The sequence below is a fragment of the Pelobates fuscus genome, chromosome 7 (assembly GCF_036172605.1).
Source record: "Pelobates fuscus isolate aPelFus1 chromosome 7, aPelFus1.pri, whole genome shotgun sequence".
Lineage (NCBI taxonomy): Eukaryota > Metazoa > Chordata > Amphibia > Anura > Pelobatidae > Pelobates > Pelobates fuscus.
The window spans coordinates 79,028,740-79,158,672 of record NC_086323.1 but is presented as its reverse complement, the minus strand read 5'-3'; the positions used below and the strand labels follow the sequence as shown (position 1 = coordinate 79,158,672).

The 129,933-nt window shown below is 41.8% G+C and overlaps 1 protein-coding gene across 3 annotated transcripts; it reads right to left on the bottom strand.

Moving 5' to 3' along the window:
* Positions 1-35,641: 35,641 nt before the first annotated feature.
* On the bottom strand, positions 35,642-126,063 carry CAMSAP2 (calmodulin regulated spectrin associated protein family member 2). Of its 3 annotated transcripts, XM_063426112.1 has the most exons (18): positions 125,735-126,063; positions 106,640-106,899; positions 73,577-73,738; positions 73,070-73,153; positions 71,294-71,326; positions 62,033-62,174; positions 59,652-59,791; positions 57,973-58,063; positions 57,477-57,543; positions 54,902-54,933; positions 54,231-54,300; positions 51,039-53,145; positions 48,571-48,707; positions 47,118-47,341; positions 46,258-46,330; positions 43,555-43,679; positions 37,578-37,696; positions 35,642-36,727 (listed from the first exon to the last, which is right to left on the bottom strand). In XM_063426112.1, the coding sequence occupies exons 1-18, from the start codon at positions 125,874-125,876 to the stop codon at positions 36,422-36,424; spliced, it is 4,314 nt and encodes a 1,437-aa protein (XP_063282182.1). In that variant the 5' UTR covers positions 125,877-126,063; the 3' UTR covers positions 35,642-36,421. The 3 variants fall into 3 exon arrangements, with proteins under 3 accessions (XP_063282182.1, XP_063282183.1, XP_063282184.1); XM_063426113.1 differs by lacking the exon at positions 71,294-71,326 and having other exon boundaries at positions 47,109-47,341; XM_063426114.1 differs by lacking the exon at positions 71,294-71,326.
* Positions 126,064-129,933: the final 3,870 nt, after the last annotated feature.

Here is a 129,933-nt window from a genome sequence, read left to right as displayed (position 1 = left end):
AAACACACACACACAAACAGCACCCTCAGAAATACATGACACTCACACACATCACACAAACAGCACCCTCACACACACAGCACCATCACACACACATCACACAAACAGCACCCTCACACAGCACACTAACAGGACCCTAACACACACACACAAACACCCTCACACACAAACAGCACCCTCACACACACACACACAAACACCCTCACCCACATAGCACACTACCAGCACCCTCACACATACACACACAGCAGCACCCTTACACACACCACCCTCACACAGCACACTAACAGCACACACACACACACACACACACAGCAGTGTATGTATATATGTGTGTGTGTGTATATATATATATATATATATATATATACATATACATGCGGTGTGTGTTTGTGCTTTAGGGTGCACACCCTAATGCAATAGGCTGCGCACGCCTATGCTCTTGGATAACCGTGTGTGATCCAAGGTCTGGGTACTTTCCTTCTGTACCCTGTGGGGGGAAACAACCCAACCCGCAGAAAAAAAAAAGAAAAAAAAAAAACAGATAGAGACTACAATGCCTCTCTCTTTGTTTAACTGCTTACTCTATGTCTAGCAAGGAGTAGGGAAAAGGAAATTGTTAGTTGTTATTATTTTCTCAGCTATTAATAAAATTCCGACTATTTAAGTTCACAATATTTTAGCCAGTTATTTATTGGAAACATGAAGAGACTTTATTTATTTATTACTTCTATCAATAATCTATGTTTGTATATCTTTTTATTGGATCTTTTTGTCATTTATTTCCCTAGCTTAGGAGTTTGAAGATATCTACATCTTCTCTTCATTGTTGGAACAAACCTTTGCCAAAACATTATGACTTGTTATTAGAATCGTTTACAAATATTGTTTAACATTTATAATATGGAATTACAAATTTAGCTTATAGGCCTTTTATCTGTCTTTTTCAATGGTCTTTGCTTACTGTCTATTTGTGATGACTCCTTATACAATTTATAGCTTAATTTCGTTCGCACTCTCTTAACCTTTTACCCTTCTCTCAAAGAGAAAAAAAAAAAAAAAAAATTACCATACCCATATCTTATATTATCAATTTATCAAGTGTAAATCCGTGCATTCTCATTGTTAGCTATAACTTTATCTAAATTACTCTTGCCAATTGAATAATCCAATTGGCTTTCACAGCAACCTTTTCAATTTATTTAACAGTGACCATTATTTCTTATATGTTTGGTAGTGAAGCTATTTTTAACCAATTGTTAATTTTAACTTGTCTTAAATTTCTTTTATACAATTTGTGCTTATATAGTTTCATCCAAACTAACCCTACACACGTGCTTAGTTGCACCTCTATTTGTACCAAGTGTACTTTATACAAAAAATAAATAAATAAATAAATATATACCTTTAACTAATTAATGCATACATTTGACAAATACCATGACCAGTTCCCACAACCAATTCAACCCGCTTGTCTGTTTAGAATCCCATTCTACCCAATTAATTACTATAATTTTCCTAAATTGTTGTGCAGATTCAGTACATACTTTTAACATTCGCAATTACCAATATTATTTAAGTTGTGAGCCTATGTTATCTGTGTATTAAGCTAAACTTATCTAAATATCTTGTGTACATCCTGTGCATATTCACTTTCACAATTCTTGTGTTAATTCAATGCCTACTGTTATCTCTCATTATAACCAGTACTACAATTCCTATTTGGTTATAGACCTCTATATCCCCTTTTTCCTATCTTTTTTTTCTTTCTTCCTTTTTTTACCCCATTATTGATTTAAACTTAACATATTTTCGTGCATATATTTGATTTTCATCATAACTAACACAATTCGCTTGCATTATTATATATATACATTATTTGCACGCCTATTTGTACCAAATGTGCTCTCATATCTCAAAAAGAAGAAAAAAAAAAAAAGAATCCTTTATAACTCCACATATTCCCTTTTTCTCCTTTTTTCTTCTCTCCTTTTCCTTTCTCTCTCCCTCTCTCCTTCTTCCTTTCCCCTTCTTTCTCTCTCTCCCTTTCTTCCTCCTTTAATCCAGGTCGTTAGAGCCAAGCCATTCCAGTGCCGGTTCCAATGAGTTAAATCCTCTCCATTCTTCTTTGTATGAAATTAAGAGTTTAGGGGGCGGGGCCTGACCGCCGGTCGGATCAGACACGCTTTGTCTGAGCTCCGGCCTCTGAGCTGGAATACCGGAGCCAACTGCGGATCTTAAACACGAAACCGACCTGAAACTGTGCTCACTGCACCACCAAGACAACTGTGACCCAGGGGATACCCAACAGGAACATCCACGGCGCCAAAGTGACCCGGCCGAGGCCTGAGGCCTACGAGCTTGAGCCGAGAGAGACGGCCGCTCTCCCGGTTCTCCAGCCGGCGGTCTGCTGCTCCCCCCCCCTCTGGACCGGGGGGGTCATCCCGGTATCCATGGGCAGCAGCCACCGCAAACCGTACCGCCTTCACTTCGGCCACACCGAGCAATGAGATCCGTACATGTACTCCCAAGATGGCCGACCAATACCCATCCTGTGCACAAAAAGCCCCACGCCAGCACGCCTAACAACGCCTGCTACACGAAGGAGGGGAATGTGGAGACAGAGGGAGAGCAAGACCTCCCTGGGTCCTTTACCGAAATCGATACCGCTACAGGGTAAGCCAACCAGCGCACCCAACATGCCTGCCATCCAGCGGCCCCAGCAACCCTCGACTGACAAAGAGCATCCCCACATGTGAAAACCACAAAGCACACAGCGATGCCGCAAGGTTGTTGGCAGGCGGGTGGAATTGACAGGAACCCAATCCACGACCCACCGGAGACTGAACCCCGATGAAGCACCTACCCTGCCACGCAAGACAAGCCACCAAAATTGGTATCGGATGACGCAATCCCGACCGGTGCACCCAGAGGCCCGCAGTTTAGGACCCTCACAGAGACTTTAGATAAGCAACTAACTGGCAGCCTCAGATCTGAGAGGTCCAGCGGTACGCTGCTGCCGTTTTTCTTTTTCTAGGCATGTTCCCCATGTCAGACCTCACACAGAGCTTGGTAGCAGAGCGGGACCCGACTCGACACCAGCGGTCACTTGCATACCGGCTTACTTAATTGACCATCCTAGATAACACTCCTCATGTCTGTAGTATACTGCCTGTAAACTTACTCTGTTTTGCTTGCAGACACGCATAACTCACAATGTTGGGGACCCAGTGCTGAGATGTACATAAATGCAATGCTTTCCCTCTGTGTCTCTCCTGTGTCTCTCCTCTGTCTTTTCTTGCCTGACGGGCTCACCTTGATTCTTAACTAAACGAGAATTTAAACTGTTGTAACTATGGCATAAATATGCATGTTTACCCTCCTCAGAAAAGCAATGCCATGTATTTAACATAATCTTAAACTTAACTAAATCAATCATACGCCTGTCTAGCTTAGCATGTTTAAAACAATCTACGATGTTACAAAGCCAGATATTCTCAAGTTTAAAAAAAAAAAAAAAAATGTGCTGATTAATCTGCCACACTTTAAAATGCAATGGAAAATGCCTGCAGCTACTGTCGTGGTCCTGCACGCTTGTTGTTACTTCATGCACAAGTAAAATAAAGAATTAAAAAAAAAAAGAAATTAAGAGTTTAGATTGAGGGTTCCATTTGAATTTTAAATGATGTTTTTTCAAAATAGTAAAGATCGGTGCGAAGACTGCTCTTCTGGACCTTGTAGTGGCTGACAGATCATAGTTTTTGAATTTGTCGTCTGTGGTTGACGCTTTTCTTGCTGTGTAAAATATCTGTAATTTGAGGTCTTGTGAATATAAAGCTACTATCACATCTCTAGGATACTTGTGATCTTCTTTTCTTTGCAGTATTCTGTGTATCCTTATAACTTGTAGCTCTATTTGTTTCCTCTGTATTCCTATATGTTCCATGAAAGCTTCGAAAAATTATTTTAAGTTGTTATCTGTTACTTCCTCTGGTATATTTCTAATCCTTAGGTTGCATCGTCTTGATCTGTCTTCCAATATACAGACCTTGTCTTCCATTTCTTTTAAATTCATTATTGATTTTTTGTGTAATTCTTTTAGTTCTTTCATCTGAAAGTCTCTTGTTTCTTCTCTACTCTCTATATTTTGAATTCTTTCATTTAATGTTGCAATATCTGTTTTTATTTCTGAGAATTTCTCATTCAGTTCCCTTTTCTTTTTTTTTTTTTTTTTTTTTTAATTCTTTATTTTTATTGTGCAGGTGGTTACAGGTTATCACATTCGCCACAACAGCGTGTTGCATAGGTTCACAAGAGTTAGGTAGTGGCATGAGCGTTTGCACATTTTGTATTTATAACAAATTTAGTAAACATTGGTGATCCATAGTTAAGCATGGTGAGTAATAGTTAAGCAAGGTGATTAACAATGAAGCATGCTATGTTGAATTTGTAAATAACAGCACTAGTTGCGCTGTAGCTTAGACATATAGTGCGTTACATTAATTGGTAAGACAGCTTTTGTAAAACATGTTTTTAAACAGGCTTTTAAATCAGGCTTATATGTCAGGCTTATAAATCAGGCTTATAAATCAGGCTTATATATCAGGCTTATATATCAGGCTTATATATCAGGCTTATGAAACTGGCTTATATATCAGGCTTATGAAACAGGCCTATGGGACAGGCTCATGAAACAGGCTTAGGTACTGTTATAGTGTGAGCACGTTTAGTGCAGTTATGTAGCATCAGCAAAGGTACAATATACATGCAATCCAGCGCGTGTAATCTAAGCATAAAATGATCAGCAATGCTAGCGAATGCTAAATTAGCTGGATTATACCTTCCCTGCGTGTCCCATGTATTTTGTACTCCAGGTTAGCAGGACAAAGTGTGGTGATGGGACCTGCATGGCTGCCTGGAGGCACGTTATGAGGCACGGGCGACAGTGGGGCAAGGGGATCAAGCGACTCGCCAGTCAGGCAGGCTTGTCAGTATGGAGTTGGTCTGTGGCATTAGAGTTCAGCGTGGGTCGTCGGTCACGGCTTAGGAGGCTGTAAATGGGTCTAGGGTAAGTCCGTTTGGGTTGCGGCTCTGAACAGTGCCCACCGTGATGTCGCATGGAGTGAGTACCCCCTCAGCCAATGCCCAGCGTTGGGAAGAGCGTTGTGAAGGTAAGAAAGTCCTGGTGTTGGCCCTGGTGCCTCGCCGAGAAGGGTCCCGCATGCTTGGTTTGGAGGGTAGGCAAAATTGTGGAGATTAGCATGCATCTCCTATCTGACCTCGGGATCCAATGTGAGATATGCATCTGGTTCTTCGTTGTGGTCAGATCTGGTTGTGGTAAGCTTCTTGTTGTGTCTTTCTTTGCCTTTCTCTTGTCGGGATGTCTGGCAGGGTACCAGTGGGCGGCTTGCTGTCGTGGTAAACCGGGTCTTTTGATCCGCCATTTTCGGGCCCCTTGCGTCTTTAGCGCCATGTGTTTGCCTCGTGGTCGTGGAGACTGCTTGTGAGGTAAGTTTTCTCTTACTTCTGGCGACCGGACCTGTTGCTGCCTGAGTTCCAGCTTTCTCCAGAAGGCGTTGAACAGGCTATCCAGTCTAGCTTTGAGGTCCCAGTTTGCATGTGGGCACTTGGCGTCCGCCATTTTCTGTTTTTCCGTGGCTGTTTGCAGCTCGATCGGTGACTGCTTATACGGCTTGAGGAGCAGGGTTGCCTCCCTGGAGTGGACCGGGATCACCCCCGCCGGTCCCTGGGGGGGGGGATAGAACCTCGAGGAATCCGCACCGCCACTGGCAGGCCGAGGAGAGCGGCCGCCTCTCCCCCTTTCTGCCAACCGCAGGCCACGGTTGTACATCTCGGGCTCCCGTTCTCAGAATCTCTCGGGTAATATGTCTAGGGGTACACCAGAGCTCCCCTAGCTTGGGTTGAGCTATGTGGTGCCTATTCTAACGCTGTAGCATCGATTTTTCGCCCAAAATCCCCCGAAATAACGGGAGCCCTGTGAACATGCGGCTGTTCGGCTTGCCGGCCAGACTCCGCCCCCATTCAGTTCCCTTTTAATGTCCGTTACCGCTTCTTCCAAGCAGACTTTTAATTCTTGCAGTGAGACAGACTCTTTTTCTTTAGTTGTTTTTGGGGAGGGGGGTAAGGATGAATGAGAGAGTTCCATTGTTGAAATCTCTGATGTTTCTTGACTTGACTGTGGAGAAAAAAATGTTTTTTCCATTTTTTGCACTTTCTCAGATTTAGCTGACATTTTTTGATCGTGTGTCTTTTTTTTTGCTGCCATTTTAAACTTTTCCAACTTTTTTTGGATTCTCTCTTCCTTTCCCTCTTATATTGTTGAATTTTCTCTCTTTTCTCTTTTTATATTTTTTTTTCTTTTTTTTTTCTTGTCCTCTAGGCTCCCGGCTTTAGACTCTTAGTCGTATCCTTATTTGATAGTGCTACTATAAAGCAGCAGATTAAATACCGACCGGCATACCACTGTAGACTTTAGTCATTTCTTAGGGCAGTGGCGTACATACCAGGGTCGCAGGGGTCGCGGCTGCGACCGGGCCCGGCCCACCAGGGGGCCTGGCCGCCCCTGCGACCCTGTATGTACCCACAGGGCCAGCCTCTTCTCCTGGGGGCCCCAGGAGCCGGCCACCTCAGGGCCCCCCGAGGCTGGCCCTGCTGTCACCCCACGGCCGGTCAGTCTGGCGCGCGAGGGAGCACTCTCCCCTGAGTGCTTCCTCTTCAGCTCCCTCGCGCACCGCACTGATACCGGAGCCGGAAGATGACGTCATCTTCCGGTGCCGGCATCCCTACGCGGCGCGAGAGGGAGCTGAAGAGGAAGCACTCAGGGAGAGTGCTCCCTCGCGCGCCGGCCAGCCTGCCTGCCCGCCGGGTGACCGGCCGCCCAGGAGCCCAGCAGCACCACTGGACCCCAGGGAATCCCCTCAGCACTCCAAAAGGTAAGGAGGCTGGGGGGATTAATAAAAAAAAACCAAAAAAAAACAAAACGATTGTGTGTGTAAGTGTGTGTAAGTGTGTGTTAGTGTGTGCTAGTGTGTGTGAGTGTTAGTGTGTGTGTGAGTGAGTGTTAGTGGGTGTGTGAGTGAGTGTTAGTGTGTGTGTGTGTGTGAGTGTTAGAGTGTGTGAGTGAGTGTTAGAGTGTGTGTGTGTTAGAGTGTGTGTGTGTGTGTGTGTGTGTGTGAGTGAGTGTTAGAGTGTGTGAGTGTTAGTGTGTGTGTGAGTGTTAGTGTAAGTGTGTGTGTGTGAGTGAGTGTAAGTGTGTGTGTGTGAGTGAGTGTAAGTGTGTGTGTGAGTGAATGTTAGTGTGTGTGTCTGAGTGTTAGTGTGTGTGTGTCTGCTAGTGAGTGTCAGTGAGTGTGTTACTGTGTGTGTCTGTTACTGAGTGTGTTTGTGTGTGTCTGTTACTGAGTGTGTTTGTGTGTGTGTGTTAGTAAGTCTGTTTGATGTCTGTTAGTGAATGTGTGTTTGTCAGTGAGAGTGTATGTTTTGTAAGTGAGTGTGTATGTATGTCTGCCGCTGAATGTGTCTCTGTCAGTAAATGTGTGTGTCTGTTAGCTAGTGCGTATGCGTTTGTTCGTGAGAGTGTGTGTGTCTTCAGCACTTACCTTTCTCCAGCACCGGACTCCCATGACGCTGGGGATCCCTCCGCCTCTCAGCTCTGAATGTGCATGCGCGGCAAGAGCCGCGCACGCATTCAAACCGCCCATAGGAAAGCATTACTCAATGCTTTCCTATGGACGTTCAGTGTCTTAGAATCGCAGAAGCGCCTCTAGCGGCTGTCAGTGGGACAGCCACTAGAGGCTGGATTAACCCTCAGTGAAACTATGCTTTCAGCTGCAGGGTTAAAACTAGACACCCAGACCACTTCATTGAGCTGATGTGATCTGGGTGTCTGTAGTGGTCCTTGCGTACATACCGCGGTCGCAGGGGTCGCAGCCCTGCAACCCCTGCGACCAGGTGCCCGCCGCCATGTGTTGCTGCCCCGGCCCGCGGGGGGGGGGGCCCACAGATACATTTTCGCACCGGGGCCCCATGGGTCATGTGTACGCCACTGTCTTAGGGCAACAGGTTAATTGCCAACCGACATGCCGTATTAATTGCAAAATATCAATTGCGGCTTATATTGGGCTTATTATAAGTTATTAAACCGGAAGAAAGTAGATAAGTAGGAACAATATATGCTTGATAGCCAGATGAGATATTTAAAACAGCGAGATATCAGGTCTATGAACTAGCTTTTAATACTTTCGCGCTTGTACCTGATTTCTGTTTTCTTTTTTTCAGTCACGTTTCCCAGGGCGGTGTATTCGGTGTGTTCAGTTGTTATATGTGTCTCAACGGCTGCCTGCGCGTTTTTTAAAGTCTGTCCTCACCCAGCCAATATGCCTTGAGGCTCTCGCTCACCGTCTGTCCTCACCCAGCCGATATACCTTGCGGCTCTCGCTCGCTGCTTCCCTCTCCCGCCAAACACTCCGCCAAATCTTCCCCGCGGGCATTGTCTCCTCCCCTCACAGCGTGCGTGTGCACGTCCTCATCACGTGTCCTCCGTCATCACGCCCCTCCCATTGGGAGCTTGTTACATCTGATTTTAATGGGATTTTTAACCACCACAAACTGGTTCCTAAAACACTTACCATATTTTTCCATGTATAATATTTTTTTCTCAATGTTTTTAGTCTAAAATTGGAGGTCGTCTTATACACAGAATGTCACTGCAGGGGTTAAAGGAAAAAAAACACTTGTGCGCGGGGCCTACGCCAAAATGGCGCCTGTCGCATGTCAGTGTGCCACGGCCCACACATAACTGGCCTCCCTCCCTTCGATCCACTTCGGAATGCTGTGGCAAGGAGGAAGAGGTCCCTATAGGCGTGGGAGCTTCAGCAGACATCAGCACTTATCACCAACGGAGCTCCAGAGACATGCCACACCATAAAAGGAGCAGCCATATTAAGGTTTGCTCCACCTCAGGTAGGTCTTGCTTTCTGATTTCTATTTATGGGGGTGGAAATGGGGATCAGGGACCAAAAGGAATACTACTGTGATTTGCCAGCATGCCCTCACACCACCTGCTGTATTGTGGGAGCTGTAGTCTCCCAGCATGCACTATGGCGCCATTAACTTTACAGAGTACATATCACAGGGGAGGCATGAGAATCGGAAGTGTATTCTCCTTGAAAGTTACCTCTAAAATATCAAAGTTGTTCTATTTTAGGTTTAAAATAATGATTTCTGGGGGCGGGGCCTGACAATAATGGAGGGAAGACGTGCTCTGCAGGAGCTCCTCTCCAATATCGGGTAAAATCGCAATTATTACCCCCATTGAGGGTACGGTGGATCACTACAAGCGACTTACCAGACTCCTGATCCCACTGTGACCCGAGGAAAGGCGAGACTGGAGCTCGTTAACTTCAAGATTTAAAACATGTGGCCTGAGACGCACTGGACGGGGGAGGCGGCCGATCCCCCGGACCGGAGACGCGTGTCGGCACCCACAGCTGCACAAGAGCCCAGTAATCTCCTCCCCCCCCTCCCCCTGGACCGGTGGGGGTTATCCCGGTCCAAACCCAGGTGGCTACCCTGACCTACAGGCTGAGTGGGGAGATACCACGAAGGCTGCTGCATAATACAGCGACCAACCTAAGATGGCGGACGCCACGTGGATCCCCGTAACAGGGATACGCGGCTAGGCTGGAGAAGATCTTCCAAGACTTCTGGCGCAAACTGGAGGAAAGGATACACCACCCTGCCGCGACCCAACCAGCTGCCGAACTGTCACACAAGCGGCTGCCTGACTTGTGGAACACAAACACGGCTCCTGCAACAAAACGAGCCCCAACATGGCTACCGCACAAGACAGAGAACAGAGCAGCAAGAAGGAGGGCACCACTGCGACCCAGCACAGGGACTGTTACACACCCTCAAGTCATGACACATGGCTTCGTTTGCAGGTTTCCAGCAAGGCTTAGAGGTCTGTCTTTGTGCTATTGTGCATCCATGCACTCTGACCTGCCAGCTGCTGGCATCGGGTGACTGTGGACTTATCCCCCATGACTCTGGCTGCTTTTTCTGGCTGACACCCAACCCCTACTAGGCACTTACCGACTTACACCTCCACACTTACTCCCTAAATAGCCAAGTGACCTGCTTGAAGCCTCCTGGGGGCATCATGCCATTAACTCTCATGTTGTAACAAGCCTGCTACCAATTCAAAGTATGCTACCATTAAGGTTTCAATTCATCCTTAGCAGCAGACACGTTAGTTTGCATACCCTGTTTTAATCACTACTCCCAATACACGTCTACTCAATAGTTCTTTCACGCCCTAATTTTAAAATGTGCAGTACCTACAATTGCCATAACACTGTCTCAACAATGTGTTTGTTAATGCTGTTGTGGCAATGATAACTTGCCTGTAATCTTTTGCACGCAAAAAATAAAGAATTAAAAATAAATAAATAAATAATGATTTCTTAATTTTGGGCTAAAAAAAAATAAGGGTCGTTTTATACATGGTGGCGTCCTATACAAAGAAAAATATGATACGACAATGACCAACCACATGCTGAGGAGACACAAGCAAGACATACCAGCCACACACAACACAGATACCTGAGAATACACCGAGGGGCTACAGCGGCCAATAATAGACAGAACAAGACGAAACAACGCAACACACATAACCCACATTACCGCCTAGAACACAGGAGGCACGGGCCACATAACCGAACCCACCAGAAAGTTGGGATGCACACGAGATAACAAACCAGACGCCCGAAACACGCCAAGCAAATATACCACACATCTGAACAACACTGAACCACACACAGCCCTAAGAACATGTTAAGCACGCGCGGCGCCGACAGACTCTACTATAGATACCAGGAATACACACCTCACTCACCGACCAACACCCACACACAACTCAAACCAAACACAGCACACAAACTAAGATCACTATTAAGGATGCAATAGACATACCCAAACAACCTCTGCGCAGGCACCAAAAGTCATCACGGCAGCTAGGTGAAAGGAACCTCGGCGCAGGCAAAAAAAACGCTATGATAGATATATTGAGAAACACACATCTGCGCAGGCAACTAAACGCGATGTTAGCTGCAGGGTATGAAACGCCCCCGCGCAGACGATTGACTGCTTCGAGTAATACAACGAAGAACACACTTTCACACAGGCGACCGACTGCAATGTGCACATGCAGCCGTAAACCACATCCTCGACATGACACGGATGATAATACGTGCAACACAATTACATGAGTCACAAATAACCATCCACGGGATAGCCATGCGAAATGTTAAAAGCATAGCACTTTCACTATCCACCTAGGTAACGCACCTACATGGCACAAGCCTTTACATACTCCTTAAGGTACCACTACATCTTCACAAGGGCCAATTTAGAACCACCCTATACAGTTGTATGCAATACACAACTAATGTTTTTCTTCTAGACAAGTACCGTATATACTCGAGTATAAGCCGACCCGAATATAAGCCGAGGCCCCTAATTTTACCCAAAAAAACTGGGAAAACGTATTGACTCGAGTATAAGACTATGGTGGGAAATGCAGCAGCTACTGGTAAATTTCTAAATAAAATTAGATCCTTAAAAAATTATATTAATTGAATATTTATTTACAGTGTGTGTATATAATGAATGCAGTGTGTGTATGAGAATGCAGTGTGTGTGTATGAGAATGCAGTGTGTGTGTATGAGAATGCAGAGTGTGTGTATGAGAATGCAGTGTGTGTATGAGTGCAGTGTGTATATGAGTGCAGTGTGTATATGAATACAGTGTGTGTATGAGAATTCTGTGTGTATGAGTGCAGTGTGTGTGTATGAGAATGCTGTGTATGAGTGCAGTGTATGTGTATGAGTTCAGTGTGTGTGTGTATGAATGCAGTGTGTGTGTATGAATGCTGTGTGTATGAGTGCAGTGTGTGTGTGTATGAGAATGCTGTGTGTATTAGTGCAGTGTGTGTGTATGAATGCAGTGTGTGTGTATGAATGCAGTGTGTGTGTGTGTATGAGTGCAGTGTGTGTGTATGAATGCAGTGTGTGTGTATGAATGCTGTGTGTGTGTATGAATGTTGTGTGTATGAGTGCAGTGTGTGTGTATGAGAATGCTGTGTGTATGAGAATGCTGTGTATGAATGCAGTGTGTGTGCATGAATGCAGTGTGTGTGCATGAATGCAGTGTGTGTGCATTGAATGATGTGTGTATGAGTGCAGTGTGTGTGTATGAGAATGCTGTGTGTATGAGTGCAGTGTGTGTGTGTATGAATGCAGTGTGTGTGTGTGAGTGCAGTGTGTGTGTATGAATGCTGTGTGTGTGTATGAATGCTGTGTATGAGTGCAGTGTGTGTGTATGAGAATGCTGTGTGTATGAGTGCTGTGTGTGTGTATGAATGCAGTGTGTGTGCATGAATGCAGTGTGTGTGTGTATGAGTGCAGTGTGTGTGTGTGAATGCAGTGTGTGTATGTGTGTGTGTAATGCAGAGTGTGATGCAGAGCCTTGGTGGGGGGTGGGCATTTTTATTTTTTAATTATTATTTTAATATTTTTTTTGTTTCATTACATTTTTTTTATTATTATTATTTTTTTATTTTATTATTATTATTTATTTAATTATTATTTTTATTTTTTTATTATTATTAATATAAATATGCATTTTTTCGTCCCCCCTCCCTGCTTTCTAGCTGGCCAGGGAGGGGGGCTCTCCTTCCCTGGTGGTCCAGTGGATGGGCACTGTGTAGGAGGGGGCTGTGGGGGCTGCAGAGAGATGTTACTTACCTTTCCTGCAGCTCCTGTCAGCTCTCTCCTCCTCCGCCGGTCCGTTCAGCACCTCGGTCAGCTCCCAGTGTAAATCTCGCGAGAGCCGCGGCTCTCGCGAGATTTACACTGTGAGCTGACAGAAGAGCTGAACGGACCGGCGGAGGAGGAGAGAGCTGACAGGAGCTGCAGGAAAGGTAAGTAACATCTCTCTGCAGCCCCCACAGCCCCTGTCTGTATTATGGCAATGCAAATTGCCATAATACAGACTCTGACTCGAGTATAAGCCGAGTTGGGGTTTTTCAGCACAAAAAATGTGCTGAAAAACTCGGCTTATACTCGAGTATATACGGTATGTTGAAATGTTAATTCAGAATACTGTGGTTAAATGTTAGATTAAAGCCTAGACATAGTTTATGTACGATAAAAATGACCTGATTGATTCGCCTCTGCGCAGGCGATAATTTACAACTGTAATTTTATACTGATGCTTAAGCCTCTGCGCAGGCGACTGTTCGCTTTCATGAAACTCTGTTTGAAGTAAGAAAACTTGACATGATACCAATAAATATATTTAAAACAAAGAAAAATATGGCAATTTTAGCATGGAAGGTCTTGATCATTAAGGTTTAGCGGCTATACTATACTTAGAGTAGGTCATTCCATTTTGAAACCTGATCTTTACAGAATAATGTTATCACAACATAGACTGCCATTGGTATTAAGGGGTTAAAGGAGTTTTTGGAAATCTAGTTTACAGATATGCAAACTACTTCTGTATGTAATGCAGGAATTACAATAATGTTAAAACTAGATGCAGCTAAGATTTAAAATACTGTGTAGGTGATTTATCAACCCCCGACACGCAGGGTGATTCAACATTAAAATATCTGACTCATCAGACATGAAGGTAGAAACACTGTGTGCGTCTGCAGTATTCGTCTGCTCAGTTTTCAACGGATTTTCTAAATAGAAAGGATACAATGCAACCATTGGTGTCGCTAAAATAAATGCTTTTTCTACCGTAAAAAGATTTTTCTAATTTTGTATATTATCAACTGTTTCACCAATTTGTCACATTTAAAGCTATTGTCATGCAAAATATAGCTGAGCCTTGTTTTTAACGTCTCTTAAAGACTCATTGGGAATTTTAATAGACTTCTAGTGCATAAGCACCCCCATGTGTCCAGTCCAAATAAGTAAGTTGAACTTTGGCTGACTTAATGCATCAATGAGTTTATAAACCAAGAGAAACCAGTTAATGTTATAATATCATAACTAAAAAAAAAAAGAAGCCCATGAGGCTTTATATTTATACAATGACTGGAATAATATACACACTCCAAAGATTTAAACAAACAAAGATGCCATCCATACATTGGCGTTTCTACTGTCATGAATGTGTAGAGGTCTTCCTTCCCACTTAAAAAAAATATCCAACCATACGGGATAATTTCATAAACCTAATATAGAGGTAGGAATTCTGATGGGGAATAAGACCACTAATTAAGAATGGACTTAATTGAGAATAGCTTTACGCTTTTCATTCAAGATACCAAGTTGCACTCCATGAAGCTCGTTTTCAGAGTGATTGTTCATCTCGACAGGTAGTTTGCCAAAGACCATAAATGTTCCTTTCCCAGATTGTGACGATAGTGACATTCCTCAAGATGAGACAGTCTGAAAAATAGTATTGGTATATAGAAACAAACTTACCCTCTGTGTTAGTTGTTGAATAAATGAACTTATCTTTTACAATTTAATAATGTACAGCTGGCCCCAGGGGGTATCCCAGCAAATGTCACAGTGAGTGCATTTCAACCTTAACTTTATTACACTATGCTATCTTAATTTCTTTTTTAGATCAATCAGCTGTATTCCCATTGTATATTTTGAAAAATAGTATTGTTTATATTGCTGATGCTTGATAAGGACAGGGTCCAGATGACATAGGTGCCAAATTTGACAGTTTCAAAAGAGAACATGGAGATGGTGGAAGCATAAATGGTTCGATATATTAGACACAGTTTTTGGCCCCATATTTCCCATATTGTATATCTACCCAGTTAGTGCCCTGATTCTTTCGCTGTGTACTGGACTGAAAATAACATTTACTGTGGTCTGCATCTGCCAGAGGTGCAGTCTACATGTTTCTTTCACTGGACCAATAGCATCAATTGTTAACTTCCATTGGACCACCAGGGATCATAGTCCCTACCTGAAGAAATGTAAAATGTGTGTGGTTAGGCTGAAGTCACAACACACTCTGCCACCACATACACATATATATATCCCGGACCACCCTCACATGATCTGCCTGAAAAGCCGCACCCAAGTGACACGAACATGAAGCCCAGAGAACACAAGTGAGGCCTACAAAATAGCAAAAGGCACACACGTCGCAGCCATAAGCAATGCCTGGAGGGACACGGCGCTCCGACTAAATTGCATATTCAGCTCCTTCTGGGAGAAGCTGGAGACTTTCACGCAACATCTGGAACCGGAATCCCCACCCGAAGGCATACCACGGAGTCCGACACGGGAAGTCAGATTTCTGCACCAAGACTTTTACCTCCTGCACTCCCAGTCCACAGGGAACCAAGCAAGACCCTGCAGGGCATAGGCTGAAGCACTAGACCATGGGGCAGCTGCACAGACATTGGGACCAAAGCCTCCAACAAAGATGCACACAACACACAATTTTAAAGGTCCATCACACATACCTCCACAGACCCATAGCTGTGTATAGGCATACCCCACTCACCTACATATACTGGGCCTTAACAACCATTCGAATACACCTATCACTCTGGGGATCAGGGGGGACAATGCTCCTAGGTTTAATGAAGAAACACTAACACATGATAACACCTACCTATATGCTTACCTCTAGTGCCAGTTAGTGCAACCGGAGCTCACTCATGTTACAGATACTGACCCGATGACACTTAGACCAATGTTTGTATATCTTAACACCTATTATAACATACAATTGTGCAAGTCATTCCTAATACCTCAATTGTCAAGCATTATGTTCTGCCTGAGGATTGCCATAGGGGTACCTCACGCATGTATGTAATAATCATATGTACTACAAAAATATAAAATGAAAAAAATACAAAATTTGATAAAACAAATCTAAAGGAGTTAAAAAATAAATAAAACCAGAAATTAAACTATATTGAAAACTGAATTGCAAGCTATGACAAGCTGGGTTGGAGATTTGCTCCAAATCAGCACTTTTTGCTTATAATTTTGCAATTCGTTTTTACATCACTATAATTTAGTGTAATGTGAATAAAGCCCCATGGCTATTATTTTAAACACAATGTTGTTCAAGGCAATATCAAAGTAAGTTTCTGTTTTTAAGGAAACCGTAAATTAGCAAATGACGCTAACCTTGTAACCAGTTCCAGAGCATTCTTCTATACTAACTAGAATTCACGTGCAGACCAGACATGGATCCAAACACATTTTAGGGCACATCACATGGAAAATCAAATATTAAGCTCACCAGAACTGCAGAGAGTGAGAAACGAGAGGTGTCTTGTATTGGCATAAAAATGATAAACAAAGAATCCAAGAAAGGAAAGCTTTCAAGCGACTTTCAGGGGTCTCTGCATATTTGCGAAGACCCTAGGAATATGACTGCTCTGCTTGCATTTTGGTGGCCTGTGGGGTTCAGTAGATGTACTTACCTGAACCTTTTCCTCACGGGTTCCGCCATCTTCTCCTGCAAGGCCCTCTCCTGTTTTGAGAGTACAACAGTGATGTCTATAGAGATTCCCGTGGGATCCTTCATAGAAAGAGTCTTTTCTTTTCAGCCGTCACTAGTGGTAGGTAGATCGGCCTTTTGTCAAGCTTTTGTAAAGCGTAGGAAAAAATACATAAGACAGAAGAGTCCCTCCTATATGATATATATACAGTTGCAAGAAAAAGTATGTGAACCCTTTGGAATGATATGGATTTCTGCACAAATTGGTCATAAAATGTGATCTGATCATCCTCTAAGTCACAACAATAGACAATCACAGTCTGCTTAAACTAATAACACACAGGGGGCGTGGCCGACCAAGAAACCAACAGGACGCATCTCACTGGAGCTCCACAAAGGCCACATCATAATAGGCAACAACGAGCCGAAAAAATTAAACTAAAAGCCTTTACTCACGAACCCCCACACAGAGAAAATCATGGGAAGAAAAAATAAGAAAAATCAGAAGCCGGAGGCGTCTAAGCAGCCCGATATCAGGCTATCTTTTGAGAGACCTGCGCCGCCGTTGCAACCTAAGTTGGCGCCCGAGCCTCGATACAGCCCAGAGATCTCGGAGGACTCCGAGGCAGAGAGGGATTCCTCTGCCTCGCTGGATCCGGGCGGAGCAACGTCAACCTCAGAATCAGAAGATGACTCTTCTCCCTCAACAAAAGGAGATATAAAACGACATACAGCAGACCCAGACCAAAATTGGCAACATCCGCAGGAGAGTACAGGAGGTAGAGGAGAGGGAGGTCTCCCGAGACCTGCAACACAGCCACACCAAAACTAGAAACCAGCTAGAAGGACTCACAAATCAGATGCAACAGCTGCAGAAAATGGTGCTCAGCCTGGAATCCAGACACCGTTGGCGAAACATCCGTCTTAGAGGAGTGCCAGAGGATGTAGGAGACGAGGCTCTTCTCCCAACAGTGAAGAGGCTGATAGCCTCCATGGGCATTACAGACAACCCAGAAACCCCCCACATAAAAGCAACCTTCCGAATACGGAAATCAGCGACTGCCCCAGAAACAGCACCTAGGGATGTCATTGCAGTGACCAGAGACATAACCACACGCAGCGTGATAATGAAACGCTCCAGAGATATGGGCACAGTGCGGCTTGAGGGGCACTCAGTGGACATCTACAGCGACCTAACCTTCCAAGTCCTTGTGGAAAAGAAAAAACTGACACAGGTAGCCAAACGGCTACGAGATAATGCTATCAAATACCGCTGGGATGCGGGGGGCTCATTGGTGGTACCCCGGGGGAAAGACACCCTAACCCTTTCCTCCACTGAAGACCCGCAGACACTTCTCCAAACCCTTGGGCTGCTAGCTACACACCAGGAAGCAACAGAACCCATGGAGTCACAGCTGACAGCACGTGAGAACCCAGAGGAGCACCCACAACCTGACAAGGAATGGGTCGTGAAAAAGATCCGCAGGATATCTAACAGACCGAGTACCCACAAGAGACTGTGACCCTTCGACCACTGCCCTCTGGGACATACTACACTCTAAACCATTTTCTTCCCTAATGTTTACTATGTTATATCTATAAGCCATATAATGTCAAATGTGTTATTGCATGGCACAATGTTTACTTACCTCATGCATACTCTGACAAAGATGTTTAAAGAAAACAATATTTCAATAAAATTTAAATTGAAAAAAAAAACCAAAAAACTAATAACACACAAAGAATGAAATGTTACCATGTTTTTATTGAACACACCATGTAAACATTCACAGTGCAGGTGGAAAACGTATGTGAACCCTTGGATTTAATAACTGGTTGAACCTCCTTTGGCAGCAATAACTTCAACCAAACGTTTCCTGTAGTTGCAAATCAGACGTGCACAACGGTCAGGAGTAATTCTTGACCATTCCTCTTTACAGAACTGTTTCAGTTCAGTAATATTCTTGGGATGTCTGGTGTGAATCGCTTTCTTGAGGTCATGCCAGAGCATCTCAATCGGTTTGAGGTCAGGACTCTGACTGGGCCACTTCAGAAGGCGTATTTTCTTCTGTTTAAGCCATTCTGTTGTTGATTTACTTCTATGCTTTGGGTCATTGTCCTGTTGCAACACCCATCTTCTGTTGAGCTTCAGCTGGTAGACAGATGGCCTTAAGTTCTCCTGCAAAATGTCTTGATAAACTGGGGAATTAATTTTTCCTTCGATGATAGCAATCCGTCCAGGCCCTGACGCAGCAAAGCAGCCCCAAACCATGTTGCCCCCACCACCATACTTCACAGTTGGGTTGAGGTTTTGATGTTGGTGTGCTGTGCCTCTTTTTCGCCACACATAGTGTTGTGTGTTTCTTCCAAACAACTCAACTTTGGTTTCATCTGTCCACAGAATATTTTGCCAGTACTGCTGTGGAACATCCAGGTGCTCTTGTGCAAACTGTAAACGTGCAGCAATGTTTTGTTTGGACAGCAGTGGCTTCCTCTGTGGTATCCTCCCATGAAATCCATTCTTGTTTAGTGTTTTACGTATTGTAGATTCGCTGACAGGGATGTTAGCATTTGCCAGTGACTTTTGTAAGTCTTTACCTGACACTATAGTCTTCACCTCATTGAGCAGTCTGCGCTGTGCTCTTGCAGTCATCTTTACAGGACGGCCACTCCTAAGGAGAGTAGCAGCAGTGCTGATGCTGAACTTTCTCCATTTATAGACAATTTGTCTTACCGTGGACTGATGAACAGCAAGGCTTTTGGAGATACTTTATAACCCTTTCCAGCTTTATGCAAGTCAACAATTCTTAATCGTAGGTCTTCTGAGAGCTTTTTTGTGCAAGGCATCATTCACATCAGGCAATGCTTCTTGTGAAAAGCAAACCCAGAACTGGTGTGTGTTTTTTATAAGGCAGCTGTAACCAACACCTCCAATCTCATCTCATTGATTGGACTCCAGTTGGCTGACATCTCACTCCAATTAGCTCTTGGAGATGTCATTAGTCTAGGGGTTCACATACTTTTTCCACCTGCACTGTGAATGTTTACATGGTGTGTTTAATAAAAACATGGCAACATTTCATTCTTTGTGTGTTATTAGTTTAAGCAGGCTGTGATTGTCTATTGTTGTCACTTAGATGATGATCAGATCACATTTTATGACCAATTTGTGCAGAAATCCATATTCCAAAGGGTTCCCATACTTTTTCTTGCAACTGTATATTGGAAGGCGTAGCCTGAAGTTGTGGGAGGGGTTACCCTACTATTTAAACTCAGGCCCCCTACACCACAGGGTTGATGCTGCCTGGTTCATTTCTACTTCCAGTTCAAAGGTCATCAACACAGACTGCCTAAAACTCCAAACAAGCTGGTCTGGGCCTACTGTGGCTCCCACGCCGATCAGACCAAGTTTTTCCCTGCTCCAACAACTCCCATCCTGCTGTTCCAGCCACATGCGGTCAGAGACTCCCACGCTGATTGGTGCAAGTTCTCCGTGCTCCAACAACTCCCATCATGCTGTTCCAGCCACATGCGGTCAGAGACTCCCACGATGATCGGACCAAGTTCTTCCTGCTCCAACAACTCCCATCATGCTGTTCAAGCCACATGCGGTCGGAGACTCCCACGCCGATCGGACCAAGTTCTCCCTGCTCCAACAACTCCCATCACGTTGTTCCAGCCACATGCAGTCAGAGACTCCCACGCCGATCGGACCAATTCTCCCTGCTCCAACAACTCCCATGACGCTGTTCCAGCCACATGCAGTCAGAGACTACTCACCTCCTCTCCAGAACTGGCCGGTGCTATGAGACCCCTTACCGGCTTCCCAGGCCTTTTCCTGGACCAAACCTCCGTGTCCAGCAAGTCTGGGTACTTTCCAGCCGCATAGCTGACCTCTCACCTCACCGCAAGCTTCCGGGTCAAGTCGTTTGTTTCCTGTACCAGTCAAATCCACTAACCGTGAGTCTGCCTGTACGGGCCAAATCCATGAACACACAATTGTTCACACGTTTACGTTCTTACATACCGTCCATTCTGGACTTTTTCCCATTCAGGACCAGGGCCGGTGCAAAGAATTTTGGATACATAGGCGAAGATGCATTTTTTCGCCCCCCAAAAACATCTGCACCTGTGTGCCTCTTAACCTCCCTTTTGTGTTTCTTATCCCGTCTTTAAATATCTGACTCCATTTAGTGTATTTTATCTCCTATTTTTGCCTTTGTATGTCTCCTCTTTGTATGACTCTTACATCCTCCCACATTTTGTGTGTCTTACTCCTCCCAGACCCTTTGTGTGACTCCTTTTCTCCCAGCCCTTTTGTGTCTTTTACTCTTCCCAGCTCCTTTGTGTGTGTCTTTTTCCTTCTCAAGCCCCGCTGTGTGTTTCTTTCACATCCAGCCCCTCTCCCTGTCCCTTAATGGTCCCCTCCCTTCTCTGACCCTTACTGTTCCTCTTCCCTCTCTCCTCCTTTCCCTGTCCCTTAGTGTTCCTCTCCCCTCCCCCCTCTGTTCCCTGTCGCTTAGTGTTCCTTTCCCCCCCCTCCCTCCTTTTCCTGTACCTCAGGGTATTTCTCCCCTCCTCACCCACCCGCATAGTGGTCCCCTCCCCTTCCTGGTGTGCCTCCTACCTTTCTTGTAGCGTGGCTGAGCGGAGCGAATCCCGGTACAGTGAGCTTTTCCTGTCAGTCCTGCCAGGTACAGGAAACAGAAGTTCCTGTACCACGGTACACTCCGCTTGGCCACGCTACAGTCAGGGGTGTATAAACACTGACAGTCACACACACTCAATGACAAACACACAGACGTCTCTGACAGCCAGACTCACTTATCTGACACACTCCTTCATTGACAGACACTCACACGAACACTGACAGACACACACACACACACACAAACTCACAGACACACACACTCACATGCACACACACAAAAACTCACACACACTGACAGACACACATACTCACATGCGCGCGCACACACACACTGACATACACACTCACACACACTGACAGACACACAAACTCACATGCGCACACACACACTGACACACACACACACTGACAGACACACACACACACACACACACTGACAGACACACAGAAACTCACAGACACACATACACACTGAACTACACACTCACACACACACACACACACTCACATGCACACACACAGTAATTAAAAATCTAAATTAAATTTAAATTTCCCACCCAGCCTCCCTACCTGGAGTGCTGGCGTGGGTCTCTCATTGGTGGTCCAGTGAGGCTGCTGGGAAGCGTGCGGCTGAAGTGGATTAGCAGGCTGTGAGGGAGCTCTGATCTCTCTGACCGGCTCCCTCGCAGGCTGTTTTCTGATGCCGCGGGAGCCGGAATATAAGGCGCGCGAGGGAGCCGGTCAGAGAGATCAGAGCTCACTCGCTGCCTCCTAATCCACTTCAGCCGCACGCCGCGCCGGGGATCCAGGAGGTGACCAGGCAGGAGGGAACACTTCCCTCCTGCCGGTCACTTGAATTTTGCACCCCCAGAGCCGGTGCGCCCTAAGGCGGCCGCCTGTGCCGCCTTATGGACGCGCCGGCCCTGTTCAGGACTTAAGTCAGTTCACCTACTCCTGCCTGCTCTTTGTTCCATTCCTATTCGCTAGTTTCTTTTCGTCAAATTTCTACCAAACTAGTCTCCAGTCTATCTCAGTTACATGCTTCCATCTAGCGGCCACCACAATCATAGTACCAATTCGTTAGTTTTACACTGTTCCCTGATACATGAAATGTCCAGGTTCTTTTTTGAAAGTATTTAGCCTGCTACTAGTTATCCTTACATGCCCCCTGTAGTTCGGTTATGTTTGCTATATTTCTTGTTATTATTTACGATTGTGCACGGTTATGGTCAGTTTCCCATTACTAATTCAGCTCTGGTAAGCGTTTAATATTCACTACGTATATTGCATTACCATCATGTATTGCATATGTCTTATTTTATCACTCATGGACTTGGTACTATTCTGAGGCAGTCATCAAGATCACATTTGTTACCATGTGTTATGGCCAATCTGTATACTTGCTCCCATGATAGGTATATTACTTATTTGGCGGACGACCACCTATTCGCTAAACCTTTTTTGTAACACGCCACACTCCTATGTTCAGTATATGTATAATCATGTTCCCTGGGACAAACCCTAGTGTACCAGGCTTTACCATACCATCATATGTTCCCCCTGACTCTACGTCAAAATAATCACGTATTATGCAAAAGGTTATTTACTCATCGCTGCTATATTCTACTCAAGCAAGTTCATCATCCTAACCGACCCTTGCTATTCAGGCGCAGTATCACCAAACCTACAGCAAATCCACTCCTAACTGTTCTATATTACATCAGCCAACGCTGGCACGCAATTCCTCCGCCAGGCCGTACACAGGCCCACGCCCGGGGAACCTTAATTCCCCACACATACACCCCCATTCCCATGCTGGCACGACCATAATTAAATATTCTAAGTCCTACCGGGATAGCTCAAAACTGCCCTCATAGCTTGGTATTCCATATCCCCCTATATGTATTTTAGCTACAGAAGTCACAGTACCAATTAGCGGTCACTCATGACTCTGCCTATCCCCCATTATTGTCGCAGTATTTGTTAAACACTCCCCATGGTCTCTGGTAATGGCCTAGGATCCTCACCCTACTCACTTATAGGGATATTTGATTTATGTCCTATGAATCTTGTACCCACCATCGTAGGGTAAGGATTCTAACAACTATGTCCTCAGGTTACCTATTCATATACCTATCCTCAGGTTACCTACTCATATACCAGCCTCAAGAACAACCACCCTGATTACGTGTATTTCGTTCACAGTAAGTCAAGCCCAATTCCAGTTCCAACTTGCCTCCCACCATCATTTCCATTTAGGCTCTCCAATATCTCATTCCTCTGGCAAGGAAACCACATTCTACCCCAAGCAAGGTATGTTTACCCACCTCGCTACTACCCATCACCTGTCCCATTCTCAGATCTGGTATGTCAACTGGCTGCCTGGTACACAGCTATGCCAGTAACTAGCCTCATCATTATCAATTCCGTGAGGCCAACACCCATCTTCAACACATAGCTAACGCCTCACATCAACCTCTCCAGGTTACGAGTTAGGGCCTCACCCAGCATGGCCTCTTATATTTACTCTTTTTACAGTCCCCGAGAGGCCAACGTTCTTGCCACACCTTTCAGTGGCCCCTGCCCACTAGGCCAAATCACATGAAGTCAAACAATTGATATCCACTCTACTTGCCTCCATACATAACATCAACGATGGACTACAGAGACTGGAATCTCCACAGGAGCTGACGCACATCCCAGCCACAGGACTCCAAAATCCCTCTCATGGTTATGTTATCCTTTCAAATCCCGCCCCTAGCACATCGGTACTTTGTGTCCCTGACCATACGCAAAGACATCTGGAAAGGTTAATTTAGTCTCCTTACTGATTGCCTCCCACGATGTCTTAGAGTACAAGTCTTACTACTACGATGATCTGTACGTCGTTCTATACACCAGAATCCCAGACTCAATCAGAAACTCACTATCCCAGAATTCATCCTAGCCTTCAGACTTTCGTGATGTAAGTGGCTCTACTTCTCCTCACCATAGAGAAGGTTTGCATCGACAACCTGGAGTTTTACCTCTAAGCACACCCTTTCCGTCACTCAGTCGACTTCTACATCAAGGTTTCCACACACCAGTTCCACACAGGTCTGGTCACACTCCTATCCGGTATTTACGAGTGTTAGTGATGTCGCGAACATAAAATTTTCAGTTTGCGAACGGCGAACTTCCGCAAACGTTCGCGAACCGGGCGAACCGCCATAGACTTCAATGGGCAGGCGAGTTTTAAAACCCACGGGGACTCTTTCTGGCCACAATAGTGATGGAAAAGTTGTTTCAAGGGGACTAACACCTGGACTGTGGCATGCCGGAGGGGGATCCATGGCAAAACTCCCATGGGAAATTACACAGTTGATGCAGAGTTTGGTTTTAATCCATAAAGGGCATAAATCACCTAACATTCCTAAATCACAATGGATATGGATTGACATCTGACATATGACATATTGACACCTTCACATATGGATTGACACCTGTCCTCAGAGACCCTGATACACACTGGGGGGGGGGGGGCACTGGGGGGGGGGACCTACTGATTCCAAGCCCACCAATCAGAGTGCTCTTTGTAATTTTACACAGCGTGGGAAAATTCCAAAGAACTTTCCCATGCTGTGTAAAATGACACAGAGCACTCTGATTGGTTAGATTCCAAGCCCACCAATCAGAGTGCTCTGTGTCATTTTACATAGCGTGGGAAAGTTCTTTAGAATTTTCCCACGCTGTGTAAAATGACAAAGACCACTCTGATTGGCTTAAACCAGCCAATCAGAGTGTTCTTAGCCTAATTGCAGGGTGTGGCAAGGCTTTATAAGCCTTCCCCCGCCCTGCAGAGCTCAGTCTGCGCGGAGCCCTCCATGGGTGAAGATGGATTATTTTTTTTTGCGTTTTTTTTTTTTTTAAATTGCTTTGGTTCTTATGGCTTTTTATTTGGCCTTTTTTGCGGCTGAAAAAAGAAGATTTTAGAAAAAAGAAGACGTCAAATGGTAAGTTGAATTTTTCTTTACAGGTTAGTTATTTTATTCCCCCCTCACTATTTTTTAGGGTGAGGGGGTAGGTAGGGGGTAACTTCTTTTGGGGTGGGTGGTGGGTGACTAGGACCCCTAGTCACCTTTGATTGGGGGCGGGGGATTTTTATTTAGGGACCCCACCCACCACTCAGGGGTGGGGGCTGGGGGGGGACAGTAGGTCCCCCCTTATTGTTTTTTTAGGGCCCCAACCCACCGCTCAGGGGTGGGGGCCAGGGGGGGAGGACAGTAGGTCCCCCCTCATTATTTTTATGGCTCCCACCCACCGCGCAGGGGTGGGGGCCGGGGGGAGGACAGTAGGTCCCCCCCTTATTGTTTTTTAGGGCCCCCACCCACCGCTCAGGGGTGGGGGCCAGGGGGGGAGGACAGTAGGTCCCCCCCTCATTATTTTTATGGCTCCCACCCACCGCGCAGGGGTGGGGGCCGGGGGAGGACAGTAGGTCCCCCCCTCATTATTTTCATGGCCCCCACCCACCGCGCAGGAGTCGGGGTCAGGGGGGAGGACAGTAGGTCCCCCCCTCATTATTTTTATGGCCCCCACCCACCGCGCAGGGGTGGGGGCCAGGGGGGAGGACAGTTCATCCCCCCTCATAATTTTTATGGCCCCCACCCACCGCGCATGGGTGGGGGGGAGGACAGTAGGTCCCCCCCTCATTATTTTTATGGCCCCCACCCACCGCGCAGGGGTGGGGGGCGGGGGGGAGGACAGTAGGTTTTCCCCTCATTTTTATGGCCCCCACCCACCGCGCAGGGGTGGGGGCTGGGGGGAGGACAGTAGTTCCCCCCCTCTCATTTTTATGGCCCCCACCCACCGCGCAGGGGTGGGGGCGGGGGGAGGACAGTAGGTCCCCTCCATTATTTTTATGGCCCCCACCCACCGCGCAGGGGTGGGGGTGGAGGACAGTAGGTCCCCTTCCCAAGGGTGTATTAGGGTTCCTGAGGACAGGTGTCAATCCATATCTGCCAAGTGACCCTATGTAGGGGGAACAGTCCCTATTCTGCACTGTGTCAGTGTGTATCAGGGATCCTTAGAAACATAGAAACATAGAAACATAGAATGTGACGGCAGATAAGAACCATTCGGCCCATCTAGTCTGCCCAGTTTTCTAAATACTTTCATTAGTCCCTGGCCTTATCTTATAGTTAGGATAGCCTTATGCCTATCCCACGCATGCTTAAACTCCTTTACTGTGTTAACCTCTACCACTTCAGCTGGAAGGCTATTCCATGCATCCACTACCCTCTCAGTAAAGTAATACTTCCTGATATTATTTTTAAACCTTTGTCCCTCTAATTTAAGACTATGTCCTCTAGTTGTGGTAGTTTTTCTTCTTTTAAATATAGTCTCCTCCTTTACTGTGTTGATTCCCTTTATGTATTTAAATGTTTCTATCATATCCCCCCTGTCTCGTCTTTCCTCCATGCTATACATGTTAAGATCCTTTAACCTTTCCTGGTAAGTTTTATCCTGCAATCCATGAACCAGTTTAGTAGCCCTTCTTTGAACTCTCTCTAAGGTATCAATATCCTTCTGAAGATAGGGTCTCCAGTACTGTGTACAGTACTCCAAGTGAGGTCTCACCAGTGTTCTGTACAATGGCATGAGCACTTCCCTCTTTCTACTGCTAATACCTCTCCCTATACAACCAAGCATTCTGCTAGCATTTCCTGCTGCTCTATTACATTGTCTGCCTACCTTTAAGTCATCAGAAATAATCACCCCTAAATCCCTTTCCTCAGATGTTGAGGTTAGGACTCTATCAAATATTCTGTACTCTGCCCTTGGGTTTTTACGATAGGTGTCAATCCATATCTGCCAAGTGACCCTATGTAGGGGGAACAGTCCCTATTCTGCTCTGTGTCAGTGTGTATCAGGGATCCTTAGGATAGGTGTCAATCCATATCTGCCAAGTGACCCTATGTAGGAGGGTCCCTATTCTGCTCTGTGTCAGTGTCTGGGGGGAGTATCTGCAGTAATACAGAGTCTCTGGAGGGAGTATCTGCAGTAACACAGGGTGTCTGGAGGGAGTATCTGCAGTAAGGCAGGGTGTCTGGAGGGAGTATCTGCAGTAAGGCAGGGTGTCTGGAGGGAGTATCTGCAGTAACACAGAGTGTCTGGGGGGAGTATCTGCAGTAACACAGAGTGGCTGGAGGGAGTATCTGCAGTAACACAGTGTCTGGGGGGAGTATCTGCAGTAACACAGAGTGTCTGGGGGGAGTATCTGCAGTAACACAGAGTGTCTGGGGGGAGTATCTGCAGTAACACAGAGTGTCTGGGGGGAGTATCTGCAGTAACACAGAGTGGCTGGAGGGAGTATCTGCAGTAACACAGTGTCTGGGGGGAGTATCTGCAGTAACACAGAGTGTCTGGGGGGAGTATCTGCAGTAACACAGAGTGTCTGGGGGGAGTATCTGCAGTAACACAGAGTGTCTGGGGGGAGTATCTGCAGTAACACAGAGTGGCTGGAGGGAGTATCTGCAGTAACACAGTGTCTGGGGGGAGTATCTGCAGTAACACAGAGTGTCTGGGGGGAGTATCTGCAGTAACACAGAGTGTCTGGGGGGAGTATCTGCAGTAACACAGAGTGTCTGGGGGGAGTATCTGCTTGTAACATTTATATGCACTGAAAAAAAAATAATTAAAAAAAATAATAAATTGAAAAAATAAAATAAAAAATGAATGCAGCTTCTGAATGAATCTTAAATGGATGCTGTCCAGGAGGTGGGAGGGTCTGGAAGGGAGGGTCTGCTGCTGATTGGCTGGAATGTGTCTGCTGAATGTGAGGTACAGGGTCAAAGTTTACTAAATGATGAAGAATAGGGGGCGGACCGAACATCGCATATGTTCACCCGCCACGAACGCGAACACGCTATGTTCGCCAGGAACTATTCGCCAGCGAACCGTCCGGGACATCACTAACGAGTGTAAGAACCTTCTGTCTGCATTAATAGACACCGCAACACAATCACGTTGCTTAAGAAGGTATTCAACCATATTAATTACCCACCCCTAGCCTCAACTCATTGATTTCCTCTAAGGAATTCTCCCAGCACTATGCAAAAGGGGTTGACCAGAGCTTGGGTGGGCAAGACAGACATTTCCTATGCCTCCAAGCTTCTACCTATTCAGCCATCCCAAGGGCATATTCATGGCATTTTATGGAGGGATTGTCATGAATTTCCCACACGTGTAACTTTTAGAGCAAAGAGTAACCCCAAGCTGTTTGTCTTATTTGCTAACACACTATGTTGACTAACACTCAATATTAGCGAATGTCCTGCAGTCACCCGTTATTTTAGATAACTTCCTCGCGATAGAACGCCCTCACTCCGCTCTGGTTAGTATTCACAAGACGATGGCACTTTTCCTCACTATGGGTTCCACTTTCACAAACTGACCTTCTTAGGCATTCATCTTGACACTAATAAGCTACAGAACATGTCCACCTACAGAGAAGGTACAGCGCATCGGAGTCCTGGGAACCTTTCCTTCTGGAGAACAAGTGTGGGGGGGGGGGGGGGGGGGTGGAGAATGGATCTACAGTCCCTACTGGGCACATTGAAGTTTGCCATGAGAATTATTCTGCACATTTATTTCCCAACCGCTGAGTCTTCTTCCCACCGACAGTTGCATTCTGGCACAAGTTGTAAGCAGACCTACATATATGGCTCAGGTTCATACCACATTGGAATAGGAGGCCAGGTTATTCCCGCCATTTCTCATCATTTCCCAGTTACATGGACCAATGTGTCCGCACACACTGATTTCACAGCCAATTTGGTGACTTTTGGTTTTGAGATGCCTGGCCAGTTGAGACTCTCTGACAATAAAGCAGCTGGCTATACCCAGATTCCATGGCACTAACTCGCCTTATGGCATTTGGCAGATTTCTGGATTGAGCTGCCCTCTCTGATTATACATCATGAGCATACAATAGAGATTTCACCTTTACAACAAGTTTACCACCGATTACCATAATACCGATATTCGTTCACTAGTTGCCATTGCGACACTCCTCCTTTTTGCCCACACAATTTATAAAATCTCTCTTAACACTACAAAACTTACCTGGCTGGAATACACCATATCTTAAGTGCCTATCCTAGTACCAGTTCACATCCTCTTACCATATGTAATACGTAGGGACATAAGGACTATCCTACGGACAATAAGGTGCCGGTCAAAATGTCATACCTTTACAGGTTATCACTCACTGGACCAAATCTCAATATGCCCCTATTTAACTGCAGGGCAAACCACTCACTACAGCTAAATTCATAATGTACATCAGAACCCTCTTAACTAGGTGGGGACTCAACCCCAATGCCTTTTCGGGACATTCCTCCAGAATCAGGGCAGCATCAGCTGCTTCCAGACAGATGTCCCTGCTCACACCATAAACATTAGGACGCTGGAAATCCATAGTATATTACTAGATACATACCACAACCAGAGCTAGAGTAAAGATGTGTAATAAGGTATTTTATTTAACGTTTTGGCCTCTTTTATTACAGGCCTACCCGATACGTCGGTTTCGGCACACCACAACCGACTTGCTTATATATCTAACTTATCATGTATACAGCTTTTGTCCCCGACTACAAATTGGAAGGCGTAGCCTGAAGTTGAGGGAGGGGTTACCCGGCTATTTAAACTCAGGCCCCCTACACCACAGGGCTGATGCTGCCTGGTTCATCCCGTCCACCTCTCCCCTTATACATATTACTATTACAGGTGGGCCCTCTTTTATTACAGGCCTACCCGATACGTTGATTTCGGCACACCACAACCGACTTGCTCATATATCTAACTTATCATGTATACATACGGCTTTTGTCCCCGACTACAAATATATATATATGTCTCTCTCTCTATATAAGTTGTTTTTTGGGAGGGGGGGAGGGTGGAATGACAGACACTTTAAAGTGATTTTTTTTAACTGTAAAATGTCTTATTTTGGAAAAGTTTAGTAAACAGTTTGACTATTTACAGCACTATAAACACTACAGAATGCTGTAGTGGTTATGGTGTTTGAAGTGTTCTTTAAGGTACACAAGCATACACTGCTGATGGTGGTACAGCTTTCACATGCAATTTAATATATTTTAACAAAAGTCTCATATTGCTACCAAAACAAAAAACATGTAAACATTAGATTTCACAAAACAAATTTCTATACTGTATTAGAAAGAAGGAATATCAACGACAATTCGTTTCTTGTGACATGCTTTTATTCAATAAAATACCTACACTTTACCAAGAAATTAGCAATGACCATATCTTACAGCTTAGCATCTTAAAAAAACCCAGAACGAAACCATAATAAAAAGGTTGCATTGCTAAAACTCAAGTTGAAATTCAAGCATACAAGGTTTCATCGGACAATCAATTTTAATCCATCTGGCTGCAGTGAAATAGCTCCATTTAGCTTTAAACAGCCAAACAAAAAATAACTTTAACAGTCATGTTAAAAACACCATAAGTTAAATAAGAATAGTGTCATTGAAATGTCATTATATTATAGATTTTATTTTAAATTATACATTTTGGCAATTAAAAACACGAAAGTGTTACAAACATCTTTAGTGCTAATTTAGCATGAAGCGTATTTAATATTCCACAACTATCCTCTAATGAAAAGAATAAAAATTATATTAAAAGTATGAAAAGTGAAAATGATTTGATTTGAGTTTTTCGGAACAATCCAAAGTGGATTTTTTTTCCCTCCAGATTTCCATCCTGTGCCAGCTGTAAAAGGCACAGCTTTGGCACAATGTAAATGACCTACAACCCACGGTGCCATGGCGTACACTATGGAAGGAATGACCAGTGCATGTGCTCTTAATGCACTAAAGTAATAATGCACACGTATTCAGTCATGAGACAATAGTAGTGGCTCCACTAAGAAGTGTTGCAATAGTTTTGTGTTTTATAATTTTACTAATCACCCCAGTAGAAACATAGAATGTGACGGCAGATAAGAACCATTCGGCCCATCTAGTCTGCCCAATATTTAAAAAAAAACAAACAAAAAAACTAATTAAAATACTTTTAATTAGTCCCTGGCCTTATCTTAAGTAAATGCACCAATAGTAGGTATTGGGGTAAGGAAATGGTCACTCTAAAAAGTGTGTCAGTATCCCCTTAAACAGAAAGGGTACCTATCCTGGGTCTCAATGTAATAGCCCAACCCTAAAATTTTTAATGAGAAAGATGAAAAGCACAGTTGACCTTGCCAGGAACCAAAATGCTGGATCTGTGATAAAGCAGATGGAGTACTAACCACGGAGTTACTACACCAGCTAAAAAAAATTATAGAATTTATCAGGATTATTTAGGAGTAGACTTTCCTTTTATTTGCAATGGAACAGTAAACGTGTGTTTTTATTCTATTTCTCTTGCAATATTATACAGTTTAAGTGCAATAACTCACAAGTTACGCTGTACTTATGACTTTTTTTTTCTTTTAAGAAAAGCACAAATCATATGCCTTACATTCAAGTTTTTTTTAGATATATTTCTGCTGCTTAGAAATCATGAATAACGGAGCTGCGAGAAAGGATATACCAGTTGTTTTTTTTCTTACACAATTTAAAAACCGTTAAAAAAGGGTCAGGAATGGATTACTGTGTGAATTATTTTGCGCATATACAATACCAGCAAAATATTGATGGTCTTTCCAGAATCAATTATATCATATCATGACAAACTCCCCAAGCAGCAAGGTTTGATTGGTTTAGGATATATGACACTTAATATGCTCTAAGTATGACTCTGTGTACATCCTTCGTGAAGTTACTTACTAAATAAATAACATGATTTGATGGTCAGCTACACAGAAATTATCTCCATTAAAAAAAAAATGATCACAATGCAAGAATCAAGTGCAATGCAGACATTTTTTTCAGCACAACCGACAAACTGACAACAGAAAACTCCTACTTTGAATTGGTAGGCTTCATTCACCTTTGTGTATTGCACACACGCATACAAACTGTATAGACATCCATCATCTATATACACACTAGATATACAATGCACTTTCAGATCTGATTTACATGCAAACAATGACACATTGTATAAATAGGAAACTATCCTGTGCAGACATTCAACAGACCTTTTGCTTGCAAATTAATTTATATTGTATAAAACACATTGAAATGTAACATTTTATTCTGATTAAAAAACAAAGCACTAAACTTAATATAAACCTTTCACCATACTCTACAAGTCAAAAAATACAATTTCAAGCAGATTTGTATGCACTACCCCAGGTCATGTCAGGTAGGACAAGGGATTGTTTAAGAAATCTTTTAAGCACCAAAATGACATCATCTTAATGTAGTGATTTTGGGGCACAGATGGTTCATCAGCGGCCTTGGAGATGAAAATAGTTTAGTTTCTCAGAAACTGCACTATTTACATTTTGCAATCCCCACAACCACCATGGCTGTCATTCAGACAGCTACTGGAGTTTTTGGACTTTTGTCTGCATAGATGCACTGGATGCAATGATTCGAACAGAGAAGCATTGGAATAGCGAAATGGGGCGATCGCCAAGAAAGGGCAGTTTTTCAGCAATGCTCCTCTATCTGAAACCTGATTGGACAAAAGACATAAATCATGATGACTTTAGTGAGGAAGGATTTGGTTCTAGTGAGGAATGTAGGGGTGCTAGAATAAAGAAACATTTCAAGGGCCAGTATTTGAATATATTAAAGGAACATATGTAACAAAAAAGACCCTCACCACAAAACAAAGCTGAATTTAAATTCAGAAGGAAAAAAATACGGTAAATACTGCAAACATTTTAGTGAAGCGGTTAATAAAAAATAACTAGTCAAAATGAAATAAAAATATATTTTTTAATTAGAAGAAAAAAAAAAAGCCATTTGACCTAATTCCTAAAATCAAAATAAAATAATCAATAAAATAAACAATACTTATTATTTTATTAAATAATCTCAAAATTTGTGCTTGGCTGATAATAATTGGCTGAGATTTATCCAAGCTCCAGAATAGTCTGTATATGTGTGTATATAAAATGAAAAGAAAAAAAAATGCTGGCCTTCTTGAGAAGTGGATGAACGAGGGTTCTTGAAAACAGATTAATTTTTTTTTTTTTTTATGAAAATCAATAACACTAGTTCGAGTAAAGGTACTTATTGCAGTTAATAAAAAAAAAAAAGTGCAATAATTAGCTGCAGGGTTAAGGGTGCTAGGACACTGCACCCAGACCACTTCAATGAGCTGAAGTGTTCTGGGTGCCTATAGGGTTCCTTTAGCTATACCAAAATTAATGGCCACTATTACACAAAATTTGAAAATGAAAAAGGAACTGGCACAACTGAAATATGCGCAAAACAGCTTACCAAAAATTAGCATAAGATTGCGATTTTTGTTTTTTAAAATCTTAGTGTTATTTATATTTTAATTGACATTGAATGCTTGGCTGTAAATTAACCTAATCCACATAGCGCTAGGAGCATGTCCAGCCCTATGGATGAATGCCTCAGCATGCATGAGCCTTTATGATATTTCCCTACATAATGCATAGTAAAGGAAGCAGTTTTGTCGGGGTGTTCTATAATTTTTTTTTTACGTACAGCTTCTGTACTAATTCGGAAAAGAGATATTTCCGCTTTCATTAATTTTTCACCAACATATTGTAATTGTTCATTTCCTCCATTAATTTTTTCTGCCCCTCTTACACCTAGAGTATTCAGAAATTTTGTCCCAATAAACACGGACTGGGATTAGGATTAAACAATTAAAATAGGACTCAAACGATATAGGTGGTAGAACAATGTGTAGCAGTATTTGGAAGTAGACCTCACAGATGAGACACTGAAAGGTTGCTGTGCATATAACAACCAGGAACAATGCATTCATTCATTCAACAGAATCGATAACATTTCCACACATGCTGGTTTATGATACAGCCAGAATAATCTGATCGTAATATCACACAATGGCTCCAAAATGATGACCAGTTACTGTGCAAATGATGGGCTTCTCTGGTGGGACATGTATCACCATGAGACAATGTCTGCTTTAGCTTTGAATGAGACAGTGTCCTCACTCTACAGGCTGAAAAAAAAGCGGGTAGATATGATTCCTCCCCCATCCCCCCCATATTTACTTGCTTCTCCTTCCTTATGCTTTCCACACCCACTACATGGGGGGGGGGGGGGGGGGGGGGGGCACTGATCTAACCTATCAGTGTCCTATCCTTAGGAATGCTGGAAAAGTGCATTGGGCATGCATAACAGATTTACACATGTGACTCGGAAGATCTCTTCACCTTGCAACCACTTTACAAGGGGAGAAGAGTACTCTGATCAACGTGAACGTGCAGAACTGGCTCTGGTGTCAAAATTCTCTCTCCTCTTGCTACTCAATTATACTCTGTTTCTATCATTAGTGGGCTAGTCTGAAACTGAGAAGGGTGGGAAGTTTATAAACATTTATTACATATTTTTCAAAGTTTTTTTTTTTCTTTTGCTATACTTTGGTCTTGTTTGTATATTTGTTCAAAAGTGTTGCTGGTTTAAAAAATTATTGTCAAGTGATGCATGTCCGTTTAAACTATGTGCAGTGACACAGTGACAGATGATCTTCCTGCTCCATAATTTCTTCAAAATGTTTCTTGTTTTACTAACTTTTCATGACATAAGAATTGAAAGAAAGGATTTATCTCATTAAAATAAATTTAGTGTCTCTTTAAATTGATTGGGTCATAAAAGTTAATGGACTTTTTTTTTTTTTTTTACATACAATTACATTTGCATAAAAAAACTCATACTTTATGGCACCTAATTTTTCTCTCATTATAAACTAAATTGGAAAAAAAAACAGACATATATCAAAAACTTTACAATACATTGTTTGAATTAATACTAGCAATCTCAATCTTGAACATTAAAAGTCAAGAATTTAAACACACAGCCGATTTCCTTTCATCCTTATAAAATGCACGCTACCCTAACAGGACAATGGAAAAAAATGTCCCAGCCTGCAACCTTAGTGTTTTTTTTTTTATATATATAATGACAGTTATGCCCTAGGAGTGCCCAAAAGGTTCCCAGTTTTGGAAGAATTAGTCTGGCAGAGCATCATGAGAGTTGTAGTTCACACCTGGGTGTATAACTTGTTACTTTTAACACTGATTCTGACATTGACATTAGTCTTGTAATTTCAGGACATTTTGCCATAATGTATGTGGAATACAACGTATAAAAAAAAAAACCTGCAATAAAGGAGATATTAAAGTGGCAGCAGAAATTGGGTAAGACTTTTGTTAGCTCATATATTTAAAAAAAAAAAAAATGTAACACTATATCCCAAGCAATAAAATGTCTCTAAATTGAAGACAATTTGAAAACATATTAAAAAAACAAAACAGAACAAATATATATATATAATACAGTAGCAATCCATGAGGTGGTTAAAATAAAACTGGACCAAAATGTAGTGCTTATAACAATACAAGCGGCAAAGAGCGCATTGCATTCTGGGAATGAAATTGCACACGAGAGCTTTGCATTCTGGGAATGTCAGACTAATGGGTGCTTGTATCAAAGGTCTTTATAGACCTTTCTTAAGCTATAAAAAAATAGTTAGCGAGAGACGTGTTCAGTCAAATACATGCTTACTGGCTTTGCATTTTGTTTTTGAGGTAAGCAGAACTGTTTAACCCTTTTACTTCTATGAGGTCCTGCGACATATTTTAAGGGAATTGAGTTGCCTCACTCTGCCAGTAAAAGGGTTAATAATGTTATAGTTTACACTCTCTGCCTACTACAAAAGCAAACAGGAAAGAAAATATCAATATCTAGCAAAACTCATCGTCGTCACTTACTCACACAGACGCAGCATAAAAAATAATATATAAGGCAGGAGATGTCAAGTCATTCCACTCACCAAAGATGGAAAAATGTCAGTACTTCAGTGTCTGATCAAAAACGCACGTGCCCTAGAAGTCAATAAACATACAGCTACCCCACCCAATTATGTGACTTAAAAACGTTTTGTGATAAATAACCAACCCACCCCGCCATCCCCATATCATCCACATCCCCACAATATCAGCCCTCGATTAATACTGTCCTACATTCCAGTTTTGTTTAAAGACAGCAGTTAGCGTCTAGTTTCACTCTATTAAAGTTTCATTGGCAAGAAGAAATATCTAGTTTTCAAATGGAAAATGTCAGCCGCTACGCCTTAGGGGAAAGAAGTTTTTTAGGAGTTTGGGGTCTCTTCGTCTGCCACAGGTGGCTGTGAATGGTCACAGCATCAACACTAGCCGACAATGTTTTGGCGGGGATGTGGCTGAACTGCTTGCGATCTGAGTTGTACTTGTAGAGGTTCTCGATCATCTTGCGGGAAATGGAGCGTGGGCCGATGCCTGTCAATTTGCTGATCTCCTCAGTTTCCGGGCAGTATGTGTAGAGAGACCTGAACATGCATCCAGAATCGCGAAAGAGGATTAGAAAGTTGTTGGCATTGGATTTTTCCATTTCCTGTTAGAGAGATGATAAAGAAATATTTAGGAATATATCTGGTTCTCCTGTTGTAACCTTACAAACATACTCAAAATACATATATTGTTTTCCTTAAGTTATTCAGCTAGTCATTAAATAATGTCATATAGACATCAATTTAATCTTTTGGGTTAAGCTTTTCAAATTATTTGATATTTTGGAATAGACCAATAAAATATATTTATATATTTAAAAAATCTGCCAAGATATTAAAAAGATCAAAATATTAAATAATAAAATATATTTCAAATTATTAAATCATTTTTAAAAGTTTATCCAAACATATTAAATAGAGGCCATAGTTAACTTAGTTAACAACTCAAAAAATTGAGTTTATCATAAAAAGATAAAATCTTTGTGAAATACTCACAAAAAAAGACTGAAAAGATATCTTAAGACAAAGTAGCGAGAACTTTATCTTGTGATTCCCCCCCATCCCCCCCTCTTCTTGACAAATCGCAGAGCTACTGCAGTCAAGTTTTGTCATTCCCCCCAGCTATCACTAGTGACTACTGTGGAAAAAAGTAAAATAAAAAGTAATGGTGTATAGTTGCTCCAGCCACAGAGATTGCCACAGACATTAGTTGATCATGATTGTGCGTAACAGTACAGCACTGACATGGGTTCCTGGCAGATGAAGTGCCAGGGGCTGAAGAGGATCACCTGGATGGAGATGGGTGTGGACAGCTAAAGAGAAGTAAAACCTTCCTTCCCTTGCACCCCTGGGCCACCGCACACCATGTGGCAATGTCACAATCTGAAGTCTTTGCAAAATATGCAATTACCCCAGAAGGTGTCAGAGCCACTATAACAAAGGAGAGAAACTGACCTCTAAAATCTTGTTCTTTTGACCTTCATTTACTTTTCCAGCCAAGCAGCAGTGAGAGAGGGCATTGTGGATAATATATTTGTTGGATTTTGCACTTGGCTCTTTGTATAACTTTGGTCCTGTAAAGAAAAAGCAATTTTAGAAGAAGAAGAATGGCCTGCCTTTCAGTTAGATCACTGCTACTTAAATATATTTTAAATCTGTGGTTGACTGATAGACCTAATGAAAGACAACAAAGAGAGCTAAAATGGAGTTAACTGAATAAAAAAAAAAAAAAGAACAGACACTGTCTAATTTAATAAACATTGTTAATGAAAACGAGATTGACGTTCTTAATATTTCATGCAATCTCTACTGAGGTTTAACCCCTTAAGGACCAAACTTCTGGAATAAAAGGGATTAAAGAAAATTTAAGGGGTTAAAGAAAATTTGTGAAAAAAAAACAAAAAACGTTTTCAACGGGCCCTTGAACACCCACCAATAACAAAAGTACTGACATCATGATACATAGCTGTGAACTATAAGTTTACATTATGCAGGGCGTCTGTCATTTAAATCAATCACACAGTGCAATTTACTAACCACAGTGTTTCAAAGCAAAAGAAATAAAGAAATGGTTGCACCAAAAATGATAAATAATAAACTTAAAATACAAATTGTTCTTCTGGAGGGAACAGCTTCAGGATATCCTCAAAATATTATCTTCTGGAAGGCATCCTTAAATATGGAAATCCTCAATGTTACAAGATACAGAAAAACACAGACAACATAACACACTGGTGCTTTTTAGTATATCTTTGTTCTTCTGTTTCATAACAGCTTGAAGTTCTCCATATTTAAGGATACCCATCAGAATAAATATTTCTAAGAATATCCTGATGCTTCCCCCTTCAGAAGAACATTTGTGCTTATTATTCTTTTGGTCACAATCTTTTTATTTCTTTCCCTTGCACTCGGCTTTATGGAGATAGAGAGATTCCACTATTAAGTGTTTGCTGCCCAACCCAACTTCATTCCAGACACTTAGAGCTTACTTCATATTTTATTGCTGACAGTGGCGTACACATGATCCATGAGGCCGCGCTGCGAAAATTGATCCGTGCCCCCCGCCCTCCCGATGCTTACTCTGCGGGGGCCGCAACACATGGCGGCGGGCACCGCGGTATGTACGCCAGTGCATGCAGATACACATACACTTAAAGGATCACTATAGGCACTCAGATCACTTCAGCTCAATGAAGTGGTCAGGGTGCCAGGTCCCTCTAGTTTTAACCCTGCAGCTGAAAACATAGCAGTTTCAGAGAAACTGCTATGTTTCACTGAGGGTTAAAGGCAGGGCCGGACTGGGAGAAAAATTCGGCCCAGGCATTTTTTATCACAGCGGCCCACTAAGAGGAGGTGTGTTTTGTCATCACCAATGACAAGCACGCCCCCTCTCAAAGTGAGCATGTTGGTTCAATGCTCTTCCAGGGCAGATCATGCGCAGAGCTCTGCTGAAGAGCTCTAGCATGAGAAAAAAAAACTGTATTTGTTCTGCACAGTGCAAGCAAATGTAATAACATGCTTGCACTGTGTTTCCTTGCAACTTGTCTCTGGTGTCTCTATAAATGGATACCAGGAGACAAAAATGCCAGGAAAGAGTATACGGCATGTGTTTGGAGTCTGCTTGTGGTATTGCGTGTGTGTAGAGTGAGCTGATTGTGGTGTAGTATTGTGTAATAAGGTTGGTTTTAGTCATGTTGTGTTTGTGGTGTAATGTGATGCATATGTGGCTAGGGGCTGTAGAGAATGTATGTATAGTGGATGTAGCAAGTGTGTGCATACAGGCTATAGAGTGTGTGTATGGGTGATGTAGTGTTTGTAGAAAGTGTGTGTTTAAGGGTGTAGTATGTGTTTGCTTACAAGGAATCTAGTGTGTGTGTGTATAGGGGATCCAGAGTGTGTATGTTAAGAGTGTAGAGTGTGTGTGCGTATAGGAGTCTAGTGTGTGTTTGAAGGACCCAGAATGTGTAGGAGATCTAGTGAGTGTATGTATATAAGGATTCAGAGTGTATAAAGGGATCTAGTGTGTGTATGATCCAGAGTTGGGTAAGGGATCTAGTGTGTGTCTGGAATGTAATGTGTTTAGGGGTGCAGTATGTATGTATGTATGTATGTATGTATGTATGTATGTATGTATGTATATATATATATATATATATATATATGTGTGTGTTTGGAACTATTGTGTATGTGTGTGGTGCAGTGTGTTGGGGGGGGTTCTGTGTGTATGTGAGGGGTGCAGTATGTGTGTGTGAGGGGTGCTGTGTGTGAGGGGTGCGGTGTGTGAGGGGTGCGGTGTGTGAGAGTGCTGTGTGTGAGAGTGCTGTGTGTGAGAGTGCTGTGTGTGAGAGTGCTGTGTGATGTGTGTGTGACAGTGCTGTGTGTGCTGTGTGTGCTGTGTGTGAGAGTGCTGTGTGTGCTGTGTGTGAGAGTGCTGAGTGTGCTGTGTGTAAGAGTACTGTGTATGATGTGTGTGTGAGAGTGCTGTGTGTGTGTGAGAGAGTGCTGTGTGTGTGTGTGTGAGAGTGCTGTGTGTGTGTGTGTGAGAGTGCTGTGTGTGATGGGTTAGAGAGTGCTGTGTGTGAGAGTACTGTGTATGATGTGTGTGTGAGAGTGCTGTGTGTGCTGTGTGTGAGAGTGCTGTGTGTGATGTGTGTGAGAGTGCTAAGTGTGATGGGTGTGAGAGTGCTGAGTGTGATGGGTGTGAGAGTGCTGTGTGTGATGTGTGTGAGAGTGCTGTGTGTGATGGGTGTGTGAGAGTGCTGTGTGTGATGGGTGTGTGAGAGTGCTGTGTGTGATGGGTGTGTGAGAGTGCTGTGTGTGTGAGAGTGCTGTGTGTGTGAGAGAGTGCTGTGTGTGAGAGTACTGTGTATGATGTGTGTGTGAGAGTGCTGTGTGTGAGAGTGCTGTGTGTGAGAGTGCTGTGTGTGAGAGTGCTGTGTGAGAGTGCTGTGTGTGATGTGTGTGAGAGTGCTGAGTGTGATGGGTGTGAGAGTGCTGAGTGTGAGAGTGCTGAGTGTGATGGGTGTGAGAGTGCTGTGTGTGATGGGTGTGAGAGTGCTGTGTGTGATGGGTGTGAGAGTGCTGTGTGTGATGGGTGTGAGAGCGCTGTGTGTGATGGGTGTGAGAGTGCTGTGTGTGATGGGTGTGAGAGTGCTGTGTGTGATGGGTGTGAGAGTGCTGTGTGTGAGTGTGATGTGTGTGAGAGTGCTGAGTGTGATGTGGGTGAGAGTGCTGTATAAATGTTAGAATGGATTGTGTGTGGGGGGGAGGGGTAAATAAACAAATAATATAACAGCCATTATGTCCCCCCCCCCCCCTTCTTACCTTTAGCCTGGGAGGGGGGGACCGGCACGCTGGTGAGTGGGAGGGGGAGACCGACGCTCGCACACTATCCCTGGTGGTCCTAGTGGTGAGTGAACTCTAGCCTGCGGGCTAGAGTTCACTCTCGCGAGATCCGGTCGTTGCCATGGCAACGCGCCGGATCTCGCGAGAGGAACCCAGCGGAGCTGCAAGTTAGAGCTCCGCCGGGTCCTCTCTCCGGGCAGGCTGGCTCCCTCCCTCTCTCCCCGTCGGCGGCCGCATATCTATTCAAGTGGGCCGGTGAGGGAGATATTTGATCTCCCCACCGGCCCTCCATGGAAAACAGGGGGGCCGGCGCTCGGATAGTGCCGGCCCTGCAAAGACCGGCAGGGGAGATCCTGGGACCTTCCCCTGCTGGCCTCGGCCCATGGCCACCGCGGCCCACCGGGCATTTGTCGGGTGTGCCCGATGGCCAGTCCGGGCCTGGTTAAAGGGACACTATAGTCACCCAGACCACTTCAGCTCAATGAAGTGGTCTGGGTGCCAGGTCCCCCAGGTTTTAACCCTGCAGCTGTAAAAATAGCAGTTTCAGAGAAACTGCTATGTTTACATTGCAGGGTTAATCCAGCCTCTAGTGGCTCTCTTCCCGACAGCCGCTAGAGGCGCATCTGCGATGCTGGATGCGAAATTCACATCCAGCGTGCAGAACGTCCATAGGAAAGCATTGAGAAATGCTTTCCTATAGACAGTTTGAATGCGCGTGCAGCACTTGCCGCGCATGCTCATTCTGCTCCACTCGGGAGCTGACGTTATTATTATTATTATTATAGCAATTTATATAGCGCCAACAGATTCCGTAGCGCTTTACAATATTATGAGAGGGGATTTGACTATAAATAGGACAATTACAAATAAACTTACAGGAACAATAGGTTGAAGAGGACCCTGCTCGAACGAGCTTACATTCTATAGACGTTGGCGGGGGAGGAGTTGTCATCAGCGCCGAGGGAGCCCGGCGCTGGATAAAGGTAAGCTGCTGAAGGGGTTTTAACCCCTTCAGCACCACAGGTGGGGGACTCTGAGGGTGGGGACACCCTTAAGGAACTATAGTGTCAGGAAAACCGCTTTGTTTTCCTGACACTATAGTGATCCTTTAATCCAGCCTCTAGTAGCTGTCTCACTGACAGCCGCTAGAGGCGCTTCCGCGATTCTCACTGTTATGACGTCCATAGGAAAGCATTGAGTAATGCTTTCCTATGGGCGGTTTGAATGCCCACGCGGCTCTTGCCGCGCATGCGCAGTCGTAGCTGAGAGGCGGATCGGGGCGGAGAGATCCCCAGCGCCAAAGGAGCCTGGCGCTGGAGGAAGGTAAGTGCTGAAGGGGTTTTAACCACAGACACACACTCTCACGAAAAGACGCATACACACTAGCTAGCAGACACACACATTTAACTGACAGACATACACACTCACTGACAGACAGACACAAATACACGACACAAATACACACTCACTCACAAAATATACGCTCTCACTGACACACACACTCACTAACAGACACCAAACAGACTCACTAACAGACACATACAAATACACAGTAACACTCACACTGACACTCACACTGACACTCACAAACGAACACACAAACACAGACACAAAAAAAACTAACACACATACACTAACATTTTTTTTTATTTAATCCCCCTTTGGGAGTGCTGAGGGGATTTCACTTTTCCCTGGTGTCCATTGGGGCTGCTGGGCGGCCGCTCCTGCAGGCAGCGAGGGAGCACTGATCCTCCGGTTCAGCTCCCTCGCGCGCCGCTTACTGATGCTGGAGCGACATCATATTCCGGCTCCTGCATCACTGCGGTGCGCGAGAGAGAGCTGTGCAGAGAGCGCTCAGGGGAGAATACTCCCTTGCGGGCCCGCCCGCCAACAGATAACCACTGCCAGCCTTGGGGGACCCTGAGGTGGCCAGCTCCTGGGCCCCACAGGAGAAGAGGCTGGCAAACTGGTGTACATACCTGGGTCGCAGGTCGGCCGAGCCCCCTGGTGGGCCGGGCCTGGTCGCAGCTGCGACCTCGGTATGTACGCCAGTGATTGCTGACTATTTACACTTTTTCAAAACGTATGTATTTATATCACTGGTGGTTGAGGATTTTATTTCTGCTTCTGTGCCACAAGTAAAGGTATAAACTGCTCAGTTACACGTGTGTGTACTCAAGTCACAAATACAGTAACTATGCAATCCTGGGCTTGATATGTAGAATCTTATTATTATTATTATTATTATTATTATTGCAATTTATATAGCGCCAACAGATTCCGTAGCGCTTTACAATATTAAGAAGGGGATTTAACTATAAATAGGACAATTACAAATAAACTTACAGGAACAATAGGTTGAAGAGGACCCTGCTCGATCGAGCTTACATTCTATAGGAGCTTTCATTATCTTATAATTTATATGTTTTTGTGCGATTTTTAGAAGAATGAAGTGTAAATTAAATTTTATCTACACGAAGAGGACATGGCTATCCACATATTTTGCTAGTTGGCCATCTATTAATGTACAAGTATAATTGATTTATCCAGAAGCTTATGAGCATTAATGCATAAACACATCACTCACCCGTATATTCCGTTGCTGATGCCACTGAAGAAGTAGTTGAGGCGTTTTCCCAGTCTTTATCACCATTACGACTGTTAGAACAACCAGGAGTACCTAATCCATCCCCTGACTCTGACCTAAAAGGACTGAAAAATAAAAAATGTCACACCTAAGTAGTAGTGTTCAGGAATAGTAAGAAACATTTACCCTACCCATTTGAAAGCATTTTGAATATTATGTTTCCTTATCCTCTATAGTTAACCAATATGTGTTTATATGTCTGAAGAAAAAAATAATTAAATTCCAGAGAAGTGAGAATGGCAAGATGTCTTAGTTTACCTCTTTACACCCATTGATTTATTATACTTTTAGCAATCATTAAGGAGTATATCAATGTTATTAGCTGTATTTTTTTGTATTGTTTTTTTTAAATCTACAATGAACCTATCAATGCATAGAAAGTATGAAAACAATGCATCAACTGCCAATCAAAGTCTCCTAAAGTTACCTTCCCTCCTTCACCTCCTAACTGTCCTGCTTTATGTTGATAAGTAGTGATGTCCCGAACTGTTCGCTGGCAAGTAGTGATGTCCCGAACTGTTCGCTGGTGAATAGTTCCCGGCGAACATCGCTTGTTCGCATTCGCCACGGATGCGAACACATGCGCTGTTCGGTCCACCCCTATTCGTCATCATTGAGTAAACTTTGACCCTGTACCTCACAGTCAGCAGACACATTCCAGCCAATCAGCAGCAGACCCTCCCTCCCAGACCCTCCCACCTCCTGGACAACATCCATTTTACATTCATTGTGAAGCTGCATTCTTAGTGAGAGTAGGGACAGTGTAGCTGCTGCTGATTTGATAGGGAAATTGATAGCTAGGCTAGTGTATTCAGTGTCCACTACAGTCCAGAAGGACTCATCTGATCTCTGCTGTGCAAATGGTGTCGTGCCTGTTGAGGGACCCTCGTATAAAAAGGCTGAAGGAGAACGACCTGTACTGGGTGTCCACGCTACTAGACCCCCGGTATAAGCAGAAAGTGCCTGAAATGTTACCGAATTACGGCAAGTCAGAAAGGATGCAGCAGTTCCAAAATCAATTAAAACGTATGCTTTACACAGCGTATGAGGGTGATGTCACAGCACAACGGGAATCTAACAGGGGAAGAGGTGAAAGTAATCCTCCTCCTCCCACGACCACGCCGGCAAGGACAGGACACTTTACAGACGTGTTGTTGATGGAGGACATGCGGAGCTTTTTAAGTCCTAGGCATCGCCACAGCCCTTCGGGGTCCACCCTCAGAGAACGACTCGACCAACAGGTAGCAGACTACCTTGCCTTAACTGCAGATATCGACACTCTGAGGAGCGATGAACCCCTTGACTACTGGGTGTGCAGGCTTGACCTGTGGCCTGAGCTATCCCAATTTGCGATAGAACTTCTGGCCTGCCCCGCTTCAAGTGTCCTGTCAGAAAGGACCTTCAGTGCAGCAGGAGGTATTGTCACTGAGAAGAGAACTCGCCTAGGTCAAAAAAGTCTAGATTACCTCACCTTTATTAAGATGAATGAGGGATGGCTCCCGAAGGGACTGACAGTGGGCGATACATTCGACTGAAAAAGGCCTGATGAGGGAGACTACTTAACACACCACTCCTATCTGGTGGCACATTATATTGCACGCGCAGTGCCCCAAATTTGAAGTAGGAGGACCGACCAAGCATCTTTTCCCATCTCCCGCTTCCTAAAATCGATGCCTTATATACACGTCCCCTGATAGGGGACGTAACAGGGATTAAACTGATAAGAATAGTACTACTTAACACACTACTCCTATCTGGTGGCACATTAGATTGCACGCGCAGTGCCCCAAATTTGAAGTAGGAGGACCGACCAAGCATCTTTTTCCATCTCCCGGTTCCTGGGTGGAGGAAGAGAGACCTTCAATGACATCAGTGAGGACAAGGAACGGGACATGGCTAGATTGGTATCCAACCTTGTGCAAATGGGGAGTTTGCGGTTGTGTAAATGGACTGTTTGCGGTGCGTTAAACGGGGAGTTTGGTCTGTCACTGTGAAGCGGGCGTAACACTTACACTATCGATACAACATCATACCTGATGTTTTAAAGCACGTTATTCCAAACAATTTAGGAATGTTAGGTGATGTATGCCCTTTATGGATTAAAACCAGACTCTGCATCAACTATGTAATTTTCCATGGGAGTTTTGCCATGGATCCCCCTCCGGCATGCCACAGTCCAGGTGTTAGTCCCCTTGAAACAACTTTTCCATCACTATTGTGGCCAGAAAGAGTCCCTGTGGGTTTTAAAATTCGCCTGCCCATTGAAGTCTATGGCGGTTCGCGAACTTTTTTCGGAAGTTCGCGTTTGCGAACCGAAAATTTTATGTTCGCGACGTCACTATTGATAAGTAATGTTGACGTCACTTCCTCATACTAGGCAGTAGATACTATTGAAAAAGAACACTCCAAGCGCCATATCAACTAAAATAGTTAGACTGCTTACAATGTGGAAGTGCCAGGGGACACATGGCACCATAACCTCTATTGAGGGATGTGGTGGTTATGGTGTTTGGAGTGTTTCTTCAATATCACATCATAGAGAAAACAAAAATATTTTACTTTTTAGAAGTTTATTATTAAAAGCATAATTAAGGCCGATAGCTGTGTAGAAGTGAATCTCCATTAAGGGCTATGGTTATTTACCTTGGTGTTCTTTTCCCAGAATGCACACTTTCATTTTCAGCTGTGTTCAAAGATGCGAAGGAAAGACTAGAAACTGGGAAAAAACAGAAAATGCATATTTTGTTATACCGGGAACAACTGATTTTAAATTCATGTACAAGGAAAACAGTGTTGCAGAATTATCAAAGGATTTGCAAACTTTAAGTCAGGGCTAAGAACATAGTCCAGGCTAGGAACTGATAATCACATAATAGCAGTATAACAAAATTTAGGCTCTGGTTAAAAAATGACAGGGGTCTCATATCTTTGTCACTTTTGCTACATCAAACCAGATGTCAACACAAAAGAACAAAAAAGGCGCAAAGGTTGCAGCTCGCATCATTTTAGGTCAATTTAAAGCAAGAATGACGCTGATTCGATACTGTTGGGACCGTGGCTTCATCAATATTGGAGAAAGGTCTCACAAGCTGGGATCAAAGGTGAATTGATGCAGAAACATCAATATTGGTGCGTGACTTTACACTTCTGTACTTTCTTTTCTCCCCTTCTCAGTTTTTCTTCTCTCTTACGCTATTTCCCCTACCACTGTTTTGTTCCTACAAATGTTATTTTTACCTTCTCCATATCTGATGTTTTTCCAGTTATTGTGGATAAATTGAGGGGAGTGGGTATGCAGTGCTACTTCTAAAGCAGCACAGAATTGAATGGAAATTCGTAGAAGGTGTTTTACTGTATAATATATACATATTTTTTTTATGTGAGTATATTTGGTGAGTTTATTTGGTTGGTGATTTTAGTGGGAGAATGAAAATTGAACACTAGCTATTATTTGGTTATTTGTCTATAGATGAACACTAAATACATGTACGTACTTGTCTTACCTGGTGGGGGCCCGGTTGGTGTTTTTGGAGACTCAAGCTGGTGGTCCCTATGAATGGATTTGGGCCGGGGTTTTCTTGATTTATTAAAGTTTGTTCGGGGCTTTATTACAGAGTCCATGTCTTCCATTAATTTCAACTGTTTCCTGCGCATGTATTCTTGCTTTATATATTCCCGTCTGGCCTTTTCATCCTCCTTTTTAGTACGTTCCTCTTCAGATTTCCGCCTAGAGGAAAAATTAAGGCCATTTAAAAACTGCAAGAAGAGCATAATTAAATTTGTTTATTGCAGATGCCTATTGAGAAAGTATACAGAAACAAGGTTTCTATTTCTCCTCCTCATTCGCAGCGTTTGCCCTGACTTTGTCTTGTCTGTAATTGATTATGATGGCATGTTCTAAATCTTTAATAAAAATGTAAAATAATACTCATTATCTCAAGAAAAGGTTAACACAAATTATAGGTGTTTTTTAATACTTTATTAAATGGTGTAAATCCCTGAGAAGTGACAGTTTTCCTGTGATAACAGCTTAGTCAGAAAGCAAAATATGATAATCTTGTCCACTATTGACATGGAGCCCCCAAATATTAGATTTTTCACTAACATATGGAACCATTTTCCTACAACATTCCCTCCTATGTATTGTAATAGGATCATCTGAGCGCCACTGAACTGTCAATGCACCCAATGTATATATGTTTCCTACAAACAAGGTTAGAATTGCAGAACATTGTTGGCTATATGTCCCTAGAATGCTCAACCAGCCTTTACCTCTGCAACGTTAACATTGACCAGTGTGGTTCTAGACTATAAGACCAAGAATACTAGACTATAAGCCAAGAATACTACTTTGCCTTTACCTCTGCAATGCTAACATTGACCGGTGTGGTTCTAGACTATAAGCCAAGAATACTACCTTGCCTTTACCTCTGCAATGCTAACATTGACCGGTGTGGTTCTAGAATATAAGCCAAGAACACTACCTTGCCTTTACCTCTGCAATGCTAACATTGACCGGTGTGGTTCTAGAATATAAGCCAAGAACACTACCTTGCCTTTACCTCTGCAACGCTAACATTGACCGGTGTGGTTCTAGACTATAAGCCAAGAATACTACCTTGCCTTTACCTCTGCAATGCTAACATTGACCGGTGTGGTTCTAGAATATAAGCCAAGAACACTACCTTGCCTTTACCTCTGCAATGCTAACATTGACCGGTGTGGTTCTAGAATATAAGCCAAGAACACTACCTTGCCTTTACCTCTGCAACACTAACATTGACCAGTGTGGTTCTAGACTATAAGACCAAGAATACTACCTTGCCTTTACCTCTGCAACGCTAACATTGACCAGTGTGGTTCTAGACTATAAGACCAAGAATACTACCTTGCCTTTACCTCTGCAACGCTAACATTGACCAGTGTGGTTCTAGACTATAAGACCAAGAATACTACCTTGCTTCTTCTTTCAGTTGTTCTTGCTCTAGCTCAAGTTCTTGCTTCCTCTGGTGATTTTCTCGCTCTCTCCTCAGTCTCTTCTCCAGCAGAGCTGCGCGCTTTGCTGCCATATCATTTTCCTCTTTGCGGTCATCCTTATGGCAAAAAAATTAAGAGATTTTAAATTTTATATATTCTCTTATTACCGGGTATGACACTCCAGGCACCCAAACAGAGGCAATTTATGATTGATTACAGTTAGCTATGGCAATTTTGTTTAATCTCTAGTTAAAAGAAAATGAATAGGCTTGCTCCACAGGCTCACCTTTTCTGCAATCATACCCATGTTGCAGAGTTTCCCTTTCTACTACAATAACTTAGCTGTAATGACTGTTATTATTTGGGTTTCTGGGAGTGGTACTTTAGCCGTTATAACAGAAAACCTATTGGGTCCATAGAACATTACTGTTCAATAATTTGTTGGATAAAATCAGCATTGACATAAAAAGTTATGTGGGTATGATATTGATTCTGTTAGGAGGTAACTTGGGGATTTGTAGAAAATACTTCATATGTGAATATGTTTTTTTAATATCCTTAATGTATTGTTATATATATATATTATATTTATTTATTAAAACAACACATATGTAACATTTGCTGCACTGAGATTATCGGACCTGTATTACAGAGACTCATACTTCATACGTGGGATTTGAAAACATGATCTGCTCAAACAGGAAGACAGCACGCACCTGAACAAACATAGATCAGAACTCATACAATATGTAGAAAATAATATTAGTGCACTTTGTTTCACACTAGCTTTACATTTCAGAGCTGTGACAGGCAAAAATATTTTCTCTAAAAAAATTTCTTATATATCTATCCTTTTTTTTTTCTTCCCACTATGAAGGACAGACAGAGTAACATAATAATCAACATCAGGGGCGGGGCCTGACAGCCAAGATGGCTGGACGTGTTTGTTCACAGCTCCTGACAATCTGAGATAAATCATAGCTTTTAACACGCAAAAAGACAGAATCTCAGCGAGGAACTGACGGTGGATTGACCACACAACGAGAGAGCTCTCGAGGGAAACCTTTATAATACGCCTCGGTACTAACGGAAACCACGGTCCGAACATGCGGCCTAGCGGGCTTAGCGGCCAGGCGCCTGGGGGAGACGGACGATCTCCCGGCAAGGGGCTCACTTTCACCAAAGGTATGTCTGCGGCCCTGCAACCCCCCCCTTTGGACCGGGTAACCCATATGGTGGCTGTGCCCAAGATGGCGGACGACCTCTTGATACAGGAGTGCGAGCCGCGCGGAGCGGGGCTGGACCTCCTAGGGTCTCTGGACATTACACCGCCTGAATCGAGCATTCCACAGATTCTGGCGACAGGCTGGAGGCCCGGATGTCAGCGCCGCGGGCCCGGCAGCTGGGAGGGGAGCGAAATGATGGGAGCTGCAGAGGGCCTTGGCCTCCTCAAAGCATGGAAACCCCACCAGCGAAGAACACGCGGACTGAGAGGGTAAGACCTCGAAAACGAAAAATCAACGCCAAGCTGAAGTTGCTGCACGGCACACGACCACGGAGACCCTACCTACCTGCACAAACACTCGGGCACTCCAGCGGCGGACATGTAACTCAACACCCAGAGGGAGCACACATCAAGCGGCAAGGCCCGCAACGCCGCCACCGGACGAAGTCTGAATATGGACATTCCACACAGAAAGGCAACCAAAACTCATGCCACGGCCAGACGGCAACCCACAAACGAGGGCTAAACACCCCCCATCACCAGACATACCAACAAGGCACCTTTACACCGGGACTTATCTCCCTGAGCCGATTGCCTGGCATCACAAGATGGGATTTAGAACTGCCGCCCGCCACAGCTGTGGCACACCAACACAAGCGGGGCATTGGCTGAGACCGCCATGCCACAGACGCACCAGCCCTCTACCTGGAGGCGCAGGCTGGCCCGGTTGACCAGCGCATGAACCCAATATTGGGTCGTATACACTAACACACTGAGACTCTCTTTAGAGGTTAATGTTCCTCTGGTATAGCTTACCATGTACCACTAACATGCTTCTGGGATACACCGTAAAAATGCAGTACATACCTGAGATGTAATAGCTAACTCAGCATACTCGGTCACGTTACTTAATTTCTTGTAACCACAACTCATGCCATTGTGACTCGCATTTGTTAATCTGATGACCTACTCATTACTCTAATGTTAAAAAAAAGTGCCGATAATCTCAATGCTCCAACTCTTATGCTTGTTAATATGCTCGAGGAATGCTATTGGGGCACCACGAGCCTGTATGTTTTTTTTTCACTCAAAGCACAATAAAAATAAAGAATAAAAAAAAAAATTTAAATTAAAAAAAAAAAAAAAAAAAAAACAAAGACTATGGCTTAATAAATTTTTTTTTGAAGTAAAAAAATAATCAACATCAATAATGTCAACCAACCTTGAAAAAGAAGCCACAGCAAACTTTTTGGTCCTCATTAACTAGATCTTTTTCAGCTTCCACTTCATTCCCCTCTGTCGGAAAATCTGGTGGCTGCAGTTTGGAGAGTGGAACTTCAATAAGGTTTCCATTTTTGGATGCAGTTAAGCTCCGTTCAATGAACATCTCATCATTTGGTGTGAGACACACCGTTTCTACGATAGGCTGAGACAGCACTTCTGATACAGTCGATTCAATGGGTTTTGCTTCCACTTTTTTCTCGGGTCCTCCATATCTTGCAGGCTCATCAGCAGAAGATGTATCTACTTGTGGTGCTCCTGCTGCAGGCTTGCGGTCATCTCCGAAATATACAAATGATCTTGTTTGAATCTGGCTAGGTGAGAACCTACGCAGACGAGGAAGACTGTCTACCGACTGAGGAGGAGTCAATGTGCGGTGTAAAGGTGGTATTTTAAGTTCGTTTGGACGAGGGATCCTTTGGAGCTTAGAGTTAAAAGACACTGTCTTCTTGATGGAAGTTTGTGGTGATATGTGAACAAGTCTAGGGGATTCCAATGTTAAGCAAGGAATTAGAGACCCTGTTAAGGGTTTTGACAAAGGTTTAGAATCTCGTTGGAGTTGTTTCTGCGGAGAAGGTTGAGGAGGAGAAATGACCCATGATTGCTTTTCTCTCATCTGCATCAGCAGGTCCTGTTGCATGGCCAAACGTTGCATTTCTGTTTGGAGAGCACTAAGAGACAAATTTAGCTTTTCTATGGATTTTGTGTATTCCCCAACATCTATCTCACTTACATTTTCTTCAATGGGACTTTGAGGATTCAAGAACTTCTCCCCATCTATAGATATTTGTGGCAATTTCTGCAATTTCAAGGGAGCTTGATCCAGGCTTAGGTTTATATTTGGATTCATCTCAGAGTGGTTGCTGGCTCTTGAATCTATCACTCCATCAGTTTCTTGCCCCACTCTTTCGCTTTCTACACCTGCTGCTTCATCTCTCAGGGGAGAAATCACATCTCCTTTCTTTTTCACTACAGTAAGAAATGCAGTTCTGCCCATTCTCTGACGCTGCCGTGTAAACGCTGCTTCTACTTTCTTCTTCTGAGCCTCAATAGCTCTTCTTTTAGCCTCCAGTTTCATCCTCAGCTGCACTACTTCAGATGCCAACAGCTGTGTTGTATCCTTGCTTTGTGGAACGCCACTCTCTTCCTGTATTTGTCCAATTGCTAATATATGAGGGATATTTAACTCTGATCCTTCTGGAGTAGTCTTTTGCGAGCTGCTTCCACTGCTCCTACTGTCTCCATGGTTCAGTTTCCTAAACTTTTGCTCTGCAAAACTGGTCATCTTTACGCCAGAACTAGAAGAGGCTGTACTTCCTGCCTGTGACTTGCCACTTACTGAACTTGGACAGGGGCTTACTGGATCTCTCAGATTAGCAACTCCATAATCTTGGTGGAGCTTCAGTGGATCATCTAAATCAGAATCTAAGCTTACGGTGTAGTCTTTCAAAGATGAATTATCATCCATGGTTTCAGGGATATCTTCTGATGGCACGTGAATTCCAGTGTCAACCTCTGTGGTGTCGCTGACTGGACTCTGGGCACCTTTCCATCCATCAAGGAGGTCTAAGTTAGGTTCTGTAAGAATAGCTGAATTTGTATCATTACTATGCAAGAAGAAACCATTATTCACTTGGTCCCCAATAATGGGTGTTTTCTCAGGGTTATGGATTATCTGTAGGGCTTCTTCAATACTAGGAGCTTCTATCTGACAATCAAGTTCATCAAAACTGAGCCTATTTTGATGTGGGCCATTGGATCGTTTGTATTGATCTCCTTCATCGGAGTCCCATTGTTCATCGTTAGGTGAAACTCTATCATGGTTTAGAGAAAGCTGATTAAACTCCTCATGAATACTTTCAGATGGTCCTTGTCCATTAATAGGTTGGAATGATAGATTTTTGCGAATATGTTTGGGTACACGAGCCACATTGAGAGAGAAGCCTTCATTGCTGATGGATCTCTGGATAGGTCTGCTTGGAGTTGTCACACGGATTTCATCTTCCTTATCAAAAGAGATGTCAAATGAGACACCATGCACGGATGATCTGCAAGAAAATCAAGTTAAAAGCAAATAACATAACCAATCAATATGCAACAATAATACATAATATAAACATGGCTTAAAACCTCACGTCCTATGCCACTAGCCAGGCTTTAAAAGTTACTCGCCACTTCAGGCATTGAAGATACATGTTACACCCCACCGGGGGTGAACATCTTACCACCAAGGCAAAATTTTCACTCTCCTCTCCTCTGTAGTGGTGATAAATATTTTAAGATATGATATACTTCTATAGGGTAAACATTAAATAATCCAAATTATATGTACAAAACACTTTCCCCAATCCATATGACTGGTTCCCTTCCTCTACATGGCAAACTTGTTTTAGCGAGCACACTAGATCAGGAATTGGCTGGAGATCACTCAATCATGGTACACCTACAGTTTACTAAGGCAGAATTGTGCGTTTTTAATAAACCCATAATTTTCTAAGATTTCAGCTGTCCCTTTTCTACGGAAAGCTGTACAGCCTGAGGCAGGTCCTGCTAAGTCTGTTGCATTCATTTAAGCAGTGCAAGTTTTATTAGCTTGTTTTGATAAATCTATAAATTAATGCATTTTTTTTTTTTTAAACAAATAAAGTAAATTGTGACCTTACATGTGTACGTCTGCTGTATAAGCACTCTCATAGAAAGGTACGAGAGAGGTTTTGCAGGTAGTATAGTTAGAGGCAAGCAGAAGAGAAGAGGGGGGAAAAAGATACTCTACAGGCATTTTGCCAGCGGAAAGGGGTGCACAGTAAATGGAATTATTATATTCTGTTACATTAGTGCCTGTGGATTTTAAACCTAGCATTCTGCAAATGATTTCAACTAACAGTAACTTTCTATTTAGTATTGACAGATAACATTCCAATTACATCTTACTAATTAACTCTCACTACATTTTGAGAATTTTTTTTACCAATCCTTTCTTACATGTCTGTAAAAAAAAAAAAAAAAAAAAAATACTCCCAAACATGATTTACAATGATGATACTATTAGTAGGGCAATGGGTATTATAGCCATAGAAATGATATAGATAGATTGGATTTGGTTTTCCCTATGCTATTCGCAACTTTTTCTTACCTTTTCTCTTTTGGCCATGTTCCAACTTGCCCATCTACATATGACATGGAGGACGACCTTCGAATTGCTGCTAAAAATGTAGTTTAGAACATAATCTTAATACAGAAAAAAATATTAAATACTAAAATATTAAATAGAAGTACCCTAAATAGGTTTGGAGAAAAAAAAAGGACATATGTGGTTCTTAAACTCTGTGTTGGAACTAATAAGAAGTTTAATATGTGAAGTCCATTTTATCTAATTCCCTTTCTTCAGCCCTTCTTCCCAGCCCCATCTCCTTACTCTGTGTTCGAACTAATAAGAAGTTTAATATGTGAAGTCCATTTTATCTAATTCCCTTTTCTTCAGCCCTTCTTCCCAGCCCCATCTCCTTACCTACCTTTTTTGGGGGCCTAGCGAAAGAAAGCCTTTGATTGTGGACCCTGAGCCAATATAACCCACTAGGCAAACGCATTAATGTGAAATTAGTTCCTCAGCAATATGTTAGTTCTATATCTCAAGCACAGTTACAGTACTTCGCTTAAACCTCGTGCAATTTATTTTTCAGAACAAAAACAAACAAAAAAAATATGCATGTAACATAACAAACATACACTTGCTTCATTGGGACAACTATACAACATTCTGTACCACTTTGTTTTTACCTAAACCCTTAAGATCTAGATAATTACCTGGATTCCGAGACGTTTGTTGCTGTGGATTCCTGCAAGTAATAAAAAAAACAACAACCAAGAAACAAAGCGTCAATGTACATTTCTGAAAATAGCATTTGTCTAGAATTGAAAAATATATCAAAATGACTCATTATACAGAGATGCAGTTTGAATTGACCAAGCAATTTGAGTTTTAGGCCAATAGCAATATCAGAAAAATTTCTCCCACTCAATTACATTATCAGCTTGGCACATTGTGTGTGTGTGTGTGTGCAAAAACATATACATACACTGAACAAAATTATAAACGCAACACTTTTGTTTTTGCCCCCGTTTTTCATGAGCTGAACTCAGAGATCTAAGACTTTTTCTATGTACACAAAAGGCCTATTTCTCCCAAATATTGTTCACAAATCTGTCTAAATCTGTGTTAATGAGCACTTCTCCTTTGCCGAGATAATCCATCCACCTCACAGGTGTGGCATATCAAGATGCTGATTAGACAGCACGATTATTGCACAGGTGTACCTTAGGCTGTCCACAATAAAAGGCCACTCTTGAATGTACAGTTTTATCACATAGCACAATGTCGCAAGTTTTGAGGGAACGTGCAATCGGCATGTTGACTGCAGGAATGTCTACTAGAGTTGTTGCCCGTGAATTGAATGTTAATTTCTCTACCATAAGCCGTCTCCAAAGGAGTTTTAGAGAATTTGGCAGTCCATCCAGCCAGCCTCACAACCACAGACCATGTGCAACCACACCAGCCCAGGACATCCACATCCAGCATCTTTACCTCCAAGACCGTCTGAGACCAGCCACCCGGACAGCTGCTGCAACAATCTGTTTGCATAACCAAAGAATTTCTGCACAAACTGTCACAAATCGTCTCAGGGAAGCTCATCTGCATGCTATTTGTCCTCATCGGTGTCTCGACCTGACTGCAGTTCGTTGTTGTAACCGACTTGAGTGGGCAAATGCTCACATTCAATGGCGTCTGGCACTTTGGAGAGGTGGTGATTTCTTCACGGGTGAATCCTGGTTTTCACTGTACAGGGCAGATGGCAGACAGCGTGTGTGGCGTCGTGTGGGTGAGTGGTTTGCTGATGTCAAGGTTGTGGATCGAGTGGCACATGGTGGCAGTGGGGTTATGGTATGGGCAGGCGTATGTTATGGACAACGAACACAGGTGCATTTTATTGATGGCATTTTGAATGCACAGAGATACTGTGACGAAATCTTTAGGCCCATTGTTGTGCCATTCATCCACGACCATCACCTCATGTTGCAGCATGATAATGCACGGTCCCATGTTGCAAGGATCTGTACACAATTCCTGGAGGCTGAAAACATCCCAGTTCTTGCATGGCCTGCATACTCACCGGACATGTCACCCATTGAGCATGTTTGGGATGCTCTGGATCGGCGTATGTGACAGAGTGTTCCAGGTCCTGCCAATATCCAGCAACTTCGCACAGCCATTGTATAGGAGGGGACCAACATTCCACAGGCCACAATCAACAACCTGATCAATGTGCTAAACTGCGTGAGGCTAATGGTGGTCACACCAGACACTTACTGGTTTTCGGACCCTCCCCCCCATACAAACTGTACATTTTAGTGTGGCCTTTTATTATGGCCAGCCTAAAGCACACCTGTGCAATAATAATGTAGTGTAATCAACATCTTGATATGCCACACATGTGAGGTGGATGGATTATCTTGGCAAAGGAAGTGCTGACTAACACAGATTTAGACAGATTTGTGAACAATATTTGAGAAAAATAGGCCTTTTGTGTACATAGAATAAAATGTCTTAGATCTTTGAGTTCAGTTCATGAAAATGGGGGCAAAAACAAAAGTGTTGCGTTTATAATTTTGTCCAGTGTTTAATATGGTTTCATATATATGTAGATATTATAGTTGAGATTGTAGCCACATTAGTCCAGTGATGAAGATGTGAAATAACAGATGAAAATAGTATCATATATTATTGTTAAAATACATATTAATAAAAGGTATGTATAAATGACCATATAACAGGCTAGCCACTATATAACAATGATTATGAATGTGAACATTTGAAATGTGAAAAATGTAAAAGAAAAATTAAAAATTCATGGAGCTCAGAGGCATTATTTTATTTTTAAATCTTAAAATACAGTTTGTGACCAAGGGATTTTGCAATCCCTGGTCGCTATGCATTACATGAGAAATACAGAAATTATTTACTAAAGGGATAATTAACCAGGAAACAGTAGAAATGTTCCAAGTCTCACTTTAGCAAATAATACTGATAAGTGTTGGCAAAATGTATTATTTGTACCATATACAAGACGAACAAACACAGTACATGGCAGTCATCATGATGCAATGCAAGAATCCCAATCAGTGGTCATGGGACTGTGCATAAGTTTCTTAAAGCTGCACGGCAAAATCCAATTAATTTAATTATTTATTTTAAAAGTATTTTACCAGGAAGGATACATTGAGATTTCCCTCGTTTTCAAATATGTCTTGGGGGTTCAATAGTAAATAAGACAGATAAAGTATTGTTAGTGGAGCAATTCTGTGATTGGTTTTCTTAACCTACCTGAAACTAGTGGAGCGGGATACAGTGTTTCTTCTGATAGAGAAATGCTTAGGAGACTGCAGTGGGTCTGCAAAATAAGACACACAGTTAAATCACAGATGTATTGAGAAAAAAAAGAAATCCTGGATTTGAAACATACAGCATTCTAACAGAAATCATTAAACCCTAGATTGCTAAATTCTGGCCAAAACATCCATGTTGTAAAAGTCTCCAACACAGCTATAATCACAGTTATAATCACAGCCTGGCTATTACAGACTGTATTCTAATATTTGGTTTTTAATCTGTTTTGTGTCATACACATTCCTTCAGTCAGATTACCTATGGTTTCATGCACCATTTTTCCTCTGAAAAATGTTTCTGGAAAACACACACACTTTTTTTTTTGTCCGTACTAATACAATAGGTCAGCTTTCATAGAACCTTCCTAAAATTCCGTAGGAAGTGGAACAATGAACCCCAAAATACACATTACTCGTGTCTCATGTATTATTACCTTCTGTATTAACTACTCGTGGTTGCACAAAAGATGGTTTTACCACTTCAAACCACCAGAAGAGTTCTGCCATAAACACCAAGTAATTGGCCTGTAGAAAATATAAAAAAACAATGTTGAACAGTCTGAAAATTAATTGAAAATGGTTTGAAATTACCTGGGGAAGCTGCTATAGGCATGAAGTGAGTACATGATAAAGAATGTGAAGCCACAGGAATGTCATTGATATTGCAATTTTTTTTTTTACAAAAAAAAAACACAAGTGGGCTCCATACAGAATTATTCCCTAAAGTAGTAATTGAGGGGAATTCAAAGTGAATTTAAAATTTAAGGCCAATGTGGCCAAACTAGAAGCATGGCCAATTTTGAGATTTCCAGCTCAGCTACTTTGGCCTTGAATTTTAAGAATTCCTGGCAATTCTCACTTTAGTGAATAACAATATTTAAAGGAATACATCAGGTACCAGAGCCACCACTGTGCCCTGGCATGTTCCATGATGTAAGTAGTCAAACCGAATGCTGACACTGTGACAACTTACCTGGGGTCTGTTGGGCAGTGCAGGGCTTAGCTCGCTGATTGAGATAAATCAACTGACCGCTCAGGAGAAACAATGGCACTCCTGGTTATAGAAAGAGTGCCCTAGCTCAACTTTATTTATCAAACCATTTTAGAATAATTTGACAACTTATTAGGATCCTATCAGGCACCTGCAGCTCCAGCTTCTTCTTCTGTATTCCTTTTGAAGGAGAATCCAGTTAGCTCTATTGAGCTGAGCAGGGCCATGCAGAGCCAGTCTAATTTACCAAGAGTGTCAGTTGAGCTAGGTTTTGACTCAGGCATGCTTAGGCTTCATAGAGACATCCAGGCTGTAGTGGTTATGGTGCTTGGAGTGTTCCTTTAAAGGGCTACTTCAATGATTTGAAGGAGTCTGGACATGCAGTACTTGGGTAGTGGGGGTAAGTTACAACCCTCGAACACACAACTTTGGCTGGTCGGAAATCTGTGTATATTTTTATTTTTTTTGCCAACAGTGTGTACTGCACCCAGACAACAAACGTAATCTTTCTCTACCCTCCCTCTGTGACGTCCATCCCGCCTTCTTCCATTACTTATATTTAGTATTTTTGTTCTTTTAAATTGAACATCTCTTGCTCTCCCTGCCATCTCAAAGCGTATGCAAAGTGGTCCAATCACAGACTTCAAACAAGCATGTGCATGAGTACAGCACTGACGCAGCTCCTAGCAAATTAAGTGCCCAGAGGAAAGCAGGATGAATGCGGCATAGGCTGTGTGGGACAGCTTCGGGTAACTAAAACTTAACTCCCCTGCATCCTGCGGCTACCTGTTATTTTCAAGTGCATTTGACAGGTTCACTTTAAATTCATTCTAAGCTATCTAGACACAATTACGGTGCAGGCTCATTTTTTTTTCTTTTACACAATACCAAATACAGTTTCAAGAACCCCCCCCCCCCCCAAAAAAAAGGCCCAAACACATCTCAATACAACACAGATGCAAAGACTTAAAAGCAATAAAAGTAAATGCTCATTTTCATGTCACTACCAGGAAAAAAAGAAATAAACAAACAAAACAATTCAATTCTGAGCCCACTTGCTCTCCAAATAGTAAGTGTTTTTAGGATGCCAATGGTAGCCGTCCAGGACAGCTGGATACGAACCTTGATTGAAGATGAGGCATACAGCATGTCTTCCAGCGTAAAATGGCAGCAACCATTGAGATACTCCTGGCAAAAATCCTGGATCAACTGAAGGTTATAAAGACTGTCTGCAAGGGACATGGACTCCTTGAAACAAATATCTAAAACAGAGAAAAAGAAACACTTTACATTTTGGATAGTTTCATTACAACACGAAACACAACAAAGTATTGCAATATAAAATGATTGGTGTCCTCCACTTTAGACCTCTCCTATTGCTGCACTCTAGGGCCCAATAAACAGAAGTCCAACAGTACATTGGTGTATTTACTCTCAGTATGCATGTGAAATTAAATTATATCTAGACAATATTTCACAGCATATAACAGTTTGCCTGACCACCATTTTCTTGAAGACCATACTCTGGATTGTCACCTCCAACTTAATGTACCCAGGAATTTCTAACTCCATTCTAATCCCATGGTTTCACATCACCCCAATGCTTCACATTATTCCAATCTAATGCACTGTGAAAAATGGGCTGAAATCAGAATAGATTTGACTTGTCACAGCACTTGTGCATGTATGGGCGATTAACCATCACGTACAGTGGAACCCAGAAAGCAGCAGTCTTAATCAGTGATGTTCTGTTTCCTTTAAAGTTCTTCCAATGAGTCAAATTCTATAACATGATGGAATTAAAATGCTGGTATAAAGTATTTTAAAGAAGTGCTGTGTTTAAACATATTGTCTAAAGGACTAGGAAAGATAACAGAAATTCTTGATATTTGAGAGATAAAAGAGTTGAAGGAAAGACTTTGGTTTCGATTGTGGTTTAGACTGTTGGCAAAGAGCCTGTAATATAATGAGAACAGGCAGATTATCATCAAACTCCTGACGACAAGCAAAATGCTTCAGTAACAGATATCCCTCATATACACTGTGTGTACACTACACTAGTTTTGGAGACTGTAGATGTAGGACTCATAATTTACTATTGTAAGAAATATAATGTGTGTGTGTATATATTTTTACATTTGTTTTAATTTATTTTTTTAATTGTTTTTTTATATTTCTTTGTTCATCTTGACAGTCTTTTTTGTATTTGGGCAAGGAAGGAGTCCCTACAAATACACATCTTGTATATTGTTCTTTACACTTTAACTAAATTATGGAAGTTGTGGATTATCTGCCCCTAAGTGTACAGGTAACAATATCTCCAGGGCAAGATCCAGCATGTTAGGCAGACATTGAAGATAAGATATGCTTCTAAATGTCGTTATATGTCCATTTAAATTGAATTATTATCAAAGTACTCAGATTAACGCTGAAGTATCAGATGGCTTTGTCAATTACACTTGTTTAGAACAAATTTACAAATTTGGAATGTTAAGATGAGATGTGCAAGGGTAACTCTGCGCCTCACCCCATAGAGAATGTTCTATACTCCCATTTACTACCTGCCTCTCCTAGCCTCTATGATGCAGATTTATCAAAAAGTTCTGTTTTAAAAAGTGGTGTAAAAATGTAAAAGGCGGAGGAATCATCAATGGTATGTGATGTGCTGGTTCAACTTGTCCCCATGGTGACGTCCCCACTTTTAGAAAATTAAAACTACTTTTTAGAACAGAACACTTTTAGTAAATCTCATTAATGGCTCCCTGAACTCACACCTGTTTTGCAGAAACTAGCTTTGTGGTAGGCCGTCCCAGCAACAGCAGCAGCGAATGTTATTGCTGGAGAATGTAAACAGGCCTGATTATTGTTGAAAAATTGATCACCCAAGACACTCCCCCTTAACATTTTTTAACATTTAAAGGAAACCTGTGCAATTCTAACTTCATATATATTCAGATACAGTCAAATCCTCCACTTCCTCGTAGTGTCCTCCACTTCTGTAACTATCAGTACTGAACTCAAGCATCTCTGGTCTCAACTGGGCTACTCTAACAGAGTTATCGCTTGGATGTATTCATCAATTTATCATTGGGCTTTGCTTCTGGAGAGGTTAAGAGAAAACCACTTATTACAACCTATGTTGGTTATGCGGACATATCCTGATATTTTGGAACCAAGTAGTTGCTCTTATCGATCCCATTTTCTGAGGACTTCAACAACCCCTGACCACGTGCATTGTGTTCCTAAATAGCCCAGACAATTGGCACCACTTTCACAAGGCTTCCTTTCACTGGTATTTAATTTTGTGGATATCTAACATGGATCTTTTCAAATGCTACACTTTAAGCAACATGTATATCTCTATAGAGATCGCTAGAAAATCGTGGACATCATCATATAACAGTGATATAGATGGTTTAAAATGGCCATCATGATACAAAGGTTTACAGGTTGAAACAGAGTATTTTCTTTCTTTCTAAGAATAACATTAAAATAATACTCACCTTCCAGCCTGATGACATCAGGGCAGTAAAAGTGGATGAGGGCAGATATTGCACAGCCATCAGTACCATCCTTCAATATGTTCTCCATAAGGGGAATGCAGGGGAGCTGTCGAAATACATTTGGTTCTTTTCTATAACGAGCCTGTGGGTGGTAGAAATATTGGGTTATATAGTGTGTGCTATAGCTCTGACAATCAATATGACAGATAACCTAGCAGACTGTGTTTTAAAGTGGATCTGTAGATTAATGCATTATTACTAATTTTTTTTTATTATCTTACATAGGGAAATGTTTCTTTTAAGAGTTCTGCGTGTAAGAAATGTGTGTTTCTTTTTTCTATAATATCCTGCTGTTAAATTATTCAGTAGAAAAAAAAGCCAAAACAAAACAGAAGTATATATGTCAAAATAAAATTGTATATACTTAATTTCCTTTTAATGATTTTAAACTAAGTGGCAGCAACCTCTAAGACTCCTCCTTTAAAGCCTTCTTTCACATTGAGCGAACACATAGTTATTTAAATGAACGCCAAAGTGACAACGTCTATGTATGTTTTTTAACTCTGTTTATATTCCTTTTATGTATGCGTTCCCTGAGAAAATCTAAAGATTAAAAGAAAGGTTGGACCTATTTTGTTTTTAGTACCATTGTTTTGTTTACATCTGAACAGGTGTTCTCGAGTATTCCTGTGGAAACTAAAACACGAAGGAGGTGCATTGGCAGCCTCCTGGGGTGCTCCGGGGAGGCTTTCAGGCACATTATATGCGTTTGTCTTGTGAGTGCAACCATTAACTAAGCAGTTATCTTTAATGTTACAACATCACATTATTATTACATTTGTATTATTTTACCTCATTGGTAAGTAGTGAATGTTAAATGGCTTCCTTCTTGTAACTTGACAGATGGCTGAGGCCAGCCTTAATTAAGTGAACCACCACTTAATTTACACTGAGTGAGTTGAGAGGGAAAATAGGAGGTGGGATAAAGTAAATGTATTGACAAATTAGCCTTCAGACTGTGCATTTACTCCACAAGAGCTTTCCCTAGCATTTGAAAGTTAAAATACTACATTTGTCACTAAAATCCTAGCATGTTTAGGGCCCCGCCTCCTCCCTTCTGATTATGGTAACGAATTGTACAAGTTGGACAACGTTAGATAATATATTATTCATTTTACTTTGACAGATGCAAAAATATAATAAGAGTCACGGTGTGGTGTAAACGTTGCATGTATCTTTGCAGCTATAAAGAATGCTTCACTGCACTTTACAGTTTATTAAGCTGAACACATGCAGTGACATCATCTGTGGCATTTGCAATTGGTGTCTGTATTAGCAGCAAGCTATTCTCAGGTGTAAACCATGAGAGAACATATATTTATGTAATTGATGTAGGGAATTTATACGGGTTAATGACAGTGTCTCACATTAGTATATTGGGTAGGGAATCTCAAAGTATAAGTCTAACCACCAAAACCACTGCAGCTTAATGTTACGGTTCTGGTGTCTAGAGCCTTTCCCTGCAGTCTGACAATTGTAAACACTGCATTTTCTGAAAAACGGCAGTGTTTACATTTGCCCCTAAGGCCGCCTCTAGTCGCTGTCACTCAAACAGTCACAGAGCGACTTTCTGAAGCAGTCCTGCTCTACATGAAGATTCTGAACATTTCCCTTAGCGACAAAGAGTAGGAGAACCTGTAGCAAGGTTCCACCACTATCCAATGTCACTCAACTGCTGGCATAGCCCTCTATTGACAGGTGTCCGAATGGAGCATATCAAGATGATATGTAGATTATAAAAGTGGTATCAACTGCACTAGCACATTGTATAGATGGAATTTAATGTATGAATCATGACAGGTACACTGTAACATTTATTCAGGAATACATTATATTATGTATTAATTCAAAAAGTAACCTAAATTTCCACTTGCCAATTCCTAGTGTTAAAAATAGACCAGTGCACTAGCTGAGCTGTTCAGCCACCAGTTCTAAGCCAACTCAGCTACTGTGTTGGGGATGCTTCAAATACTGCATCAAACAGCCTTCATTGTTCAAATATATGTAGTCAGATTGGTGCCTTAAATTTCATTTTAAAGATCACAGCAAACTTAGCAGTTGTATTTGTCCTCTAATTTCACTGTGATTATCGGTAATTTTGAAATCAGGGGAGTCGCTGATACTCTGTCGATTCCCATAGATCACATAATAGTAAGCGTTTTTCTGTAGCAAGTAGCATTGCAAGAAACATAGGAACATACATTTTGTGTCCTGCAATTAACAAATATTTGTAGAAATAGCAAAAAAAACTACTGTAAATTTATTGTACATGCAACATCTACATTAAAACGTACATACAATCAAACATAAAATTAATACAACTAGAACAATACATGGTAAATGTACAGATAACTTGTCTAAATTCAATTGTTATCCAAAATAAATAATCATATCTTACCATATATTGTGCTAGTTAATGAAAACGATTATGAAAACAAGGAATACGATATGGTAAATCACAAATTCAAAATATTGTCCCTTAAACTAAAGTAAAAAAGCAAGACTATAGGGGAACAATTTATAAAAAGACATGAATAAAAATTAAAAACAAAAAAATTACCGGAATATACCATATTATATTGCTTATGGTTTAATTAATTTGCTCCCCCCAATCAGCTGGGGACAGAATTAGTGTGCTCAAAGTACGTGCTTCAAACATGCATTTAAAACCCCATAGACAGCAATGCAGTGTGAGCAAGGTTTAATCCTTTCTTACTCCACAAAACCCAGTTATTAATACATACCTGGGGCTACCCTCTATCAGCTGGGGTAATTTTTAGTGGTTTGCTTATAGAGTTATATTTGGGATTAGTATATGATTTAGCATTGCAGTTTAGTTTAGGCTACCCTCTATCAGCTGGGGCTATTTTTAGTGGTTTGCTTATAGAGTTATATTTGGGATTAGTATATGATTTAGCATTGCAGTTTGGTTTAGGTTACCCTCTATCGGCTGGGGCTATTTTTAGTGGTTTGCTTATAGAGTTATATTTGGGATTAGTATATGATTTAGCATTGCAGTTTGGTTTAGGATTAAGGATTTAGTCTGGTATTAAGATCACAACTGTTACTTTGCAAAGATATACATATGTAGTATTGTTGTACTCAGGATATGTTGCTGAGTATATTTAAAATTATTTTATTACAACAAGAAAGATGAGATTAAAGGGACACTCCAGTGCCAGGAAAACAAACAGTTTTCCTGGCACTGCAGGTCCCCTCTCCCTCCCACCCCCCCATCCCAGGTTGCTGAAGGGGTTTAAACCCCTTCAGTGACTTACCGGAGTCCAGTCCCTCGGCGCTGGTCCAGGGTCCGCCCCCGCCCCTCAGACGTCATCCGGAGGGGGAGACCGATTGCGCATGCGCGGCCGCCGGCGGGGTGAGACCAAATGCGCATGCCCGGCATTAGACCTCCCCATAGGAAAGCATTGAAAAATGCTTTCAATGCTTCCCTATGAGGATTTTAGCGATTTTGTGCTAGAAACCCAGAAGTGCCCTCTAGTGGCTGTCTAGCAGACAGCCACTAGAGGAGGAGTTAACCCTGCAAGGTAAATATTGCAGTTTATGAAAACTGCAATATTTACAGTTGCAGGGTTAAGGGTAGTGGGAGTTGTCACCCAGACCACTCCAATGGGCAGAAGTGGTCTGGGTGCCTGGAGTGTCCCTTTAATAAAAAATTAGTACGGCAAATTTTAAAAAGAAAATGATGAATAAATGGCACCTTAATAAAGCTCGAAATAGATCATGTAATAGTTACCATGATGTCCAGTTTTGCATAGGGTATGCATCTATGGAGTAATATAAAGGTGAACTACTAAAATGCATCATAGCCCCATCTTCAATTTGTAATTTTGCTTAAAAACTGCAATGGGCAGGCTATAAATTCAGCTCTGTATTTTCACAAAAACTTGTATACAAAGGGAGTCAATTTGTACTCGGGAGATATAGTGCCAAAATTATAGTGATTTTTATTACAGTGCACATATCAAGTTTACATAATAAATCACTAAAGTGCAATGTGCAGGCAAAAAATGTGAAAATAAAACAATACCATAAACTTTGAAAAAAATTGGCAATAAAAAGTGCTGTATGATAAGGCTCATAATATACCTCATAACATACCCGTGGAATCTACTTTCATAAATGGCATGCATTTATGGGGTGATTTGAACTGTGAAACGGCTACAATGGCCCAAAATGCAGAATAGGCCAATCAAATTTGGAAATGAAAATTCTTATTGTAAAAACAGTCAGATCTCTGGTATAGCACAATATACATCATAAGATGTACCCTGGAGTGTCACAAGTAGTTGAAATTACTCCACAAAGGCCTACCATTTGTTACTGTAGACTCTACTTTCACAAATGGTAGGCCTTTGTGGAGTAATTTCAACAGGTAAACTGCTAAAACATCCCAAAATGAGACAGAGGCCAATCAAACCCATTTTTAAAAGTTCTACAACTAAAAACTGAAATGGTCAGGTCTCTTATATTGCACTGTGATTTTCAGAGATATTGGCAAAGGCATAGATTGGGGTTATCGCACTCAGAAGATGGAGTTGTACACAATGTGGGGTTTTGGTCAAGAGACCGTATGGCAGCCCAGGAATGAAAAATATTCCCACCATGGCATACCATCTGAAAAAGTAGACAACCACGGGTATTCAAAATGGGGTATGTCCAGTGTTTCAGTATCCACTTAGTCACAAACCCTGCCCAAAATTACTGTTCATATTTGTTTCTTGCTTTTTTTCACACAAAAAAAATGCACTTTCGGCGATTAGAAGGTTGTCGTGATAGGTTTTGGAAATACTCATATTTGTGTTCATTGAAGTCTCCAGAGTACAACAGGACCCCTCATGTACAGGTTTTATGCGGTTTTAGAAAGTTACAGGGTTAAATATAGGGCTTGCAAATTAATTATCTGGACTTTCTGCCTGGATTGTCAGGCATGTCCCTCAAATTTGATTACTAAAATCACATAATTATGTAAAAATAATACAGAAATTTACACATAGAATATGAATATATATATATATATATATATATATATATATATATATATAAAATATAATAACTTAGAACGTATAACATTTAGTAAAATCACTTAATTGGAAGCATCATGAAATTGGTTCCCATGGCCAGGCAGTGGCATGCAAGCTTATGATCACCATGCACAATGCCAAGCAATAACTGGATTTGTGTAAATATTACCACTATTAAACAATGGAGAAGCAGAAATGTGATCTCTGGGGTAATGAATTATGCTATCAAATCTGGCAGCCTGACAAATGACTTTGAGTATGGTAAATGCCAAGAGAGCACCAACAGCCTGACTGCACAGTGCCAACTGTAACGTTGAGTGGATACACAATAAAAAAGGTATAGATTGTTTATCATGGCTCATTGTACATAATGTCATCCCCATGGGTTATCATTAGATCACGTACAATCAGGGGCGGACTGAGAACCCTCAGGGCCCCCGGGCAAAATAAATCAAGGGCCCCCTTACAGGCCCCACCCATACTCCGCAGCAAGCGCCACCCATGTCCCGCCTCCAGCCACACCCTACACAATCTTTAGACACAAGGAACAAAAGTGCAATAATCCCTTCAAGGCCCCAGTAGAGACTACAATTGAGGGCTAATGGGCCATGGAGGGGGGTCTTTCTAGCAGAGGCTATCTCAGTGTCCTTTAGAGAGTGTGTTAGAAAGAATCCCCTCCAGGCCCTATTAGAGACTACAATGGAGTCTAACAGGCTTTGAAGGGGGTCTTTCTAACAGAGGCCATCTCAGTGTCCCTGCTGGAAACAGTCGCCTCCAGGCCCCAGTAGAGACTACAATTGAGGGCTAATGGGCCATGGAGGGGGGGGAGCATTCTAGCAGAGGCTATCTCAGTGTCCTTTAGAGAGTGTGTTAGAAAGAATTTCCTCCAGGTCCCATTAGAGACTACAATGGAGTCTAATGGGGCCTGGAGGGGGGTCTCTCCAACACTCTGGTTCCTATTCACAATATAGCAACACAACATAGCTGATACCTAGGCCAAGTTGGCTCCTCTTACCTTAATTACTGTTGCTGGCTGGCAGTCTGTGGGCTTGCTGGAAGGCTGTGGGCTTACTGGCTGCGGCTGGCAGGCTGTGGGCTTGCTGGCAGGCTGTGGGCTTGCTGGCTACTGCCGGCAGGCTGTGGGCTTGCTGGCTGCGGCTGGCAGGCTGTGGGCTTGCTGGAAGGCTGTGGGCTTACTGGCTGCGGCTGGCAGGCTGTGGGCTTGCTGGCAGGCTGTGGGCTTACTGGCTACTGCCGGCAGGCTGTGGGCTTGCTGGCTGCGGCTGGCAGGCTGTGGGCTTGCTGGCTGCGGCTGGCAGGCTGTGGCTTGCTGGCTGTGGCTTGCTGGCTGGCAGGCTGTGGCTTGCTGGCTGCGGTTGGCAGGCTGTGGGGTTGCTGGCTTTAAGCCTAACTGGTGGCCTGTAGGCTGGCTGGCTGTCTACTGGCCAGCCTGTGGGCTGGCTGGCCTGTGGGTTGGCTGGCTTGCTGGCTACTGGGGCACTCGTAGATTATTTAAAGAAATAATCCATGCACAATAACCACTACTACTCTGTGTAGTCGTTATGGTGCCAGGAGGGCCGGGCCCCCCTCCCAGAGTAAGTAGTCAAACCGTTTAAGAACAGTTTGACAACTTACCTGGGGTCTGCTGGGATATGAGGCTGTAGTAGGGTATAGGAGCAGTGGTGCAATGTGTAAGGGGTGCAGTCTGTGTGAAAGGTTCAGTGTGTGTGAGGGGGTGTAGTGTGTGAATGTGTAGGGTGTGTGGGGCAATGTGTGTACGAGGGGGCTGTGTATGTGTGTGGCAATGTTAGTATGGGGGGCTGTGTGTGTATGGGTGGGCAGTGTGTGTGTGTGTGTGTGAGGCAATGTGTGTAAATGTGTATGGTGTGTGTGGGGGCAGTGTGTGTGTATGGGGGGCAGTGTGTGAATGTGTATGGTGTGGGGGCAGTGTGTTTATGGGGCTAAAGTTCACTCTCACCACTGCGACCACCAGGAATACCTGGTGGTCACAGTGTTGAGAGTGAACTCTAGCCCGTAGCTCCAGGGCTAGAGTTTACTCTTGCAAGAGCCGTAACGTTGCCGTGGTAACCGCGGCAACGATCTGTGCTCGCGCAAGAAGGACCCAGAGGAGCTGCAGGCTGAGCTCCCGGGTCCTCTCTTCCTCCCTCCCCTGCCGGCTGCCCGCACGGTGCCTGCGGACAGGGGAGGGGGCAATTGCCCTCCTCTTACTCCCCCCTCCCCCTCTTCTTACCCCCTTCTTACTCCCACTCTCTTCTTACCCCCATTCTTACTCTCCCCTCTTCTTACTCCCCCCTCCCCCTCTCCTTACTCCCCCTTCTTACTCTCCCCATCTTCTTACTCCCCCTCCCCCTCTTCTTACTCCCCCTTCTTACTCTCCCCATCTTCTTACTCCCCCTCCCCCTCTTCTTACTCCCACCTCTTCTTACTCCTCCCTCTTCTTACTCCTCCCTCTTCTTACTCCCCCCTCTTCTTACCCCTTCCCCCCTCTTCTTACCCCCTCCCCGCTCTTCTTACCCCCCTCCCCCCGATTCTTACTCCCCCTTCCTCTTTTTACTCCCCCCTCCCCTCTTCTTACCCCCTTTACTCCCCCCCTCTTCTTAATCTCCCCTCTTCTTACCCCCTCCCCCCTCTTCTTACTCTCCCCTCCCCCTCTTCTTACTCCCCCCTTCCTCTTTTACTCCCCCTCCCCTCTTCTTACTCCCCCCTCCCTTCTTACCCCCTCTCTCTCTTCTTACCCCCTCTATTCTTACCCCCTCCCTCTCTCTTCTTACCCCCCTCCCTCTCTCTTTTTACCCCCCCTACTCCCCTCTCTCTCTTTACCCCCCTCCCTCTCTCTTTTTACCCCCCTCCCTCTCTCTTTTTACCCCCCTCCCTCTCTCTTTTTACCCCCCCCCCTCTCTCTTTTAACCTCCCCTCTCTCTTTTAACCTCCCCTCTCTCTTTTAACCTCCCCTCCCCCTCTCTTTTAACCCCCCTCCCTCTTTTAACCCCCCTCCCTCTCTCTTTTAACCCCCCTCCCTCTTTTAAACCCCCCTCCCTCTTTTAAACCCCCCTCCCTCTCTCTTTTAACCCATCTCTTTTAACAACCCCCCCTCCCTTTTAACCCCCCTCCCTCTCTCTTTTTACCCCCCCTCCCTCTCTCTTTTAACTCCCCCCCCCTCTCTTTTAACTCCCCCCCTCCCTCCCTCTCTCTCTCTTTTTACCCCCTCCCCGTAGCGTGGCCGAGAGGCTCTGCGTCCGCGGTGCCGGCCGGATTGATAGGAAGGTGCACACACACTGAGTGTGCACCTTCCTGTCAGTCCGGCCGGGTACAGGAAACAGAAACTCCTGTTCCGCGCGGAACAGGAGTTTCTGTTTCCTGTACCCGGCCGGACTGACAGGAAGGTGCACACTCAGTGTGTGTGCACTTTCCTATAACTCCGGCCGGCACCGCGGACGCAGAGCAGCTCGGCCACGCTACGGGGAGGGGAGGTGAGAAGCTGCAGCCGCCTGAGCGCTCTTAAGAGAGCGCTCAGGCGGCTGCAGCATTTAAAGGGGCGGCCGGGCCCCCTGATGGCGGGCCCCCCTCCCGGCCGGGCCCTCGGACCATGCCCGAAGTGCCCGACCGGTCAGTCCGCCCCTGCGTACAATGACACACTTTGCAAGAATTTCTGGTTAAGTGAAAAATCTCAAGTATTATTTTGCCTCTATTGACAAAATATATCTTGGGGGCTTGAAGAAATTATAGTTTTAAAATGTTATTAATGGAGAATACTTCATAATTGTTACTTAATACAAAACAGATATCTTTGGAACAGATGATAATTTTTCATAATGTTTAAAACAATACAGGTTGTTGTACATGCCCTTGTTCTAAATCTGCTACTTGAAACATATTAAACACCAAACGGATATGTGAGACACGGTAACAAAGAACACTAATGCTAAACTCCACTGAAACTTGAATGAAACGCTATAAATACAAGAAATACAAAACAGTAGGACTGGATGGAAAGAACTTTAGTAATTTTAACAAATGCCGTGGACGTAATCGAATAGACAAATAGTGTTAAATGGGATGGTGAGGACAGACAGCAAAATATGGAGGAAAGCCGCTCTTTTAGAACACAGATAGATAAGTAAGCGCAAACAAGACTTACAGGGACCAGTTTCCAAAACCATTTGGAAGAAGACTTCAGAGGGAGCAGCGGGATTTACAGACAAAGCAGGGGAAGGAAAAAAGCAAACAGAGAGAATGAATCAGAATTTGCTTCATGAAGCAGCCAAGGCCGTAGAGATTCAACAGTATTAGCAAAATGCAAACAGCATGAAAAAATAAATATATAATGTTAATAAAATAAATTTAAAAAAAAAAAAAAAAAAATCGCAAAAAGAGATAAATACATTATTCCTGTTTACATTAATGATGTCATTAAACAAAGTGGATAATATGAGAACCTGTGAAAATGTTTCATAATTATTTCAGAAGTTTTATTCCAAATAAATTAATACAGTCTCTAAAGTTTGCAGAGTTTCAGTCTGTGGACCCAATGGAGATCTGACATATTCATGGAGGTCTTTAAAAACAGCTTAATTCAAGAAATTAAGGGAGCTGAATGAAAACCTGACAGAGTAACATATTGATAAAAAGCTGTTTCTAATGATACTTGGTTAGAAAAAAAAAAAAAAAAAGTTTATACAAAACTCTTAGATGGCCATGTGCAAGAATTTTGCACTAAGCTGGAAGCTATTTTCTAGAGAAGGCCTCTAGTCTACAGCAGTTATAAATTTCTGTTTCACTGCCTACCGCCACCAATTCTATGCATTCAAAAGTCGTGGCATTGAATAGACACCTGTAGTACTGCTCTGTGCAGCAATATACATACTTATTTTTCTGGTGACTATAGTGTCCCTTTAAAAATTTAAAGGGACACTAAAGTCACCAGAACAACTACAGCTTAATGTAGTTGTTCTGGTAAGTATAGCATGTCAGTGCAGACCTTTTTTTTTATTGAGGTCTAGTAACCCCTCCAGTGGCAGTCACTTGATTAAATGCTAATTGGCGCAGCACATTAGCCTCCCTTGCTTTGCTATGGGACCTGTGCGGTGCTGGAATAAAGGTAAATTTTCATCCTATTTAAGGGGGCATTTAATGTTTTTAACACTATAGGGTCAGAAATATACAGTTGTATTCCTGACCCTATAGTGTTCTTTGAAGAGTAAAAACAAACCACAAACTTAACCTGCACTTGAATCTCTACAGCTACAATGTCGGTGAACTTCTTGAAAGAATCCATTTACTTGTTCTAGAATAATAGTTCCAATCTTAGAATTCAATGTTGTCAAACATCCAAAGACAATTACAATATAGTCATATAGTAATCATTACTAGAGAAACAATACAAGACTAAGCGTTAATGAAGCCTACATGACTTCCTTAAAGGGAAACTATAGTGCCAGGAAAACAAACTCATTTTCTTGGCACTATAGCTTCCCATCTGTCAAGGCCCCCCCACGTAGTGCAGAAGGGGTTATTAACCCCTTCTGTCACTTACCTGGGTCCAGCGCCGATGTTCTTTGGTGCTGGCTCAGCTCCGCCAATGCTCCGTCGGCAGGTGAGACGTAATGTGCATGCGCGGCAATGGCTGTGCTCACCTTTGGATTTACCCATGGCTTTCCTATGGGGATTCCTGTGACGCTGGAAGTCCTCATGCATAGCGCTTAAGCATGCAGACAGCAACTAGAGGAGGAGTTAACCCTAGCAGGTTATTATTGCAGTTTATAAAAACTGCAATAATTACATGCTCATGGTTAAGGGTGATGGGAGTTTGCACCCAGAACACTTCAATGACCTACAGTGTCCCTTTAAAATTCCTAAAATTAATAAGCTGTGCAATAAAACCTCCAGCTCAACTTTGAGCGGGAACACTTCTTACCTTGGGAGTTTTGTTTGGATCCATGTTCTGCTGCTCCTTCAATCGTTGTTCTTGCTCAAGAATACCTTTCAAATGTCCATTCATCTGAAACGAACACGAAGAAGCTTTAATGTTTCTTCACACGACAATCGAACACACAAACTGTTCTATAATGTCTAAAAACATGGCCACTGTTAAATATTGGACCACAACTAACATTTTTTTCAAAAAGTTCACGATCTATAACTACTAGTACTGCAACAACTGTACGGTCTGTGACTAAATATGGATCTGTCATTATCACCGAGATTGTCAAATATGTGTAAATGGATTCTGGAAATGGATTTGATGTCACTTTTTAAAGCCTCAAAACAGTGGTAGTTCTACATGTTATTGCTAAGAAAAGACAGCTTAGTAGGTTAATGCCCCTGTATATTTCCTAAAGGAACTAGAATTGGGACATAGGATTCTTGTATTGACCATACACATACTCCCAGAATATAACCTATCCCTGTGAAGAAATCCCACCTTGTTGATCCAGTACATGACAGCATCTTCGATATCATAGGGCATATCGGCTGCCTGAAAGAATGGGGAGTACTTGTGGACACAGCCAATGACTTTCTCAATGCTGACCATCTCTACGGTGTATGCCATCATCAGGGTATCAATCATAGCAAGATGAGCACTCTGCAAAACAATGATGATATGAACATAAGATGTACAATGGGACTATAAGACATTGATTCTTCCTTTAGATTAGGAGTATAACCCTGCAGTGCCCCTCTCCCGTGTTATATACAAGATGCGTCCCCTCCTCCCTACAATTGGCAAAAAAAAAATAAAAAATATTAAATACATTTTTTTTTAAAACTCCAGCACTGAGGCTTCTGCCAAGTTTTACAGAGTGACAGAGTTTTACTTGGTCAGTGCAGTGAAAGCGCCTCTAGTGGCGGTCAGTATGAGATGTGTTTACGGTAAGGTAAACAATGTTATTTTTGTAAAAAAAAGTATTTTGCCTTAACACTTACAGGACCACTCAAACACACAGGATCATTGCGCACAGACCACTCTATTGACAAAAATTGGACCTTTAATGATATGAATCAACCCTCCTTAAAAAAAAACTAAAAAAAACTTTTAAAATACCAGTAGCAATGTATAGAAAGATTTGGTGGGATGTTTATCAAAGTGTTCTAAAAAGTGAAATTCCGTCATTATTTCAACATATTTATTATAGTGATCAAAAAAGCAACAGTTTTCTTCATATATAGTGAAAATATTCAACCCTGCTTCTGTTGGGGGGCGGGGGTGGGGAGGTGGGAATTAAATGCATTGTCGAAAAAAATGGCACAAACATCACAGTTAGGGCGCAAAAAAAGCAGTAGATTATTAAATCTGACAAATGTTGAAGAATTGTGCAAAAAAGTGTTGGCGACATTTTTAAATATCTCCCCGTGGTGTTTTTCATTAAGACAAAATGTTTGTGTTCCTCCTGTAATATAGGAAAATCATGAGGGAATTAGCACTTACACTATAGGGTGCAAAAGGAGACCTATGAAATGACTTCTTAATCCCTGTCCATTATACAGCAAAACAAACAATAAGAGCAGTGACCACAATTACACCATAAAAGACTGCTCATACCACCGCCCCCAGAAGCTAACAGATACCCACAATTTGCTGCAGGTTCCTCCAAAATGGCTGCCTTAATGAATGCAAGTCAAAGAGAGTAACAACATGTTATAATGCTCGGACTGTGGGCACACTATCCAGGATAATGCAAGCATCACCTGAGGCTAAGAAGATATGCCAGTACCCAGTGCGGTACATATTTACAACCTATAAATAAGATGAAAATACTTTTGTTAGCAATTTAAAGGAACACTCCAAACACCTAAAGGACTTTAACTTGTATTTTATATTTCACTTTTACAAAACAAAATGCAGATTTCCATAGAAATGTTAACTTTTTTTTTTTTTTTTTATTTCCCTTGTTATACCCGTAAGAGCTGGCAATTGGACGACAGTTCCTGTTACTTCCTGGTTGTTTAACTCACAGAAAGTCTGGGTTGGGGTAAAAGGGAGGCTTGCAAAGGTTGCAAACAAGAGATTTGCAGATATTGCAAGCTGCTTTTAGTTATACCCACAAACACATGCTTGTTTTAATTGTGGGTATATCTAATAAATAGTGAATTATTTCTTTTTTGGACAGTTGATTGTCCCTTTAATAAGCACAATGTACAAACTGCATCTGTTCATATATTAAGTGACATCACAAATGACATAACCCTATGCCTATACCGACTGAAATATGAGCTACAAACCGTTTGAGAAGTGGCCAAGTGGCTTTCACAAGTCAAGCTATGGCATGTTGCCTGCTCTCAAACTAAATTTTTAAAAACTACTTATTTTTATTTTTATGTTTTAAAGGATATCTGTAAAAGGATAATCGGACACATCACCACTACCCAGTTGTGCAAAGCGTTCATCAACAGCGTCACCATACACACAGGTCAGTGTGTATGCTCTTAACAAAAGGCTTGACAACTAGATTATGGCATTATCCCACTAATACCTTTGTTGGGGTTTTAACAAAGCAGCAAATGTACCACATTAAACCTTCCAAGGCCTCCTCCTCACCTCCAACTAATCTCTTCGAGTCATGGATACAGAGAACATGCTTTATTTAACAATTAAACATCCCTTGCTGATTCCTGTGACAATGAATGTGATTGCCATAACAGTGGCCTACTGCCAGTTATTATCTACTGCCAGAGTTATCTAATAATGCAAAATTAATTGAGATCATTTCAAGCACTTAATTAGAGCAGTTATCATGTTATCCGTAGAAGATTAAAGGAGACAAGTAGAGTAAGGGTGATACATTTGTTGGCCAACTAGATTCAGAGTACAATTTGTTCTAAAAAGTTAAGAAATAATAAAAATAAAAAGAACTATTTTGATATTTTTTATCAAACAGAATATTAAAGTGGCTTACAGGATAGTAATGAAAGGGGGATTGTAAAATGAAAAGTGGGGGGGAACAAATTGCACAAACCATATCTTTTTTTTTTTTTTTTAGTTGGGTACTGGATTGTGCAAAAACTGACTGTTCCCAATAAGCTATCATCTTGTTTTTATTACGGCAAATTCAAATACAGTGACATGTCTCATTGTATCAATCTGCTGTGTTTGTGTTTCAGTGTGCGTCTGCCACCATGGCTCTCTTACACATTCATGCGGTGTCTCTAGCCTAAAACTCGTAATACTGCTAGTGATAAAAAAGTGTGTACACCTTTGCTTAGCAGGTATTGTGCATAGATTCATTTCAAAAATAAAAATAGTCGCACTTCATTTTTAGTCACCAATAGAGAATTGCTCAAAACTGAAATATGATGATATAAACTAGTTGGCAGAGTCTGTAAATAGATTTCTATAGTGATAAATATGTTTACATATAGTGTTGACTTTAATTATTTACGGGAGGGTTTTAATTGCCGTGCTGCTAAAATTAAGTAGCTGCCTGTCCCTTCCAAATTAGAGGTTAAGGCAGAGTAGACTTGATTATAGTTATTACAGAGAACTGCAAATAATGCCCATAGTTATAATCAAACCAGTCAATAAAACAATGATAATATCATGTCTAGGAGATGCTGTACTTATCACAAGTTGCAAAATGCAGACATGTAATTATAAATTATACATTATTTAACCTTGAAATTGGGGAATGTCTCTGTTTGGGGAAAAAGAAACATAGAAACACTTTGTTCGTGAAATGGATCATTATTTTATTCCCAAACAAATATTTTTTTCATTATGATTTTTTTAAACAAATTTTATTTAGCAATTAGCATACTGCCAGTATTTTTCAAAGCACTTCACAATTATACAATGAGGATATTTAACAATCAGTAATTTATATATAAAATTAATGGTGACTGACAAGAGGTGAAGAAGGACCTGCGTAAATGCTTACAATCTATGAGATAGACCAGAGCTGGACTGGGGGAGCGTGGGGGGGAAATCAGCCCAGGCTAATTTTGAAAAATGTCTAAGTATGTGTGTGTGTTAAAAACTGGTATTGGTGAGTCAGTGTTAGCACCCGCTTAGGGGGGGTGCCTGCCTTGACATTGGCAGGCGGGCATTCCCTCCAATGGCCATTGGAGCAACTAAATGACCTTCATTTGTCTAGATATACATAGGGATTGAGGAGAAAGCGCAAGTAACATTTTCTTTTCTTTGGTTTGGTTTTTACTATATATTACATAGAAACATAGAAACATAGAATGTGACGGCAGATAAGAACCATTCGGCCCATCTAGTCTGCCCAGTTTTCTAAATACTTTCATTAGTCCCTGGCATTATCTTATAGTTAGGATAGCCTTATGCCTATCCCACGCATGCTTAAACTCCTTTACTGTGTTAACCTCTACCACTTCAGCTGGAAGGCTATTCCATGCATCCACTACCCTCTCAGTAAAGTAATACTTCCTGATATTATTTTTAAACCTTTGTCTCTCTAATTTAAGACTATGTCCTCTGGTTGTGGTAGTTTTTCTTCTTTTAAATATAGTCTCCTCCTTTACTGTGTTGATTCCCTTTATGTATTTAAATGTTTCTATCATATCCCCCCTGTCTCGTCTTTCCTCCAAGCTATACATGTTAAGATCCTTTAACCTTACCTGGTAAGTTTTATCCTGCAATCCATTAGCCAGTTTAGTAGCCCTTCTTTGAACTCTCTCTAAGGTATCAATATCCTTCTGAAGATATGGTCTCCAGTACTGTGTACAGTACTCCAAGTGAGGTCTCACCAGTGTTCTGTACAATGGCATGAGCACTTCCCTCTTTCTACTGCTAATACCTCTCCCTATACAACCAAGCATTCTGCTAGCATTTCCTGCTGCTCTATTACATTGTCTGCCTACCTTTAAGTCCTCAGAAATAATCACCCCTAAATCCCTTTCCTCAGATGTTGAGGTTAGGACTCTATCAAATATTCTGTACTCTGCCCTTGGGTTTTTACGTTCCAGATGCATTATTTTGCACTTATCCACATTAAATGTCAGTTGCCACAACTCTGACCATTTTTCTAGTTTACCTAAATCATTTGCCATTTGGCTTATCCCTCCTGGAACATCAACCCTGTTACATATCTTCGTATCATCCGCAAAAAGACACACCTTACCATCAAGACCTTCTGCAATATCACTAATAAAAATATTAAAGAGAATGGGTCCAAGTACAGATCCCTGAGGTACCCCACTGGTGACAAGCCCAAGCTTTGAATATATTCCATTGACTACAACCCTCTGTTGCCTGTCACCCAGCCACTGCCTTACCCATTCAACAATATTGGAATCCAAACTCAAAGATTGCAGTTTATTGATAAGCCTTCTATGTGCAACAGTGTCAAAAGCCTTACTGAAATCTAGGTAAGCAATGTCTACTGCACCACCCTGATCTATAATTTTAGTTACCCAATCAAAAAAATTAATAAGATTAGTTTGGCATGATCTCCCTGAAGTAAACCCACGTTGTCTCTGATCTTGAAATCCATGTGTTTTTAGATGTTCAACAATCCTATCCTTTAACATGGTTTCCATCACTTTCCCCACTACTGAAGTAAGGCTTACTGGCCTATAGTTGCCCGACTCCTCCCTATTACCTTTCTTGTGAATGGGCACAACATTCGCTAACTTCCAATCTTCTGGGACTACTCCTGTTAACAATGATTGGTTAAATAAATCTGTTAATGGTTTTGCTAGTACACCACTGAGCTCTTTTAATAGCTTTGGGTGTATTCCATCAGGTCCCATTGACTTATTTGTCTTTACTTTTGACAGTTGAAATAGAACCTCTTCCTCTGTAAACTCACGTGTAATAAATGACTCATTTATCCTTTTTCTTAACTGAGGTCCCTTTCCTTCATTTTCAGCTGTAAATACCGAACAAAAATATTCATTGAGACAGTCAGCTAGACCTTTATCCTCATCTACATACCTTCCTTCTTTTGTTTTTAATCTAACTAATCCTTGTTTTACTTTTCTTTTCTCATTTATGTATCTAAAAAAAGTTTTGTCCCCCTATTTTACTGACTGTGCTATTTTCTCTTCTGTGTGTGATTTGGAAGCTCTTATAACTTGCTTAGCCTCTTTCTGCCTAATCTTATAGGTCATTCTGTCTTCCTCACTCTGGGTTTTTTATAATTACTAAATGCTAACTTTTTGTTTTTTACTATTTTGGCCACATCTGCGGAGTACCACAGTGGTTTCTTGAATTTTTTGCTTTTACTGACAAGCCTAATGCAATTTTCTGTAGCCTTCAGTAGTGCAGCTTTTAAATAATCCCATTTATTTTGGACTCCATTTAAATTGCTCCAGTCTGATAATGACTCCTTTACACATATTCTAATTTTAGAAAAGTCTGCTTTTCTAAAGTCTAAAACTTTTGTTTTTGTGTGGTGTGACTCAGTCACTGTTCTTATATTAAACCACACTGACTGATGATCACTGGATCCTAAACTTTCACCTACAGTAATATCTGATACCAAATCTCCATTTGTTAACACTAAATCTAGTATGGCCTCTTTACGAGTTGGCTCCTCAACGACTTGTTTTAGAGACAATCCCAGTAGGGAGTTTAGAATATGTGTGCTTCTGGCACAAGTAGCTATTTTTGTTTTCCAATTCACATCAGGAAGATTAAAGCCACCCATGATGATAACTTCCCCCTTCATTGTCATTTTAGCTATTTCTTCAACTAGTAGATTATCTAACTCTTCAATTTGTCCTGGCGGCCTATAAATCACACCTACACGAACTACTGTGTGATTACCAAATTCTAACGTAACCCAAATGGACTCTATGTTCGTCTCACTAACCTTTATTAGGCTAGATTTTATGCTATCCTTCACATACAGGGCCACCCCACCCCCTTTCTTGCCTTCCCTGTCTTTTCTATATTGGGGCTGATGTGTACTGTAGTCATTGCTGCCGGCCCAGTAGTGATGGGAGTGAGCGCAGGACTTCTCTTTTTGTATTCGTATTTACTTTGTATCACACAGCCTTGTTACAATGCTGCCGCCCATCCCATGTGTTCCCTATTAAGGGTTAATAAGTATATAGGGGTGTATATAAAAATTACCCCTCTCTGTCTCATTAGAGATATCTTTGCCAGAAGCTCAAGGAAGCAGGCTGAAGGGTCAGTGTTAGGACCCGCTTAGGGGGGGGTCTGCCTTGACGTTGGCAGGCGGGCATTCCCTCCAATGGCCATTGGAGCAACTAAATGAATGTGCAAACTTTCAAAAACACACTAAAAAGTGACAATTTAATGTAAAACAGTTGGGAGCTATATACGGTACTTGTAAAGTGCAACCAATGTGCGAAGTGCAAAAAATCAAACGGGTAATAACTTAACTGGCAGAAATAACCGTCTGTGGTGTGCCAGCAAGTATACCTTAAAAGGGAAATTGATACAATATAGTGTAACACCTTAATACATATGATAAAACAAGAAATACAATATGGAACACTCACATGATCCAGAGCTAATAAACCTAGCTCTGGTGTGTGTAGCCTTTAGGTCAGTTTAGCGGACCTTCCCCACTCTTGTGCTGATTCTTTAAGTGGATCCTTTTTCTAGCGGTGTATCTCAGGGTAGAGGGAATAGGTAGAAATAGTGTGATATTACTTTAACAAGAGAACTTGATATGTGGTAGCAATTATACTCACAATTATGGAGCCTAAATCGTGGCTCGGTACAGAGGCTTAAGGACCACACCACCTTCTTTGAGAAGTGCACAAACTTTGTGGTTTGTTATCACTGATCTCATTAGTCAGTACGCAGCCTAAGACCACAGGGGCCTACTACAGGGTAGTGGTAATAGGGGAAAAGAATGTCATTAAAGGATTCTTGAAACCGTAGGTCTAATGATTAATGAACATCTCCAGAATCCTGATATGGCATTATTTTTCCCAAACATGTTTACTATTGTGCATTTTAATTTTAGGGGTGTGCCTGGGGGTGTAATCATTGGCGGGGCTGTTCCGAGAAATTCTAGGTGACACTTATAACAATGTATGTAACTAAAATATCATGTAAAACAAGAATGTATTTTATTTACATAATCCGATTTCTAAACATATTTAATGTAGGTTAAAGACACATTACTGTGTGCATTATCACTGTGGAGCTCTGTTATACACTCAGACATGTCAACAATATGGAGATCCTAGAAAAGCAGAACAATAGGATAGAAAAGAGGGACAGATGAATTTGGGGATTTATGGATTGTCCCTCCCTCCTAAAAAGGGACAGATAAGTGGTATGACAGCAGTCAAAGTGACAAAGATTGTATTTTTATGTTCCATATATTATACCTGCTGTGGAATTCAGGACTCTTTGATTCCGCACTAAATCACACAGGTCACTAGTTGTCTGCAATTCATATCATTAGTGAAATGAAAGGACTTGGGGGAGAAAGACACAGAGCAGTGGCGTACATACCGGGGTCGCGGCTGCGACCAGGCCCGGCCCACCAGGGGGCCTGGCCGCCCTGTGATCCGGTATGTATGCCAGTGTGACCAGCCTCTTCTCCTGGAGGGCCCAGGAGCCGGCCACCTCAGGGCCCCCCGAGGCTGGCCCTGGTGTCACAGGGCGAGCAGGCAGGCTGGCGCGCGCACGAGGGAGCACTCTCCCCTGAGTGCTCCCTCTTCAGCTCCCTCACGCACCGATGCCTGAATATGACGTCATCTTCTGGCTCCGGCATCAGTACGCGGCACGCGAGGGAGCTGAACAGGAAGCACTCAAGGGAGAGTGCTCCCTCGTGCGCCCGCCGGGTGACACCACTGGACCCCAGGAAATCCCCTCAGCTCTCCCAAAGGTAGGGAGATTGGAGAATTTTTTTTTTTAAACGTATGTGTGTTAGTGTGTGTGTGTGTGTGTGTGTAAGAGTGAGTGTGTGTGTGTAAGAGTGAGTGTGTGTGTGTAAGAGTGTGTGTGTTAGTGTTAGAGGGTGTGTGTGTGTTAGTGTTAGAGGGTGTGTGTGTGTTAGTGTTAGAGGGTGTGTGTGTGTGTGTGTTAGAGTGTGTGTGTGTGTGTTAGAGTGTGTGTATTAGTGTTAGTGTGTCAGTGAGTGTGTTACTGTGTGTTAGTTTGTGTGCATCTGTTAGTGTGTATGTATGTCTGTCACTGAGTGTGTGTGTCAGTAAATGTGTGTGTGTCTGTTAGCTAGTGTGTATGCGTCTGTTCGTGAGAGTGTGTGTGTGTGTGTGTGTGTCTTAAGCACTTACCTTTCTCCAGTGCCGGACTCCCTTGGCGCTGGGGATCTCTCCGCCCCGATCCGCCTCTCAGCTCCGAATGCGCATGCGTGTCAAGAGCCTCACGCGCATTCAAACCGCCCATAGGAAAGCATTACTCAATGCTTTCCTATGGACATTCTGAGTCTTCTCGCTGTGAAGTTCCTCTAGCAGCTGTCAATGAGACAGCCACTAGAGGCTGGATTAACCCTCAGTGAAACATAGCAGTTTCTCTGAAACTGCTATGTTTTCAGCTGCAGGGTTAAAACTAGAGGGACCTGGCACCCAGACCACTTCATTGAGCTGATGTGATCTGGGTGTCTGTAGTGGTCCTTTAGGTGTATGTGTATCTGCATGCACTGGTGTACATACCGGGGTCACAGCCCTGCGACCAGGTGCCCACCACCATGTGTTGCGGCCCCAGCCGACGCAGAGTAAGCGCGCGGGGGGCCACATGGGTTGTGTGTATACAGAGGACCATTTTTCTCTGCCATTTTCCTAGCAGAAGAAGGCTATCATTAACGGTGAAAACATTATCTATAACAGGTATTTTGACCTAAACTTTAAAACTTCCTGGTATTTGGTAAATACTCAATTTTCTTAGATAAACAGCCAAGTTATATCTTGCAAGAGCCCACGGTAAATTCTCACATGTACACAGACCTAAATGAAAGTGTCTGCACCACAGTTTTTAAAGCAGCAAAGCCATTTTACAGAGAGACTGCACTTATTTTGTAATCAGATGCTAGTATACCAGATGGATGGATCCAGTAATTACACAGTACACATTTATACAGAAAGGCAGCAGACATATTTATTTATAACATGCCAAGTCAGCAGATGTGCTCTTTACAAACCAGAATTTATTTTATATGACATTTTCCCTTTAAGGCAATTCTGATATTCTGATAAAAGAGCCAAAATCAATTATTGTTCACCTCATAAAAAAAAGTTTAATTACCATCAGTCTGGGGTCCTTGCAGGGATTCTAGGTATAATTTCGTCATGCAGGTATAACTGGTATAATAAACGCATACACGGAAAAGCATCACCAGTGACATGAACTGCATTAAATGGCATAAAAAACACCTCCACACCTCCTGCCAGCCTACATACTCTTGTCAAGTGGGGTTGGCTGCTTTCCCCACCCCAAACGGAAAACAAATGGTTAACTTTAAATGTTCTACAGTTGTTGGGATGAACAGTGAGCACTGTGTAGATCAGGAACTGACATTCACAATCAGGAACGGCTCATTTTACTGTATGGATCTAAATTTAACCCATAATGGAGGTTTATGATACAAGGCAATTCAGAACCCGTACAGTGGATCAGATCAGAGTGGAACTGCTAAATAAACCGAGAAAGACTCACCACTACAGCTTATGGTTTATCGAGAAGTACTTTTCCAGTTTTGTGAACAGAGCTGTACACTGTGATCAACCAACAAAGCATAGCCATCGTACCAGCTTTGGCTTTTCTCCCAATGCCGTTCAGTGAAACTATGGATTTAAACAGCGTTAGCCTCCTTTTCTGACATCTGCGACTAGGAGCAGGCCAATAGCGACAGGGATTTTTTTTTTCAAACGCGCACAAGAAGACCACAGGAAACTCACTTGCACTACAAACAATTCAGTGAGCATAAGTTGTCATGGTGCCTGGAGTGTCCCTCGAACCATCTTACCACCAGTGAACCCAACAGACAAAGTTTGCGTTGTTCAGTTTGTTTTTTTCTGCATACAGCAGAGGCATTGATATCTATGAATGTTTAATAAAAGTAAAAATTACATGTTATAGTTTGATTCTATTTAAAACAATTTGCACATTTCTTGAATTTCTTCATTGTGTTTAGCAAAAAACATAAATAGCAATTTAAAGGCAAACTCCTGGATTTTTCATGAATTTCTGGAAGGCAGAATTGAAACAAAAGAACACTGTAGCGTTATATGTATTTCTAACGCTAAAGTGTTCCTCTAACAATTTAGACGTCCCTCCCCCTCCAATGAGGGTTTGAAAGGCAAGTATTCTTCCTGTGCTGATCTTGCTGGGGCCGCTCCGTCTCTATGGCTGAGATCTCCAAGACTGATCTCAGCCAATCCAATGCTTCTCTATATGGAAGCACTGCGACTGTTGTGTGACTGCGCAGCAAATCACCTTGCTGCACCAATGTAAGAGCAGCATTTGACCAAGAACCAACAAGTCTGAGTCTGTTCTCAACCAGAAGCGCCTCGAGTGGCTGTCAGGAAAACAGCAACTAAATGTGTGTGCAACCCTGCAATGAAAACATTGCAATTTCTACAAAACTGCAATGAATTACATTGTGGGGTTAAAACTAAAGGACCACTGCACCCACACTCCTCCATTAATGCAGTGAAGGGTCAGCTCACTGGCTGAGAGTGTCCCGCTCTCACAGCAGCAGGGAGCGGCACAAAGCAGACTGCAGGTAAGAAGCCAAACTGTAAGCAAATGGTTTAACTACTTACATTGGGTAGGCGCCAGGTCACCCTAAGCACCATAACCACTACAACATGCATAAAATTGGGATAGACTAGAGAACACTTATGTGGTTCTATAAGTTACTGTTGTCATCCAATACAAATGAAACCGTGTTCTAAAAAAAAAATTAAGAAATTGTAGAGGCAGACTTAAGTAGTAAAAACATTTTATGGGAAGTTATATGATTAAAGCCCCGAGACTGGGGTAAAATACGTTGTTTATTTTCCTGTGTGTGGGGTTTAAAGCCGTTTTCATATGGCCCGAAAAAAGAATATAGGCCAAGAATACACATGAAAGGGTTAATGTTGGCAAGGAAAAGATGGTAGCTACTTGGGTTACCCACTGATCATTCTCCAGCTGCTGCGCATTCTCTGCAGATTCAGCTAAAACCATGGGTGTCACCAACCATTCCACGCATACCACCTGCAAAAAAAAGGCTGAAGATATTTCCCCCTCCAGCTGTTCAATTGCTGCTTAAAAGGTGTTGTCTTGACCCCTTCACTGGTTGTTTCCGTGGATTTAACACATAAACAAGGAATGTGTCACCTGGATCTCTACCAGTGGCTGTAAATGTGCCTTTTAAAACCTGTCGCCTCTTTGGCAGTTCATTGAAAGCTTCTAAAACAACATGTTGTTTTGGGTGTCTGAAAGCAATCTTCTAAACAGACGAGCTGTTCGTGTATATTCTTGCCCCATTGATCCTGTATATTCTTGCCGTGCTGACTGTTCCCCTCGAGGCTATGAATTACTTTTATTTCACATTCTCGCCTGTTATAGGTTTTTTTTTTTGTCTGATCAGCACTCTCGACATGAGCACATCTGCCAAATGCACACAGGACAGGAAGCTGGATGGAAAAACCAGCTCCTCATGCACTCAATATATTTACAGTCGGCAGCAAAATACATTAGCTTGACTATGTAACATACACACACACGTCCTTGTATCATACACACACGTGTTTTACTCATCATCACAAAAGATTTTCAAAAGATAATCTGTCTCCAACTGCCAACTCGTTTTGTTGTTACGCTCTCATGAGACGGACACGGCAAGCACTTCATTCTAGTTAGAGACATTCCAATCACCGCATTATTCTTGCATAGCTTATGTGAGGATGTACTCTGTCCCTGTTTTTGTTCATAAAAGGGGGAAATTTATCAAGGCAAAACAAGTGCTGTTTTGAGTGCATAATGCCAAGAGACATTCTATTGATTTCCATGGTGATTGGTCCTTTGTTTGCCCTTTATCCCAGAAAAACACCTGGTGAAATACCCTAGGTGTATAACGATGGCCGTCAGAAACGCAGGATGGGAAATGTAGACAGGTGTTTTTTTTATTTTTATTATTATTCTTTATTTAAGATACACATTCAGCAGTACGGAGAATTTAAAGGCAGTTAAGCCTACAGTAACATATATCATAAAAGGAGTAGTTTATCTAGAAGGGTGCACATTTGCTAAGAGAGATGGAATCCTCCTGTGCCGCTCGATGTGTTATTTGTTAAGGAACAGAAAAAGGGATGGATGGATAAGGGGATGACCCACCACTTTATAGTCAGCTTAAGAAATAATTTCGTGCCCTGTGCAGACTTTCCCTATACACCTGTCACTCTTTCCATGTTTTACACAAGTGTTTTAAAAAAAAAAACACTAAAACCACTGGTAGGTGAAGTGAATATCATTATATCGTTACAATGGCACCTGTCAAGGTGCTGGGCATATTAGGCAGCAAGTGAACAGTCAGTTCTTTAACTTCAAGTGTTTGAAGAAGGAAAAATGGGCATGCAAAAAGATCTGAGTGATTTTGACAAGGACCAAATATTGATGGCTAGATAAGTCAGAGCATCTCCAAAACAGCAAGTCTTGCGGAGTGTTCCCAGTATGGACAGTATGGACTACAAAAAGTGGTGCAAAGAAGGGCAACTGGTGAACCAGTGTCAGTGTCATGGGAGCACAAGGCTCACTGATGTACATGGAGAGCGAAGGCTAACTTGTTTGGTCCGATGACACAGAAGAACTACTTTAGCTCAAATTGCTGAAAGACTTAATGCTGGCCATGGCAGAAAGGTGTCAGAACACACAGCGCATCTCAGTTTGCCGTGTATGGTTCGTGTGTAACCCCAGACTAGTCAATTCAGAGTGCACAAGATGACTTGTCCACCACTGAAAGCACTTTCAATGGGGACATGAGCGTCAGAATTGGACCATGGAGCAATGGAAGGTTTTCTGGTCTGATGAATCACAATTTTTTTACATCATGGGGATGCCCGGATGTGTGGGTGTTATTTACCTGAAGAAGAAATGGCAGCAGTATGCCTTATGGGAAGAAGGCAGGCCGGCAAAGGCAGTGTTGCGCTTGGGCAATGTTTTGCTGGGAAACCTTTGGTCCTGGCATTCAGGTGGATTTTCCATTGACATGTACCACCTACCTAGAAAATGATGCATACCTCATATACCCCTTTATGGCAGTGGACTTAAAGGATCTGCAGGACTTAAAGGATCTGCTGCTAATGTCAGATACCACAGGACATGTTCAGAGGTCTGGGGAGTCCATGCTCGACACATCAGAGCAGTTTTGGCAGCACAAGAGAGAACTACACGATATTAGGTAGTTATAATGTCGTTTAAGAAAGGAGAGAAAGGTGGTGCCACAGGGATAATATATAAAATGAAATATAAGCAAGGAGTAATATTGAAATCAACAATGACATATAATACAGAGAGAGAACAATAAAAATAATTATATATATATATATATATATATATATATATATATATATATATATATAAAGAACAGTCCAAAATGAGTACAGTAAAACCTTTGGATGAGAGAACAATCACAGTTCTATCTGAGGTAGAGACGTCTATGGAGTAGTGGGATCGAGGGGTTTGTGGGATCCGTATGAAAGAGAAAAGAAAAACTAATAGTGCAATAAAACCCAAATAGGTAGCAGTCGATAAAAGAGGTCTATATGGTCCTACTCACGTTTCTGAGAGCTAAAAACTAGCTCTAGTATAAACAGCGTACAGTGGTATAATCCACACTTATGGGATACGTGAGGGAGTGTTGTAAGTAGATATCTCGTCAGATGATGAACAATAGTGCTAACTGTGATAAAACCAGGAGAGTGTATAAAAATACCAAATGGTTACTCACAATTAATTGGGAAGACGCACTGATCAATGATGGGGCGTAAGTGGTATAATTCCCACTGAGAATGCTTTGGAGTATTATCTCTCTGGAACAAGTAAAACTTGGATGCCAGGTAGTAAAATAGCAAAAATGGTAAAAAAAAAAAGATAAAATGGCTAACTCACAACAAAGAAAGTGGCCAAAATACCTTTATTAAAATAGTTAGTTAAAATTTCCACAATGCATTTCTCCCCTTAGGGCTCAAGTGGTGCCATTAATAATATTTACAAATCATTTAATGTATTAAAAAAAAAAACAAAAAAAAAAAAAAAACCTGATTAGGTCAATACTGTATTATATGTTTTTGTTTTTTAAAAAGAGGGAAAAAAATATTAAAACATGTTAAAATTGGTATGCAAATAACAGGGCTTACATCTGTATTTCCCAAATCTTCACAGTTGGGGCCTTATATACTAAACTGTGAATAGTGGTAAATTAAAAATGACATTTACAATTCGGGTAGCTTTCGCTCTTCTTTTGTAAATGCTATTATAAGTTCACTATGGGGATATATTCTCCAAATTGTTTCAAACTAAAATAACTTTCATGTGGCTGGAATTGAGATAGAGAATTTTTCCACACCATGTATTTTTACAATTTGGATCTTCCTGTGCTGGAATTCGGAGTTTAGTGAATAATAAAGTAGTGTAAACCAACGCCTTCCATTCAGCTCACTCTTTCTATTTCTCTTCATTTGAGGAATTAAAAAAAAAAAAAAAAAAAAAAAAGAAGAGTGTGTGTCTAGTTCCCAAGGAAACAGGGCAGTTCAAGGAATCCTGTGAAAGGCTGAAACGATGGGCATTCTGTAATCTTTTCAATTTATTTTAGGGCCTTGTATTAAAAAAACATGGCATTCCTCATAGGCAATGTTGGGTCCCTGGCACACTTATCAGGGCTGAAATTCCACTCATCAATGGCCAGTGGACATTTTGAACCCAATCTGTAGAATTAATATACAATTATTTATAAATTACAAAAGGCATTTCAAAGTCCAAAAAGATGTAATTACCGTAGCCTTTATTTCCATCCAGAGGACTTGCATGCAGTGCTGCCCATAATGTGTATACACATTTTACATACAATGCCCAGATCGGTTTTAATAAGCCCCCCTTCAATGTTAATGCTATAGCTCAGCTTTAGGAGCGCGCGTATGCAGATAGGACTGACTGTTTGCACCGTCAGCTCTTTTCTACGATGTTTTGGCACACAGGTGATGTATATGCTAGAGAGGCAGGGATATTTTTTTGATGCTATGCTGCCAATCTCTCCATGACCACAGTTCTGCAACACTTTACTAAGAGTAAAAATAGAATAATGACACTATAAAATCGCCAAAATGTTATAGATTTGAGGGGGTGGAAGGGGAGGGGAATGGGAAAATAAATCTAAACCACCTTAACTTGTAAATCAGTATTCCTAACTAGATGGATCAAAAAATAGAAATAAAAAGAAGAGAACAGAGTGGAGAGAAATTGTCTGGTTGCTCGTGATAATGGGGGGTAACCCCTATACGAAATGAGTACAAAAAAGGAAAAGAATAATTAGCAAACCGGAGAGGAGGAGAAGTATTGCCAAAAAAAGTATCTCGTTCTCAACTCCCTATCTGGAGCTAATGCAGTGGAGACAACCCATAAATAATACTGTATCATAAATTGTTAAAATATAACCTTTAATAGAGATATTAAAATATCCAAAATGTAAAAAAGAAACAATTAATTAATAAGAAAAAAATTAATTAATTCATTTAGATGAAGTTGTAATCAACAGCCCATCAAATCAAATCGAAATAGGCTATGTAGCCTTAAGCTAAAAGCAAACACAAGGGTGGGAATGGTATGGGAAAGAAATCAACAAATTAATAACTAAATACAAGTTAATGCTAAGGGGAGTAATGTCTAACCTCCCTTATATTATCATTTCCCAAATACCCAAGAAATAAACCACCCCGGAGTGGTGCTTCCCCAGTGTTGCAAATAACGTCCCAACAGCTAACAGAACCTCAGTATGCTGTCTACTAGAGCTCGTTGTCCAGTCCTAGGTAAGTAGAGAGACCGGAGGTAAAAGATCGATATACTCCGTAATCTAAACTCTAACTGACCTGTATGAAAAAAAGGTCCCTAGTGGCTGTGCATTCTAGCGGCTGAAAGAGGACTAAATAACAAATTTAAACTTATAAGTCTAAACTTTAGCTAGTTTCTGAGCTGGAGCGAAAAGTAGAAGTTCATTCTGTCTGTCCCTTATCTAAAATCTCCATAGCTAGCTAGTAGGTGCTCGTCCAGACGTGCGTTTCGACGATAAATATAAGGGAGGTTAGACATTACTCCCCTTAGCATTAACTTGTATTTAGTTATTAATTTGTTGATTTCTTTCCCATACCATTCCCACCCTTGTGTTTGCTTTTAGCTTAAGGCTACATAGCCTATTTCGATTTGATTCGATGGGCTGTTGATTACAACTTCATCTAAATTAATTAATTATTTTTTTCTTATTAATTGATTGTTTCTTTTTTACATTTTGGATATTTTAATATCTCTATTAAAGGGTATATTTTAACAATTTATGATACAGTATTATTTATGGGTTGTCTCCACTGCATTAGCTCCAGATAGGGAGTTGAGAACGAGATACTTTCTTTGGCAATACTTCTCCTCCTCTCCGGTTTGCTAATTATTCTTTTCCTTTTTTGTACTCAAAAAATAGAAATATATCAAATAGGCCACTTCACCAACCAAATAGGTACCCTCTCACCAACACCACATAACAAACCACTATAAACATATACATACAAGGGTGGAGCACCAATAGAACATCCGTTGTCTTTCAAGGTATTGCTTTCTGGATATCAGAAATATCTAATAGTGAAGTACAGTTAGGATATAGGATATTATACACGTTGTACGATACTAAAACAATAGAAACTCAAGGAATATGCTTGTCAGAGCATGAGTGTTATTTTAGTGACTGCATCTTATGGACGTTGAATACTTTCACTGGAACTATTGATTGATAGTTTGTTTTTATTTCCATTTATTTATTTTTATAAAAAAAAAAATTTCTCTTTGGGTATACTTTTTCACCACTTGGTAGATTGTGGACTTTTTCAGTGTTGGTTTGGGGCAGCTCTTTTCCTGTCCATCCCTACATTATCTGCATGCACCTTTTAACATTTCCTTTACATTTATTTTATTACCTTTTAGAGTTCTCACTCCATTTCTGGTGTTTTGAGGATTAATCATCCTTAAAGTTTACGTTTCTATTCCAAGCTATATATGAGGGTTTATTTAACCAGTTGAGAAAAGTGTGAGTTTGGGCTACAGTATATACCCAGTTCACTCCCTGGTTTGCCACTCGCATCTTGAAAAGATTTTTATTCTGTCCTTAATATATATTTATGGGTGTATTAGTGTTTGTTATGTTTTGAGCATGTTCCCATATCAGTGCACTTTATGTATGTGTGTCTCTGTGCACATGTATTTCTATCTGGAAATGCCTGTCTGTTATGTGAAAGTGTCTCTATGAATATGTAACACTGTGCATGAGTTAGTCTGTGTCTATGTGTCTCTGTCATTACGTGACGGTCTGTGTCAATGACTTTGCATGCATACCCCTGTGCATGATTTTCTGTCTGCAGGGCTGTGTATGTGTTGCTGACCTTGCCTGTATGTGTGACTCCATATCTGGGTGTTGGCTGCATGCCACTCTCACAGAATCTCTGTGCATATGCATGTTTCTGTCTGTATTTGTGTCTCTGTGTGTGTCCATGAAATTGTCTTTATGATTCTATCTGTTCATGACTGTTTCTATGGGGATGGGCACAGGACAGAGGCAGGTAAAGTTCTGGTGTACCAAGCTTTGGAAAGGGCTGAAGTACTTTTGTACTCTACCAATGCTCAGGATGCACATCAAAGGTTTACAGAATTTTAGTTCAAGGGATACTATAGGCACCCAAACCATTTTATCTCAATAAAGTGGCCTGTGTCCCATGTCCTTTGTGGGTTTTTTTTTTTGTCATCACAATGTAAAACATTGTCATTGTGCAGAACTTTAATGGTTACATTGCAGTGTGTGAATGCCTCTAGTGGCTGTCACTCAAAGAGCTACTAGAGGGGATTCGGAAAAAATATCGGAATAAAATGCGGACAACCATCTGATTGATCATACTAGTCTCCCATTGCTTTCCTATGGGAAAGCATTAGATTGGCTAAGAGCCTGTATCTCAATGATCTTAGTGAATGAGGTGGGACAGCAACACAGAGATCGACACTGCAATAGAGAAAAAAGGTACATACAACAGCATCAAGGAGGGACCTAAACTTTTAACAGAGCACTAGAGAGTTCGGAATACACACATTTGTATTCCAAGGGCTCTAGTGTTCTTTTCAGCTTACAAAAGTAAAACCTTGGCAACTAAAGTTTCCAGATATCCTACTTGCATAATGCCCTGCTGTGCAATATAAACTTGTGGTTCGTGGCCGAATACCTTCTGCAAGTGTTGCTTACTCAAAGGAGCAGAATTAAAGGAACACTATACACCCAGTAAGGAGTTGAAAGGTAACTTTACTTACCTTTTCTGCACCGCCACTCTGGTCTTGCCCCACCTCCATGGCTGAGATCATCAATCTTGATGATCTCACCCAGTCCAATGCTTTCCCATAGGAAAATCAATGAGAATGAAATAATCTCTAAGGGTAGCATTCAGCAACTTCATGCAGAACGTGGAGACACTGAACAAAGGACTAAGAAGCACCTTCAGCCATTTTAGTGACTGCCACTAGAGGTGGTACTATGCAGCAATGTAAACACTGCCTTGTCTCTGTGTTAAGACAGTAGGGGTATGCTATAGACCGGAAAAAAACACTACATTAAGTTGTAGTAGTTCTGGTGACTATAGTGTCCCTTTAAAATGTACTGAAACTGCAGAAACTTCAGTTTGGAGTATTTTTGTGTCTTATTTTGGATTTTTGGTTTTGCATATTGCTAAAGCAATATCTAAACAATGGGTGAATTCTAGCTTGAGTGTCCCTAACAAAACAAAAAAAAAAAGGGTAAATTTATAAAATAAATACATAATGCATTCTATAATGGCTGGCAGTTCCAGGAGATTTAGAGGGCTATTTTTGTATTTAAACACAAAACATTTATTTTACTCTGTAAAATTTCTATTTCTAACAGGCCTATGGTTAATAGATAAATGAAAGCAGAAATGTTTGACTGAGCACGCATGAGCAGCTAGCATGCCTTAATTACACTGCAGTGCGCGTTGCTACGCAAGATGGGGAGAAGAAAAGATCCTCTTTATTTTCAAGCGTCATCAGTCAAAGAACCTAGCTTTGCTGCGCCAGCAGGCGGCTAAATTCCGAGGTTTCCCAGTGAACAGTCACTAGCATTCAAAGCTGTCTTTGTAACAACGGCTGGCTCAGATTTTCCAGTTTCATAGTAATCAACCCTTGTGCCCAATTTAAAGGGTAGGGTCCCTTGAATAACAAACCTTGTTTTATATAACAGAAATGTTAAATGCCATTTTTTTTTCAAGAAAGAGTATAAAACTGAACAAACCTCTAACTCCGTCAATATATCCTTTACAAAAACAGTTAAAGAAAGGCAACATTTTACAAGTGTGTATAAAAGCCGGTTTATTCAACTAAACTGTACAAGTTTTTCTTTTTCTTTCTGTGAGACCTGTAGACTAGAGTAACACACCGAAACTCAATAAGTTGAAAGAAAAAAAAAAAAAAATCATGTTGCCAAAAGTTGGACTTTTTTGTGGATTGGCAGACTGCCCCATCTATTGCTACAGCTGAACTAACCCTCTTATCAGTCTCAGATGGGTCCAAGTTTGCTAATTCTGGACCACCAATCCAAATAAATATTCTCATAAGGGTGGATTTTTTTTTTTTTTTACACATTTAACATGTTAGGATAAAACAAGATATTGTGGACATCTATAAGGTAGGGGAAGATACCAAAGGCTTTTAAACGGCCCACACACTGTATTTATTGCAGCCTGGCCTACAGAGTAAAGCAGTTATTATGGAAAAACTGTCCTCAACAACTCAAGTGCCAGCGGTGTTAAAATTAACATATATGCCCTATGACATTAATGGAAAAAATGCTGCACATTGCAGCTCTGTGCCACCCTATCCCCCAATGCCTATTGTATAGTAATAGTAAGTAACTCAATCTGAGATAAAATACAGCAGATAGGATATCATGTCCTCTCCACACACACAGAGCATGGTGACAGAGGATTTATTTTCTGCGGTAACTTTTAGTGCCACTAGGGCCGGACTCATCTCATACTTTTGTGAGGTATAAATCCCCTGTTGGCCCTGTGAATCCTTGTTCAGCATTATAAAACCATCCATGCAAATTACATGAGGGTTGAGAAATTATTATACTAGTGAACTCCCTGCTTTAAGTGTAATCAGTTTGCTTAATTTCCAAAAATTCTCACAACATTTGTACAGGTGGTCTAACCTAACAAACAGCCATGAATATCTCGTCATAATACTGCATCTTTCGATCCTATCATATTTGTACGTTCACCCCCCTCTTTGCTGGCCTTTTTTCCCTTTATATTATATTGCTGGCACAACCTATATTATACGTAGCTGCAGTGGGTGGCAAAGACTTGCTTTGATCGCACTGTCAGGATGAGTCCAGATGGCTTGGCTGCTGTCATGAGCAGTCCATACTGCTTCCTCCCCGGCAAGTTGTCATGGTAACAACAGATAAAGGGCCAACATCCCTAACCATGTGTTTATTTGCACACTGCAACTGTAGGGAGTTCCGAATGAACAGAACAGGACACCTATGTTGTGTCAGGTGGTCGACAGCGACAAAGTCAATAAAAAGTGCCACAAGTCAGCAACATTTATGGATACAGAGAAGTTATTGATACCAAAAAGTATTCTGGTTGGGTTTAATAGCTGTCAAGCAGACGACCTTCGGAATCTGGATAAACAAAACCAAAGCATGGGAATTCTTAAAGCATATAGGCTCTCTTTTTATTTACCGCTGTAATGCGAGTTCTCAGATATGTTAACTACAAGGTCACCTTCTAGCATGTATACCTGTAATCTATACACTGTGCTCAGTCCTGGATTAAGGGTCTCGCTGGCCTGGAGCGGAGGATTAAATAGAGCCTGATACTATGGGATTTTGAATATAGAAACACTGTTTAATGTGTTTTAGATTTATTTCTGTTTCACAACTGATCCGTGCATGTCCTTCATTAGCATTTACTGGGTGCGGAAAACGAAACCAGCTAAAAATAACAGTTTCTCTTAATATTCATTACAGAAAATGTAACTTTTGCTTATTCATTAGAAATAAAGGTTAAATCACAATATGGTTATTATGAAGGTCATGCACAATGTAGATTTAAAGATACAGGACACTTGACCCCTGTACAGACAGTGTCTGTGCTTTACATTAAACAGTTAAGAGGACCCTAAAGTCACATACTGTTACTCTCTGCTAACCCCAGCGATAGACTCTGTTTGATGAGCAACTAACAAAAGAGACCTTTCCCATGTTTCATGTTCCCAATGCTATGGTGGTAGACATGAGAGACAGCCAATTGACACCTTGCTGACAGATTCTGTGTTGACAGCCACTGCTGACTGGCAGGGATGCACAAAGCTACTGAATGACCATGCCACCCACATGTGTAAAATGTCATGTACGGCAGGCACATTTATCCATACATTGCACTGCCCCAGGCACACATGCATTTTAAAGCGGAACGGACATTTCTAGGGCGTTTTGCATAACCTTATAACAAGCTGAAAGGGAGCTATTGAGTTGGGCTACTTTACATTTTATATAGCTTTTTTTCCCCAGTTGCCTAGACACAGGCATAATGTTTCAGTATGTCTTGATACAGCCTGGTTAAAGGATGAATGTTAACTTTGATCCAGATAGATTCACACTCCTAACAAGGTGAGGGTGCATGAGAGTTTACAGCGCTTTGCAGACAGTGCCTGAGTGAGGATGAGACTCCTGATGTAGATTGAAAATAATAATTTGCTGAAGAGAGGGGAGACTGGAGTGGCAAACCATGATATATGCGTGTAAAAAAACACCAAACAAACCAAATAATTTCAAGAGCAACATCCGCCGGCGGGGGAGACCTAACGTGCATGCGCAGCAATGGAAGCACTTGTCTTAGGATCTCCCTATAGGAAAGCATTATTCAATGCTTTTCTATGGGGATTCCGGCGATGCTGGAGATCCTCATGCATAGCGAGAGTACGTCCAGCGTCATTTAGATGACCAAAAGTCTGGTAGACAGCCACTAGAGGAGGACTTAACCCTGCACGGTAATTAATGCAGTTTATAAAAACTGCAATAATTACACTTGCAGGGTTAAGGGTGATGGGAGTTGGCACCCAGACCACGTCAATTAGTTGAAGTGGTGTGGGTGCCTACGGTGTCCCTTTAGGTTCCAGCCTAGCATGTGCAGCCAAATTGGGTTGTCAGTTTGAGGCTCATGATAATATGAGTAAGATATTACACCACGGGATTGGCATGTACACTGCAGAGACACTGGAGAGACATACAAAAAGGAGATTGTTGTTGGTTGCAAATGTAGAATTGTCCTTTCCTATAATTGAAATATGATGTTGATTTATCATCTAAAAAAAGAGGAGAAAAGAAGCCAGTGACTAAGTCAACCGGCCTCTAAGTGTGTCAGGGGGATCCTTGAAAGGGGGTAACCCTTACATACGTGAGAAAAAACAATTTTTACAAAAAGGTAGACCTAGGTGGAGAAGAGGAACCTCCTCATCCCTGCACTAAGTCGACCCAATAGGAGACCTCTCCCTTCGGTAATGCTTCACGATAAAACTTAACATTTATTGTAATTTATCAAAATAAAATATACAAATGCAAACACAAACAAAAATAAAGGGTGAAAAAAAGGATGAAAAAAATATAAAATAATAATGGGGAGAGCCACAAAAATAACTGTGGTGTGGATAATAATACTTTCGTTATTTGTGTGTTAAAATTTGGTTTTCTATGTCCCTCGGCCCCTCAATCACACAAGTGTACAAGTGGCAAAACATTTATACTCAAGGAAATAATGTTAAGGAATTAATGGATCTTTTATACACTTCCATATTTACACACATATATGTATGTATAGTTTTTTCATGTCCTGCCCCTTTAAATAATCAGGACTCAGATCTTGTTAATAGTTCATAGATAAGTAAAGAATGGATCCTTTAAACACTCCCATAAACATACATATACTCAAATATGTATGCATATATTTTTATGTCCTTTCCCTTTAAATAAGGACTCAAATCGTGTAAATAGTTTATTCATTCATTTATCACTTATGTACCAATACTTGCATATATGTATATACTCTTTTATCACTTATGTATCAGTAACTTGCATATATGTATATATTCTTGATGGATTAGCTCCTCTAATCATTAAGTTCGTGTAAAGAGGTTAATCAGCCTGATCTATCAGATCAAGAATGGATACAGACTGATTATCAAGGTCATGGAAAAACTTCAGTCCGATCTATCTGATCAAATACGGACATAGATCGACACCTTGTTCAACATCAATTGAATGTTTAGACGATAGTGCACCAGGGAGGTCCTTAGAACTCCTGTCAATCATCCGTTGACGTACACAAGGGGGTGGTACCTATTCGAACGGCATTTTTTTCGGCGCGAACAGTTTGGATACGCCCACTGTTTGCCGACCCGGTATACAAGTATAAAAGAGCCGCACGAGGGACCGGCTAACACTTTACCTCTGACGAAGGCGCATTAAGGCGCTGAAACGCGCGTTAGGTTAGTTTAGTCAGGAGTAGCTACATATCTTAGATTCTAGCGAGCAATAGATTTAGAAATTTGGGGGCTGAGAAGGTGTATCTTATAGAGAGGAGCTTTGGATGTTCAAGCTCTTTTCTTGTGATCTGGGGGTTTGGGAGGGGAATTTCTTGAGAGAGGGGCTTCCAATGTTCTAGCTCCATTATTTAGCTGGGACAAGTTTGTTAATTCAGCTCTATTGCTTCTTAGTGATAACACGATTTAGTTCAACATCCCACAATACAGGGATTTAAGAGCAGCTGAGCAACAATGTGCACTTGATACAATTTGTTTCTACTGTTGTTACCAAGTAAACCAGGATTTTATACCTATTTGAGTTCCAGCATTATTTAACTCTCTCCCCTCCCTTTTTCTCTCCTCCCTATACCTCACCTTATCTGGCTATTGAGCCTTTTTGCTGGAATTCTATCTGGGGGTGTTTTTGGAAGGACTATATACATTATAGATTATTGTCCACACCCACAGTTATTTTTGTGGCTCTCCCCATTATTATTTTATATTTTTTTCATCCTTTTTTTCACCCTTTATTTTTGTTTGTGTTTGCATTTGTATATTTTATTTTGATAAATTACAATAAATGTTAAGTTTTATCGTGAAGCATTACCGAAGGGAGGGGTCTCCTATTGGGTCGACTTAGTGCAGGGATGAGGAGGTTCCTCTTCTCCACCTAGGTCTACCTTTTTGTAAATATTGATTTATCATCTATATGTTTAACAAATACCGTATTTATCGGCGTATAACACGCACCTTTTCTCCCTGAAAATAGGGGGGAAATTATGGGTGCGTGTTATACGCCGATATACCATATTTACTTACCTGTCTTGAAGCGTGGGCCGGTGTTCAGCGCGCACCGCGGTACTGGAACTTCAATTTCAGGTTCCGGTTTCCGGCGGAAGACTGAAAGGAAGTGTGCACACTTCCATTCAGTCCCGCCGGAAACCGGAACCTGAAATTGAAGTTCCTGTACCGCGGTGCGCGCTGTGAAGCCGGCCCACGCTTCAAGACAGGTAAGTAATTATGGGACAAGGGAAAGTGCACTATGGGACAAGGGGAGGGGGGGGGAGAACACTATGGGAGCGGGTGGAGAATACTATGGAAAGGGGGGGGACACTATGGGATGGGGGGACACTATGGAGGGGGGGGAGAATACTATGGAAAGGGGGGGAGAATACTATGGAAAGGGGGGGAGAATACTATGGAAAGGGGGGACACTATGGGATGAGGGGGGGGACACTATGGGATGAGGGGGGGACACTATGGGATGAGGGGGGGTGACACTATGGGATGAGGGGGGGTAACACTATGGGATGAGGGGGGGTAACACTATGGGATGAGGGGGGGTAACACTATGGGATGAGGGGGGGTAACACTATGGGATGAGGGGGGGTAACACTATGGGATGAGGGGGGGTAACACTATGGGATGAGGGGGGGTAACACTATGGGATGAGGGGGGGTAACACTATGGGATGAGGGGGGGTAACACTATGGGATGAGGGGGGGTAACACTATGGGATGAGGGGGGGTAACACTATGGGATGAGGGGGGTAACACTATGGGATGAGGGGGGGTAACACTATGGGATGAGTGGGGTAACACTATGGGATGAGGGGGGTAACACTATGGGATGGGGGTAACACTATGGGATGAGGGGGGGACACTATGGGATGAGGGGGGACACTATGGGATGAGGGGGGGACACTATGGGATGAGGGGGGGGGACACTATGGGATAGGGGGGGACACTATGGGATAGGGGGGGGACACTATGGGATGAGGGGGGGGACACTATGGGATGAGGGGGGGAGAATACTATGGAAAGGGGGGACACTATGGGATGAGGGGGGAACACAATGGGATGAGGGGGGAACACTATGGGATGAGGGGGGGAACACTATGGGAGGGGGGGAACACTATGGGAGAGGGTGGAGAATACTATGGGAGGGGGTGGAGAATACTATGGGAGGGGGTGGAGAATACTATGGGAGGGGGTGGAGAATACTATGGGAGGGGGTGGAGAATACTATGGGAGGGGGTGGAGAATACTATGGGAGGGGGTGGAGAATACTATGGGAGGGGGGTGGAGAATACTATGGGAGGGGGGTGGAGAATACTATGGGGGGGAGAATACTATGGGAGGGGGAGAATACTATGGATGGGGGGGGAGAATACTATGGAAAGGGGGGGGAACACTATGGGATGAGGGGGGGGGGGAATACTATGGGAGGGGGGGAAATTTCCTGGAATTTCCTTCTTAAAATGAGGTGCGTGTTATACGCCGATAAATACGGTATGTGGGTTTTTTTTTTTAAAAAGAGAAAAAACAAAGTAGAAATCCACACCTTACCTCTGTGCTAGAACTGAGTGCCTCCATCATAGCTCCCTGTCAATCATTGTTATAGGCTCTGTCCTTTGCACCTGGCAGTGCAAAGGACAGAGAAACAATCAATATTTATTTGTCCTCCACAAATGTACCCTGGCTGTGCCTGGACTGAACTAGATTGTGAATTCAACTGTTAAATCATTAATACACATTTAAAAGAAAATAAGGGCCTTATTATGAAAAAGGTTAACACTAGTGTAGGTGATTTTCAATATTTTATTCCATGGTATCATTTCCTGAGAAGCAACAGTTTGCATTTTTTTTTTAAAAGGACAATACTACTAAACAACATTAGCTTATTGAAGCAGTTTTTGTGTATAGATCACGCCCCTACAGTCCCACTGCTCAATTATCTGCCATTTAGGAGTGAAATCACTTCAGTTTTGCTTTTGCAGTCTTAGCCCCACCTCCCCTGGCTGTGCCTGCATATTAAACAATTTTTTTTTTAACCCCTTAAGGACACATGACATGTCTGACACGTCATAATTCCCTTTTATTCCAGAAGTTTGGTCCTTAAGGGGTTAAAGATGTTAACTTTCTTTAGATTTTTTTTTATCTCCTGTCTTGTAAATTAAACTTTTATCACATACAGGAGGTACTTAAAGGGACACTCCAGGCACCCAGACCACTTCTGCCCATTGGAGTGGTCTTGGTGCCAACTCCCACTACCCTTAACCCTGCAACTGGAAATATTGCAGTTTTCATAAACTGCAATATTAACATTGCAGGGTTAACTCCTCCTCTTAAGGCTGTCTACTAGACAGCCACTAGAGGGCACTTCCGGGTTTATAGCACAGATTTTCTGTGCTATAGCGTCGCTGGACGATCTCACGCTATGGGATGGGTGGTGGGAGGGCACTGGAGTGTCCCTTTAACAGAGCAGGAGGTGAGAAATTAAAAATTAAACAGGCTATGTAATAAAGGAAGTGTAAACATTAGATCTCACTTTAAAGGACGTGTTAAGGAAGTGTGACTAGGGCTGTGTAAATAAAATGATTTAACTCCTAAATGGCAGAGAATTAAGCAGTGAGATGACAGGGGCATGATTTATACACCAAAACTGCTTCATTAAGCTGAAGTTGTTTTGGTGCCTATAGTGTCCCTTTAAGTTAGTCTAATATCAGCTCTGGTTTTTCATAATCACATTTAAAGTTTTTTAGTCTGATAGAACAGATTATTTCAGGTCAGCAATAAACCAGCGTGAAAAAACATTTCCTGTGCATTTTTGCAAAAACAAGGATCTAATGGTGTTGATATTCATATTCTTTACAGGCAACATTAAACAAAAAAAAAATGTTTTAAAAAATATGCCAATACATCTGTAATCGTAGAAAGATCTTCAAAATGACTCATACTACTAAATAATAATTGCTACACAAAGACTAAAGAAAGAAGCAAAAAAAAATTAAATTAAAAAATAAATAAAGGGAAAACATATATAAGAGACAAGCTATAAGCTATTGAGAATACACAAACTGCAATAATTGCCCATTAAAGGCACCAAGCATATCAAACCATCTGCAAACAACAAGATTCACCCGTAAAGGCAGACCAGATCCACAATACACTTCAGCCGGTCATAAAGGCACTAGAAAGTATACTTGGCAACAACGCATCAACTTGCTTATTAGATTTACTGTCTGGGTTTTTCATCTACTTACTTTGTTGATATTGGTACGTGGCCTCAGTTGAACTGGATAGCAGAAACAGATTTGTCTTGACTCCTCAGTTATGAATAGTTAGACATTATTTGAAGCATATATACTCAGTCATAAAACAAATAAATGAATATATCAGAATTTCAGGTTGTTGCAGTCTCACTGCTTGATTCTGTTCCATTTACGAATCACTTTGTTTGGGCAGCCCTAGGCACACCTCCCTACATGTGACTTACCCAGCCTTCCTAAACACTTCCTGTAAAGATTCATCTAATGTTTACACTTTATTGCAAATTATGTTTAATTTAGAATTTATGATCTCTTTCATGCAGGCTGAGTTAGTCACAGCCAGGGGAGGTATGTCTAAGGCTGCAAATACAGAAACAAAAGTGATTTAACTCTTAAATGGCAGAGAATTGAGCAGTGAGAGTCATGATTTATTCAGCTGTTTTAGTGACTCTAGTGTCCCTTTCACAATTTAAGAGGGGCCCAATAATGTAAACAGATAGGAAACACTCTAATGTTAGGAATACAAATTTGTTCTCCTAACTTTAGTTTTCCTGTAATAAATGGCAGGCAAACAATGATCATTCAAAAAATAAAAAATAACTGGGAAAGAGAACTGCATACAAATGTACCAATTATAGAGGCTCATCGGCCCTCTCAGGACTGCTTAAAATTGTGTTTCATAAATGCCAATACATGTTTGAAGACCCTGAGGTAGAGACCTAATCACACATTGTAACACTGTAGAGTATCATAGCATTAACAATTTAATGACCAGTATTGACAAATGTAAGAATGTTTCCTTTGTGTGGAAACTGTGGTACAATTATATTATAATTCTACAGCATATTAACAAAAGTTAAGTCTTGTATATGTGTTAAGATTTTTTTCTGAAGGAGTACATATTGTGCTTATCATTTGGCTTTGTTTTCCTTTTCTATGCTTTGATGATATAAAACTGTGTGACTATCTCTAACTGGATGTAGTCTTGTTTTCTAAATCTTACAATCATCAATCCCAACATAACAAAAAGCTATTTCTTCACCCTACTTCTCATTCTAACTAGTGTCCCATATTACTCCTCCAATTCCCTTCCAAGCTTCTTGATTGACTTGTGTTTACCAGTCTAACTCACTTTCTCAATACTTCAACTCCCTTTTTTAGCCTCTACATCAAGCATTTCAAACCCGCAGTTCACAATGAATATGTTTGAGCTGCAAGTTTGACATGCTTACCAAGGCAGAGTAGACCTGCTCTCCCCACATTGCAGGTGCTCTAAAATTTACCCAGTCCGGGAGGAGAGGTCTCCTCTCCCCTGGACTCCAGGGAGAGGCCCCACACCAGCTCCCAAAGGTAGGGGAAAATAAAAAATAATAAAATAAAAAATAAACAAAATTACGTGAGTGTGTGCAAGAATGTGTAAATGTGTGTGTGTACATCTGTCAGTGAGTGTGTCATTGAGTATGTGCGTGTCAGTGAGTGTATGTTGGTCAGTGTTGCGATGGCCGCGGCTGGACAGTGGAGGGCCTGGAGGTGCACGGAGGCACGCAACGCCACGCCACAGTCCAACGTGACGTCAACGTGGTCCACCTTCACAGGGTTTCAAGGAGTAGCGGGAGGATCCGCTTTGGCACAGGGTGCGGACGGCAACATTGGGGGTATACCAGAGGCTGGACTCCGAAGTCGCATACCGGCAACGGCAATGTGAGTGGAGTCTCCTTGTTGGCTAATATGGTTTGTTTTTTAAACAAGGGCTGGAGTTTAGTAGAGGGGGGTGTTGGGATTTAGTATAGAGGGTGGGGGGCTGTGAATTAGAATAGAGGGGGGACTGGGATTTAGTATAGAGGTGGGGACTGGGATTTAGTAGACTGGGGTTGCTGGTGTTTTTATACTGTACTTTTCAAAACCTACGTTTCTATGAAAATTTAAGTTTGGGGGTTTTTCCTGCGGCCCACATAATCTTAAACTTTGTTTATTTGGCCCGTGCTAGCCTTTGAGTTTGACATGCTTGTTCTACATTCTGGCTTCTGCTCCCATCCTTCTATTGAAAATCTACTTGCTAAAGTGACTAATGACTTAATCTGGGCTAGCCATTACTCTCAATTTTACTCGACTCCCCTGCTATTTTTAAACTGTAGACTATTTTTTTTCTTGAAATACTCTACAATCTTGGACTTCTTGCACTGTACTTTCCTACTTTTCATTGTTTCTTTCTGAATGCTCATTTAGTGACTTCTTCTCTGTGCCACCCAGTCACCACTGCCTGTCTTAGTTAGTGTTCCCCAAGGCTCTGCTCTTGGTCCTCTTATAGTCTAAATTTACACTGCATCTCTCAATAACCTTATTAACACTTTTGGATTCAATGCCATCTATATGCAGACAATGCTCTCCACCCCTAACCTCTCCCTCACCTGCACTCGTGGAACATACCACAAATTTCCTCTCTTCCATCTTGAGCTGTTTTTTTCCCCATTTTCTAAAATGTAAAGGAGCCTTATTGAGTCAGTAATACAAATATGTATTCCTGACACTAGAGTCATGAGTGGCTGTTTAGGTCACTGACCCCCTCCGATAGCAGTAAACAGATGATTTTTTTTCCCACGCTGGTCTCAGCCGATCCAATGCTTTCCCATAGGAAAACATTGGGAGGGTATTGCGCATGGTGGCAAAATGCCATGCTGTGCCAATCAGCATCTCCTCATAGAGATGCCTTGAATCAATGCATCTCTATAGGGAAAGTTCAGCATCTCTATGCAGATCGTCAGCCAGGATGAACCTCTATTTGCAGTCTGATTGACTGCCACCGGAGGTGTCCCTAGGGAGAAATGTAAACACTGCCTTTTATCTGAAAAGAGAAGCCAAGAGAAGCTGTGCAGCACTGCTCCAGGAAGCACCTCTAGTAGCTGTCTGATTAAAAGCCACTCGAAGTGTTACTAGGCAGCAATGTAAACACTGCCTTTTCTCTCTTAAAAGTCAGTGTTTACAGTACTAACACTGCAGGAACATGCTATAGACCCAGAATTACTACATTAAGCTATAGTGGGGTCCTAGTGCCTATAGTGTACCCTTAATCTTTCCAAAACTAAATCCACCCCTGCTTTATCAAATAGTCCACCTCCATCTATCATCCTATGTGGTACTGGAACACCTATTACCAACTCCTCAAGCTTGCGGTTTTGGAGTTCATTTTGACTCCGGTCTCACCTTTTCTCCGCACATCCAGTTTGTCTCCAAATCTTGTAACTTCCATCTTAAAAATATTGCCTAAATTCGCCCTTTTCTAACTCGAGATATAACAAAAAGCACTTATTTATGCACTCTTCAATCCATTACATTGGCTTTCTGTACCCTTCAGGATCGAACAATAACCTACAAAGCCCTCAATTACACTTCTCTCTACATTTTCTCTTCACTCAACAAATACACCCCTCCTCGTTCCCTTCAATCTGCAAGCAGCCTTCTCCTGTCACACTGCTCTCATATGCAGGATTTTTAAAGGATTGCCCCGTTCCTATGGAAATCCCTACCGAGTGCCATCAGACTCTCCCCTAGCATCCAGTCGTGTGAGAAGTCACTGAAAACACATCTCTTTAGGAAAGCCTACCATCTTCCTTGGGGATGCTCCTTTCGATACAACTGTCCTCCTCGGTTCCCTCACTTCCATAGCCCAGCTCACTCTCTCTTCTGGCACTATTTGGTTCTTCAAAACACCACGTTTACCAGCGTATTTGACACAGGCATCTTTTCAATCAGTCCCCCCCATACATGCTGTTCTTTCTCCTATGTGTCTATACCCCTTTCTCATAGAGTGTAAGCTTGCTTGAGCAGGTTCTGCTTCACCTCTTGAAATAGTCTGTAAGTAAATTACTTGTCAAATATTCCCATTCTATAATTGTAAAGTATTGTTGAATATGTTGGCACTAAATAAATGCTGATATTAATAATAATGGAAGAAGCTAGGTGGCTATGGTTTGCACAATGCTACAGAGGTAAAAGTAACTTTGGGAGCGACAAAGTAACTCCCATCTCAGTCTCCAAGACTTAAAGGCTGGCCAAACCCTTTTTTGATTAGGAGATCTGCACAACCGTCCACTTATCTTGTCAATCTCAGAACCACACCTTTACATTCTCCTACATATATTAGATTGGGCGCAACCTTTTCTATTCCTCTTTCTGTTCAAATTCTTTAATATTAAACAGCCATAAGAATATTTATAACATCCCAGATGGATAGGGGAGTACACAATAACAAATAAATTAAAAAATTAAAAACTGATTTACTTTTATGCATAGATAGGACATTAAAAGAACATGCATTTTGTCATGTGCAATCGCTTCACATAGGTACGGTACATAGGGGCAACAGCAACTATGCCAAAAAAGGTAACAGTAGCTTGGCAGAGCCACATAATCCCCCAAGTAATACCCTAGTGCTAATACCATGCATGGTGCAACATGTGCTCATGCCATGCAAATATTTTGGACAGATAACAAAAAAAGCTTTTCATTAGTGGGTCTCTAGTTGAGGATACCAGAGTGTTCTTAGGGTACTGGAGAATTCAATTTTTCTTTTTGGCAACTGCATAAAAAGTGTTTGACAAAAACAGAGTAGCCTCCTAGCACCATAATAAACACAATATGTCGCAGTGATTATGGTGCTTGGAGTCTTCCTTTGACACAAGGTCTTAATATACCAGTCTTACCATCTGGATGGGCTTCTTCCGTAGGTCCCGTTCAGTAACCAGCTTCTCCCCATCCGTGACATACAACCCACGCTGAGCCAGGGCTTGAATGACAGCATCATGTCCCAGAAGAGGTTTGGCAGTATCACTTTTCAAGATAAGACTTCCAGCCCGGCAGTACAAGTCGGCAGATAGCAGTAGGTTAAGCACTGGAGGCTTCATGTGTTCCTGGTCATACTGATCTGTATAGAAGGGCTCTTGAAGCTCCACTGGAACATTCTCTGTGTGGGAGGTGTATGGATATATATCAGTGGTATTGCCAGCTTTTCATTTCATTCGATGCATTATTTTGCTTAAGCAAATTATAAATGGCACAGAAAAGAAAAATGACATTTTTACCGGTTACACATAGAAATATTACCTTGTATATCCTTGTATATGCAAAGGCAGGGTTTACAGAAAAAAAGTGTGCAGGGACTGAATATACTCACCAGAACAAATACATTAAGTTGTAGTTGTTCTGGTGACTATATTGTCCATAACATTAGGAGGTAGTTTCTAACATATATGGTAAAAAAAATAAAAAAATATATATATATACTGTATGGGGAGAACTTTTAGGATCCATGTTATAAAAATCTGTGGAGTTGAAAAATTAAACGAAACCCAAATCCTGTATGTCAGTGTGTAGGGTCACCACAACCATAAAGTGTGCCAATGAGCTACTCTGCTAGGTCCAAACATGTTGACATGTGTGATCATGCTCCATTGCACAATCAGCAAACTACAGTTACAATGGATTATCTATCACATTCCCATATGATTCCCGGCACTGACCAATCAACAATCACACTGTTTTCATTCAGTCTTTATATCTAGTATGTATGGTGGCATGTTACCATGTAATTCAATTACAGATAACCTGGGCATATTTCCATACCGATTTAGGAGGGACGGTTCCTATTTTCCGTCCAAATCAGTCTGTCCCTCTTTTCATTGAGCTCCATATTGTTGGTGTGTGTGACAATAAAGTTGAATCTGAATCTGTACACTCATTGTACCATGTACAAAGAACGGCAGTGAAACACAGTTGGCCTCCGAACAGATATACAGCAGTAATACATTTGAGTGAAAACCTTCCAAACCAACATATATTATAGGGGTACATTACTAGCTTTTTCCAAATATGCTTTACAATTTCAAAGTAAAACTTTCAACTGAAGAAAATTTAAATTTGATACAAACTTAGCTGAATTGAAAACAAATGGAAACTGTTGATATGAAGGTATTATGACATTCTAATGGCTACCATGAATGTAGCTACTAGCAATGTGTTTTGTTTTTTTAGATTAACCTTATTAAAAAATAAATTTGTGTGAAATTAAAAAGTCAGCTCTGGAAAAGGTAAAATATCCCACAATGCATTGTGAGAATACAGGAAGCCGTGGGAAAATTATTCTGATATACAATTTTCTAGCATACAATTAAACCTCTAGTCTGTAAGATCCTTCAACAGCTAGCGAATATAAAACAAATTATACAAACAATTAGGTAACAGTTCTTCTTTACAATAAATTGTATCGGATAACCACTGGAAATTCCTGAAGGACAGTCAACAAATACTTATACCATGGGTTAAGAAAGCGGGGAAACTGAAGAGTTCATCCCTATTAGAAAGTAACTACGAGCAAATCCATCATTAGTACCCAGAAACCGTGCTATTGTTACCCATATTTTAACACACTTTACGTAGTAACAGAATACTCAGAAGATATATCGATGGCAGATAAATCAGTGTAGCAGTGTGCCAACCCAACCTTCTAGAATTCTTCAAATATATTCCTCCTTAACACCTATCCTGGAAGGCCAACAGTGTATATACAAATGTGGAACAAATGTTCCAAAAGTAATACAGAGTGGAATATGTACAACTTTAATGGTGTCACAACTCTTTTACTTGCAAGAAATAGGGAGTACAGATGAAGCTAGATGTTCTAATCATATAAAAGGACAAATATTATAACTACTATAAAGATGTATGGATAATTATTAAAGAGAATGTGATTCAGTCACTGCAAGATACAGGCTTATTAAATTGTTTATTACAGTTACATGTTCACACTCACCATAAAGTGTAAATCTTATGTACTCTTTTGAAGGCTTTCATTGATCTAAAGATGTAATATGAATTTGAGACGAGTTATCGCAGCCCCTATTATACGTGCTCTTTAAATGGGTGATTGTGTAGACTGACTATCATTTCCATTTAAATATTTTCAAAAACAGGGGCTTCAGTCACTGCTTTTCTCCATTGTGGCACTGTGACATAACACAAACTACATAATACAGATTTTGCTTTTATTATAACACTGAAACTAGGCTGAGACTGATTTAGTTCCAACATGCTCACATGTATACCTGATCATATGACATCCCCTTAGGTGTGCCATTCCACAGTTTTAACAGCTGTCTGTGTAGCATAGTTTTAGAGCTCTAAATTCACAGTACAGAAAATAAATGGAAAGTGTGGATAGGGTTTTTACACGTATTACTCAACTATAATAGCGATCATATTAATAAAGCAAGGGTTGGAGTGTAGCAGCTCTACTGGTCGGAATGTTTGATTGATGGGCTCTGTCCTTATACTCATTATACCTACGATTCCAGGCATTCCAGAAAACGAAAATGCAAAAACTGGATAAGCCCCGGTCAAGCATGCATATAGGCAATCTCTTTAGGCAGGCACAGCCCCAAGAATGCCGCCGACCTCAAGGACTTTTCCGACTCCTCAGAGGACCTGACCCTTGATAGAGGCAACACTGGACTGCCAGCAATTTTGCAGCCACAAACTACACCGCAGAGTGGCGACTCCTCGGCAAAGATGCTAAAGGACATGCTGGATGCCCTGCAAAACACTATCCAGGCGTTTGTAGCTTTGCTTTGTACAGATCTGACAGACCTTGTGAATCACCTGGGAGCGGTGAAGACCTCTTTAGAGAAGCATGCTCAGTTCATTACAGAGCTTCAACTCGAAGTGCACACTCTTAAGAAACAGCAGGCAATTTCGGAGCAACGCTTAGCTATCATAAAAGACATGAGGCACTGCAACAACCTGAAGATCAGGGGCATGTCTGAGGACATCCCCACGGTGGAGCACCCACATTTACTACGGAGGCTGGTGGAGGCCTTGCTGGTGCCCAATCAAGTCAGAAACATATTCTTTGGTGGAATCTTCAAGGTTCCAAAACTGCAGTGGCACCCAGGGATATGGTGGCTCGATTTCGTAGCAGTGCAGGTAGCTCTTAAGGAGAATGATCCATATTCCTTTGAAAACATGTCCCTAACCTTCTATTGGGAGATACAGTACAATAGAGAAGATCCGTACAGCCATTCATGGCTCTACACAGAGCCAAAGGCCTCCGATACTGGTGGCGATCACCACAGTCTCTACAGGTCCAGCAGGGAGACACTGCCCACTCGGTATAGGATCTGCAGGGAGCAGATGTTCTCCTGAGTACCCTAGGCCTGCCAGAAGGCTCTACTGCTGTCTAGGCCCAAAGTAACCAACCCAGTGACACACAGTTGGGACCAAGTGAAGGTTGTACTATTCATACCACATGGGGCCCTACCGGACACTTATGCTGCACCAATTTCTCTCTAATCAGAGTTGTGTATTACAAGCGGTTCGAAGTGTGTTTGCTTTTATTTTCGTAACTTTATACTTTGTCATGTAGTTTAGCAATAGGCATATTCTGCCCACATGTGCTCTGGCTAATCGCCAGGTTCTCACCTCTCCCTCCTCACTTGTTTTAGTTCAGTTGTAATGTTTAGTGGAACCAGGAGGTGTAAAAACGTACAGGCTATTGCGGAGAGTCACATGTTTTCCCGCACTGCTACACAGTGGGACGACTGATATTCTCCTGAAGAGCTACTTTCATTGTTATTTTAATTTTCTTTTATCTCCTTTTTTATCTTTTCTATTTACTGGCCTTGGCTTGTTAATGCTCAGACCAATTTGATCATTATAGACCCTTGTGCGGAGAGTGGAGTGGAGATCAGCGCTGGAGGCAACTTTGGGGTTAACAGTTTGAAAATGTTTTAACTCCTTCAGATAAGAGTGAGTCTGGGGTCTCCTGGCACCATAAGAACTTAATTTAGATTAAGTTGTTTTGGTTGTTCTGGAGTGCCCCTTTAAGGTGATCTTTAATGTTTTGAATAAAAACAGCACAGCTAATATGTTACATAATAATCACTGTATTTTTATTGTGTTTTTGCCCTATCAAGTGGTGTTAAATGGTTACTCCAAGTATCACAGCCACTACAGCCCACTGTAGTGCCGAGGGTCCCAGGGCTGCAAAAGCTAAAAAGCTGATCCTTATATGGTCAGCCATACATTGGCTGAGAGCATCAGGAGACCGGTCTCAACCAATGAATGCAAATCTGTGCATGGGAATATGCACAGAATCTTGTTCGGGGCTGTGTAAAAATGCCCTAATGACACTGCCCCTCTATGTGGCGGTGTTGATTGGTGCGCATGCGCAATAGACTCAATGCTTTCTTATGGTGATGCATTGGCTTGGCTGAGCACATCTAAATTGATGATCAAGGAGGCAGGACCTGCCATGCTGAGACTGGTGCGGCATGGAAGAAAAGGTAACAAAAACCTTTTCAAAACGATCTGATAGGAACGGGAAGCTAAATAGTTAGTTAAACTATTTAGTGTTACAAATACATCTTTGTATTCCTGACACAACAGTGTGCCTTTAAATTTTGAATGTGGGAAAACACTGCACATATAGGCACCAGGCACCGTGACCACTTCAAATCACTCAAATGATCACAGTGCTTGGAGTAACCATTTAAATGTGTAAACTCTGTGTAAAATCTACTAAATTTTATTTTCTTCGGATTTTTAACAAACTAAAATTAATTTAATATCCTTTGATACATTGCCATGTGATCTGTAAAATGTAATAACATATGTTCCTCAAGATTATATACTTTTCATGAAAACCAAAACCAAAACTTTCATTTTATTATTGCAGAATCCTTTACATTTTTTCTATTGTATATTGGCCAAGACATGGCTGACTGCATGCCTGTGTTTTAGGTGATACGGATCTGGATCCTCCTCTTTCAAAATCTTGCCTTTCCTTTCCTTAAAAACAAACATTCTAAAAATGCAGCAGACACAAGCATCACTTGATATTAATGCTGCATCTCAGAAAAAAAAGGCCTGAATTAGATCAATGTTCTGCACCTAAACACCTTTTAGATATAAAATACACCAACATTCACACACAATTTCTTTAACTACAAATACACCTCTCCCAATCACAAATACTGACCCTACGCCCACTCCTGAATTCACAAACACTGCCCCTACGCACACTTCTGAATTCACAAACAATGCCCCTACGCACACTCCTGAATTCACAAACACTGCCCCTACGCACACTCCTGAATTCAAAAACACTGCCCCTACACACACTCCTGAATTCAAAAACACTGCCCCTACGCACACTCCTGAATTCACAAACACTGCCCCTACGCACACTCCTGAATTCACAAACACTGACCCTACGCACACTCCTGAATTCACAAACACTGACCCTACGCACACTCCTGAATTCACAAACACTGACCCTACGCACACTCCTGAATTCACAAACACTGCCCCTACGCACACTCCTGAATTCACAAACACTGCCCCTACGCACACTCCTGAATTCACAAACACTGCCCCTACGCACACTCCTGAATTCACAAACACTGCCCCTACGCACACTCCTGAATTCACAAACACTGCCCCTACGCACACTCCTGAATTCACAAACACTGACCCTACGCACACTCCTGAATTCACAAACACTGACCCTACGCACACTCCTGAATTCACAAACACTGACCCTACGCACACTCCTGAATTCACAAACACTGACCCTACGCACACTCCTGAATTCACAAACACTGACCCTACGCACACTCCTGAATTCACAAACACTGACCCTACGCACACTCCTGAATTCACAAACACTGACCCTACGCACACTCTTGCATTTGTAACATAAATATACCACTGCAGTCACAAACTATAACACTGCATACATATGATGCATACAAACACAAACACACACACAAATCTGAGGATGAAGGACACAAGTTTGGAAGACCAGGCATCTTATAAAAGGAATAATCCAAAAATGTGTTGAGGTGATTGAGGATGAAAGAATCTACTATGAAGACTACAGTGATAAAGGACCATGGACAAGAAGGGACTTGTAAAGGTTGTAGCAGTATGGTGGCTTTTGAATTCTGAGCCTTGAAATGATTAAATATGGAACATCTGACCTAGGTTGTGCAATCTGTGAGAACTGCAAAGAAGTCAAAGTGAATTTTAAAACATTTAGGCCAAAATAGCCAAATTAAAACATTCTCCAAGTCAGTTCTGTTTCCAGTTCAGTTATTTTGCCTTAAAATGTTTGATTCTGTTTAAACTCCCAGCAAATCTCACGTAAGTAAATTGCCCCGAAACATACTGCGCAAACACACATTTCATGTTTAAATGCAAACATGAGCTTAATTAAAACCAAAGATGCAATTGGTGCACTTATGCTAGTGAGTAACTTTCAGGCCTGGCAAGTAGCTCTGGGATTGAGACTTTGAGCATGGATATTTATTTATAGCTCATTGTTTGCAAAATCCAGATCCTTGTTGAAAATTAAAATAAATCTGATTTGGACACCGGCTTCCCTGGTTTAAAATGTTCGTGGTAATTACACGGATCTGTCAGAGCAGATTAAGAGGAGGCTGGGAGGCATTACAACGCTCCTGGCTGTAAAATACTCCTCTGACTCATTCACTGCAAAGGAATCTCAGAACATATTTTCCTTTGGTCGTTTCATGTTCCAGTTTCCAGGAAAAGCAAATGGGCACTGAAAAGATTGTAACAGAGATCGCATTATGCCCATCCATATTCCAGGACAGGCATATTCTGCTATCCAAATGCCAGAGACTGCAACTTGTCAGTTGTGTGTGTGTGTGTGTGTGTGTGTGTGGAGGGGGTATGGTGGAATCAAGGCAAATACATTAAAAGTCCCTGAACCAATTCCTGAGATGAGTCATTAAGAACACAGTGTTCTATTCCATCAACAGGCAGCAATGGGACAGATGTATAGGAGTACGTTCATTAATTATACCAAATTTGGTCACTCACACTTAACTCAACTCTCTTCAGTTTGGCTAATAAATTCCTCTGAGTTTCATTTTATTAGCCTTCAAGAGAATGGAGACAAAACTGAGATAAACAAGTACCAGCTCATTCCAGCTGTAAATGTGTTTGACAGTAGCTCCAGACAAACTGTAACTGAATGCTAGCTGGATGACTGCTAAGGTAAAGTGTGGTTTGGGCAGGGATTTTTGGGTTAGGGAAGGAGTAGGCAATTTTTGGCACTCTAGATGTTGTGGACTACATCTCCCCTGATGCTTTGCCAGCGTTACAACTGTAGTCCAACACATGTGGAGTGCCGAAGGTGGCCTTCTCCCAGATCTGAGCAATATTAGAGTAACGCAGTGCTATGTATAAAATTCTCCTGCACGGTTTTATGGAAATTGGGTCAAACAAAAAGGATTAATTTGCAATTATGTCGTTTGTGAATAGACTAATAAGAAAACTTATACAGAGATGTGGCTGATTCGACCAGATAATCAAACGGCAAACTAATGAAAATGCAAAGATAGCTGAAATAACCAATGATTCCTTTTGTGAATAGCCATACAGGTTTCTAATATCCACCATTTGTTTGAAACATCTGAAATTTGGATAACGTAACTTCCTGAGGTTAGGGCGTGCAATGGCGCCCTAAGTAACGATCAGGCCCTCCCAGCAGTCAGGATACGTACCCCCTGTGGCAATCTCAAATCGGGGGGTGGGGGGGAATGCCTAACAACCACTGGAGGTAAATCCCCGCTTAAGTCTCAAAATAGTTTTTGCTCACTTGTGCCATTACAGAGAGAAAATATTCTCTATTTTGATACCTGATCTGGAATTTATTGAAGGGCAAGCTACTGAGTTTCTCTAAGCTTTTGTCCATTCTCAGAGTTCTTTTATTCTTTGTTCTTGTTGCAACGCATTAACTTGGCTCTCCCCAAGTTAAAACGGTGACCCCGTGCTAGAGGGATATCAGCTACACCTCACTGACGGGGCCTAAACAAGGCTGAAACGATAGTCTGGGGTTGGTGTATCACTTGCTGGCGTTTTGGTTCTGGAATGCCCATATGGGTGGCTACAGAATATATTCTCTCTGTAATGGCACAAGTGACATGAGCGGGAATTTACTGAATGGCAAGCTTTTAAATTTCTCTAAGCTTTTGTCTGTGCTCAGAGTTCTTATATTCTCTGTTTTGTTGAAATGAAAGTCCTGTTTCTCCTGAACAAATTGATATATAATTAAGTGTAGATTATGGTTCAATAGAGATATAGCTCAAATTCTAGGTTTTGTTTTGGTTTAGAACCAAGACAATTGACTCTGTCCTTAAGGGGTTAATGCCTTTTAGAGAACATTTTAACAAATTGTATTAAAAATAGTGAGACCCATTACATACTTCACATAGCATTAGTAAGTCACTTTATTAACATTTCTGGGGGAAAACAAAACATGTCAATAGTGCTTAATGGGATGAATACACTAGAAAAGATCAAAAGAAAGAACACTGGCAGCATTCTGTAAAGGCATATTAATATATGCACTACCAGCAACATGCATTAAATGTCTGTCAAAGTAGGAAAATAGATTTATTCTCAATGTATCCAAAGCGTGATTTAAAAAAGAATAATAATAAAATTGGTAATTTCACACTAGAAAGACTGTTCAAGGGCGAAGACTGAGAGCGTGAAATGGCTAGTCATCAATTCCCTTCCAATGCATATTAACAGTATAGCAGCTGGCTTTGTAAATCCATAGACTGCTCTTATTAAAATGAATAAATAAAAAAACAAGAATACATTGAACCCTATATATAAAGAGTAATTCCGGTACAAAGTTCTAAAAGAGAAGCAGTTGCCATGGATACCAATATAATGTCCCTACTGACTGCTCCTTTTTTTTTTTTTTGCTCAAGGAAAACTCTTCATATTTAACAACCAACCGTACTATACCTTCCACTTCTATTCATTCATGCACTAAGGCTCTAACCTACTTTACCTTTAAAACAGTATGATGCAGGGGAATTGTAAAAGTGCAAAATTATAAAGGCATCCTTCTTAAAAGATATTTTGTTTAAGACATTAAAGGGACACTATAGTCACCTAAACAACTTTAGCCTAATGAAGCAGTTTTAAAGTATAGATCACTCCCCTGGCTGATTGACACAGCCTGCATGAAAAAAAAACAGGTTTCACTTTCAATCAGATTTAATTTACCTTAAACAATTGTATCTCTTTCTCTGTAAATTGAACTTTAACTCTAGCAGGGTCTAGCAAGCTTTTAACATAGCAGGGGATAAGAAAATCTAAATTAAACAGAACGGATAAACTTTAGATGACTCTTTACAGGAAGTGTTTATGAAGGCTGTGCAAGTCACATGCAGGAAGGTGTGACTAGGGTTCATAAACCAAGTGATTTAAAGGGACACTATAGTCACCCAGACCACTACAGCTCAATGAAGTGGTCTGGGTTCCAGGTCCCCCAGGTTTTAACCCACCAGATGTAAACATAGCAGTTTTAGACAAACTGCTATGTTTACATTGCAGGGTTAATCCAACCTCTAGTGGCTGTCTGACTGACAGCCGCTAGAGGCGCTGGATGCGAAATTTGCATCCAGTTTGCAGAACATCCATAGGAAAGCATTGACAAATGCTTTCCTATGGACTGTTTGAATGCGTGCGTGGCTCTTGCTGCGCATGTGCATTCCGCTCCACTCGGGAGCTGACGTCGGCGGGGAGGAGAGGTCACCAGCGCCGAGGGAGTCCGCCGCTGGATTTTAACCCCTTCAGCGCCACGGAGGGGAGGTCCTAAGGATGCTATAATGTCAGGAAAACGAGTTTGTTTTCCTGACACTATAGTGATCCTTTAACTCCTAAATGACAGAGAATTGAGCAGTGAGACTGCAGGGGCATGATATATACACCCAAACTGTTTCATTAAGCTAAAGTTGTTTAGGGACTATAGTGTCACTTTAAATTTTAATAATCTGAGCTCAGTCTGCGTTCCATCTTCAAATTTTGCACGGTACAATAATGAAGAGTTTATTATAGGCACACATGTTGGTACAGGGTTATGTGATTAACCAAGTTTAAAGGTACTCTGCAGATATTTCCAGAGAAAAGACATTGCTGCCTAGTAAAATCTCTAGTGGCAGTTACTCAGATGGCCACTAGAGGTGCTTCCTATTTCTGTGCTGCACAGTGTGAACCATCTACATTCAGCGTCTCCATGCATTAATTCAATGCATCTCTATAATGAGATGCTGATTGGCGCAACGCTGCATTTTGCCATGCATGCACATGCATGGGAAATCATTGGATTGGCTGAGATCATGAAGATAGATGATCTCAGCTAGAGAGGCAGAGTCAGGTGAGGCCAGTTGCAGAGAATACAGCGTGTCATGAGAGAAAGGTAAGTAAAATCCCCTTTTAATGAGTTTAGAGTGAGGGCGGACAACTAAACTGCCACTTCAGGACTACAGTATAAGGAATACAAGTTTGTATTCCTGACACTAGTGTTCCTTTAACTTTGTTGCAATCAAAAGTAGCTTAGATAGATTTAGTAGTATAAGCAGTCTAAAATAGTTTCACTACTTGCAATGGAGGGACCAGAGGGAACTCCTGGCACCATAACTACTACATCGCATTGTAGTGGTGATGGTGCTTGGAGTGTTCTGCCCATTCCAAGAAACATTCCTACGTTCCTAAAAAAAACTCTTTACAGTTTGAATTTCTCATCATCAAGTACTTTGAAAATGAGCTGAATAACTAACTAATAGCTAACGAATAAATAAGATATGCCTATGCTGAGATGACCCAGCACAGATGAGGCACTAGATTCCAGATACTGTGATTACAGGATAAGACAGTGATTACAGGAACCATTTTGAGAATACAAAATTCTCTGTAAACCACTCCCTATCTACGTGTTTTCAAAAGAAACTGCTCTGTGTAGATGAGTCATTAGCACAGGTTGATATTCTACAATGACTAAGCCAATGAGGGGAGTCTGCAATTCTTCACTGCGTAGTATATGCTATAGCCAGGATTATATCTTTGTATTCCTGACACTATAGCATCCCTTTTTTTTAAAAAAAATCTCTCCTTGAGCAGTGAAATAAGAAAGGAATTTCAAATTCTAGTCAGGGCAGATTACATTCCATGTTCACAAAACATCTAAATAAAGAGTATATTTTTCAAAACAGTTTTCATGGCCCATTAACAATGCAGGATTTATGTATTTCCCGTTTCTATTGCAATCCAGATGCTGACAAAACCTGGACTGCTGCTGGGTCATGAAGACTGGTTTGGAAACCAGAGGTTCAGAGGGTGGTTCAGAAAAGGACTGTTGGCATCATGTACCAAGAAGTAACAGCTGGTGAAGTTTAAAGATGGTGGGGAGCTGCCCCTTCTGAGGGGGCTCTACTCACTTAGCCCCATACGATGCCATGTCCTGTCCAAAATCAGCATCTACAGTCATCAATAAAGGAGAGAATGGAAACTGTAAATATAATCATAATGGTATATATCTATTTTTTGGGTGGGGTGGTGAGAGACCTCACCTGACCCTATGGACAAGCTTTTATTGGTACCAAAACAGGCATCACCCTTTCCTCAATATGCAGACCAACGAGAGGCAGAAATGCCAATTTGCCACCTGCACCTATCCCGGCAGATCCCAGGTAAGTTGTTAAATGGTTCTTAAACAGTTTGACTACTCACTCTGGGAGGGCACTACTGGCACCATAACTACTACAAAGTGCTGTAGTGGGTATTGTGCCTGGATTGTTTCTTTAAATAATCTACCAGTGCCCCTCCCGAGATTAGGTTCTGGATCTGCGCTTAAACGGCAAGCATTTCTGCCAAACAGGGGCCCAGTATATGCCGCTATACATATATACAACCTAGGAATCAATTTTAACTTGTGGCGCCTTGGAAAAATATTGAAATTAGAGATCGACTGATTATTGGTCTGGCCGATATTATCGGCTGATATTTGGTATTTTCGGCATTATTGGTATCGGCCTATAGAGATACCGATATTGCCGATAATGCAGACCAGGACCACCAGGCCCATGACAAGCCTGGCGGTTCTGGAGGGCCTGCAGCAAGATCTTACTTACCTGGGTGACTATAATGTCCCTTTAATAAATCACGTTTTGTATATATATCATGCTTCTGAAGTTTCATTGTTCAATTCGCTGCCATTTAGGAGTTAAATCACTTTTGTTTCTGTTTATGCAACCCTAGCCACACCTCCCCTGGCTGTGACTGACACAGCCTGCATGAAAGGAAAATGGTTTCATTTTCAATCAGATGTAACTTACATTAAAAGTTTTTATCTACCGCTCTGTAAATTGAACTTTAATTACATACAGCTGGCTCCTGCAGGGTCTAGCAAGCTACCAACAGAGCAGGAGATAAGAAATTCTAAATTGAACAGCATTTGCAATAAAGGAAGTATAAACATTAGATGACTTGCAGGAAGTGTTTAGGAAGTCTGTGTAAGTGACATGCAGAGAGGTGTGACTATGGCTGCATAAACAATGGGATTTAATCTCTAGAAAAGAATTGAGCAGTGAGACTGCGAGGGCCATACACCAAAACTACTTCATTAAGCGAAAGTTGTTTTTGGGAGTATAGTGTCCCTTTAATGTAGTTGTTCTGGCTCTAAACACTGCCTTTTATCTATCTATAAAAAGGTAACTTATCTATATAATTCTATTGGGTGAGGATAGGAGGGGGGTCTGCACCTACACAGTTAAATGAACACTCCAAACATTAAAACCCAAATATCAGAGTTTATTCTTATATTTAAAAATGAAACAATATATTGAATAAAAATACCATTCCCAACATTACTAGCTGTAACCCAGCCTACACATTCTACCCAACACATGTGTATTCCTTGAGTGCCTCTTCAAGTTATCCTTATGTACCCACTAGGTTTCCTGCCTCACATTTTGGTTTCTGCTCCCCTAACAGCCCCCAGTACAAAGCAATGCTGTCTTGACGCTGAGTGAGCAATAAGGGAAATGTTGTTTGGTAACAATAGGGGTGAAAAGATTAGCCGCAGCACCAGTGGCGTACACACAACCCATGGGGCCCCGGTGCGAAAACTGATCCGTGGGCCCCCCCCCACGCGCTTACTCTGCGCGGGCTGGGGCCACAACACATGGCGGTGGGCACCTGGTCACTGGGCTGCGACCCCTGCGATCGCGGTATGTACGCCAGTGTATCCAGGTACACATACACTTAAAGGACCACTACAGACACTCAGATCACATCAGCTCAATGAAGTGGTCTGGGTGCCAGGTCCCTCTAGTTTTAACCCTGCAGCTGAAAACATAACAGTTTCAGAGAAACTGCTATGTTTCACTGAAGGTTAATCCACCCTCTAGTGGCTGTCTCATTGACAGCCGCTAGAGGAGCTTCTGCGATTCTCACTGTGAAAATCACAGAGAAGACGGTGAACGTACATAGGAAAGCATTGAGTAATGCTTTCCTATGGGCGGTTTGAATGCGCGTGCGGCTCTTGCCACGCATGCGCATTCAGAGCTGAGAGGCGGATCGGGGCGGAGAGATCCCCAGCGGCCAGGGGGGTCTGGCGCTGGAGAAAGGTAAGTGCTTAAGACACACAAACTCTCATGAACAGACGCATACACACACTCACTTACAAAACACACACTCACTAACAGACGCACACAGTAACACTCACACACACTCACTCTAACACACAGTCTAACACCAACACACTAACACCAAAACACTAACACCAAAACACACACTCACTTTTTTTTTTTTTTAAATTAATCCCCTCAGCCTCCCTACAGTTGGGAGTTCTGAGGGGATTCCCTGGGGTCCAGTGGTGTTACTGTGATGTCACCGGGCAGGCAGGCTGGCGTCATCTTCCGGCTCCGGTATCAGTGCGGTGCGCGAGGGAGCTGAAGAGGGAGCACACAGGGGAGAGTATGCCCGCCAGACAGACAGCCCGCCCGGTGAAACCAAGGCCAGCCTCGGGGGGCCCTGAGGTGGTGGACTCCTGGGCCCCCCAGGAGAAGAGACTGGCCACAGTGGGGGCATACCGGGTCGCAGGGCGGCCAGGCCCCCTGGTGGGCCGGGCCCGGTCGCAGCCGCAAACCCGGTATGTATGCCACTGCGCAGCACACACCTCTAGACAAAAGCCTAGTACGTCTAAACAGGGAATTCCAGCTTAACATTTGGACCTACAATGGCAATATCACGTTGAACCAACTCTGTCCTTACTTCAATGTCTCAAGTTATTTTAATTGGAATTAAAGGAATACTCCAGCACTACAAATAAATGTTTTCAATAGTGGAGTGGTGCCTACGTTATTTGGTCTATTAAGCCCCTGTTCCGCTTAGAACACAGGTAGGCAACATTCTGCACTCCAGATGTTGTGGACTTAGTCTCCTCTGATGCTTTACCAGCATTATGGAAGATGTAGTCTACAACATCTGGAGTGCCAGATGTTGATTATTGCTGCCCAAAAATAAAGAAGTTACATAAATGCAATTCCTTGTTACAGCTCCACTCTGGTACCAGGAGATCATTACTAGTGATAATATCCCAGTCATTCCATTGCTTCTCATAGAGGGCTCTACACCGGCAATGCTACTCATAGAGAAGCATTGAATCCAATGTTTTTCTTTGATGAGCCTCACATGCACTTTATGTGAGCGTTAAAAGCAAGCTAATAAAAGCACTCTCCTGTCTGTCTGACTGACAGCTTGGAGAGAGACTACAAATTGCTCTTGAAATTGGCACTTTTGCAGTACATATAAAGGTTTGTTTGTTTACATATATGTTTACATAGCAGGGTTAATCCAACCTCTAGTGGCTGTCTTCCTGACAGCCGCTAGAGGCGCTTCTGCGACGCTCAATGCGAAATTGGCATCCAGCGTGCAGAGCATCCATAGGAAAGCATTGAGAAATGCTTTCCTATAGACAGTTTAAATGTGCGCATGGCACTTGACGCGCATGCGCATTCCGCTCCACTCGGGAGTTGCCGTTGGAGTGGGAGGAGAGGTCACCAGTGCTGGATTAAAGTAAGTAACCCCTTCTGCGCCACCAGGAGGGGTCCCCTGAGGGTGAGGGTCCCCCAAGGATTATATAGTGTCAGGAAAACGGGTTTGTTTCCCTAACACTATAGTGCTCCTTAACCCCTTAAGGACCAAACTTCTGGAATAAAAGGGAATCATGACATGTCACACGTCCTTAAGGGGTTAAAATTCTCACTTTCGAGAATAACCCTGCATACTCCAAAGAAAAGATTTAAAAAATAATTTTGCCTTTCCCTGTAGTATAAAAAAAATAACTCAAGTAAAGAAAAACAATAGCTATAAAAAGATCCTATGCCAACATGTTTATCACCAGGAAATATACTACTAGATACATTCAACAAATTATTTAAATGTCAGGAATGGAAACTGCACCTCAGCAGTGGAAATGCTTATTCCCAACAATATTGTGGAATTTATTGCTTGGTGAGGTCATGTGGTGATTTAGTAAACTTGGTGAAAAAATTGTTTTTCCAGCACAACACTGAAAATAGTCAGGGTTATTCAATAAACTGGGGATGTATCTGAGAATTGTACATTTAATCCTAAAGTAAACATTTTTCAATTAGGCTATTTGTATTTAAAATTTGCCGTTCCTCCAGATTGAAATTTAGTGAATAACCCTATAGGAATTGAAAATTGAAAAGCAAACTTTAGCTTGTCTAAAGGACTAAACTGCTAGCCTAATCTACTTGCCCTGACACAAAATGTCAGTCATAAAGATCAGGGCCCATGCCCAGGGCTATTTGCTAAAGTCTGCATTTTTAACAAATTAAATCTGAATAGAAAAATAGAAGCAATAACTGATCTGGAAACATTCGCTAACTTTGTTAACATAGGTATTTTAGCTTCAGGTTTTCCATATGGATTTATTGTGCAACAATCTGTGACGTCTCCCCTTTGTCATGGTGTGAGTTGTGTTTGCTGGCTGCATGTAATGTGTGTGATGCATTTGTGTGTGTGATGTGTGCTGACTGTATGTAATATGTATGTGTGGTGTGTGCTGCTGACTGTATGTAATATGTATGTGTGGTGTGTGCTGCTGACTGTATGTAATATGTATGTGTGGTGTGTGTGTTGGCTTTTCTTTTTTTTAAAGTAATGAGATTCAGGTTTTTATTTCCTGCAATTTGAGTGTATTATACGTAAATATTGATATATGTGTATTTGTATAATACTATACAAAATTAAAGTATGATTTTTTTTTCCATCAAAAATTGTGCACAGATTTTTTTGACACACATACAACACACAATTACTGACCCACACACAGTCATTCTGATAAACCTACTGACACACAGTCTGACTAATTTACACACAAACTACATCTGAGCATTGTATTGTACAGAACCATTGCAACTTTCACATTACCAGCAGGTTCCATAATTCCAGACACAGTCTGCAGCCAGTCCCTTTCACTTCTCTTTCCTCCATGCAGAGTATCCAGCCACTGGGACAGGACTGAGCTACAATCAGACTATGGCGATTTTAGACTAAATGTATGCGATTTGTCTTAAAGTCACCAAAATTCAATGTTTGTGAATAAAAGTGCTATTGTATGTTAGAGCAATAATCTTGAAAACACCAGAGGAATACTGAATAAAACTGCAAATTAAAGAAGTGCGTTGTAATGGTTATTGGTGCCAGGAGTTGGCCCAGCTGTTCATGGCTTAGTGAAATGGCAAAGAGAGATCAGCTGATTCTCTCAGCCAATGAGCTAACCTTGCACTGCAGTTGATGCAAAGGAAGCCCCTAAGCAGGAGCTTCTGGCTTTCCTGTAGTGGAGGCGGGAAGGGTAGTCTTACAATCCCCAATTAAGAAGTCAGACCATTTTAAAGAGGTGCGATTCCTTGCAATGGGGGTGGGCACTAAGGTACTCCCTGGCACCATAACCACTACAGCACAGCAGTGGTTATGGTGCCTGCAGTGTTGCAAATAATTCTGTCATGTTTACCCTTCTTGATTAAAGGAACACTACAGGCACTATAACCACTATACCTCTCAGTATTGGTTTTAAATCCAGGAGTGACTTGGTGCCCTCCAAAATCTGAATTGTACATTCTCTGCCTGAACTAAGAATTTTGGTGCAGGGCTTTGCTCATTGGCTGAGAGCTATCAGCTGACACTCTCAGAAAACGAATAAATTAACTACTGCAGGGATTAGCTCAGAAATGGTAACAGAGCTCCTGCTTAGGAGATGTCTGCTCTGTCAGAAGTAGTGGAAGTGGGGAGCAGCCCCCATGTATGAAGGCAAACTGTTCAACAGTTTGACTACTTACAGCGAGGGGCGTCAGAACAAACCTGGCACCATAATCACTACAGTGCACTAGTGGGTAGTTGATATTGTGTTTGGAGTGTTCCATTAGCAATCGAAGGACTATTTGGGAAATATAAAGCAAATAGATAATGGATATAAATCAAATAGTATGGCGTTTATCCCCTGAATATTGATTTGCAGGACGCAAGTTGAACATGTTAGGCCAAAATGTTACAGTTGGATAAACTGTACTAACAGGCTAAGCTATTTTGGTTAAATGTTTCCCAGTGAATCCATAAGTGACTGTAAACAATTCTGGAATTCAGATTAAAAGGGGCATCAACCGATAATTATATCAAAAGCAAACCAATAAAAATATATAGCTGATACTATAGCTATACAATCAGTACAACATCCATTTTCTTTAGGGTGAGAAGAATAAAAGGTTGACAAAAGTGGCCTATATCAGAAGTGGCCAAATCGACCAGTAGTGGACAGAGCAGTATAACCAAAGTGTTTCCATAGCAACTGGCTCCAAGGAATAAACCAGTCATTACCTTCTATAAAAACCACACTGTTCAGTTTAGATGCTTAGTTAAAGAGCATCTCGGGATTCCTTACTTTATGACGTGGATTCCCAGGAGTAATCATGTTTTCATTAAATACAGTAACACTGTATAGTATCCTATACACACACACAAACGAAAGGATAAACATGTAGATATACTGTACATCATTTACTCAGATTTGAAAAACAAAGTAATGGGAATATTGTAAATTCTGTTGCCTGTTAATTATATAGATATGTCAACCTTACAGCGGTTGATATCTCACAATGTAATAATATTATATATATATATATATATATATATACACATACACACACACACACACACATATATATATATATATATATATATATATATATATATATATATATATACATACATATATAAAATCTCTGGTGGGAATATTGAGAAAACACCAATTACAGGGCAAAGTACTAAAAGTGAAGCTATCACCATGGAAACCACTGTAATTTTCTTGGTGATTGTTCCACTGTGCTCCAGGTTGTTCTATATCCATAACACTTATTGAACATTAAAATGATGTTAAAAAACATCAGTTAAGGTGAACACGCATACAGATAAACAAGATTCAATTTTTTATTTCAAGGAAATACCACCAATGTGGAGCTTCAGTGCACCTATTTGATAGTTTAACCTTTGAAATAATGAGATCAATGATTTATAACACACACAGACAAGATAGATGGGTATTAAGTACAGAATGCCACCTGTCCCTTGTAACACCAAATAAGCTGTGACAGCTACCAGACCCCACAATTTGTGTGTAAAAGCCCTGGTTTGCAAATTATACCTTAACATGATGATTGGTGCAATGCAGATCAGTTCAGGGGGACATCCCTCTCAATGTAAGCAGACACAGAGCACAAAGCTATTGAAAGATTCATTTAAAAAATGAAATAAATGTGCATCACCTGACTTGTGCTGGTTTTGTTCTAAGTCAGTGTCCCCAGTCTTATATAGAATAATCAACAAAAATATCTTACCTGCCCCAAAAGCCTTGGCAACCAACCAGGCCAGATTACTAGCCACCTTGGCCCTGTTGAAGTCATAATGATCAAACGGTTTAATGGCTGGAACAATAAATGTTTTCTTCACCTCCTGGCCGCCAGCTGCTAAATCCACCATGGTTGGAAAAGGTTGATCCTTCGATTTACATGATTTACAGCACAAACCCAAACCTAGTCAATTGTTCATCTTGCCAGAGGATCGAATCAACCAACTTAAGGAGAGAAGGGGCACGTTATCACATCAACACCAGCAGATGTATACAGCTTGCCTTTTGATTAACTTGAATCTCTGCAATTGTTGATTACAGTTACCACACAAGCAAGTGGCCACTTTGGACAGCAAAAAAGTAGCAGTTCTGATAAAAAAAAAAAAAAAAATTATATATATATATATATATATATATATATATATATATATATATATATATAATCTGCAGACAAGCAGATCTTAATGCTCATTCAAAACATATACTATAAATTATGAGTTTATGAATTAAAAATTAAAATAAAAGATGTGAACTGTTACTCCTGGGTAATCCACAGCAGATACTTAAATAACACTGTAATAAATTTCTGTGCTTCAAACACCTCTCTTGACTGAATGTGATCCCAACAAGTCCAGCTCTAATGTCCATTCAGATTGGTGTTTTTTGCAATAGGATAACCATTCATCGGAGGTCATGACAGAACATGAAGGAGATAATGTTTAAAAATAAATAAAATAGTCACAAATTTAGTTCTGTTGGTGGTTTTTTTTTTTTTTGGAAACCTGGAAGTTTAAATGCTAGTGTTGCAATAAATAATATCCTTGGTGTGCAACCTTGTAGAGGCAGGAAAACAAATCTTTCCAATTGTAGGCCTTCAATTTTATAAATGCATGCAGTGATCCCTCAGTGACCTTTCATATGTACATACATTGCAAACCAAATACTTAAAATAGCACTGTGTACATTACTTGGTAAGATATAATACTGGAATCGGTTTGTCTACAAAGTAACAGCAGTAGATCTATTCATCCACTGGTGACCTAAAGTAGTAGGCTGGAAGCTGAGGTTATGGCTTGATAAAGAAGACAGAATGATATTCATCCAGTGGGGAGCCAGAGATCCTTCAGTAATGACAGCAGTAGTTCCTTCGTGGAATTTCCAGAATTCCATGCGACTGGGGAAGGATGTGATCCCGTTAGAATAGAAAAGGGCTGCTATGTTAATCATTAAACAGAAGGATTTACATATACTGAGCTTCCCAGAGGAGATCTTGGATTTATCAACCCCCAGGATTCAGTGACTAATACCACTGATGATCCAAAACTGCTGGTCCTCACCCAATAAAGGATCCTATTCAGCCTTCCCAGTACAGCACTGACAGCAGCAGCAAGGAGTCCTCCGGTGGCCTGATATGTAAGAATAGGATGGGCTACTCTGGCTTCTCCAGTGGCCCCAGATCGGCTGGATCCGATAATGCCCTGCATAGGATTTAGGCAGATAATGTGATGATGGTAGTAGGGATATTTTTTTTCTTTCTAAATCCAGGCCATTGAAAGCGGTGTGATGATTGCTTCTGTCTTCATTATCTGTAGAGCTGTCCCTCCTCTAACACATTCTATCCCTTTCTAGCTTTTTTTTTTTTTTTTTCACCCCTCCCTCCCCGCTTCCTCTGCTCCCCGCCCGCTGTCGCTGCGGGTTTTCCTGCCGCACTAGATGGGAAGCAGCCGTGGATACTGCGCCTGCCCAGTCTGCAGGAAGCGCGGATTGAGCGCAGACGCAGTGAGCGCGGAGATGCCGCGTCTTCTGCTCATGCGCCATATAGAAAAAAAAAATAATAATAATGAGCGCGGCGGCTGCGCATGTGCAGCATAAAGCGCTGCTATAGCGTTGGTCGCCTTTCGAGTGCGGCTAATCGCAGGTCAGTGGCATTTTTGGCCCTGGATTATGGCATGGCAAGATTGTCGCATTTTGGCCATAGGATTATCTAAAGGTTCTATATGAATGAAAAGCTGATTTACAAATTGTAGACAAAAATAATCTGTCTACAATCTGGAAAGAATCTCCGCCTCTGGTGTAAACACAGTTTGGCTATTTAACCTAAATTTTCCAATTCCAATCAAACCATTAAAGGCACACTCAACAGCCCACTAAAAAGTATATATATTTAGTAGATATACCCCCATTGAAACCATGCATGCATACATTTAATTATGCATGTTTTCATTGTGGTATATCTAAAACCAGCTTGCAAAAGCTGTTGATCTCTTGTCTGCAGCCTTTGTTTGTCCACCCTCGCTTCCCCAATCCAGTCTGCGATTGGATAGCCACAGAAAGTTTTTGCGGGGTAGAAGGTAAGGGTTTGCAAAGGCTTCAGACAAGAGAAATAAATGCACGCATGTTTTCATTGGGGTTATAGCTGCTAAACTAAAGATTTTGTATTTGGGTAATGGAATATCCCTTTAATCAATGGATGTGTGTAGCTGATACTGGGAATTGTTACCCATCAGAGGTGTTAGTGCAGAATCTATCCCAATACTAACACAGCATTTGCCTTGGGCGGGTACTTTATAGGGGGAGGGGGAGAATATTGCCAAAAATGCCTGCTCGGACATTCCCGAAACTTTCACCAGGCCCCCTGTTCCGACCTGTCATGAGGGTCCAAGACCTGGCCTGCTGGCAACTTTAGCCCCCCCCCCCCTCTCCCCAAGGCGGACAGATGTGCGTAATGTAGATTATTTAATTTTTTAAAATTAAACTCATCCCCTATCCCCAACACTATAATATCACTACAGTCACTGTCCCCCAACTATAGCAACCATTCTTCCTAACCATTCACCCTGCTACAGCCCATGTCCCCCACACAGTCACACACCTCGCACTATAGCCACTATACCCTCCACAACCACAGTCTATATACTATACCCCCACTACAACCTCTACCCCCCCCCCCCCCCCCCCCGTTGAGAGCCCCTGTTCCCCCACCACAGCCTTGGTCTTCCATCACATCTCTATACCCCCACCACAGCCATTATTCCCCCATTACAGACAATATCCACCCACCACAGCAAAATTTCCCCTACCACAGCTCCAATCCCCCCACCACAGCCACTCATCTACCCCCCACAAATGCACCTGTCCCCCCACTTCTGCCCCTGTATCCACACCACTGTTATTAGCCCCTATCCTGCACACTACAGCTCCTGTCCCCCCACCACAGCTCCTGTCATCAACCATGGCCCTTGTATTCTCCACCAATGTCACTATCCCACCCACCACAGCTTGTCACCCCACTTCTGCCGCTATGTCCCCACTACAGCATCTATACCACCTTTTCCCCAACCACAGCCCATCCTACCTCTCAACAGACACAAAAAGGCCTCTGTCTCCCCCAACACACAGTCCCTATTACCCCAAAATGCACACTAATGCCAATTCCCCACTCACACTCTACAGCCCCATTTTTCTTCAGAAAACACACAATATAGCCCCTGTATAGCTTCTATATGCAACAAACACACAAAAATGCTGTATCCTCCCAACTAAACACACTACAACTCACCCAATCGCATACCACAAACTTTTGCATGTATGTATGTGTACTAGTACACAGGGAAACTGGTCTTGTTCACAATGGGTTAAAAAGTAAAAAATATCAACAACTGAGACACTCTATGTCATATCTTTCCTCTCTCACACATTGGATGCACCAATTCCCATATTTGAAATCCTTTGTACTCAATCCATCCCTCCTGCACACTTCATTACAGTTTTATACAATGCATTGATAGAGGACAAACAAATGCTATACTTCACTAGCTATTGGGAAAGAGATTTCTTGGGAGCTACAATATAGTGGACTTGGCAAAAGTTTTCACCCACACTCACTCTGCACACGCTATCAAGTATTTGACGTCCAATCCCTAAACATTTATACTACTCCCAGAGTACCGGCATTATGGAAGGGGACTGGGCATCCTATTCCACACATTGTGGTCCTTATTCAATCATACTGATACGTGGTACATAAAGATGTCAATCAGCTTACTTATTCAACAATGTCCCCTTTCACCAGTTATTTTCTACCTACACCTCCAAAAAACAGTCCCTTAAATCTCTTGCACCTCCCAAAATAACCCATCAAAACCCCAATTAATTCCTCTCAACCCATCGCAAGGTCAAAGGAAATCA

Bases quoted from the DNA above. Each gene is read 5' to 3' on its own strand.
- CAMSAP2 (XM_063426112.1), bottom strand. From the start codon at position 125,876: ATGGTGGATTTAGCAGCTGGCGGCCAGGAGGTGAAGAAAACATTTATT. The intron at 73,739-106,639 runs GTAAGACTGGTA...ATTGTTTTGCAG, and splicing joins GGAAGAAGCCCATCCAGATG to AGTGCTCATCTTGCTATGAT. The intron at 57,544-57,972 runs GTAATAATACAT...CTTATTTTGCAG, and splicing joins ACGAGTAGTTAATACAGAAG to ACCCACTGCAGTCTCCTAAG.